We start from the raw sequence: 123,010 nt of genomic DNA, 5'->3' as shown, positions 1-123,010 counted from the left end.
TTGAATTTTAGTTTCTTGGAATGCATTTTGCTTGACTTCTCACTACATTCATAATGGGTAACACGGTACAACACCCTACTACTATTGGAATGCATCTAAATTGTATGTGCTATCATCAGCAAGGATTCAAAACTGAGCCAGTCTAACTCTGCTCTTTATGGTTGTGCGAGGTATTATACCAAATCCAGATAAATGTTGATACACCAACCAGGTTGCCCCATATAATCAAGCAAACACAGCACTCGATGGCACATCCATCCATCCATTTTCCAACCCGCTGAATCCGAATACAGGGTCACTGGGGTCTGCTGGAGCCAATCCCAGCCAACACAGGGCACAAGGCAGGAACCAATCCTGGGCAGGGTGCCAACCCACCGCACTCGATGGCACATATAAATCAAATATATGATCAGTTCAGAAATCTTTGTCAGTCTGTCTTGGAGTTGATGGTCTGTCACAAATAATGGACCTTTTTTTTTTAGACATTTTATCATATAAAATTATTGCTGCTTGCATTTACAATAATCCTTTTCAGAAAGTAGCTGACCCAATGAAATTTGGTATTCAGAACTAAACTCCTCATTTATACACATGTAATTTTGAGTATGTTGCAGGAAATCTCTTTTTTTATACTGTACTTGTAATTATTCTGCAGCAGTGTGCTTAATTAAATTTAAATTGGATTGAACTTAATGATGGGAAAGATTTGGGAGGCCCATAGGTACATCACCAGAGGAGCACAAACTATATTTCAACCAACAGAGATGTGGTGCCCATGTAAGCCTCTGACTGGTATATCAATAATAGCATCTATTGACACAATGCCATCTAAATCTGTATTAGGCTCAAGTACCAGGACTGCCGTGACCTGACTTTGAGTTTGTGATTCCATAGCCTCTGTTAAGGAAGATGGCGCTTATACTGATTCAATTCAGGCAACCTTTTCAGACCACACGCTAACTTAACAGTGGGTGTCATGCAGCCTAGCTCTGTTGCAACCAGAGGACAGAATGCCTGCACAACTATAAATCAATGAAGTCTTCTCCATCCAACTTCCAAATTTGCTTATCCAGATGAGAGTCATGGGGCAGCTGGGAATAAGGCAGGATGTGATATCCCGTGTAGAGGGAAGTGGCCCCAGCCTACACTCTGGACATCTGATTGTTTATGAACCGAACAGGATCAGTGGAGAGATGAGACACAGACAAAAATTGAAGGGTGAATGTTGCAAGTTTATTTACAAAAGTGCTGTACTGCCAAAAATGCAGTAGTGTCAGGTGGGCTTTGAGACACAGTCCTTCAGCACTGACACTTCTTCAAAAAAAAATAAAAACAAAAAAAAAAAAGGAAAAATATGGTGTATCTACAAAAACAGTGCACTCCTACAAAAACTACACCCTCACTCCAATAATGAAGGTTGTGTTCTTTTATCTCTGGCTCAAGAAGATCCTCCAACAGGAAAGAAAAAAAATGCACAAGAACAAAAACAAGTGTGTGTGTGTGTATACAAAAACCAATTGCACCAAACCCAAAATCAAAATTATCCCAGCACCAAATAAGTATATATACCTCCACCGAAAATGATCACTAGGAGATATATAACTCTATATACAAAAGAATATATACAAAGCCGCCAAAATCACAATTGGTTCTCCAATAGCTCAGCAGTGCTGTTACTCCTACCTCGCCAACAGGTCCACTGACGACCCCTGTTGGCCGATGACTCCTTAAATATAACCGGCCAGATTGTCTAGCCAATCTGCCAACCCGTCTACCTCACGCACATATCCAGGTAGACACTAGCGTGTTCACGCGCCGCGACACGCCCTGAGCAACTATGTATTTAAAATCGAACCCCTGCGGGTCGCGCGCATATAAACCCCCCGGGATGGCCAACGGCTATCCTGAGCTCAAGCACACCCGTTGCCGTCTCACCAGTAAGTAGAGTCATCTATTTACAATATGGGATCCCCAATCTCGGACTCAATCCTGTTTATACAAACAAATGCCGGCTTTTTTATTCAGGCGCACCGCACCTCAAACCGTCTGAGCTGGGCAGGCTGCGAGGACACGTGAATGAAGACGTGCGGTGGAGCCCGTACCGGCCATTATACAGTGTGGTCCAGACACACCGCGCTTCACAGCGCTCACCAGCTAGACGGCCACGCGTTCCCGCGGCAGCGCCCTCAATACACAAACGGTAATAGTACTTCCTTACAACCCTATAAATACCGCTACAACAAGTTTATTGTTTATTCAACTTCAATTTGAATTTGGTAATGCGCGGGTCATTACCACACAGCAACAATCCCTGGACAGGACACCAGCCCATCAAAGGGTGAACACACAAACACATCAGAAGCCAACTTAGCATCACCAATCCATTTAACCAGCATGTCTTTGGACTGTGGGAGGAAACCCATGCAGACATAGGGAGAAGATACAAACTCCCTTCAGGGGGAATGTGAGACTTGAACCCCAGGCTCCTTGTCATTTCACTGCATTACCTTTTGTGGTAGAACTACCTGCTGCCATTTTACAGCTGTACAGTGATGGACAAAACAGTGCATGACAGGGTGTGCTGAAAATTCACCATTTTCCATCCCATGTCATGATGCAGGGAGGGCCACTTACTTCCACACATTTATGGTTTCAGCTCAGATTAAAGACTTGATTGCACAATCCATTTTTGAACCTTATTTGTGGTTCTTCCTCCTACTGTGTGTCACATACTTGGAACAAAGATTTTCAAAAATGTCAGACCTCTGCTTCTCACAGCTCATGTTTAAGTCATTATATGTCTCAGCCATTTATGTTGAATGTTAATTTTTTATGTGTCCATTCTTTTAAAAAAATACATAACAATTACGCTTCAAATGCAACTTCTCATCAACACAATTCCTCTACTACTTTCAAGCTAGAAAATTTGCTAAACAGAACCTACACGATTTTCCTCACCTTCCACCCTGTTCTATTCCAGAAGAATTATTGATTAGACTTGAAGACTCAGATACCATCTCTACAATTTATAAAAATATTTTAAAGTCTATTCCTTTCAAAGACCCTAGAGGACACTGGGTAAAGGATCTGTCACTCAATATTTCAGAGTTGAAGACAGCCATGCACAGAATACACTCGAGCTCCATATGTACAAAGCATTCAGTCATTCAACTTAAAATCTTTAATCGAGTGCATTTATCTCGTTTAAAATTATCCAAAATGTTTCCAGGGCAAGATTCAACCTGTGAACGTTGCAATCTACTGTAGCTCCAGTCTCACTAGGCCACATGTTTTGGGTGTACAGCAAATTAACAACATTCTGGACAAAAATCTTTGCCTATTAGACAGCCTTGGTGTCACAGTCCCTCCTAATCCATTAATAGATGTGTTTGGTGAATTCCCTTAAAGTAGAGAAGGACAAACAAACTACAGTGGACCCTTGACTTACGAACTCAATTCGATCACAAGGGCTGGTTGTAACTCAAGTTGGTTATAAGTCAAGACTATTTTTGCATAAGAAATAATGGAAATGCCCTTAATGTGTTCCGAACCTCCCACAGCAACACTTGCTTAACTTTTTTTAATAAAAAAGGGTTGCATAATGTGCATAATTTACCAAAAACACCAATAATTTTTCTAATGTACTAACCAAAAAGTTATAAAAAGTGCCTAGCCTACCAGAAACAACAATTTCATACTGTACTCACCATTTAAGTTGACATCTTTGGCTTGCAGGAAGGAAGGAGGAGGAGAATGAAATGAAAGGTGGTTATTGTTTGGAAGGAGCCTCCTTATACAAATCTTTTCTTTGTAAAATTGTCGAGATGGTGGATTTCGACATGCTGTACATATTAGCGAGATCGGTCACACGAACACCACTCTCATATTTCCACACAATTTCTCTTCTTCGTTTCGATTGTGATCGCTTTCTTTACCTTCGTTACCTTCTCTTCCTTCCTTAGCAATTATCGAAATAAATTACAGTATATAAATCACTGCACTGACCGAAATTACGTCCACAAACACATGTATCTGGGATCCGACTGACGCTTACAAATGCTCTCGGCTGTTTGTTTACAATCGCACAAGTGGATACATGTGACCGCATTCGGGTCGTAACGCAAGACGTTGGTCGTAATTCAAAACAAAAATTTTGGTTGTAAACCAAGTTGTTCGCATGTCAGGCCGGTCGTATATCAAGGGTCAACTGTAATTTCCTTTTCTTCACTACTGGCACATAGACTTGTCTTGTTCAACTAGAAGAATCCCACCCACCACTCTTAAGACAGTGGTTAACCAATGTTCTGTACTACTTGAAACTGGAAAAAATCTAATTCTCACTTATAGGATCTGTTCAAAACTTTGTAAAAACCTGGCAGGATCTAATCAATAACATTTTAGAATAAGCTTCCATTTCAGGGAAAAGGATACTATTCTTTTCTTCCTCCTTTTTATAGAGTAGTTTTGGTTGCTTGCTCCTCTCTGTTTCTCTTGAATTTTGCTTTGATTTGTTAATTTGTCTTGACTGTATGGAATGTTATCTGTTTCTAATTAAAATCAATAAAAATAATTTAAAAAAATACAGAAGTAACTCCATCCATTATCCAACCCACTGAATCCAAACACAGGGTCACAGGAGTCTGCTGGAGCCAATCCCAGGGCACAATGCAGGAACCAATCCCGGGCAGGGTGCCAACCCACCGCAGGACACACACAAACACACCAAGCACACACTAGGGCCAATTTAGAATCGTCAATCCACCTAACCGGCATGTCTTTGGACTGTGGGAGGAAACCCACGCAGACACAGGGAGAACATGCAAACTCCATGCAGGGAGGACCCGGGAAGCGAACCCAGGTCTCCCAACTGCGAGGCAGCAGCGCTACCCACCGCACCACCATGCCACCTACAGAAGTAACTGAAAATGTAAAATTGCTGGTTAGTTGCTATATTAGCAACACACAGTATGTGGCTCTTGGTTAGAATTTGGTGCTTCTGCATTTCTCAATATATCCTGTTGCTGCCACACAAATCCAGCACCCACTTGTCTGAGTCCACTGCAGTCACTCCCTGTGTAGGGCTGGTATCTTCTCTCTCCTTCCACATGCATTTATGCCAAACATTTAAGAGATGCATGTGTTACCTTGACGGGTCTGACGGAAGTGACTGTGAGTCTGAATTTGAGTCTGCATCTGACCCACTCATGTCCACTGTAGGCCTTATTCCTACCTAGCGCAGACTCCTTGTCAACTTGAATTGGATTATGCTGTTTCAGGAAATGGACGGCTGTTTAATATGATACAGGCTTTATTACAGTTGTTAAACTTTATGCCACATGCTGCTCATTCACTTAGAAGAAACTATCATTTCCATCACTTTATGGTATTATGTCAGACTTTTTTTTTTTGGCTGCATCTTGTTAACCTTAAAAGTGTGTGCAGTCGATTTATTTCTAGGAGATGGTTAAATGTTTTGTGCCCAGCCGACACATTTCAGAAGGCAGTAAAATCATTGAAGTTGTTATGCTAATGTGTGATGTGTTTCAAAAAAGTGGTTTGATTTTTTTCTTGTTGAACAATTGCCCTTAAAGACTATGAACCCAATAGCACTGAAATCAACACTGTCATCCACACTATATGTTTTTAAAAATTATATATCCAATGACTGGGCACAACATCACAGAATGCAGTCCCACACACAGCCGATAGATAGATAGATAGATAGATAGATAGATAGATAGATAGATAGATAGATAGATAGATAGATAGATAGATAGATAGATAGATAGATAGATAGATAGATAGATAGATAGATAGAGTCATATGAAAAAGTTTGGGAACCCCTCTCAGACTGCATAATAATTTACTCTACTTTCAACAAAAAACATAACAGTGGCTGTGGTGGGTTGGCACCCTGCCCGGGATTAGTTCCTGCCTTGTGCCCTGTGTTGGCTGGGATTGGCTCCTGCAGACCCCCGTGACCCTGTGTTCGGATTCAGCGGGTTGGAAAATGGATGGATGGATGGAAGATAACAGTGGTATGTCTTTCATTTCCTAGGAACACCTGAGTACTGGGGTGTTTTCCAACAAAGATTTTTAGTGTAGCAGTATTTAGTTGTATGAAATTAAATCAAATGTGAAAAACTGACTGTGCAAAAATTTGTGTCCCCTTGTAATTTTGCTGATTTGAATGCATGTAACTGCTCAATACTGATTACTTGCAACACCAAATTGGTTGGATTAGTTCGTTAAGCCTTGAACTTCATAGACAAGTGTGTCCAATCATGAGAAAATGTATTTAAGGTGGTCAATTGCAAGTTGTGCTTCCCTTTGACTCTCCTCTGAAGAGTGACAGCATGGGATCCTCAAATCAACTCTCAAAAGATCTGAAAACAAAAATTATTCAGTATCTTGGTTTAGGGGAAGACTACAAAAAGCTATCTTAGAGGTTTAAACTGTCAGTTTCAACTGTAAGGAATGTAATCAGGAAATGGAAGACCACAGGCACAGTTGCTGTTAAACCCAGCAGGTCTGGCAGGCCAAGTAAAATACAGGAGTGGCATATGTACAGGATTATGAGAATGGTTACAAACAACCCACAGATCACCTCCAAAGACCTGCAAGAACATCTTGCTGCAGATGGTGTATCTGTACATCGTTCTACAATTCAGCGCAATTTACACAAAGAACATCTGTATGGCAGGGTGATGAGAAAGAAGCCCTTTCTGCACTAACGCCACAAACAGAGTCGCTTGTTGTATGCAAATACTCATTTAGACAAGCCACGTTAATATTGGAACAAAGTGCTTTGGCCTGATGAGACAAAAATTGAGTTATTTGGTCATAACAAAAAGCGCTTTGAATGGCGGAAGAAGAACACCACATTCCAAGAAAAACACCTGCTACCTACTGTCAAATTTGGTGGAGGTTCCATCATGCTGTGGGGCTGTGTGGCTAGTTCAGGGACTGGGGCCCTTGTTAAAGTTGAGGGTCGGATGAATTCAACCCAGTATCAACAGATTCTTCAGGATAATGTTCAAGCATCAGTCACAAAGCTGAAGTTACGCAAGGGTTGGATATTCAAACAAGACAATGACCCAAAACACAGTTTGAAATCTACAAAGGCATTCATGCAGAGGGAGAAGTACAATGTTCTGGAATGGCCATCACAGTCACCTGACTTGAATATCATCGAAAATCTATGGGATGATTTGAAGGAGGCTGTCCATGCTCAGCAGCCATCACATTTAACTGAACTGGAGAGATTTTGTATGGAAGAATGGTCAAAAATACTTCCATCCAGAATCCAGACACTCATCAAAGGCTATAGGAGACGTCTAGAGGCTGTTATATTTGCAAAAGGAGGCTCAACTAAGTATTGATGTAATATCTCTGTTGGGGTGCCCAAATTTATCCATCCATCCATCCATTTTCCAACCCGCTGAATCCGAACACAGGGTCATGGGGGTCTGCTGGAGCCAATCCCAGCCAACACAGGGCACAAGGCAGGAACCAATCCTGGGCAGGGTGCCAACCCACCGCAGGACACACACAAACACACCCACACACCAAGCACACACCAGGGCCAATTTAGAATCGCCAATCCACCTAACCTGCATGTCTTTGGGCTGTGGGAGGAAACCGGAGCGCCCGGAGGAAACCCACGCAGACACGGGGAGAACATGCAAACTCCACGCAGGGAGGACCCGAGAAGCGAACCCAGGTCTCCTTACTGCGAGGCAGCAGCACTACCACTGCGCCACCGTGTCGCCCCGCCCAAATTTATGCACCTGCCTAATTTTGTTATGATGCATATTGCATATTTTCTGTTAATCCAATAAACTTAATGCCATACATTCATTATCTAACCCGCTATATCCTAACTACAGGGTCACAGGGGGTCTGCTGGAGCCAATCCCTGCCAATACAGGGTGCAAGGCAGGAAACAAACCCCAGGTAGGGCGCCAGCCCACCTCAGGGCACACACACACACCCACACTGAACTTAATATCACTGCTGAAATACTACTGTTTCCATAAGGCATGTCATATTTTAAAAGGAAGTTTCTACTTTGAAAGCTCAGCCAATGATAAACAAAAATCCAAAGATTTAAGAGGGGTTTCCAAACTTTTTCATATGACTGTAGATAGATAGATAGATAGATAGATAGATAGATAGATAGATAGATAGATAGATAGATAGATAGATAGAACCAACGAACAAACTTTTTTTGTCCCCAGGAAAAAATTTGGATTTTTACAGAGTCTCTTTAAATAGGGCAGAGTGGTGGCTCTGAGGCTAAGGATCTGTGCTGGTATCCCGAAGGTTGCCGGTTTGAATCCCCGTCACTGCCAAAAGAGATCCTACTCTGCTGGGTCCATGAGCAAGGCCCTTAACCAGTAATTGCTCCAGGGGCGCTGTACAATGGCTGGCCCTGCGCTCTGAACCCAAGAGGTATGTGAAAACTAACAAATTCCTAATACAAGAAATTGTATAAGGCGAAATAAAGACCAAAAAAGCAAAATACATAGATAAGTAAGTAAATAAATAAGTATACATACACACACACACTTTGGTCTGAACACAAATGCATTATTACCACAATGGTATTATTATCTGCCAAAATTGTCCCCTTTACTGCTAAACTGATTAACTTCTGCACCTCTTTAGTTTGTTCAAGTTATTTTAGCCACAGTGTAAAGACATATGAGTGACTATGGACAAATAATCATGTACAAAAAGACACATCAAAATATAATGTTTGCTATTTAAATAGATGTTATAAGCTTCCAGATTCATCTTAACAGCACCGGATATCGGCATAAAAATCATTCACAAGGAAACAAAAATGCAAATGATTCCAGGAAGACTGCTGAAGAAGCGGCCATTACTAACCAACTGGATTTGTCAATACCAAGCCAATAAATCATTATTTTGTATAATGCCATTCACAGGCAGAAAAAAAACATGGACAAAACTATCAAACATTTATTGTAGGACTGTGATACCATCATTGTTCTCTGAAGTGTTTTGTTTTGGACGATAAAGCAGGGGGCCTCAAAATTAATCTTGTGGGCTTTAGTTTTCTACTCAATTGGCTAATCAGAAGCTTATTATTGCAGCTAAATTTATGGCTCAGGTGACATTTTATCTTTCATTTTAGTTGACTCATTTATTTAGAATCCCACACCTTAATTGCTTTCTTAGTCTTAAAAACTGCATTCTCTGTTTTAATTGCTTTGTTTTGTTAATCATCTGACAGATAACTACTACTACTTCTTCTTTTGGCTGCTGCCATTAGGTGTTGCCACAGCTAATCATCTTTTTCCATATCTTCTTGCCTTTGGCATCTTGCTCTGTTACACCCATCACCTGCATGTCCTGTCTCACCACATCCATAAACCTTCTCTTAGGCCTTCCTCTTTTCCTTTTACCTGGCAGCTCCATCCTTAACATCCTTCTCCCAATATACCCAGCATCTCTCCTCTGCACATGTCTAAACCCACGCAATCTCTCCTCTCTGACTTTTTCTCCAAACCATCCAACCTGAGCTGACCCTATAATGTACTTGTTCCTAGTCCTATCCATCCATCACACCCAGTGCAAATCTTAGCATCTTTAACTCTGCCACCTCCACCTCTGTCTCTAGTTTTTTGGTCAGTGCCATCGACTCCATCCCATATAACAAAGCTGGTCTCACTACCGTTCTGTGGATCTTCCCTTTCACTCTTGCTGATACGCATCTCTCACAAATCACTCCTGACACTCTTCTCCACTCACTCGACATGCATTCTTACTGACCTTCATTTCTCTCCTCTTTAGAGCATATCTCCACCTCTCCAGGCACTCCTCGACCTGCTCCCTACTCTTGCTACAGATCACAATGTCATTTGCTAACATCATAGTCCACGGGGACTCCTATCTAATCTCATCTGTCAACATGTCCATCATCATTGCAAATAATGTCCTCCTTCCTCTGTCCAGATGTCACACAAAGCACCCTTCTAGCTGTCTCCCTTACAACTTCTGCTGTAGTTGCCCAGCTATCTGGTAACTATTCGTTGCCACCCACTGCCTGTCTCTCCTCCTCCCTAAACTCAACCTTGCAGTCTTCCTTTTTCAACTTCCACCATTTGATCCTTGGCTCTGCCTTCACTCTCTTCCACTTCTTGCTCTCCAACATTATGCTACAGACCACCATCCTATACTGTCTAACTACTACCTCAGAATAGAAACTGGAAATTGTGGATGTAACAATTTACAACACAAAGATTAATTGACATGGCAGAATGAAAGCATTAAATGGCCAAGTTCTCTAAGGATTGTCTTCCAAATAAGAAGAAAATCAGATTTTCTAATAACTAAAACCTCTAGAAAGTTCATCTTTGGTTTAAAAAAGAAGCCTCTTGTATCCTGCCAAACTGAAAGTGGACATTCAAAGCAAGCTCTACATTTTTACTTCTACGAAGGAAGCAGAAAAAGAGCTTAAAATACTGATCCTGACACTTTTTTTGAAATACTATCGTTGGTCAAATTCTATTTAGGCATGACAAAGATTCTTACCGGCTGTTTGATCCACTTGCAGTGATACTGGTACAGTAATTATACATCCTATTCCCTTCTTGGCCACTTTTTGTTTATGTTTTAATTACAATTATATATATTACAATTACAATTATATATTATATTTTTTTAAGGAGACTGTTTAATATCATACCCTTGGTTTATTGTATTAGGGGTTACTCTGCTTATCCAGGGCTACTGTTTAACATGATTACCTGGGTTTACTCTCTCAAGATCAAGACTGTTTAAGATTATATTTAATGCTTATAGTATTTGGACTGTATTGTCAATAGATACCTCAGTTTTATTCTCCACTCGCCGCTGCTGGGCATGCTCTGTCTCTAGGTATGTCAGAGGACTGGGACTTTGAAGTGTGGACTAGCCTCACATGGGGAGGCAAGATGGTGGGCAGGGGAACTGGGGGGGGTTAAGAGAGCAGGATATCTCTAATCTATCCTTTTAATCCTTATAATTATAAGTGCCAACGTAACAATAGGCTTCATGGCAATTAATCCTGGGAAAATTGGAAATTAAGGTCAAAGCTTTCTTATCTTAAGACTACAAAATGACATCAAAAGTTCAGAAGCAATGTCTCCATGACCGAACAGTTAACTTTGTGAGCTGAAATGCTAAAGGTCTGAATCACGAATAAAGAGAAAGAAAGATTATCTCACTTAACAGGTCTAGATGCTAAAATAGTATTTTTACAGGAGACCCACTTATTGAGCAAGGATCAGTTTCAGCTGCACGGAGACTGGAGTGGCCAAATATTCCATTCCAGCTTTACAAAGAAAACTAGAAGTGTGGGGATTCTTATACATAGAACAATCTCATTTGTATTATCAGATGTAGTATCTAATCCTGAAGGGAGATATGTGATCGTCATGGGTAATTAATTTAACTGTAAAGTGATTTTGATAAATATCTACGCACCCAATGTGGATGATAGGTACTTCATGCAAAATGTATTTACATCCATTTCCAATGTGTGCACTCATAAAATTATAATGTGTAGCTTGCAGCTGGGGTCCTTGCCCGGCCGGGACACCTCCATGCTGGGAGGACCAGGGGAGCAAGCGTGGCCAGAGCGTTACCTCCCCCAGGACGCTAGATGGCAGCCCCCCTGGGTTGCAGTGGTGCCTCGGACTCCTGCAGGGCTCCATGGGAGTTGGAGTTTGGTGCAGCTCTGTTGGGATCCGCAGGTGCCACCAAGGGATGCTGCAGCAGGAGCTGCTGAGCCCTGATGGGCAGTTTTTCTGACACACCCGGAAGTGATGCCAGAAATGAGTCATCAATCACCTGGAGAACTTCTGGGGGCCTTATAAAAGGATCCAGCAGCCAGAGTCGGGAGGAGGAAGACGAAGCTTGACTGGAGTAGTGGAAAGGAGAAGATAAAGAGAAGGAAGAGAACTGTTTGTGTGCTGTGCTTGTGCTTTGGACTGTGTTTTGTCTGTGGGAAACAGGGAAGGTGTTTCCCATGAGGAAAAAGAGAAAAAATAAAATGTGTGTGCCTTGAACTTGTATCCCAAGCTTGTCTGTGTTGGGTTCAGGTGGCAGTGCCAGCCTGGGTGTTTCACAAATGGCTGGGGACTTTAATTGTGTTTTAAATCCAGACCTAGATAGGTCACCTGCCACAGGGGTGATGACATCTAACACTGCAAAAACAATTACACAGTTTGTAACTGATCACAACTTATCAGACCCCTGGAGATTTCTAAACCCAAACTCAAGAGCATATTCCTTCTACTCACCAGTGCATCATGGCTACTCAAGAATTGATTATTTCTTTGTAGATAACAGTTTCTTGCCTATGATTAAATCTTGCAAGTACAACGCTATTGTTATCTCCGACCACACCCCTTTGATCATGGAGCTAAAATCACTATGTTCCACATACTCATCTCACAACTGGCATTTTAACCCACTTTTGTTAGCAGATGAGAACTGTACAGAATTTATATCCAAGCAAATCGATTTTTTATTAGACACAAATACATCCTGAGAGGTTTCTGCAGGAATACTCTAGGAAACCCTGAAGGCTGTCTTAAGAGGACAGATTATCTCATATCTTTCTCACAGAAGTAAATTGGAAACCAAGAAGGTATCAGAGCTAATCAGTGAAATTACTAGAATAGATAAAGAACATGCCAGGTGTTTAAACGAGGCACTTCATAGGAAAAGACAGGCTCTACATTCAGAACTCAACCTCTTGACAACTAAAGAAACAGAACAACTTATTTTTAAATCAAGATATCATTACTATGAACAAGGAGAGAAAGCTAATAAGACCTTAGCTCAACAAATCCACAAACAGGAAGTTCGCAATGCAATCCCAGCAATCACCAACACAGACGGAGACAAAATCATTGACCATAAAAATATAATGCACACATTTAATGACTACTAGAAGTCTTTATATTCTACTGCGTTTAAAGAAGACAAGACACAATCTAATGCATTTCTGGATGCATTACAGATACCACAACTAGATACTCTCAGTGCAGAGGATTTGGATACACCACTGGCATTATCAGAATTACTAGATGCTATAAACTCACTTCAGAGTGGAAAGGCAGCTGGCCCGGATGGCTACCCTGCTGAATGTTATAAAAAAATTTTCAACTCAGCTGGCTGCCCTTCTATTAGCAACATTTAAAGAAGCTAAAGACAATAAAATTCTACCTCTAACTTTTCGCCAAGCATTAATTATCGTCTTTCCTAAGCAAAATAAGGACTTATTATATTGTGCATCATACATACCAATTTCACTTCTGAATAATGATGTTAAGATACTCTCCAAAGTCCTAGCTAGAAGGACTGAGAAAGTGCTTCCTTCGTTAATATCACAAGACCAAACTGGATTTATTAAAGGCAGACACTTAGCTTCCAATCTTCGACGCCTGTTTAATGTAGTATATTCACCCACAAAGTCTACTGAAGTCTGTGAGGAATTCCTCCACTTTTCCCGTAACAAAATTAAAGATCTAAATAATTCATCTAACATAAATACATCATCTGTTTATATCTCTCCCTGTTTTCCCACTCCATCCAGGTCCTTCTCTAAGTTCTCACCAGTCACATCTGCGTTTGTTAATAACCTGCTTTGTAAGATGAGGCCGACTACTTGTGTACTGGACCCCATCCCCAGCACACTACTTAAATCCTGCCTTCATGCCATAATCCCGACTGTTACAACAATAATAAACTCATCCCTCGACACTGGGTTTGTACCGCTCACTTTTAAAATTGCTTCTGTAACCCCAATGTTAAAAAAGTCTGGTCTTGATGCTGACAATCTTAACAATTTCCAGCCTATTTCCCACTTACCTTTTCTGTCAAAAGTTCTTGAGCGTGTTGTAGCTTCCCAACTCACCAATTACCTAACCTCTAATAACTTGATGGAACCCTTTCAGTCTGGTTTCAGGGCGCGGCACAGCTGTGAAACTGCTCTGCTATGGGTAACCAATGATTTGCTTATGGCAGCAGACTCTGGACAAACCAGCATATTAATTCTGTTAGACCTCAGTGCAGCATTTGACAAGTCAGACATGACATTCTACTGTCCAGAATGGAGAATATGCTGGGTATCTCTGGCACTGCACTCCAGTGGTTCAAGTCCTATCTGACTGATAGGCAAGAGTTTGTTAGTCTTGGCAACAGCAGATCCAGCTCAGCGCCAGTCACACAAGGAGTTCCTCAGGGCTCTGTCCTCGGCCCTCTTCTCTTCTGTATTTACATGCTTCCCCTTGGCCGTATTATCCGTAGCTATGGACTGGGTTATCATTATTATGCAGATGATACTCAACTCTACTTCAATGTTAAAAGTGGAACTTCATCAGAGCTTTCTCAGCTCACAACCTGCCTTAGTGAAATTAAAACCTGGATGGAGCAGAACTCTTTAAAATTAAATTGCAACAAAACTGAACTCCTGCAAATTGGGACTAAAATGCAACTTAATAAAATGAGCTCCTTCCCAGTCCATCTTGGCAGTGATCTCATCAGACCTGCCTCTACTGTAAAGAATCTTGGTGTCATGTTTGATTCTTCCCTCTCTTATTCCACCCACATAAATCACATTAAGAAACTTTCTTACTTTCACCTCCGTAACATATCCCGTGTTTTCTCCTTCCTCTCCTTCTTTAATGCTGAGAAACTTGTCCATGCTTTTATCACATGCCGCATCGATTATTGTAATTCCCTACTGGCAGGTGCCCCTTCTAATCTTCTATCTCAGCTCCAGCTTATTCAAAACTTAGCTGCAAGAGTCCTTACTCGAACCAGCAGCAGCGAGCACATCACACCCATCCTGCTCCGTCTCCACTGGCTCCCTGTGTCTTACAGAATCGTATATAAAATCCTACTAATAACCTACAAAGCTTTAAATAACCTCACACCAAACTACATCAGTGACCTCTCCATCACTATGTGCCTGCCCACCCACTAAGGTCCTCTGATTCTGGCAATCTTGTTGTGCCCCACACTAATCTACACTCCATGGGTGACAGGGCCTTCAGCTGTATAGCTCCCAGACTCTGGAATGACCTACCAAAATTAATAGGGTCAGCTGACTCCATGAATTCTTTTAAAAAACAACTCAAAACTCATCTGTTCAGGAAGGCTTTTAGCTCTACTTGACTTTATTACCTTTCTCTCAGTTTACTTCTCTGTCAAGATGCTCATGTAACCTGTATGTGTGTGTGCGAGACCATCAATTATGTTGTCTGTTAGGCTTTTTCTCTGAATTCACTGTCGTAATCTTCTTTATTTATTTATCTGGTTTGTACAACGCTATATACTGTATATCCTGCCGTTCATCTTATATTCTGTAAGTGCCTTGAGCATGGGAAAGGCGCTATATAAATAAAATGTATTATTATTATTATTATTATTATTATTATTATTATTATTAACACCCCGGAGATATTATTATCATTGGATGCAGAAAAAACATTTGATATGGTTGAATGGAACTACCTTTTCACTACATTGGAGAAATTTGGGCTCTCTTTCTCATGAGTGGGGGTTGACTTGTTTCAAACCTAGTTTTGATCAATTTGACTTGCTTGTATGGAATGTTATTTGATTTTAATAAAGTCAATAAAATGCTTAAAAAAAAGAATGAATTACACTTTTTAATGTAAGCTTCCCCATGACCCTGTTTTATATAAATGACTTTGCAAGATGGTGTGGCAGATGTCCGGGACCCATGCCTGGTCGGGACGCTCCTTTGACACTGGATCCGGAGAAGCAGCTATGGGATGCACACTATGTCCCCCGGAACACTTGGTGGCAGCCCCCCTGGGTTGTATCAGGGCCAATATTTTGGAACACCGGAGCTCATTCCTGTTGGGCTCTGTGGCCACCGCCAGGGGGAGTTGCACAGCCTAACAAGCCCATCTGGGTGGGAACACAGCCACACCTGGAGGTGCAGCCGGAAGTAGGTTAATGAGCACCTGCAGCACTTCCAGGTGGGCTATAAAAGAAGCCGACAGTCACCACTTCGGGTGCCAGAGTCAGGAGGAGGAGGACGAAGCTGCCTTGGAGGAGTGGAGGAGAAAGAAGAGTGTTTTGTGGTGGTCTTTTGCTTTGTGCTTTTGTGTGTTTTGGGACTGTGTTAGGGCTTTGCTGAAGAAAATAAATCTTTTTGTTTCATTTTTACGTGCCTCCGTTGTCAGTCTGTGTCAGGTCGACACCTGTATAGTGCCTTTACCACAATGGATGGATGAGATTTGCTGATTTTTTATGGTTGGGAACATACAAAGTTTCTAATTTTAATTTCACAGTATCAATGGCCAACAAGAACAAAACATTTCTCTTACATTTTGTGCTCAGGTAAGAAATCGTAAAACGGCACCTGAAGACTCTCCATCCAGTCTGCATCCAGAGGCCTGCAGAGTCACCACTCCTTTAAATCTGATTTGATTTCAACTGCAGTATCTGTCCACTAAAGTATTAGCATCCCAAAGGCTCTGACCCTGTGATTTGTGCCTCTCTTCTGCCTGTCTCTGGAGACTATAGTGTCTTTTCCTCAGGCAATGCCCAGTTGTGCTGGAGCATTAAAAGGGACAGGCTGCATTTCTGTTTTGTTACAGGCTTAGATAAACAGCAGTTATTATGAGCTAATGGAATAACAAATAAAAAATGATGAAATGAACTAAATTATAGCACAACAAATTAAACAAATCTAATTGTTAAGTGAGAAATACATCTGCAAAAGAAAAAAAGAAAGAACACTGTAGCCCAGGGGTATCAAACTCAGAAAACAATAACAGTCTTTCAGTGGCACTGTACGGGGCTGTGTGGTTTCTTCCATAACCACTGCACAACAAATTCTGGGAAGGGTTCTTTGCGCATTAAAAGGGGTCTTTAGGCTTTGAAAAGGTTCCTAATATTTTTTTTTGTTCTTTATTTCGCCTTATACAATTTCTTGTATTAGGAATTTGTTAGTTTTCACATGGGCGGCACGGTGGCGCAGTGGGTAGCGCTGCTGCCTCGCAGTTGGGAGATCTGGGGACCTGGGTTCGATTCCCGGGTCGTCCCTGCGTGGAGTTTGCATGTTCTCCCCGTGTCTACGTGGGTTTCCTCTGGGCGCTCCGGTTTCCTCCCACAGTCCAAAGACATGCAGGTTAGGTGGATTGGCGATTCTAAATTGGCCCTAGTGTGTGCTTGGTGTGTGGGTGTGTTTGTGTGTGTCCTGCGGTGGGTTGGCACCCTGCCCAGGATTGGTTCCCTGCCTTGTGCCCTGTGTTGGCTGGGATTGGCACCAGCAGCCCCCATGGCCCTGTATTCGGATTCAGCGGGTTGGATAATGGATGGATGGATGGATGGATAGTTTTCACATACCCCTTGGGGTCAGAGCACAGGGTCAGCCATTGTACAGCACCCCTGGAGCAATTACAGGTTAAGGGCCTTGCTCAAGGGCCCAGCAGAGTAAGATCTCTTTTGGCAGTGACGGGGATTTGAACCGGCAACCTTCGGGATACCAGAACAGATCCTTAGCCTCAGAGCCACCACTCCACCCCAAATATAATATGTGAACAAAACAGAAATCTGCAATGTGTAGTCAGCTATCTAGCAGAATATTAACAGATCAAGAAAAATGGAACGAAGCCTGGATTATTGTATGCAGCAAAAGTCCTTTTAAAATCATAAATCCATTGGTATTTTATAAATCTGTTACCATCTATTCATGATTATCTAAGGAGCTGTGTTACAAATCTCAACAAAGGGGTCTGTCTGAAACTATCACGCAGATGGCTCCTTTATTATGAACCAAAAATGATTCCCCTGTGGCATCACTCCTAAGAAGGGCTTTGGCACCTTTGTTTTTAAGAGTGTGGAAGTTCTGTGGAGACTGCAGGTTTTCATTCCGGCCACTTTCTTCATAAGTACCCAAGTAGTGTTGCTAATATAATAGACCTCTTTTGTCTTCATTTTAATTGACTTGCTTTTGAAAACTCAGACACATTGTTTCTTTCTTTTTTTCACAATTAACAATCAAAGAAATAATCAGACACAAATCAAGCTAAGCTCATCCAAATAGTATGTGCTCATCAAACAACTATTTCAATAAAATACACATATCAGAAAAAAAGAAAGGTGATGGTCGGAAGAAATGTAGATCTTCTCTATTCCTAAAAGTATTTTGATAAGAAAGGAAATCAACAGTTTCAGAAATGTCTGGCGTGGCAGAATGAGAGCAGAAACAAGACGTGTTTCATTAACAACAAGAAATACCGTCGTGTTAATGAGGTGGAGAAGAGTGATAGGTGTGATTTGTGATAGAAAAGTAATTGCAAGAGTGAAAGGGAAGGTGTATAAAATGGTAGTGAGACCTGCTATGTTGTATGGTTTGGAGACAGTGGCACTGACCAAAAGACTGGAGATAGCATCTTTAACTGTGCCACCTCCAGCTCTAAGATTTGCACTGGGTGTGACGAGGATGGACAGGATTAGGAACGAATACATTAGAGGGTCAGATCAGGTGGGACGGTTGGGAGACAAAGTCAGAGAGGCGAGTTTGTGTTGATTTGGACATGTGCAGAGGAGAGATGCTGGTTATATTGGGAGAAGGATGTTAAGGATAGAGCTGCCAGGGAAGAGGAAAAGAGGAAGGCGTAAGAGAAGGTTTATGGATGTGGTGAGAGAGGACATGAGGGCAGTCGGTGTGGCAGAAAATGATGTAACAGACAGGGATAGATAGATGGAGATTGACATCCGCTGTGGCGACCCCTAAATGGTTACAGCCAAAAAAAGAAGATTTATGCTATAAAACACATACTGTGTACTGTGAAAACAGTGACTTAATTGTGCAAACGTTTCCAATTTAATCCCCTCCTGAATGTCACAGATTATTTTACACCTGGCCGTTATCTTTCAGCTGTGCGGTTTTTTGTGTCAACGTTACTTCAATAAACAAAACTTTATCAATTTAAAGTCAGCACTTCGTGGACAGGTGTTATTACTACGAATAAATCAAACCAAATAATCCAATATGTAAATAAAGTGGAAAATAATATCCGTGTTTGTCAAGTGGTTTGCAAGGTTGACAAGACTGCGTCTGTGTGCTCGCCTGGTTATGCAAATTCACGGCATTCATTTCAGCCTGAGTGGATAGGTAGACGCCGGTGACGTCAGCAAGTCTACCACCAGAAAACGGCGACTTTGCCTCTCAGTGCGGCGGGTCTTTACTGATCGGCGAGTGCTACAGGGATGCACCAGAAAACCAACTTCAACATTTTTGTCATTCAATTTTGACACTTCAATTGCCCTTTTTTCACGCGCAAAGAATTACTTCAAGATGCGATCCGAGTGATCTGTCGATTTCGCCAATGCACGATATGCTAAACAGCGCAGTAATCTGGCCGTTTGTAAATACAGTTTCATCAAAATGACGACCTTAAAGAGTGAGCCGAGGCTGTTCTGTATGAATTACCGCCTGATTTAGTAATACACTCCCGAGACCTCAACTGGGAAGCTCGGGTATTTGACACGAGTGAATGACTATACCACATGGACATCCATGAAGTTTTGATTTTCTTTTATGAAGGAAAAACATTTTGATAACAGGCAGAGAAGCTTTGCTGTCGATACTGCGATTTCACATAACAACATTTTTAAACAAGTGCTTGAAAGCGACAGAAATGTTAAATTTTATGAGTAAAGCAAATCTCACTGTTTTAGAACGTTAATTTGTCGCTCTTGAGAACTAACTATGCCAACACTGTTATACGCAGTTTTACATGCGCTCCTGGGGATCCTGATTCCTCTTACGAATGTCACTGTCATTGTTGTCGTCTATAAACTCCTTAAAAAAAAACATGCAAAAAGTTATATTTTCATCATCAACCTGGCTGCCGCCGATATGCTGGTGGGGCTTATGTGCATCGTTGAGGCGCTCGATGATTTGTACGACGACGATTTTGACAAGAACATCACTTTCTGTCTCATCCGGATTTGCTTGACCATCACACCTTGCATCAGCTCCATTCTGACTCTGTTGCTAATCTCACTGGACAGGTACCTGGCTGTCAGACTTCCTCTGCACTACCACAGATTTGTCTGCACGAGGGCAATACTGGTCGTGCTCTTGCTCCTCTGGTCCTGGTCCTTCTTCATGGGGCATCTGCCACTCATCTCACCCTCGTTGCAGCAAAGCAACTACACCGGCTACTGTGGTCTTCTGTATTCAGCCAAAAGCGAATATCTCTTCATTCTCTGCTTCACCGTTTTCATTCCGGCCTTAGCGTCTATCATCTTTCTTCATTTATCGCTCGGCTGGATTGCTTTTATTCAACACCGACTGATTTGGAAGACATGGCCAACTCCTACTACTTCCATCTTGCTATACATGCGACATTTTAAAGCAGCACGGACGGTGTTGATAGTCATCATTTGCTTCGCGCTGTCCTGGGGACCCTATTATATTACCGGCGTGATCCAGGCAAGGTGCCCCGACTGCGATCTTAAAGATTTGTTGAAAGATTTACTCTTCTTACTCGGGGAGACAAATTCTCTGATGAATCCGTTGATCTACACCTTTTACAGCAAAGACATCAGGTCGTATTTGTCTAAACTTTGCAAGGGCTGGTTCCATTAAAATGTCAAAAATTACAGCGGAGCAGAAAGGACAGGAGCTTAAATCGAAGTTTCTCTCACCCTGCAGAGAAAGAGGAATAACGGGGAGGGAATCAAAAAGGGATCCTTGCATATTCTACTCACACTTACACAAACACACATAAATCTGGATTTAATTACGAACTGGAATTTAACGGATTTTCTGTGAATATTCATTTGCACGCATGCTATTTTTGCTGATCCGAATCAAATATGTGATATCTGCAGAATACATCTTTAGGATGGTATTAATACTTCTTCCCAGCGATGGACTTACAGCCTGCCAAGGAGTGACGGGGTAGGCTCTGCCCCAATCCCCCACCGTGACCCTCATTAAGCGGCTTTGAGAATGTTACTATTGCGTTTTATAATCAGAACCTCGCCATAAACCGAAGTAGTAAGTGGCGGACGTACTGCCACCTGCCGGCAATTCCTGAAAAATACTGTGGCTTTCACAAAGAGTGAGTACTGCTGTACAGTATAAACTTAAACATTAATGGATTTTGCGTGTATTTTTCAATAATAGTAAATGTTAACCCATGCCTTAAGAACTCCTCATTCCAAAATTGTTTTGTCTGTATTAAGATTGCTGCTTTACATTTATTACATTCGACGAACTCAGTCGTCATCAACTACGATAATACCAGTTTTTCGCTGTTTAACAATCTCTACTGATCGGCACGAACAAAAGTGAACGAATCCCAAACATATACTTTGAATATAAACAAGTGAATTTTTGAAAAGGGGCTGAAATAAGTAGAAAGTAATCTAACATAACTATTTTAACATAACATTACAACTTTCTATTACGTGTTTAATCAATCCTAACTCGTTTGAGGGTGTGTGGGTGGTTTGAGCTTGGGCTAATTCTGGACAGCACTGGGATCACTGAACCGGGTACAATCTGAAATTTCCAGTTACCCTAACTTGCTGGAGGAAATGAGGATGAGATGAGATGAGAACTTCATATAGACAGCGAGAGGGCACCAGAATCAAACAAGAAGCTAAGTGCTTTAAAAAAACTGACGAGCGGTAACAGAAAAACAGGCTGAGCTTAGAGCGTTTTTGTGTTGTGTCTGATCAAATAAGTACACATAATTAATAGATTTTAATAAACGCTGAGATATATTTGTTTTATATTTGTATTCAAGTAAATAAAGTTTGTTTTAAACTAAACTAACTGGTGGGCGGGTTGAAGTTGCTAGGCTCTGTGATTGGCCAATTTTGCTTTCAGTCAACGTTAAGCCTCGCCTATAATGTCTAATGTTGTGAGAGATTGGCTTGCTAAAAATCCTCAGCGACGTCCTTTAATACTCCCAGGAAGCCGTAATTTTGCAAACATGTGCGAGATGTTAACATCCACATAACAACGGAAAGCAAACATTATTATTAATTTATACTTGTTCATGCCTAAAATTAGAGCGCATTGAAGTCTGAGCTTTTACAGGAGTTTGTGCATTTTGAAAGAGTACACAGAAATATTTTTAAGCGTGAAAGTGCACTTTTCGACCTTGTACTGGACACACGGTTTAAAAATGGATAGACTGAAGTTTCCTTGGTGAGAACAAACACTGGCCAGTCGAATTCAATGATGAAACGAGTTGTGGAAATAATCGTATTTCTTATGTTTCATTAAAAACTAACAAGGCGACTGCTACATGTAAACAGCGTAGACTGGTGGGAATCGCACACTGGCAACTTCATTCTATCTATCTATCTATCTATCATTCACACGAAGGGAGCAGCAAACCGAAATGCAGCAACCAAGTGAGGAACCGGAAAGAAATTCAGAGTGCAGTGCAGGCACGTCGGGGGAGTCTACAGCGGTGAGACAACACGAATCAACCCCGGGTGGCGGTGTGGAGCCAAAAGAACCGTTGATCCAGCTGTATCTTGCCGATAGCGTCCCACTCCTGTGGCGTTCGGCGCACGTTAAACTGGCTAGAGAGAGGCTGGGGGTGGTCGGAGCAGCCGTGGGTTCGCTGGCTCGGCAACCTCGTCAAAACTGCCGTCTCTCCAGGCCGGTGCAGTTGCTGTGGGAGGAAGCTCGTTTTCTACTGGAGAACGGGAGAGCTGAGCTGGTGAAAGCTCTCAAACCGCAGGTGAGTGTCAGTGTTAATAGTAGAAGACAAGATGCTGGCGTTTGGCCAATGAAAAGGCACATCATTGACATGTGTTTCCTTAAAAGTGAAAGATGAGCCGAGTGTTTAATGAGTATTAGAGATGCGCGTTTCCATTTTAAACATTTTTGTTAATTGGGCAGTGGACTTTAAAAGCTCAAGATCCCAGGTTTGTAAATATACACACGTTCGTTTCATGCCTGTGTAGAAGGTTTTGAATTGTTCTCCATGAAAGGTGCAAATTAAATGACATTTTTTCTTATTTTCATATCTAGTATATCTTTTATTCTTGTATGTGTAAAGTATGATCTAGTTACAAGAAGAGGCTATTATTGTATATATTGTAGTGTGTACCGATACACGTGACAGTTAATGGTTAAAATCATTAGTATTCTTATTTTCTTTTCTCGTGGTACATTCTTTGTATTTTGATTAAACTTTATTATATTTAAATTGCCATCATGAAAGGTATTTGGTATTTTAAATGTTAAAAAAGCTCCCTTTCGCAAGGTGGGCATAAGTTTTCCTGAAGCTCGTATCCCACAAAATCAGTTGTCTTCTGCAAGAGTCTATAGTTTTTGAAAACCTGGCTCAAACCTAACCATTTCCTGTTTTCTGCAGTCCAAGCTGACACTTAAGTATGCGAATATGTAGGAAAGTGGGCGCTTAGTGACCAGAATAAAAGAGGGCCCAGAAATGTAGCTTTTTCAATTTCAAAGTTATCTGTAAATTCGCCACCAAGCTCAATCCAGTTAAGGACAAGAGGGGCAAAAGTCACTTACTGCAAGGTTGAAGACTCGCTTGTAGCCAACACTGGGCATGACTTCTGTCAGTTAGGAAACCATTGACTTCATGAGGGAGTTTTGGGGATATGGTGTTAAAATTAAAACATGTTAGTCTAAAGTCTGTTGTATCTCATTTGGCATCATCATGTTTCTTATCCTGTGTAACTTTTCTTTTTTTCTCCATGCAGTTGCAAATAGTTATAAAATGAAAATGAGAGGCAGATTGATTTCTTTCATAGTCCATGTGGTGTAGTGGCTGAAGAGCTGGTTTATTTACCATAATGCTGGTGCCCCAATTTTTCTTTTAACTGGAATCATCCTCTTGTGATCAAACTGAGGTTAATTTGGAAAAAGAAAAACTGATGTTAATATTTGTAAGTTTCCCTTTGGTGTTGATCAGCCAGTTAATGCCTGTGTGCACCACAAGCACTATGAGTGAGAGTGATTCACATATTTAATTGAATGTGTTTAATGGGCACTTTACATATATTAAAATTAAGTCATGCATTTTTTTTGGTATTTCAGAATTATGAGCAGGAAATACAAAGCTATGCTCATTATTTGGAGCGCAACCATGAAGAGCAACAAACATTTGCACTAGAGGAGAAGAAACAAGTGTTGAAGAGGGTGATGGAGGATAAATGCAAAGGTATAATACTAAGTAGCTGTCTGTCTATCTTTACATTGTCATATACTGCCTGCTGTGGCCAATTATGCCATTGGTTTACAAGTTGATAATTTCATGTTGTAAGAGAAATTGTTAGTAAAATAGCAAATGTTAAACAATGTTTTCTTTACTATTTGAATATTACTGGGTAAATGATGAATTCAGTTAGTAACCTGGTTTTAAAAGTGGGAATTGAAATAGATAGATAGATAGATAGATACTTTATTAATCCCGATGGGAAATTCACATAGAACCTTGAGAAAGTTGTTGTAAAGTTTAATTTACTGTATCTTACATATAAATGTAAATTGTGTGGTGACAACTGCAAGCCGGAAAAATGTGTATAGTAAGACGTGTACTCAATAAGGTAAGGCAAGCTCCCTTGGTAACCTTTTCCTCATTATATCTACATATGCAAGTTTGATATATAAACCCTCTTGTGACTTATTTTACCTATTAAAAGAGTTGTATTTGCTGAAAACAGTTTTTTTTAACACTGATGTCAGAGATAAAAAGAAAAAAACTTTATTACACTAGGAGAAACACTTGTAAATTAAAGGCTAACCTCACTATGCAATTTATTGCACCACATTGGAAGTCTACTATAATAAATTCCTGCACTTTTCTCCACACTGAATGTCTGAGATCGAAAGAGCAACCCACTCACTGCGCTGCTAGTAGGACAGTTTTGCATGAATTGTGAAAACCTGGCAGAAAAGGCAACCTTTTGGTATTCCATAATACACACACACTTGTGAAATTTAGAGTATCTGAGCTGGCAGCAGCCACAGATTTAAAGGCACCCTTTTTCCCTTTGTCGCTCAGACGCTGGGCTTACAGTATAAAGCTTACTATATCATGTGGGTGACCCTAAGTGCTTGCTGCGTGTGCTGTAGATGTTTTTAGCCATGCATTTCTAATTCTCATACGATAACAATTTTCCTTTTTCCTAAATTTGTTATGGAGATTATGTGAAAGCTAGATTGATGTTTTCATTTGGTAAATTTAAAAGTATTATTACATACCTGGTTTAAAATGCAAGACCTAGGTCATTTACCTGTAGTTGTTAGGTAATATCAAATGCTTATTTCTTGGCATTTCACATTTTTCATTTTGCTATGTATTTTAATTCCATCAGACCTTAAAGTTGAAGTTACAACATTTAAAATAGTGTCTTTTGAATAAATACAATGTTTGCTTCAAGTTATTCAAATACTTTTTGAAAGTTGCTATCTGGACAGAGTTCTGGATGACAATCTAACACCGGATACTGATAATTGTTTCAGTCATTGCTGCTTCAGTGGCTGCACACTGCCTAATAGGTTTTATTTTTATTACAGTAATCCCTCCTCCATCGTGGGGGTTGCGTTCCAGAGCCACCCGCGAAATAAGAAAATCCGCGAAGTAGAAACCATATGTTTATATGGTTATTTTTATATTGTCATGCTTGGGTCACAGATTTGCACAGAAACACGGGAAGTTGTAGAGAGACAGGAACGTTATTCAAACACTGCAAACAAACATTTGTCTCTTTTTCAGAAGTTTAAACTGTGCTCCATGACAAGACAGAGATGACAGTTCTGTCTCACAATTAAAAGAATGCAAACATATCTTCCTCTTCAAAGGAGCAAATAAATCAATAGGGCTGTTTGGCTTTTTAAGTATGCGAAGCACCGCGGCACAAAGCTGTTGAAGGTGGCAGCTCACACCCCCTCCGTCAGGAGCAGACAGAGAGAGAGAGAGAGACAGATAAAAAAATCAATACGTGCCCTTCGTGCTTTTAAGTATGCGAAGCACCGGGCAGCATGTCGCTTCACGAAGCAGCTGCACAGAAGGTAGCCAACGTGAAGATAATCTTTCAGCATTTTTAGATGAGCGTCCGTATCGTCTAGGTGTGCGAACAGCCCCCCTGCTCAATCCCCCTACGTCAGGATCAGAAAAAGTCAACGCAAGAGAGAGAGAGAGAGAGAGAGAGAGAGAGAAAAGTAAGCTGCGTAGCTTCTCAGCCATCTGCCAATAGCGTCCCTTGTATGAAATCAACTGGGCAAACCAACTGAGGAAGCATGTACCAGAAATTAAAAGACCCATTGTCCGCAGAAACCCGCAAAGCAGCAAAAAATCCGCGATATATATTTAAATATGCTTACATATAAAATCCACGATGGAGTGAAGCCGCGAAAGGCGAAGCGCGATATAGCGAGGGATCACTGTATAGCTGCTTCCACATGGCAGTAGGAGAAAAATGTACGTACTGCAAAATTCATTAACTAATTCAGTGGGGCTACTTTATATTACTGACAAAATCTTTTTTTTTTTTTAATTTTTCTCTTTGCATAATGATATTGGAATATGATCTGCATATTTTACAGCTAAAATAAGCAAATAATATGCTGTTACAGGAAGAGCCCTGTTATAAAGACAGTTTTACTGCATAAGTCTGTTTGTTTCTATAATAGCATATGTTTGATTCACACATTAGTGATAAATATTATAACCTGCAAATGAATTGTGCTGTTAGTCAGAATACATTCAAGTAGTAAATATCATTAAAACAAATTAGTTTTTAAGAATGCAATGCCGATTGTACACTTCCCTGATCTGTGAATACAATGTTCCTTTTCCATCTTGTGTATGCGCAGTGAAAAGGTTGTTAAATTAAAAATCTTGGGCGTTATACTTCAAGAGTTGCCCAGTTTTATCAAGAAGATGACTATTTTAATTTCATATTTTATAAAAAGGCAGAATTCAGAGGCTGTTGATTTGTTAGGTTTAAGCGATCTCAGCATAATTCACAGGAGTTTGGTTGAGTGAATTGGAAGAAATTTAAACTGATTTTAGAAAGTTACGTTTTGAATGGAAGTCGTCAAGTAGGATACACTTCTAGACGGAAAGCTCGTTGTAGTGCAATTGAATAAATACTTCATAATAAGGAAAATGAGTTTACATGAAAAACTGGGGCTGTTCTCCTTATTTAATAAATAGGTGATAAGACTTATTGCATAAAGGTAACTTTAGCACTTAACAGTATAAAAGAAATGACAGTGTTAAACATCAGGCTCATGATGACCTGAAAACAACTGTTAAAAGCAAATTATGAAGTCAGTTATTAAAGGCTCGGTGAATATTTTAGGTGCAAAAAGACTGTTCTTTGAAAATTTTGAGGTGTTTTAAGAACAGGAAGTGTAAAACTTAATATGTTGCTAAGAAAATAGTATAAACACTTTTTGCAGTTATCACTCTATTAAAGCCATTTAAATGTCTGAAGTTGCTTTGAATATTAATTTTTATTCTGAACAATCTGGAGATAAGGAAAAGTCAAATTATGTTAACATTTAAACTGCATTAGATTCAAGGACTGAAATGTATTTCAACAAAAAAAAAAAAACCTCTAATCATAATTCTTAACTTACCATTAAACTAATGGAAAAAAAAAATACATAGTTTTTGTCTAGTGAGGTTGAAATGGAGATAGCCTGCCCTAAAAAGATGTCCCTGTAACATGGCTGTACCTGTTTTTATGAGAGGATTTTTTCAGGAGTGGCTTAATTAACAATATTTTAACAAATACATGTATACATGCATTATTATGTTGTGAGTATATAACTGTATACATGTTGTTGATTTTGCAGTAAGTATAACTTGAGATTTTTATTCATGGATGTTTTGATACTATTTGCTGTTGATGAACATTGCTTCCTGTTGAAGCCTAGTGTGTCAGAAACTTTGTTCTACGTTCCCCATAAAAACATGAGATTATAAAACTGTTCTCAGCCATCAATACAGACATGACTGGGTAAGTAACATGTAAAAAATAATTTTTGGGTGGAGTCTTCCTGTAATTCCTGAGATGTCAGGCTAGTGGTGGTCTGCAATGTTATACTTTTTTCAAGATGCAGTTTAGTTAGTTTTGGAAAAAGTTTCAGTTTAAAATTTCCCTGATTCTGATTAGTAAAACTTTTCCTTATGGGACTCATTTTTTCATTCTTTTTTTTTTTTTTTTTTTTTTAAGTACAAGCATGCCTAAACAACAGAATAAGGAAGTAATCTCCCTTGAAAACAAAAAAGTAAATATAAAAAACATTCTAGGCACTGATTAAAACTTACATTTGCAGCTGTTGAGACCATGAGAGAAAAATGTAAAACCGAGAGATCGAAGTGACAAAGTGAGAAGGACTGATTTGAAAAGTGTCATTTTTTTTCTTTCTTTCTTCTAAGATGGTGCTTCAGCTCCAAGTTCAATCCAGTCTGTGAAGGGTAGTCTGGATTCTTTGGAGAGTTCGTTCAAGTTTCCTTGCTCTGCAGTGATGGTGCAGCTTTGCACAGCTAGAGCTAGATTCAGCTATACTCCAGAAGAACGTCTTTGGCTGTCTGCAGAATTGGCAAACCCAGTTGATGAGAGACAGAAAGTCAGATATCGGGTGTTCAGTGATCTTAGGGAAAAGGGCTATTATTTGACTTCTGCTGGTAAATTTGGAGGAGACTACCTTGTCTATCCAGGTATTACCCTGAGCATGATTATATTACATTTGTAATAGTATTGTTTACAAAACTGTAAAATCAAGTCTTTAATTTCATTTTTTCTTTTTCCTGAATCCCTTTCCAGGTGACCCCTTGCGTTTCCATGCACACTTCATTGCTGTGTGTGTGCCACTTGATAAAGAGACTCCATTCAGTGATTACCTTTCACTTTCAAGATTGGGTTCCAATGTAAAGAAAACTATTTTATTATGCTCTCCAAGTCAAACTGATGCAAACTATGTGCATTATACATCTATACAGTGGAGTGGGATGGTGTGACATTTTTCCAATATCTATCTGGTTGATGAATTTGTTTATAGAACAAAATGGATGAAACTGATTTCTGGATATTAAAGAAAAGAAATGTTATATGAATATGAAAATAAACTAATTTATGTGAAATTAGGAATGCACTTGTAAAAGTAAGTGTTGTGTATATATAAAATTACTTAAACCAACTGAAACCTGTTTAGTCCATTTTGGAAAATGGTGGGTAAAGCCTGTCTTGCCAGGAGTGGGCCCAAGATAGAAATAAAGGCCTGGACAAAGTATCGGTCCATTGCAGGGCCCTCTCACACATACCCACAGTCACACTCCTGCAGGGTCATTGTGGCACCCACAGTTAACCTAACTAGCGTGTTGTGTAGGAGAAAAACATCCCTGTGAAGTTGGCTTTCCTCTGATATCTTCCATTGGTTATCCAGCTACTCAGTGTTGGCTGGAAAAGTGTAGGACTTCGTTGTTAGTCGCAGCAGTGTTTTGTCCATATGCGGATGATTCCACTTCATCCCCCTTTTCTAGGTCCGTTTTTTAATTGTTCCAGGTTCAGCCATTCCTTCTGTATCGGTTGTATGTAAATATTGATAATAGCTTAAAAGTCTAATAGTCAGAATTTACTGTGATATTTAAAAGGGTTTGATCAGAAGTACTACCTGTAGAAATTGTCTGAAAAACAATGTAAACAACAAGATTATTTTTGAAAACACATAGGCCTAATGGCCAACATAATGTAGCAAGAAGAACTGACATTGAGTAATTTTAGTTAATTCCATTAATTTAATTCAGGATTCTTGAGGACTGAGGCCTAACCTGACTGCAGCAGACATGCAGCAGGAACCAATCTAGAATGGGACAGCAGTCTATTGAAGGATTTACTCATTTGGGATTAGTATTGGAGCTGCCAATAATTACCTATTAATGTTTTTATAATACACGTTTGGTGCACACAATGGCCATTATTTCTTTCACTTCTCTATGAATGTCTAGATAAGGTGTCTCTGGATTGACAGGTATTCTTGTAGGTAATTCCCTGAAATGTATAAAATGATTTAAGAAAAGTTCACAATTCATCAGAATATTGGTGTTAAAACTGGAACACTTGACAATTAAGCAACCATTATTAAGATTACATTTGATTTACTGTACCTTTCAAATCGTATTTCCTGTCCGTGAAATTGTTTTTGGTGAGGATTTTTGAATTTCTTTTACAAAGTACATTTGAATACAGCATTTCCTGAGACTTAACATAACATTCCTAAAAACATTTAATCCAAGTTAATGTGGCAGAGGGATGGAGCCTATCCAAGAAGTGCAGTCAGAAAATAGCTCTGGCCAGAATGCCAGTTAATCACACGGGCCAATTTGGAATCACCAGTCAACCAAACCTGTTCCATATGTATCCAGCAGTATTGTGTGTCTTATATATTACTGAGCTAAAATATTGCTAAAGGACTTTGTTACTTTCTATTACAGAGTTGTACATTGTAAATTCATCACTGAATTTTATTAATTTACAGCATTCAGTACATACCCAGAAATAGATTATATCTTTTTTGTGGCTGCACTTACCATTTCAGTATGCCAAATGTAAAAATGTAGAAACACATATATTTTTGTACCATTTATGGCTTGTTATGCTGTTCATTATAGATGCCCTTTGTACAAAATAAAGTATTTGTAATGGGTTAATTTTTGTTAAAAATGTCTCTAGCTTCTTTTCCAGTTTTTATTTGTGAACAAAGTCATAGGCAACCCTCTAGGGAAGCATTGATAAAAGATTGTTCATGTTTTTCCAGTTTGAAAGTCTCACAAAGACTCAAGAGTTTCTTACTCAAAGATGTCAGGTATTGTGGAAGGTGTATCTTTTCTAGCTGATTATTTACAGGAAAGGTCAGCAGCATGTACATCTTGAATAAGGTTTTTTCAGCTTTTATTCTGCTTGCAAGCAGTAGGAGGTCATCAGTTGTTATTTGTGATTTAACAGTAGGTTGTGTTCTTTGGTCCTTTAACTATAGAATGAAAACAATTAAAAGAGTTAGTAAAGTCATTGTCACTACTGCCCAATGCCATGTTGTGGCATATAGCATTTTAAAAGAACTCAATTTGATTTAAGTTACCACTATTATTTTATAGAGCAGGACACAGAAAGTAGTCTTTATTCCTATTGCTGTTCTTATTTTAGGCATACTTATGGAAGTACAAAGTGTTGAAAATACTTCACAACATTTTTGTTTTGTTAAAAATGACAAAGCTGTCTTTTCATGTCTATAGAATCGTTTTAATGGATTCAGAATAAAGTTAGCTTTGATATTGAAAGGAAGAAATTAAATTTTCCTTCAGACATTTACATACTTTTAGGTAAACATTACAGTAGGTAATTATATTTTGTTCTAGCCCACAAACAAATGTATTTTATGTTGTCAGTCTAGAAGAACACATTTGCCTGTTTCTCATTTGTTTGAGTTTTGCTTTCATAACACCTCTACTATATTTAGATCAAGGAGGTAGTTCTAAATGTTCATTTTTTTATTATGATAAATGCTGTGCTTAATTTCAATGGCAAAGTGACCCAAACATAAACGTGAAATGACTGTGACTGATGTTTTCATTTTGTTATGCAAGTATAAGCTGTACTGTACCTGCATTTTTGTTCCTACATTAAATTTGATTTGTTTTCCCATTGCCAAAAAGGAGATGAAAATCTTGTCTTGTCCCAATATTCTTACACCAGTATGATTGTTCAGGGAGAGAAAGATTGGTTTTAGTGGAGCAGAATTACTAAGAGATGTACTTTCATTCCACCACCAGTGTTTGACTTTTTTTCCATTTTCATTTAAGTACATCCCACCATGGATATTAATATTTAACCTGTAGTAAGAGAAAAAAGGCCATCATAAATTGCTGTAATGCATCATTAGGAATGGTTTCTACATTTTTCTCCAGTAAAAGGTGTCTGGGGTGCCATTCATTTTTTTTTGCTCAGAAATTTTTAAGTTTTCCTGCAGACTATAACTCTTTCAAACAAAGCAAAATATTTAATTGAGCCACATGGTTTGCTGCCAGTCATTTGAATTATGTATTATTTGCTGTCATAAAGAAGAATTTGCATTATTTATTTACACTTTTTCCTTACCTAAAATGTACAGTTTAGAGTTACTCTGCCTAGTTCACTAAAATATATATTTTGAACATTTTTCCCCAAATATCTTTGGGACTACTACCTGTACCATCTAATTGGATTGTGTACTATTTTTCCATGGTGAATCGCAATCTGTTGCCAACATTGTATGCACCATTATTCCTAAACATTGTTATATCATGAGGCTGTAATTAAAACTGAATTTCGACTTTTCTTCTTAATAATTTTGCTATCAAGTGTAATAATAAAAAAAGAAAATTCTGCTACTGCATTTAAGGTTATATTGTATATCAACAATATATTAAAGAATTTTCCCTCTTTTCCCCCACCCTAGTTTATTTAAAAAGTTGCCGCATTATGATATTGTCTAATGGCTTTACTAATGGCACAACAGTAATGTTACAAAGAGAGTTAATCTAATATTATCACCAGTATTTTTATTTAGCCCTTTCAGGGTCATAGTTGGACACTTCTATGATAGTCGAGAAATATAATCCCTCCATCAAGTCTGATGGACACAGACTTTAAATACATTTAATTGCACAGTCAAGTGTAGTATTTTCTTTTTTGAAAGTTAATAGTATACATTTTTTGCTATTCTGAAATGTTATGCCATGTATCATTTGCTACCAAGACAAGTCATTGCTTCTCAAAGCCTTGTTCAGAAAATGGATGGAGGAATTTCCCTAATGTATTTAAAAACAATTTTACTAGTGTATCATTTCTTTGTTTAAGTGACAAATACAACATTTCATTGCTGCAACTAAATTTAAGAAACATAATGCAAGAGTCCATACCACGTACCAGACAACTCCATTGGGATAGTAGCAGGTTCCCTTTCCCTGGGAGTCGAATACTGCTTGGATTGCTGCGTCATTGGCTTTATCCTCCAGCACCAGACACACAAATTCCCTTGTACAACTTAGTGTGACAAGAACTGCTAAATTTCCTGAAGGGTAACTAGTATGTATACATTAAGGTGTGAAATAATTTTTCATTTACAGGAACAGACTTGCTAAAGGAAATCTTGAATACAATTTTTAACTAAAACAGACACAATTTCTGTATATTAAACCTCTTTGAATTTTGAACTTGAGTACTTTTCTCATTCATATATATAATTTTTTTTTCTTTCAAAAAATATAAGTCTATCATACATTGTAGTAAAAGCATGTGAAGTAATTGCACTATAGCCAGTATACAGAATGCATACCTTTTAGTCAGTGTGATTTCTCATTTTGATTGAGTGGAATACGTCTATTAACTAAGGATACCATTTTTACAGTGACTTGATGAAATTAAATATTTGATACACAGTATGTAATATACTTCATAAATCATATCTGGTGCACAAAGCCAAAGTGATGATAATGCTGCTGTTTACTGTGGGCAGCAAGAGAGAATTTGCAAAGATAGCCATCTCGATATTTGTTCATCAGAAAGCTGTCATATTTGCCTAATTAAACTTTATATGCTCACATGTGTAGCTATTTTATTATCAGATATTGGTAAAGAGCTGTTGTTTCTGTCAGTCTTGGTGGGGCCTTGTATTCAGGGCATGGATAATAATTGACAGTGTACTGTATATATAGAATAGAAAAACAAAGTTAAGTATTGATAGTTTCTCTTTATAGTTTTACTTTTAAAGGATACAAAACTTGAGCTGTTCCATCAGAGAATAGTGTTAGAAATTTATTTCCATTTGTATAATACTTTTCTGTAAATGGAAGCTTTTTATCCTGTAATAGAAAAACAGTATTTCCAAATCAGAAAATGAAAAGTGGCTTGCTACTGAAGGAGAAACACATTTTTACAATAACTACACTACACTATGTGTAACTTGGTGGCAAAATATTTATTTCTTGGAAGTATAATTTACTCTCTTCTACTGCCCTTTAAGTAAACATTATGCTTTTATTTTTAGAAATTGTCTCTATAAAGATGTTTTTTTTATTTTTAGGTATCTGAGGCATAAAAAGAGATTTTCCTTTTAAAATAACTTTGACTGACAGGCTTGAGTCATGCAGATCTTTTTTCATTTTACATTTACATCATTTAGCAGACGCTCTTATCCAGAGCGACTTACAACAGTGTTTGTTAGTTTTTTTTCGCATACCCCTTGGCGTCAGAGCGCAGGGTCAGCCATTGTACAGCGCCCCCTGGAGTAATTACAGGTTAAGGGCCTTACTCAAGGGCCCAGCAGAGTAGGATCTCTTTTGGCACTGACGGGGATTTGAACCGGCAACCTTCGGGATACCAGCGCAGATCCTTAGCCTCAGAGCCACCACTCCACCCCAAACCAAAGGACAGGATGCAATTTAGATGTTTAGAAATGGAAAATGGAAACTTGATAGAATGATGAATTGCAGCTCTGGCATAGTGATCCACTAGATTGTATTTTCTTATAACTAAATAGTTTTCTGGTATTTTGATTTTTAAGAAGCACTTCGTAGTGCACTGAACATGCGAGGGAAGTGAATGAAAGGCACCTCTGGTGGACATGTTATTTTCAACAGCATTTGTTTAACAGGGTGTAATGCGAGACAATTCTTAATAAGCAGATCAAAGAGAAAAATTACAGTTACAAAAAGTAAAGATTTGGAGCAGAATTCAAAGTGCTTCTGAAACTAGGGATTTTTTTTTTTTAATAGATTTGAATTCTAACACTCCTAAAAAGGCTCATCAACAGATGGGAGGAGAATAAATCAGTATCATATAGTACTTTTCAGTTTTTTTGTTACTCTTTGTCTTTCACTATTTAAATAGAGAATTTTATATCAGTAATCATATTGAGCAGTTGGTGCTCATACTGGTTCGCGAGAGAGGACACAAAACACCGGCTCTTACTTTGTATGGTACCATAGTGAAGTCTCCCACATTCATAAAGAACTCATTCTCTTCTTCATTGCTTCCTCCCTCTTCATTTTGTATTATTTCTTCAGTTTCATCTTTTGGAATCAGGGTCCAGTTGCCATCTTTGGGTGCACATCTTGACAGCTGATAAGAGATTGTTCTGAATTGCTTTGAATCTAGATTTTAAAATACATAAGAAAACATTAAAATGCACAGAAAATTAAAAACTCTGTATGATTTCTATCAAATCAAAATTTAAATAAATCATATAAGGTATGCTTAAAATGAAAAAAAAAAAAAGCTTTAACTTGAGCTCTGCTGATCATAAAGAAAACATTTAATAATATTTTCAGTTTTAATTAGGTTTTTTCTATAATTAGTAATAAGACAAATGTAAAACATTATATAAACTAAAATACCAATATTTAGTAACCTACACTCACCCAGCACGTACATGAGCAAGCAACCCTAAAATGACATTTGTGTCTTCTGTTACTCTAAGGAAATTCATTCATTTCCAAACCGGTGTGTTGCTGTACAGACTTGCAAGGCCTTGAGTGTTGGCATTGTGCAGCACAGAGCAGGAAACAACCATGTCTGTCCATTGTAGGGCACAGTCTATCACACTAAATCAGACTATGTAGTTTAACTTAATATATGCCTTAGGGATGTGAAAGCCCACAAAGAAATGGGAGAACATGTACTCTTCCCTAAGACAGTGTCAAATTCAAATCCAGAAAATAATCAGTCAGGGATGATATCCTCTATGTCACCCGTAACGAATATAGATTGATAAAAAATAACTATTTAGCTTACTATTAGAATAGTTTCCAGAAGTGTCTTCAGCCTGATAGTATTTTTCCATTTCTCGTTCTCGCAGTCTATTAGAACAACAAAAAATATTGAAAGAACTAATTGCTTTATGGGCATAGTTTTACAAGTTATTTTTTATTTAATTTCCATTTGCATTTGTCAGAAAATATATATTTGTTTATATCTGAATGCATTTTACTTCGAATATAGAAACATACAGTATGAATTTATGTTTTTACAGGGCCTTTTGAAGCATAAGTTCATGTTTCATGGAGCATGTGTTTCTGCTTTATTTCATATATATATATATATATATATATTGCATGATACATGAATTTGATCAATAATAACACAAGTGGAATTTCAAAGGATCCTATGATATTACACTACTGAACATTCCATAAAGGACATCTTGTATTCACCTTTGTGCAGCTCTCTGCTTGACTTTCTCCCGTTCCTCCTGGTCTCCAAAGGGAGGATGTGGGTCGACAGAGATTTTTTCAGACCTCTTCTTTTCTAGAATAGTTATTCTTTCTCTTGACAGGAACTCCCATAAAATTTGGTACTGATCGCAACAAAAAAACTTTACAAAAAATAATATGTTACGCGTAAGTATTTTTTATTTATAGACAACATTGTTGTTGTTTCACTATTAGAAATAAAGAGGTACCTGTAAGTGAACTTCTTGCTTGATTGGACTGGTTGTGATTTTATTGCTGTGGATTTATTGTGACCATCTAACACACATTCACACAGATTTGATATGCCTGTGAATATACTGTAAATTGAGTGAGTGTATGTGTGAATTTGCTCTCAAAATGGGCTGATGCCTCATGCACAGTTAGTTCCTGCATTGTGTTCACTGTTGCTGTTGGGACTGACCTCTGCAACCCTGACCTGGATTAAGTGGGTTTGATAGTAGATATTTTGCACTAGTCTTTTCACTTCTTTCTGAAACATTTACATACGTCTATGAATTTTAGATGAACAGGGATTGGAGTCAGTGACTGAATGGCAGTGAACTGGGGGATGCTAGAACACATATTGATAATTGTTATCTCTAATAGGGAACTTCGAACAGAAAAGGAGTAGAAAACATGAAATTGCCAAAGAATTAAATTGTATCAAGGTCACTCATGAAATCTGTACTGAAAAATGGGATACACTAAGGAAACCTCACGTAAGAAAGGAATAAAATCTTTTTTTATATATAAAAACAGGATATAGTTTACTTTAATAATACTATACTCCTAGCGCTCTGGATTCCCGAAGAATCCATGTTTCTATGACTTCCTTGCATTAGGCTAGCATTGATTTACATTAATGTGCCATTTTCTGAATGGTTACCGGTATGCTGCGTTTTTCTCCAGAGAACCTGAATTTCTCTGTCACTATTGGTAGTTGAATGTAACTCTACTATTTTGTGGGAGTTATCTCCACACATTTTGGCTTGAGGGATAGAACAGAGTGCTACACTCATTAGACTGAGAAATATTGGTATAGCTAATTAGAGGCAAAACTAAGGCAATGGAATGTTGGGAGTCAGATGATGGTGATAAATGAGCTACTGTAAGTGAGGTAAGCTCTTGATAAGAACTGTAATTAAAGTAAGATGGCCCCATTGCTGGGTGCTAAATTCACCTGAATCATGTCTGTATGTTCAATGCACAATAAAGCTTGTTTCTGCTGCGTATCCTGAGACTCTTGAGTGCCTTTTTTGGGCTAAGGGTGCCCATCTCCGCTTTGACAATCTCTCCTAATTAGCTGGGAGATCAGAGCAAATATCAATTGACACCCAGCAGTCAGCTCAGTCTTCTCTTTCTCTACCTGTTTTAGTATTACTAGAGCTACTTGGGTCAAAGGCTTGATTGGCTTAGAGGTACTGCAGCCAAAACTTAGTGAGAGAGATATTGGGGCAGGGGATAATTACCCCCAGCTCATAGTTAGGATCCTGAATAATGTGGTACACATAAGGTTTGTTTTAGCAATGATAATTTCATTTTTATGTCATCACTGTTATCATGTCCTTCCTTGTGTGTTTTATTAGATAAGCAGTTATCTTTGGGTAAAATATTTTGGAATTGTTCACTCTTAGTTAGGGTGTAACACCGAATGTATTACAACTACACACCAAAGTTATCTGAAAATCATCCATCCATCCATTATCCAACCCGCTATATCCTATCTACAGGGTCACGGGGGTCTGCTGGAGCCAGTCCCAGCCAACACAGGGCGTAAGGCAGGAAAAAACCCCGGGCAGGGTGCCAGCTATCTGAATATCATACAGTAGTAATGATTTAATTATCAGTATTTAATTTATTCATTTTCCAAACTTAGGTTACGTTCACAACTGTGTTTTCATTTAAAAATGATCTCCATCCATGCTGTCATTTTTACATCATTATAAAAGTATCACCATCTATACTAAGATGACTGATGTTCGCCTATATAGGGCATGTCTTTGAAGGAACAAAATTGCCCTTGAATATGTCACAAAACTGTTGTGGCTGGTAGGTTATTTGCCTTTTGCACATGTGTATAGCATTCAAACTATACAAAACGCAATTTAGATGCATACTGGTAGGCAACACACTAAGCACCATGGAAGCAACTCTTTTGTGTCCACTATTGGGAATGAGACATTGTAATGAGCAGGATCCAATCAGGGAATAGTCCCATAATAAGCACAAACCTATCTGAGCACAATAAGAGTCTGCATTTTCTAAAAATCTATTTTTGCCTGTCCACATTACAATGCTGAGGCTGCATTTTCATAAGTATATGGCTCTGGAGAGTGTTTTCAAATGGCATCATTTTTGGGAGTTGAAAACACCAGGGTAGTGTGGACAAAAAGTGAAAACGAGGGACTAATGTTGACATTTTTAAAAGAAAACATCATTATGAAAGGATGTTAAATTTTTATACAGCTGGATTTGATTTCAGCAAGAAATTCATGTAAGCTGTCAAATATTTTATGAAAGAATTGAGAACCAGAGTACCTTGCATGTAAATGGACAATGAGAGGGAGAAAACAAATGTTGCACTGGTGTATCATAAACTACTACAATGAAAACCATGTAGGAAGCTGGAAAATAATTGGGTACATAAAGTACATTGTGTTTTGTAATTAATACAGAAGTGCAAACAGAGTGTTCTAAAACAAGCATAGTGAGAGACCTTAGAATATATTGAAAATCCAGAAAACACTTTCATCTGCCCCATTTCTGTATCCACTTTATCCAAAATGGAGTCATGGGTGGAATTTAGTAGAAAGCAGTGCCCAGCCTTACATGGCTATTCCACTGTAAAGCACACTCACTTACTTAGTCTAGGCCCTTTAACTTAAAAGGATATATTTGGGATGAAGTGCCCTGTGAAAAACCTCTTGGACATGAGGAGAATGTGCAAACTCTACACATGCAATCAGCAGGATGGGAACTGAACCTAGGTCTCGCTATTGTGAAGTAGCAATGCTAACAATTCTGCCACTAGAAGAAAAGGTGAATGTCTTAATGAAACTACTGCAAAGGATGTGTAAAATGTGGTGTTAATATAGGACAGGACCTCTGCTTCTGCTGCAGTTTAAGGTATACTTCATGTTTCATAGTCTAAGAAATCTAATAAGTATTAACAAACAGAAAAGGCAAGTGAGTATCTTTCCATTCAAGGTAAAAGACAGGTGTGTAATGAAGATGTCCAATATCTCTCTGTGCAGTTACTCCAAGCAGATATTATCCTGTTTCCTGTGATACATGTTTAGATAGATAGATAGATAGATAGATAGATAGAAGTGTTAATAGGAAGTCTAATGTTTGTCATTGGCCAACAAAGATAACAAATTTTACTGTAGGAAAATTCTGATAAAAGTGCATTCATCTTACAATAGCTTACCTCATCAATGCTGCTGTTTTGAATCTGATTGTGGGAGGGAAACGGCTTCAATTTCTGGCCACAAAATTCACATAGAACTTGAGTACATTCAGTCTCAGGGACCTAATAATTTAACAGACAACCTTAGAAAGCTTGACTGCCACAGTGTTTTGGCAGAGATCAAGTGAAAGTGTATAATTTAGGCAGTTTAGTACACACCATTCAATCATTGTTAGAAATTTGAATGGGTCATCAGTGAAATAACCTGGGGCCTCGTGTATAAACAGTGCATACGCACAAAAATGTTGCATACTCTCGTTTCCACGCTCAAATCACGATGTATGAAACCTAAACTTTGCGTAAAGCCACGCACATTTTCACGCTAGCTCAAACCCTGGCGTACGCAAGTTCTCCGCTCGGTTTTGCAAACTGGCGGCAGCCAGCGTCAAATTAGTGCTTTTGTTCCAGTGTGATTTCCCTTTCTTTTTTAGATCCACATCCCTGACCCGGCTTTATCATATACACTGAAACTAACCGCATATTGTTTATTAGTTTAAGGCATCTGATTGTAATTAACCTGTAACAATATAATGGTCCACGGAATGGCCAAACTATTCCAAATACCATAGCTGCTTTAGAATTGTTACTCTCACTGCACCTTCTTCTTTCAGCTGCTCCCGTTAGGGGTTGCCACAGCGATCATCTTTTTCCATATTACTCTCACTGCACCACTCATAATATTTATATCACTTTATCTGATTGTGGAATCACTGCTGTACAGGAGCTGATCAGAAAGAGAATTATCGGTATACAGCATCAAGCACATGCTGCCTCAGCCATGCTGTCTATTTGAACTGCTCTCATACGACAAACGCTTCAGAGCCTTTCCTGTAGGGACATCGCGGTTCAAAAACAGTTTCATCTCAAGAACTATAAACGCACTCAATCAGTCCATTAAGTGCTCCTTGTAAAACTGTTTGTACTTATAAGTACAATTACCTCACTGTAAACTTGCAATACAGTTATAGTATTGCACAACCTGAGCCACTTCATAAAGCGTGTATTTACTACATATGATGACAATATCATTTTTAAGATGAAATGCAGTAAAAAATGTTTATTACATTATACAGATAAAATGTTAACATTATTTAAATAATCTATGCATGTATTGTTAATAATTAAACATGTGAGGACACAGTATCGCAGTGCCAGCGACAAGCTGGTACCCATTCAGGGATTGTTTCTGCCTCGCACTGTATTCTTGCTGGGACTGACGCGACACTGGATGAATAGAATAATTAAACATGTACTACAAAGATATTTCAATTTTCCTTAAAAGTTTTGAAGAATCGGCGTTCTAAGCCTACAGATGGCTTGACATCTATTACAGAGCTGATCGTATGGCGATTGGTTACTTGGAGAAAGAAAAGGAAGGACAGGAATTGGAGGTTAGTACGTTTGAAAGACACAGTACTGCTGCAACAAATTATTTCATCTAAGGTTGCGCATGGCGCAGCAAGCATCTTGCATGAGGCAGGAACAATCTCTGGACGAGGCACCAGCTCGTCACTATCACTGCGCCACCATGTTCCCATGTTTAATAACATGCTTTAATTCCTATCATCATGAAAATGATAACAAGTATACACCTCAGTATTTAAAGTATTCAGAGAGCTCTAATATCACGAATGTAATGGATTCTATGTCCTGTCGGAGGAAGAGAAAGCCTGTTTAAGAATCACATAGTGATTCACACACATAGTGCACATAGAAGAACATATACAATACAAAGCATTTAATGTGCTACTTTGTTACGATGGTATTTGAGAAACTAGTAAATTAAAGATTTTAAGATGAAGTTTATGATGTTCTACTTTAATGGCAAAATAGACTACGTGATTAAAGTGAAAATTTCAAGATTAAAGTTCTGTGCTTTTTTTCTCACTGTGTGCCTATTTTTTTTTTTCTCTGTACCCTTATAAGCTTCCATATGACACTCAGACGGTGGGCTACAACTCGCCTTTTCACTGTGACTTTGATATCTGACAACTTCTTTTTTATTTCGGGCACTGTGCGACTTTATGAACTTGAACTTTCGAGTTTCTCCGACACTTTATGTCAATCGATCAACTTCCTTTTGTTGTTTATACCACTGTTTAAACCAACAAATAGTACATTTTTCCTTGCCTCCTCTTGGTATTCGCTGAAATTCTTCTATTTTCCCTGTGCTTTTGACATTGTCTTTTCACAGAACGCCGAGCTTAAGGGCTATTTATATTGATTTGCATATCTAAAGAGGCGTAATTCTGGGAAGAGTTGGGGAGTGGCAGCAGGCGCGTGCACGTCCGTTACTTTTCACACTGACTGGGATTTATGGTGCGGAAGAACGTGGAAGTTGGCAAATGCACAGATTTATGCATCTGGATTTTTTTGTGCATACGAACATTTCTGCTGTTGTCTGTACGCCATGTTTTAGTGTGAATTCTACGTACGGCGTTATGCATGAGGCCCCTGGTGACTGTCTTGTCAAAAAGGTGAAAAATCCTACCTGGAAAGCAAATAGTCTAGGATCCAGGACTTTGTCCCTCGACTCCTGTTTGTAGGCCAGTATGGTGGGCCAGCCGATCGCCGAGAGGAGTGGGTATTCAAAAAGCCTAAGTGCATCTGCTGGAAACTTTTTGTCAAAGACAAAAAATAAAATTTACATTAATGGTTGTTTTAATTAAATGAATATCTTTAAATAGTGCTGGTTCACCAAAGGATTTTAGTTTTTAATTTTTGTTACTATTGGTATATTTTTACATTGAGATTTTTAGATTAATTAATGCTTCTCTGTCCCAAGAACTTTGCAGGAATATGAAAAATATACTCTTCCTGAAAAAAATCAGTATACTGTAACTTGAGCCTGGTAAATGCAACTCATACAAAGTCAGGAAAGCTAATAATGTATAAGGGGCAGCTCAATGAGTGTAAAAATTGTGAGATTATTAAAAATAATAAAACCTACATTTAACTCTGGATGTAGAAAGTATAGTTAAAAAAAGACACTTAGAATTTGTGTCTGGTCATACTTGCAAAAACGTGTCTCTTTTAGTATTTTACACTTCATATTACAAGCAGTAAATTTATGGCATTTTCAAAATTTAATGCTTAAACATACATTATGATAAGGCATATCATAACATATTGTCTTGAGACCCAAAACACAAATTCATATTGGTAACGAAAAACATTGATTCATGTCCAAGTGTAGCACATAATCTCAATGACTGTAAGGTAAGGTGAAACAGTGTTCCAATAGTGATGTAATCTGAATATAATGTCTGACTGGCTTGATTGCTTATGTGTTACTGTAGTAATGATACATATATGACAAATGTTAAAATGTACACTTTGAAAATTGTATGAGCAGCTGTCTAAGTGAGGTATTCTCGGAACTACAGGAGTGTCCAGTCAGAAGTTAACAGAAGTTAAAGGGAAAGGATTCCCCCATGAATGTCCAAGTAATTGTGGTAAAACTATACAAGATCAAAATATATTGCAATATAGCAGGAATGTTTGCAGCACTATGTATGCAGAATGAAGTATAGCAGAATTGATAATCAAGCTGAATTAATGTAATTAGTGTTGTATTTGATTATTGTATGGTCAAAAAAACTTTGGATGTTTACAAATTATTCAAATTTGACCTGCATTTATGATTAAAATGGTACTGCATATTCACCTCATGTTTATATCATGATGCTTAGGTTCCCGTTTTAATATATGGAAATGCTGCGACAGTGTTTGTGACATAAATGTCTTTGGCCATTCTAAAAAATAAAATATTTTTTTCGATGAAAATTGTGATCCAAATGTTGTTCTAAAGTAACATGATTGTATTGTACCTGAGACAAGACAGTATACTAAATCTAAAAACTGCAAAATGCAATGGATTTACTAGAAAAAAACTAGGAATAGCATTACAGCCTCCTGTAGACAATGCCTGTGTTCATTTAAGCAAATAAGCGTATAAGTGCAGGTGCATGGCTTACTAACAAAAGCAGACATACCTCAGTGTCAGCCAACTCACTTTCCACATTTAGTGTCCTTTCCAGGTACAAGCTAAAAGAACCTAAGAGAAAAAAAAAAAAGAAATTGAAACACAAAGAGCCATATGACTGTTCTATCAGTTAGATGGCTTTAATGGAGATAGAAAAAATAAATGTAATGTTAATGGCAGTATTGTAAAGCATACTGTTATCTGGCTGTTAATGTAACACATATTTATTACATTCTGTATTCTAGGTGAGCTTATGAACATGTGGTATATAATTAACAAAAAAAGAAATAAACAGGCAAACAGATGCAAGCGTGGAAACAACACTCAAGCTCCACTCTTTTGGTAATATCTTTTAAAATATATTCTCATCTACATTTCAAAGCTGTTACTGTCATCCAAAATGCAAGGGCAGTGAACAGAATCACCAATAAATTTAATACAATATCATAACTGGTAGTTCCATCTCAATAGTTTGAAAAATGACCTCTCCTGAGAAACAGACTAAAAAAACATATCACTTGAACCGTTTGTGGTGATAAGATTTATTGTGAAGGAGAAAATCTCTGCAGCACACTGATGCAAGACCTCAGCGTTCAGATGGAGATGTTTGTGAGAGTTCATATTGTCAGATGAAGGGTAAAGCACTTTAAAGATAGAAGTGTCAATCATTGTCAATCAACTTTGTAGCGGTTGCCTGTGAACTGATTCTACCAAGAGCAGTAAAGAAAAAGATCAATTAGCTTATCAAAGACAAATAATACGTGAAAATCAGAAGAATAACAGTGAAGAGCAGAATAGGTCACTAAGCAGGCCAGCTGTTCAGACATGACCAGAACAGAAAAAGGAGATGTTCAGACTTGTAGAAGTTTGCTAAAACAGCATGAACTTTAATAATTTGTTACTTATATTTTTATTAAATCATAAATGAATAACATACTTATTACTTAATATACTTATAACCTTTGAAAATTATTTTTATCAGGCTAATAAATCTTTCTTCTTTTTGGGTTTTACCCATTCAGATAGTAGTGTGATGTACTGTAGTGTGCTATGTCTGTTTTAAAAAAAAGTAAACTTTTAGAGGTAAATTTGCACATCCAATTTTGTAAATATGATTTTATTTTGTCAGATTTATATCATACATTTTACTGTACTTTTTACCTCTATTCTGATAGAAAAAAAAAGAGTATAATCCCCATTCACCTGTAAGGAACAGTTAAGGAGCAATTTTACAACATAATATGAATAAAATGGAATTTTGGTGGATATATTAAACACAGTATGTGTTGGTCTGCCTAATGCACTTTTCATATTATCATATTTTGTGTTTTAGTGCTTCTTGTAATGTTGTATAATTTTAGCTTCAGTATTGTGCAGTTCTGTTGCGTGTCAGTAGAGCTGTATGCATGTCAAACATTTATTGTCTATGTAAACAAAAAGACAAGACATTTGATGTTGTTATGCTCCCTGACAAAATCTACAGTAAAAAACTAAATGCATGCTCTGCAATGTTAGAGAAAACTGTCCTTGCCAGCTTGTGACTCCTTGCTGAATTGGCATGGCAATCAAAATACAGCAAGTACCTGTTAAAAAATGACTATTGTGAAGAGTTTTAACTTTACTACTTTCCCTATTGCTCATTTTTTATTTTAGATTTTATTATTTTCCCTCAGTTCTTGAGGGTTCAGTTCTTATATTTACTTGTACTTACCAGATATATTTTCACATATCATTTTAGTCTTAATGTTTTGTTTGTCACCTATTAGCATGTACTGTATATTATTATATGGGTGAAATTGTGAATAAATATTTTGTGACATTCACTCTGACACTGAAGCTTGAAATTTTCCAGACTGCGACAAGTGGAGCAATGCTCTCTCTAAGTCTGGTTGGATAAAGGAGATATAGGCTGATTAGCTGTATTTATTATCAAACAGAATTCACATAATATTCACTCTTATACATTCTCTTTTTACAAGTAGTATAGGTTAATTCCCAAAGTGGTACCCCATATCCACACACTCAAGCAACACACCCCTCTTTCTCCGATTATCTTGATCAAATCCAAAAAGCACATGTTTGCGGCCACAGCTGGGTGCCTCTTTCATTGGTGGCATGCCTCCTCCTCTTCTTCCTCCTCTCACTTCTGCTACTTTCTGCTAAAGAGAAAGGAGCCCAAGAAGGTGGAATGGTGTCCTTCTTAAACTTTTAAGAACCATTTAATGGGTTGGAAAATGGGTGGATGGATGGACTTTTATAAGCCACTAAGTTCATCAGTTTCATTATTCAGTAATTCAAGTTGTTTCTAAACTATTTTCTGTATAATAAAGATTTATCTTTTTATCTTTTGATACCTTTGGGCAGTACAATGGCATAGTGCTGCTGCTGCCTCAGGCAACAAGTACCAATTGCTCTCTGTATGAAATTTACACTTTCTGCCCACATCTGTGAGTTTGAGTGCAAATTTGAATTGGCTCTGCCTTGCATCTGATGTTGCTGAGATAGGCTTTGGCCCCTATAACACTAAAATAGATTAAACAATTCTAAGAATGTTATCTTTGCTTTTTTAGCTTGAAAAAATTATGCACATTTAGATTATAATATTAATGCACTAATTTCAAAGCTACGAAATCCTGTCTATGAAATTGTTTGCCAAACTTACTTGGGATTTTGAAACTATTATAAAAATGAGGAAAAGTATTCTAATACAAATAGTTTGTTTATTATTGTTGTAATTACTTAGCCAGCTTATTTTACAGACTCTGCGGTGGGTTGGCACCCTGCCCGGGATTGGTTCCTGCCTTGTGCCCTGTGTTGGCTGGGATTGGCTCCAGCAGACCCCCGTGACCCTGTGTTTGGATTCAGCGGGTTGGAAAATGGATGGATGGATGGATTTTACAGACTATAGGAGATGTCTGATACTTTCAGAGGGGTATGGATTGGTAGCTTAGTGTATAGGTTGGTTGCTTCCTGAATTTGGTTCCTCCTACAGTCGTGGTGTCTGTGACTGTGTAATGGAAAAAGTGAATTCAGAAAATGCATAGATGGACAGATATTTGAACCATGAACCTGATATATTCTGTACTGTAGTATATTGTATTTTGATTTTGCATGCATTTTATTTATGTGAAAATATTTTATGAAGTTATACAGTATCTTATTCATGTATTATATTCTCAAAAACATCTACAGCAAGACATTTATAAATATATTTAAATATTTCTTTAGTGTTACATAAAATAATGTATACTGTTAAATCTTTTCACAACCAGAAATTAGTTTTTTAAAGCTTTTTTCAGTAATGTGTAAAATGCAGTATAATGCTGTCATTTTGCTTTTTATATAGTTAACTTAAATTACATTTATATTAATTAAATATTTTGAAGCACATATTTAAATTTATTATGTTGAATACTAAACCTGATGTTTTTGAAAACATTTTTTTACTCCTTAAAGCTTTTTTAACTTTCATCCATCCATCCATCCATCCATCCATCCATCCATCCATCCATCCATCCATCCATCCATCCTTTTCCGCTTATCCGAGGTCAGGTCGCGGGGGCAGCAGCTTGAGCAGAGATGCCCAGACTTCCCTCGCCCCGGCCACTTCTTCTAGCTCTTCCGGGGGAATCCCAAGGTGTTCCCAGGCCAGCCGGGAGACATAGTCACTCCAGCGTGTCCTGGGTCTTTCCAGGGGCCTCCTCCCGGTTGGACATGCCCGGAACACCTCACCAGGGAGGCGTCCAGGATTTTTTAACTTTATCATTTAAAATAGTATTTATCTTTTAAAATAATGCACAAGCCAGTGTGTTTCTTCATGCTGGTCCCAAGCCCGGATAAATGGGGAGTGTTATGTCAGAAAGAGCATCCGATGTAAAATTTTGTCAGATCAATATGCAGACGACAATACAGATTTCCATACCTGATTGGTCAAGGCTCGGGTTAACAATGGCTGCCACCAGTACTGTTAGCCAACAGGGGGCTGGCGGAAATTGGGCAAATGTTGACTGAAGAAGAAGAGGGGGAAGGTATGTCCAGAGACAGGAGGAGAAGAAGAAGGTAAATAGAGTGGAAGTGAGGGTAGGAACTTTGAATGCTGGCAGTATGACTGGAAAGGGGAGAGTGTTACAGTAGCTGATATGACGGCGAGAAGAAAGGTTAATATATTGTGCATGTAAGAGACCAAATGGAAGGAGACTAATACCAGGTGTATTGGAGGTGTGTTCAAATTGTTCTACCATGGTGTGGAAGGGAGGAGAAATGGGATAGGGGTTATCCTGAAGGAACAGTATGTTAAAGAGTGTTTTGGAGGTAACAAAATGCCTGGCAGAGTGATGATTATGAAGCTGGAAATTGAAGGTGTGATGATGAAAGTTGTTAGTGCATATGCCCTGCAAGTTAGGTGTGAGATGGATAAGAAAGAAGATTTCTGGAGTGAGTTGGATGAAGTGGTGGAGAGTGTACCCAAGGGAGAGAGTGGTGATTGGAGCGGATTTCAATGGACATGTGAGGGGATGAGGAGGTGATGGGCAAGTATTGTGTTAAGGAGAGGAATGAAGAAGGTCAGATGTTAGTGGATTTTGCGGAAAGGATGGACATGACTGTAGTGAATATGCATTTTAAAGAGAGGGAGGAACCCGGTGGCATACAAGAGTGGAGGAAGATGCACATGGTTAGATTATATCCTATCAAGGAGGGTCAGTCTGAAGGAGATTGGAGACTGCAAAGTGGTGGCAGGAGAAAGCGTTTTTAGGCAGCATAGTATGGTCGTCTGTATGGTGACATTGTGTATCAAGAAGAAGAGGAAAGTGAGGACGGAGCCAAGGATGAAATGGTGGAAGTTGAAAAAGCAAGACTGCAAAGTTAAGTTCAGGGAGGAGGTAAGACAGGTACTAGGTGGCAGTGAAGAGTAACCAGATAGCTGGGCAACTGTAGCCGTGAGGAGATTGTGATGAGCAGATGGAAAGAGAACTTTGAGAAGCTGATGAATGAAGAGAATGGAAGAGAGAGAAGATTGGGAGTAGAGTGGAGAGAGTGAATCAAGAAGTGCAATGGATTATCAAGGAGGAAGTAAGGACAGCTGTGAAGAGGATGAAGAATGGGAAAGCTGTTGGTCCAGATGACATACCTGTTGAAGCATGGAGGTGTTTAGGAGAGACAGCAGTGAAGTTTTTAATGAGATTGCATAATACAATCTAGGAAAATGAGGGGATGCCTGAGGAGTGGAGAAGAAGTGTACGGGTACCGCTGTAGTAACTACAGGGGGAAAGAATGATGAACCACAACATGAAGTTATGGGAAAGAGTAGTCGAAGCTAGGTTAAGAAGGAAGGTAATGAATAGCAAGCAGCAGTATAGTTTCATGCCAGGAAAGAGCACTACAGATGTGATGTTTGGTCTGAGGGTGTTGATGGAGAAGTATAGAGAAGGTCAGAGGGATTTGCATTGTGTTTTTGTGGATTTAAAGAAAGCATATGACAGGGTGACTAGAGAAGAGTTATTGTATTAGGAAGTTGGTAGTGGCAGAGAAGTATGTAAGAGTGGTACAGGATATGTACGAGGGAAGTGTGACAGTAGTAAAGTCTGTGGTAGAAGTGACTGATGCATTCAAGGAGGAGGTGGGATTAAATCAGGGATCAGCTGTGATCCCTTTCTTATTTGCAATGGTGATGGACTGGTTGACAGATGAGATTAGACAGGAGTCCTCCTGGTGTTTGTGGATGTCATTGTGATCTGTAGAAAGAGTAAGGAGCAGGTTGAGGAGACACTGGAGAGGTGGAGATATGGTCTAGAGAGTAGAGGAATGAAGGTCAGTAGGAACAAGACAGAATACATGTGTGTAAATGAGAGGGAGGTCAGTGGAATGGGGAGGATGCAGGGAGTAGAGTTGTCGAAGGTGGATGAGTTTAAATACTTGGGATCAACAGTACAGAGTAACAGGGATTGTGGAAGAGAGGTGTAAAAGAGAGTGCAGACAGGGTGGAATGGGTGGAGAAGAGTGTCAGGCATAATTTGTGACAGATGGGTATCAGCAAGAGTGAAAGGGAAGGTCTACAGGACGGTAGTGAGACCAGCTATGTTATATGGGTTGGAGACGGTGGCACTGATCAGAAAGCAGGAGACAGAGCTGGAGGTAGCAGAGTTAAAGATGCTAAGATTTGCACTGGGTGTGACGAGGATGGATAGGATTAGGAACAAGTACATTAATGTGTACATTAGAGGGTCAGCTCAGGTTGGACGGTTGGGAGACAAAGTCAGAGAGGCGAGATTGTGTTGGTTTGGACATGTGCAGGGGAGAGATGCTGGGTATATTCGGAGAAGGATGTTAGGGTTGGAACTGCCAGGTAAGAGGTAAAGAGGAAGACCTAAGAGAAGGTTTATGGATGTGGTGAGAGGGGACATGAAGGTGGTGGGTGTAACAGAGCAAGATGCAGAGGACAGGAAGATATGGAAAAAGTTGATCAGCTGTGGCGACCCCTAATGGGAGCAGCCGAATGAAGAAAAAGATCTTTTAAAATAGTGTGGCATCATTAGTTAACAAATTTATATTTTACTAGTTAAAATTGCTAAACCTGTAAATATTTATTTATAAACAAGTGACACAGACTTTTCAGTGGGTGCTTGGCATCAACAACTTTACACTTTGTAGAATAAAAATACTGCTGCATTTTTATGCCTCAAAGGGTGATAAGACAGAATGCCACTTATATGCCAGTTCCATAGGAAATTAATCTTAAAGCATGATGAATGGCAAATAGAAAAGTGTACCAAATTAATTTTTTCCAAGTTTTCAAAATTAATTTTTATGCTGACCAGAAATTTTGTATAAATGAACTGCCTGACATTCATGGCCACTGTTTACTTTAATGACCTAGTTTCCTGAACCAGTGTTACTATCATGAGGAACAGTGTAACAGTTAAAGGATAAATATGAACACAGTATTTTTTTCAACACTTTGTGTTGCAAAAAAAGGAACAAGAAAGAACAGCAAAGAATAGGACTTAAAAAATTGATTATGGACTGTGTTTAATGGTTTACCTTCACTGTTTGAGTCTTCTGAGTAAATTTTATCATTATAACTGTGTGCTGTATTTTCATCTTGGTCATCTAAAACAAGAAAAATACTAAAGGTTTACATTGCAATTCATAAAATTCACATTTGTTTGTTATTTATTATATTGAAGCCAATAAAATTCCCTGTCTTTGTACACTTTAGTGTGGGAGGAAAAAATATGTTTCTATCCTTTTAGTAATTAATATTCATTATTATTATATATCATTAAACATATCTAAGAATACTGAATTGGAGGTCAGTACCAAAAAAAAAACCAGCATCAAAAATGGATTACATTGATTAGATAGGAGATCTGCTATATACAGTATATTCTATTTTACTGGCTGTAGACCTTAGTGTACAAAGGTAAAAGTTTTTAAAAATTGTTGTGTTTTTAAAGATCGGAGAAGACAGGAAACATTAGAATGCTGAAAAAGAGAGCAGAACAAACTTGTCACAAAAAGTAAGACAACCTACAGCAGTTAAAAGGCCTTACCTGTGCCATTGTCCATCTTTTCTGTTGTATCAGATACTGATGAGTTGCTACAGCAATATAAACAGCCCATATTTTATGTTAAAAGACAAAAATAGCAAAATATGTTAGACATCAAATGGCCAGAGTTGAAAGCAAGTAAAAATGCACAGTTCCTTACATGTATTAAGTCCCATTGGTCTTTTACACATTTTATTCAGTTACAGTGTTTTGATATTCTACTGCTTTTAATTTTTTTGCTATTAATAATCAGAAAACATACTTTATTATTGTCAAGCAAAAATAAAATTCTGCATTTTTCAATTTCTACATTTTCTACTGGGACAGCCTGCTATTACTATAGTTAGTGAAGCCAGGGATTCCCAAACCCGGTCCTGAGGACCCACTGAGGCTGCAGGTTTTTGTTCCAACCAGCTTCTGTTTTTAATTGGCCTCATGGGCTAATTAAGTGAACTGTTATTTCCCAGATTCTGTGTTTTGGGAACAATATACAAATTAGAAAACTATGTTTGGTTACAATATATATATATATATATATATATATATATATATATATATATATATTAAAATGTACTAAGCAGTTATATGGGAAAATGTCTTTCTTTTTAACTTTTTCATTTTGATTTTCATTCTGCTTTTCCAGGTGTTAATTATTAATTATTAATTAATAATAAGTGCTAATTATTTAACTATTTCATTATTTACTAATTAATGAGGCTGACGCTAAAGTAGTTGCATCCTTTCATGATTCAGTGTTGTTTGCCTGGGTGTCTCCTCTGCTAGTTTTTAATTGTCATTATTAAGACACAATGAAGGGAGCAAACTGCACAGAGAAATGGTGAAATATAATGAAATCAACAAATGAGAGTTAAGCATTTAAATCTATAGCAAAAACAGAAATATTTCTAAATGTCTTATAAATGTAAAAATCAGGCTGCTGTACTTTTCTGAATGTAGAATAAGAGACGAGGGGAAAAAAAGCCAGCTAATTAATTGAGATCAGTGTTATGAGTTGTTGTCACCGATTATGAATCTGGTTGGAACAAAAACCTGCAGCCACAGTGGGACCCTAGGACTGAGTTTGGGAATTCCTGGGTAGTCAAATGTGTTTTTAACTTTCCAGCCTGTAACTGTTTAAAGAATCTTAACTTTCTTAGGGAGTGGCAAAACAGTTAGTGTTGCTACCTGACATTCTCAGGCAGTCACTGTCTCTGTCTTTGTGCATTTTACATTTTCTTCCTAGGTTCATCTGGGTTTTCACAAGCTAGTCCACTTTTTTTCAAAAATGTTTGTCAGGTTATCAAAATTATCTTAGAGTGAATGAGGATGTAAGTGTGAATTTGTATCTAGTAACTGACTTCTTGGTACTGTATTATAATGTATAAAATTGGTTCAGCTGTTTGACTTTTTCCTTCACGGTCACAAGCTGGGACCGTTATCAGCAGCTTTAGGCATTAGGTAGGAATGACGTCTGAATATGGTCCTCATTAAAATGTCTGTGGTACATCCTTGTGACTCCAATACTTATTACCCCATTGCTGCACTTTAACCTTTAAGACAATTTGCATGATATATTTTGCATTATGACTGGTAATAGTTATAGGGTATTACATTCTTCCTGAATCTTTTACGCATGATCCTTTCTTTTTAATACTAAAGGGGTTACCAATAACTACTGACCATAGTGATGCTGCATTTTAGTACTCCCTGTCTATATGTAACTGCTGTGCTCCCAAATGGAGAAGTTGTGAAGCTGGCAATTTAAATGTTATAGATTAGCCCCTCTGGCATTAAACCTTGATAGAGGGTCACTATCCCTAGTTCAGACTCCAGCTGCACCCACTTCATACTACTTAAGGTGCCTTTGTATCCGAAAGTAAGCAGATTGCACTTCCTGGTATGTTCCCAAACCCACAGCAAAATACCAGGAATTGTCTTACATTGTATTTCAAATCATTTAACTTTTAAACACAATTTGTGTTTTGGGAAAAAAAATTCAAGGTTTAAAATACTGATTTTAAATCTATAACTTTCTGCTTTCAGTTTAAGTTTCTTGTGCTTTACGTCAGTGGTTCTCAAACTTTTTGTGGCTTCAGGTTTTGTTATAACCAGTTTTGCAATCAGAGTCGTTTTAATTCTAATTGATCTCATTTAATTAGCTGTCCCTTTTCTCTTCTCTTATTCTGTAGTCACAAATACACGTTAGTGTGATTTATAAATTTATAAAACATTTTAAAATGTTTGTATTTTTGCTATAGATTTAAATGCCCAACTGTCTTGTTGTTTTTCTACTAAGTTGCATTTTTCTGTGTTTTTGCTTCCTAAATTATATCCTAATAATGGCAATTAACAATAAGCAGTGCAGACACCCGGGAAATTTCTGCATTTACCTCAAATCATAAAAATTTGGAAATAGCATCTTGCTTAATTAGGCTGAGTTTGATTACAAGGAGAAATTGTTTGGAACAAAAACCTGCAGCCATGTGGGGTCTGAAGGACCAAATTGAGAACCTGTTGATTTAAACATATCATTACTGTGGTAATGAACCACATTCTGACACTTGAGTGATATAATAATATACTAAAGATGAAAATCAAGATGTTTATTCTTTGTATGAGCACAGCGAGAGGTGCTTTTTAAAATATAGACAAACTGATTGAAAATCCATTTCATTAATGGAATAGTTTTCTTGCATATGCTCTCCATCCCCACTGTATACCATGGAGATTTTTAAACAGATAGTACAGGTAAGATAAGGCCAAGAGATTGCTAGCTCTCCTCCATTAGCCTATATGTGACAACATAGCGTGTGAAAAATATAAAGGTGCATTCAAAACCACAGGGAGATTATAATTCAGTGATCCAGATCTCTTGTTCCGGTGCACATTTAGTACTTTCAGCCTGACAGAAGATTAAGAAACTCATTCTTTGCCTTTAAAAGTGTAGAGGAAAAAAAAAATTCTTTGAAGCTTTTTGAGACTTTGCTCATTCAGCCCATCACATGACTCACAAATGTGGATAAAAACCAGTCTAGCCTGTAACATCTTGCCGTTTGTTTTAAGGTGAAGCATGTGAAATGTCTTAGTAGGTAAGAATTATTCATCCATTCATTACACCCTTCACTGTGTGCATGAACTTTGAACATTATACAGTATATATGGTGTCTCACACATAGGGACAGATAAAGAAAGAGTGTATAATTATACTTTCTGAGAGTTGACATTAGTTAACCTGTCAGGGCCTGAACTTATGGTTAAAGATGCAGCCAGTGAAAATCAACTCTGTTGTGGTTTGGTAGCTGAAACTATAATAGAAGACAAGCAACTGCAGAAGGGCTGTAATAAAGTCAGTTACTGAGGGTCTTTACACAACAATGATGACAAGTAAAAATAATTAGAATTAAGAAAGCAGTCCAGAGTTGAAAAACACAGCATACTTGTGAAAAACAAGGGAAATCCTGAAAGGGTAGAAAATGGAGAACTGAGCAGGTGGTAAGGGGATACTACTGACTAAAAAATGTACATGATCCAGCGTGTGATGAGCTGGCAGTCTGTACAGAATTGTTACCTTGTAAGGGCAGATTGTCAATAGTAGGAAAGCTGTTGGATTGTATCATTGTACTCTGTACTTAAATGGGGTCAGCCACCCTTAGAGGTAGTCGGGCTCTCAGCTAACCCCTCAGCAGTTGAAACATGAAGACTGAAAACAAAACAATGCCCCTTCATATTTGGCATTCTGTGCATACCAACGTGAACATACAGATTAGATGACAAGCAGGTAAAAAGTATTTTATTAAAGTTGATGATTTCAAAGGTCAACAGGGAAGAAATCAAAAATATTAGGAGGCAGGTAGGAAATCTGAAATGCTATAGAAAATCCAAAAACAGCAAGGCAGAAATAAAAAACAAAAAACTAGAAAACAAGATATGGTAACCAGCCTTTGTGATGGCATAATGCTAGAATGAAGAAGTCTAGTTATGTTCTCTTATTTCCCTATCTCCTCCCATTAAGTAACTGCAACACAAATGGCATTACCCACAGATTGTGAGAAGCCGGGTGCAAATCATCACACAATTTTAGTGTAGAGTCAAGACCTTATACTGACAAACAGACTCCTCCAGGATCAACCATTGCATTTATCACTATTTCGAAGGGTACAGTAGGATACAGCAAAATTCTAATTTTTAGAAGGACCCCTAACAAGGTAGGAGTCATGGTGGTACATCTTAAAAGAGATTTACTCAAAAATCTTGTCACATGCAGATACTTTGAGTGGAAGTGTATTTGTGTAGCTTGTGTAGGTTTGGGTGCACAAATCTAGGAATAAACACATAAATCTACCAGCTCTGTATGTATATGTTTAATTGCTTTACAGTTTCTTGTGTCTCAGCCTGGCACCCAATAGTACCACAGAAAGTAAAGTGATATTGTGATCTAGAGGGTCATGCTGGCTGCTGCAAGTAATGTGTAACTGATCACATTACTAAGAAAAGTCTTTATTTTACTGGACCTGTTTGCCTGTTATGCACCTTATCAGAAAATAGATATAGTGTATTTGGCTGAAAAAAGTGACACTTTTATATGGTATAGAGTGTGACTACATTTACAAGTATGTACCTTTAGCTAGTAAGAGGATGTAGTGTGTGTTTATTACAAAAAAAAAAACCTTGACATGCTCATTGCAATGCTTAAGGCTTGTGTTCACAGAAAGTGGCCTGTTATCCTAAGGTGGCCCATTTCCCCTAGTTTCTTTCCTTGTTTCCTGTGCACTACCACCTTGTTTTCACATGCTTCTCTGTTTTTCCTTTAGGATACTATTTCTCCAAAGATGAGCTTTTGCCATACTCTACTGCTATCCCCAGTGTCATTGAACTATTGTTGTGCACCTCTTTTCTCTCTCTGATCAAAGCAGAGCAGGTCATCATATGGTGTGACCTGTTAGTCCCCCAACCATCTCTCATTCTTTAATAGTAAATCATTGTAATTGGCTAGTCACTCAAGGATTCATCCCTGTGCTATCTTTTAAAGACAAGAAAATGTTCTACCACTTTCTTGCTCCACTCAGAAGGTAAATGCTAGTTAATGTGATCCTGCAGAAATTGTAAGGATGCTCAAAACAATAATTTTCATTTGGCTGCCCACAAATAATCCATACATACGAAGGTACCCTACTGTACATACTGTAGGTATAAGCCTTCCCTCCAGCACACCACAATGGTCAGAATCTCCTATAGCAAAATTAGATTATCATTCTATCAGTCTTTATGTTGTAGAGAAAAATGACATGTTACATATACATTCAGAGTGTCCAGGAATCTATAATAATTACAATAATTCAGAAACTCTTTATTTTTAATAAAAATAAAGCTCACCTGCTTTTGGAATTTGCTAAACGTGGAAATGGCTCTTCTCTGTTAAAGCCTCTTAATACTCTAGGAAAACCTGAAAACCAAAGACATAAAGCTCAATGTTGGCAGCAAGGATGTGGAATAACAACAACCATGTGATCTGCAACAAAGATTAAGTGCCTAAATAACTGTGTGGTTAGGCGCCAGGAGAATAAAGAGTGTGGCTTTTTGATATACAAGTGGGGAGACCCAACCATGCAGTCATTAAATTTAATAATGTTATAAAGTAACAAAAACAGCTGTGTTTAACAGTATATGCAAATTAATTTAAAGGCTCATTCTGCACTCTTATATTCTGGAGTGACCTTTGCCCATGTATGTACATCAGCACATCTATCAATTTTGTAACCTGCTTATACTGGATGTTTATTGTTGACAAAGGAAGTGTAAGTCAAGAATCATCCCTGTTTGGGTGCCAGTCCATCAGAGGGCACCTATGCATACTGCGGCAACCTTACTATAATGTTAAAAAAAAAGGTGACTGATTTCCTTTTGGAGACTTTTGTGAAGCTGTCATGTAAGTTTGTCTATCTATCTATCTATCTATCTATCTATCTATCTATCTATCTATCTATCTATCTATCTATCTATCTATCTATCTATCTATCTATCTATCTGCCCACCCGCCTGCCCGCAAGCACGCACGCACGCACGCACATGTAGTTGCACATATATAAACAATTTAAAATGAAAAAAGTAAAGTAAACTGCAATCATGTTATTGTTTTCTATATCAAACTTTTAATTATTAATTGGTCATCTTTAGAACTTTAGAACTCATCTTTAGAACTTCTCTTTAGAATCTTTAGAACTTCCTAGTTCTAAAACATAGTCATATGGCAAAGGCATCACCTCATAGGCAAAAGCGGGATTATTCTTAACACCCTTCAGCGTGAGAGATAATAATAATAATAATAATAATTTAATCGTTTAAAATGAGTACACTAGAAAATAATATAGAAAAGGGTGATTCCATATGTACTTAATTCCTCCCAATTCAAAGTTCCTGAATAAATAACCCCATAAGCACAAAGGTAATCCTTTGAAACTTACATAAAGGATGTAATGTCTTAAATGTCTTATACCACTTACTAACCTCTGTCTCGCCCCAGCAGTGGACATTCCTATTTGCCCACTTTGTTGTTTTTTGCTGCAAAATCTGAAAGTCTGTGGTCGTACCTTGTGAATGTCGAACATTAGTCTCCTTCTCAGCAGCTGGACTGATGGCCACCTCTGAGGTTTCAGAAAGGGATGATGCTGACCTGTCTGGCCTTTTTTCCATTGCGATTTTTTTGCGGGACAGCCGATCTTTATATATTGTCAAAATAAAAGCTCTAAAAGTTACATCCTCACAAGTTTGCAATTAGAATCCATTGTTTTGTCACATTTGATGGAGTGACTGAATTTCTAATTCTCAAATACACACTCAATAAATAGATTTGTTTTTTCAGGCCTATCACATAGAACTGAAAGCAACTCCTTAGGGCTGCATTTTATTAGGCACATACAAGTTGTGAAGCCTTTTGTGTACAGTATCCAGGGAGACAGAGATTGTCAGAGGGCATGTAGCTCCTAGCTACACCAGGAATCTGGCCAAGCTGTTTGGATGCAAAGAGACAAAAAGAGGGTGGGAGAGAGAGAGAGACATTCTTATGTTAAAATACACTCAAATACTCAAGTAAGCCAGATCTGTATAATCTATTGCTGATTACTTTTTTTTTTTTTTTTGCCGAAGCATGAAAAAGACAATCTGGGTCTTTTATCTCTTTCCTTCTGATAGGCACCTAGAAAATTGTCAATATATCTGGTAGACATTACTCACCTCTAATGCTGAAATCATTGTCTCTGAGTTTGTTTTTGAAACAAGCTGGTGGTCACCTGCATCTGGTGCTTAGTCATTCTCAAGAGGAGTTTTTTACAGCTGCTTCCTGACAGAATAATTTCAAAACTATCATGTGACTTTTCAATTCTCATAATATACAATTACGTTTAAACACCACAAAATGGAAATGGTTAAATGGTTACATATACTGCCTTTCATTAAGGTCAAGACAGCATTGTTGTACCACTGGCAGAAGGGCAAGGGAAACAGGAACATCTGAAAATAAGTGATGAAAACAGAAGCAAAAGGAAATCCATAATATCTAGTGCTTAAGCCCATAGCATGATCCTAACTCAAAGTTGAAAACAAGAAACTAACTAAATGCTTTGATTAACTTTGAGCACACACACACACATGATCTGTTGTAATTATAAGAATTCACAAATTCGGACAATCAAGTTCAAGATGCTTGAACCCCTTGACCTATGATATGCAAACTCGGGCTTCGTCCCAAAGGAAGCACACAGCAACACAAACCTTTATGAAATGACAATGTCCACAGAAAATGAAAACAGGGTCACAGGAAGGTGCAGCCTTAAAGTAAAAGAATTAAAAGATATTAACATTAGGAATGAATTTAGTGGGCTAAAAATGTACATAGATCCATAAAGCAATAACTCTTATATTCAGAAAATGCTGATCATAACAATCATGAGTTGTTATTCTGTCCAGATGTCAATAAGATAATAAATAAAATTTAAAGAAGAGAGCCCACAAACTAGTAAGTTGCTGGCTATAAACATTAATGTATATACAGTACATGAGTCATATGTACATACATACATGTACATGTCTATACTGAAAAAATGTAAAGCTTTTTTTTTATTATTGAGTACAGTGAGTCATGGGTGTGCTAACACTTCACTGCTGATAACTATGGCAGAAGTTGTAGAGGAGATTGTAACTGACTTTCCCATCTAGTCAGATTCTCAGAGTAAACATACAGGTATTTTGGCAGACAGTAGGTGGTATAGTGGGTGGAGCCAGGTTTTGGTTATTTGTCTACTTTATGGTCGATGACTTACAGACTGTCAAGGGAACCCACAAGCAGCATTGCCATCTGGACTTCAGAACAGGTAGTCTACCTAAAGCTAAGCCTGTTTCAGCCTAGCCGTTACTTGGATAGAAGACCAACCAGGCAAAGCTTGGGTTGCTGCTGGAAGAGATGTTGGGGAGGCCATCAGGGGTGCTTGCCCTGTGGTCTGTAAGTGGATCCCAATGCTCCAGTGTAGTAACAGGGACACTGTGTTGTAAAAATTAGCACCATCCTTTGAGTGAGATGTAAAACCGGCATCCTGACTCTATGTGGTCATAAAAGATCCCTGGGCATCCTTTGTAAAGAGTAAGGTGTTTCCCGATGTCCAGGCTAATTTGCCCACCATGCCTTGGTCATTCTGGCCCACTAATTATCCCCTGTCTATATTTGGCTATTTGTCTCACCCCTTCACCACCAAATAGCTAATGGTGGTGAGCATACTTGCACAAGAATGGCTGTCATTACATCATTCAGGTGAATTCTGTGCATTGGTGGTGGCTGAAGTGGTTCCACACTATCTATCTAAAGTGCTTTGAGTAGTGAGAAAAACACTATATAAGTGTAATTAGTTCTAATTATAAATTACTCTGTGTCTCCTTTAACTTACAAGATCAGTGAAGTGATCACTTTCTGGGTAATATGTTTTTAGATCTTTATTGTTGATGTTAATTGCTGTTCTCAAAATAGTTTTCATAAAATCCATTTATTTATTTTACACAGCTTGCTCATTACAGGAACATATGTAGTCAGACACTGTCCCGCTAATATCAGGCACAAGGTAGGAACCAAACCTGGACTAGATGCTAATCTATTCACAGTATTCTCTTGCACACCCTCAACCTTACTTACAGTATAATAGGCCAACTTAGAGTGTCCAATCAGTCAAACATAATTCTTGTGGAAAATGACCAACATAAAACCAAGTGGACAGTGACTGGGCCTGTGTTTAAACATAGTCTTCTGGAGGTGTGAGGCAGCAGAGCTAATCACTGTGTGGCCATGTCTTTCAATTTTTAAATAAAACATTAATATGTTAATACAATTTTAATTTGGAAATAATATATTCTGTGTTAGACTCAGTGTCTCAAAAGAGCTACGGGCAGCAACACTGATTCAAAAATGAATGACAAATGGATTTGGCAGAATGTTAAAACACCTCCTAGCCTGTAGAGGGCAGCATATGACCCTAAGCAAGTCACTTAGCCTTCTGTGCTCAAATTAATAAAAAATGCTTCAGTTGTGGCATTTCCTGGACGTGTAAGTGACCATAGATAAAGATATCACAAATTAACATTAATAATAATAATAACAAAGTGACCCTGATTCAAGATTGGAACCTTGTTGCCTTTTTGAACGTGGGATTGTGGAGGACTAGAAGGAGTTGGAACCTTGTCGAGGGTAAATTTCCTATACATTTTAGAAGGTTTTTCTTTATACAAAGAACCGCACACACAAAGAATAAATTACCTAGCACTGTGATAGAGAATATCAAATCTCGATTTAATGTTATTTTGGAGAAATTAGGTGAATAGAAATTTCAAGCTGTATTGGGCTGCATTGTCCTATTCTCATGAAAACATCTAATGTTTAAATCTCTGATGTTCTAATGAGACATATAGGTGTGAGGGGAGCAATGGTTTCATAGGCTGCAAGATGGCACAGTGTTTTTCTAGAACTGACCTACCCTTTATCACAAAAGCTAGTCTGTGTTTATCTGGAAGTGAGTCTTTTCTATAATGATGGATCTGAATATTACTGTTGATGTCCCGTTTAATAGCTGTCCCCACGCTGCTTGCGCTTTTTAAATTCCTCTATTATATCTGATTTTAAAACCATCTTCTCTAGTCTTTATGTGCATGACCAAAATAATGGTATCAATGATTCTGTCGTAAAATTTAATTCTTCCTGTAAAACGGTTTTAGACTCAATTGCTCTGCCCAAGATACGCAGTAAGAAGGGAAGATCTGCTCCCTGGCTAAATGAAAATACATGATCACTGCGCGTGCCTGTCGAACTGCTGAATGGCGTTGGAAAAAAGATGGACAGATTATCTCTAAACAGATTTTTAGGACTTCTGTTTTCAATTTCCAGGCTGAAGTTAAGAAAATGAAACAAGACTTCTTTGCCAATTTAGTATCCCGTCATTCAAAGACTCCTAGGGTCTTATTTAATTCAATTAATGCGGCCATTCACCCTCACTCTGCGATAGGATTAAATAGCATTGTTCATTCATGTGAGCAGTTTCTATCATTCTTTGTTAGCAAAATTGATAGTATCCGCCGTGGCATTGTTCATACTGAATATAATCTTCCTACTGTTAATCATGACATTGTCTTAGAATCCTTTGATCTAGTCTCACTTTCACAGCTAAAAAGAACTATTGACACCCTTAAACCAGCTTCCAGCCCCCTCAATGTTGTTCCACCACGTCTCTTAGTGGAAGCCTTTGATGTGTTGGGCCCATCCTTACTAGCCATTATAAATGATTCTGTTAGTTCGGGGGTTGTGCCCTCATTTTTGAAACATGCTGCAGTCTGTCCCCGTCTAAAAAAGGCAGAATTAGATCCTGGAGCTTTAGCCAATTTTTGTCCAATTTCCCAACTGCCGTTTCTGGCTAAAATTCTAGAAAGAATTATTTATAATAAATTGGTTGATCACCTTAACTCCAATAATTTATTTGAGATCTACCAATCTGGTTTTAGGCGTTATCATAGTGTTGAAACGGCACTCCTGAAAGTGTTCAACGACATTTCTCTTATTACTGACTGAGGTGATGCGGCAGTCCTTCTCCTCCTTGACCTGTCTGCTGCCTTTGACACCATTGACCATGAAATATTGCTGATGCGGCTTGAACATCTTACTGGGCTTAAAGGGGCTGCTCTTAACTGGTTCAGGTCATATCTAACTGGTAGACACTTTTCAGTGACTTTTAATTCCTCTTTTTCATCTACTGCTCCTCTTAAATATGGTGTTCCTCAGGGATCCATTTTGGGTCCTATTTTATTCTCTATATACCTTCACCCTATTGGAGTGATTTTAGGAAATTTAACATTTCTTTTCACTGCTATGTGGATGATACTCAGGTTTATACTCCTGTCTGCAACTCTGCAACAAATCAACTGCACAACTGTCTGTCTGAACTAAGATCCTGGATGGCTAATAATTTTCTTGATCTGAATCAAAATAAAATGGAGGTGCTTATAGTGGGTCCATCAGCTAAAGCCCAAATTGGTCTTGGACTTCTCGGCTCTTTCTCTGTCTTTTCCAAACCTCAAGTCCACAATCTTGGTGTTACCTTTGATAGTAACCTCTTTTTTGAGAAACAAGTAAATTCTGTAGTCAAGAGTTGCTTTTTCCAACTTCGTCTATTAGGTAAGATCAAGCCTTTTTTATCTTCTAGGGATCTTGAGAAAGCTACTCATGCTTTTATCTTTTCTCGCCTCGATTACTGCAACTTGCTGTATTCTGGGATTAACAAATCTCTGATACACAGGTTACAGTTGGTCCAAAATGCTGCCGCTTGCTTTCTGGTTGGGGCAAGAAAGTATGACCGTTTCTCCTATTTTAGCTTCTTTACACTGTCTGCCTGTCAGTTTTCGAATTGATTTTAAAATCTTGCTGCTAGTTTTTAAATCTTTATATGGGCTTGCTCCTGCCTATTTATCTGAACTGTGTGTTTTATACCAGCCATCCAGAATGCTTAGATCTTCTAATCAGTTGTCTCTTGTTGTCCCTCGTACCAAGTGTAAAACCAAGGGGGACAGGGCCTTTGCAGCTGCTGTGCCTCGCCTGTGGAACTCTTTACCTAATCATACGAGGGGGGACCCAAAAATAACTGGAATTTTGTTGTTGTTAGGTTGGTACTTGTAGTACGTGGTTGGGCCGCTAGGGCGATCTAGTTACACTCCTCACAAGTCAGTCTGCCAAGTGCCATCAGTCTGGAAGGTTGTGCTTGTGTTCAGTGAATTTTTTTGTAAAAGTAGTTTGCGCAACAGTGTGAGAAGAAAACGCCCTGATTTGTGGGAGTCGGGCGATTGGTTCTTTCATCATGACAACGCTCCATCTCACACTGCTCTCAGCATTCGCCAATTTTTGGCAAGAAATGGTATGACAACCCTGAACCACCCACCCTACTCACCGGATTTAGCTCTGTGTGATTTCTTTTTGTTCCCTCGGATGAAAAAAGACGAAAGGAAGGTGTTTTGCTGATGTCGAAGAGGTAAAACAAGAAACGACCAGAGCATTAATGGGCATTACTTCAGACGAATTTAAAAAATGTTTCGAACAATGGAACAAACGGTTAGATAAGTGTATTTCCGCCAATGGAGAGTACTTTGAAGGAGACTAATTGTAGTTTGTACAGAAAATTAAATTAAACACGTTTTAAAAATATTTCCGGTTATTTTTGGGTCCCCCCTCATATAAAGGAGTAATCTACAGTACAATTAAACTGTTTAAAACAAGATTAAAGACTCATTTCTATTCACTTGCAGCCAGTGTAAAGAAGCTAATATTGGAGAGACAGAGTCATACTTTCTTGTCCCAACCAGAAAGCGGGCGGCAGCATTCCGGACCAACTGTAACCTGTGTATCAGGGATTTGCTAATCCCAGAATACAGCGAGTTGCAGTAATCAAGGCGAGAAAAGATAAAAACATGAGTAGCTTTCTCAAGATCCCTAGAAGATAAAAAAGGCTTGATCTTACCTAATAGACGAAGCTGGAAAAAGCAACTCATGACTACAGAATTAACTTGCTTCTCAAAAGAGAGGTTACTGTCAAAGATAACACCTAGATTGCATACTTGAGGTTTGCAAAAGACAGAGAAAGAGCTGAGAAATCCAAGACCAATTTGGGCTTTAGCTGATGGACATGTTTTCATACAAGCATTATAATATATAATACCATAAGAAATTTTTCCTTACATAATGTTTTCCCATCTTGTGCTATTTCATATAATGTGTTTAAGAAGTTAGGACTGATTTTAGATATGAGGTTTTCTATGAGCGAGAACAAAAATTTTAAACAAAAACGGTGTAAAAGAAGAGCACTTCCACAGCATATAACTTTGTACCTGTTGAGAGTGTTCACAATTTAGGTCTTGTCCTAGGATACATTTTAAACAGTTTGAAATGAGGAATGTACAGATGATGTAAAGTAAACCTTTTAGCTGAATTATAGCAGACATTACATAAATTGAAGAGGAACATAATTTTTAAATAACTGAGTCCTTATCTTCCATATCTGAAATTGAAGTAGAAAGATGCTTTTTTCATCTTCTTTTAAAGACCACCTAGGGTTAGATTACTTGAAATATGTTGATAAGATTTGCATCATCACTTCAGGAATAGTAATTGGTGGAAAGTAAAAAAAAAAAACCAAAAAAGTAATATTGTTTTTGATAAAGGTTCAAGCTTGTATTTCTAAAAAAAACATGTTGCTTGCAGATATTATGTATGAGCTACCAACTCAAAAACCACATTATAAAGATCTTTTAAAGGATCGGATACTTAGTGACTGTTGTGGTATATGTACTCAAGATTCTGAGCCAGGTTCAGATGACTTTTCTTTTTATTTAGTCTTTTGTTTTTTGTTATAAATTGTATTTTTGTAAACTTATGTTTATCTTGTTTCTATCTTCTATCTTGTTTATTAATTTCAGATTACTATCTTTTATTTGTATTATATTCCTTTGTTGTTTTTGCTGTGTTCTTTGCCATTTATAGTGTGTGGGGAACCACAGCCTTATATAAGCTGTCATGACATTAATCTAAAACGTACACTAAATGGACAAAAGTATTGGGGCATACCTCTTAATTATTGATTTCATGGGTTTCAATCAGACCCAGTGCCACCTAACCATGCAGTCTCCATTTACAAACATTTGTAGAACAAAATAGGTTGTTCCGAAGAGCTCAATGACTTCAAGCGTGGCACTGTGATAGGATGCCAACTTTTCAATAAGAGAGTTTATGAAATTTCATCTCTGCTGGATATTCCATGGTTAACTGTACGAGAGTGATCTTATTGAAAAGTGGAAGTATTTAGGAATAACAGCAACTCAGCCACAAAGCAGAAGACCAAGTAAAGTCACAGAGTGGGATCAAAAACTGCTAAGGTGCATGGTGTGTAAAAGTCACCAATGCTCTGCTGATTCCATGGCTGAAGAGTTTCAAACTTCCACTGGCATTAATGTAAGCACAAAAACTGTGTAGCAGGAGCTTCATGGAGTGGGTTTCCATGGCAGAACAGCTGCATGCAAGCCTCGCATCACCAAGTCCAATGTCATGCATCGGATGGAGTGATGGAAACGTGTTCTATAGAGTGACGAAATATGTTGCTCTGTTTGGCAGTTATATTGGGGAGTCTGGGTTTTGTGGATGCTGGGAGAATGTTACCTGCCTGACTGCACTGTGCCAACTGTGAAGTTTGGTGTAGGAGGGATAATGGTGGGGGGCTATTTTTCAGAGTTTGGCCAATCTTAATGCTTCAGCATACCAAGACATTTTGGACAATGCTATGCTTCCAACTTTGTGGGAACAGTTTGGGGAAGGCCCTTGTCTTTTCCAGCATGACTGTGCCCCAGTGCACATAGCAAGGTCTATAAAGACATGGCAGTATGAGTTTGGTGTGGAAGAACTTTACTGGCCCACACAGAGCCCTGCCCTCAATCCCATAGCTTTGGGATTAACTGAAATGGAAATTGTGAACCAGACTTTCTTGTCCAACATCAGTGGCTGACCTCTTAAATGCTCTACAGAATGAAGGGGCACAAATTCCCATGGAATCACTCCAACATCTTGTGGAAAGCCTTCCAAAAAGAATGGAAGCTGTTATAGCTGCAAACAGGGGAGCAACTCCATATTAAAGTCTATGTATTTGAATACAATATCATTAAAGTCCCTGTTGGTATAATGGTGAGATGTCCCTATACTTTTGTCCATATAGTGTATGTTCTTTATCTCCCTTTGTCATTTTGTAAGTACTTAATTCTGTTTCACTGGTTTTCAATTTTAGGTTTTTTAATGATTTAAGTTTTTTTTTTTTTTTGGATTTTGGACTAGCCTTGTTAATTTAAGGTTTTTCCCTTTCAAGGATAACTGTTTGATTAATTTTTGGTTCCTCTTTGTTTCTATTATTGTTTTTGATTTTTTTACGTGGGGAGTCAAGCTAAAGTTAGAAAATGGAACCAACCTTAACAAAACTGCTAATGTCATTTCTCAATGTAGTCCCCACCCTTCTCAATGCACTTGCGCCACCTGCCTTGAAGTACCTGGATTCCAGCAGAATAAAAGGTTTTATCTTGTCCTTGCAACAACTCGTGCACCTGAGTAATTGTACTCGGCATGAAACACTACATGCCGAGGGGTACTACAGTCACTAGTGCAAGTTACTGTGCCTTGGTGGAGACCAATGTGAATCCTGCTATTCAATCCAAGCTGTGGGGACTGCTGCTCAAGGAGTCCTTTTGCTGCAAGACAATGCCTGTCCACACACTGCTAACAACACCAAGGCTTGTGTGGAGAAACTGAAGTTTGATGTATTGCCACATCCTCCTCATTTTCCAGATTTGGCACTGTGTGATTTCCACCTTTTTGGACTGCTAATAAAACATCTGGGTGGCCGTCGATTCAAGACAGATGACGACGTGAAGAAAGTAGTGCAAGAGCGGGTGTGAGGAATCCAGGCACTTCTAGGCAGGTGGTGCAAGTGCATTGAGAAGGGTGGGGACTACATTGAGAAATGACATTATCAGTTTTGTTAAGGTTTGCTCCATTTTCTAACTTTAGCTTGACTCCCCCTCGTAATATACTGTATGCACATATCATAAATATATTTATTTATTTTTAAATTTTATTATACAAAACAGCTGTTTTGTTTTTTATTGTACTCTTCAGTTTCTATTGTAAATGCCTTGTGATAGTTCCTACTGTTAATGGGTCAATATAAATCCATTAATTGGTTGATTTACTTTACTTTTCTCATAACTAAGCTGACATAGAGCATTTTTTCATTCCAGTGCAAAACTAGCCAGATCTGGATGAGCAATGAATACTTAAGTGTGAGCAAATAAAAGTATGCATGGAATGCTTTGAACATATATTCATGTTTTAAATACTCATCTACTTGAGCAGCAATGATGTACCACCATCAAAAGCAATGTCCCTTTGCTATATAAAGTATTTATATACAGTATTCTTTTTTTTTTTTTAATCATAGCATGAATACAACCTTTGATGACAAGAGAGAGCCAAGTATCTGCCTGACCTTTGCTTCAACAAGCTGGGTTCACTTTGAATAAGAAAATGCTGTGTGCAAATTGAAAACAGGCCAGAATATCTGCAGGCAGACAAACTGTGGGGAGATGAAAGGGATTTTTTTTCCCCAAATGAGTTTTCCGAGTATGCTAACCTCCATTAACCCAGTGTTCCTGTTAAATCACCTCAAGTGACTTTAATGTGAATTCCTTTTATTGACAAAGACAAAAGAGTTGGGAGAAACATGGTCAACATGCCCCAATATGAAGAGAACCTACAGACCTCTAACATTGCCCATGGATTGTGACCCTTAATGTAATATTTAATATCTTGTGCTGTCTCCTGTTTTTAATTTCTATAATTTAAACAATGGGTAGTAAAAAATCTGAATTAGAGATATATGCAATCCCATTTTTAATCAACAAAAACTAAGGGACTTTTTCTTTTCACTTTACAGTGCTTTCATTCAGACAACATAATGTAGCATTTTCACACCTGCTTAACCATTTCATGGTGACAGGAGCCCATTCTGGCAGCACTGGGCACCTGCCCATCACAGGCCTAAGGTCAAATGAGACAGTCAGACTTTTATTTCTTCATTTTGTGTGAGTTATATTCTTTTGGCATTTTTTTGTTGTAAAATGTAACCAATACAGTCATGTGAAGAAGTGGAAATGTCTTTTTCTTTTTTATCATATGTGGACATATCAAGATTTTATATTCATTTAAACAGTATCTTTAGATAAAGTTCATGAAAATGAAAAAAACAATTGCAAAGTGAAAAATTACCAAATATCCTATTGCTACCTGTGGAAAAAGTAAGTATATCATTGACTCAAGTAACTAGTATTGCCACTTTAATTTGGTGTTTCCTTTAACTGTCTATCATTCTCTGATATCGACTAGGAGGAAATTTTTCCCACTCCTCCATTCAGAATTCTTTCAACTATGTGATGTTTGAGGGGTGTCCTGTGTGCACAGCCCATTTCAAATCTCAAGTCCCACAGCATCTTCATGAATTCAAGCTTTGACTTGGCCATTCCTTGCTGGATATACAGGTATATTTAGGATCATTGTCATTTTGAAAGATCCACTTTCAATTGAGCTTCCATCTTCTGACAGATGGTCCCACATTATCCTCAAGAATGCTGTGGTACAAAACAAATTCAAAGTGGATTCTGTGATGGTGAGCTGCCTAGGCCCTGAGGCAGCAAAGCAGCCCCAAACCATAACATTTCCACCATCATGCTTTACAGCTGATACCAGGTTCTTCTGATGAAATGCTGTCTTTGGTTTTCATCAAACATAAATTCTGGTACTATTCCCAAAAACTCATTGTTGCCTTGGCTAACCAGAATACATCAATACAGCAGTCTTGTTTCTTCCTAGGTATTCATGGAAAACTTTAGTCTTGCCCTGGTGTTCTTTCTGGACCACAAAGGTTTCCTCCAGAGAAACCTCCGGTATGGCTCTAATTTGTGAAGCCTCTTTCTAATGATAGAACACTTTCACATCAACAGTGTCAAGAGCTACATGTAGGTCATGTGATGAAATTCTCGGGTTCTTAGAAACTTTTTTCAGCATTGGGCATCGTGCTTTTGAGCTGAACATGTTGGGGTGGTTTGGTCTGGAAAAGTTGGCAGTAGTTTGGAATCTTCTCCACAATCTTGGCATGATGATAATATACACTTCAGCAAAACAGAACAAACTAAACTGAAAGGCAGATGTTTAAATAACATAGTTCCTCCGAGATTCTCTACAATCATGTTTCAAACATTTGCACCATATTCTAATTTTAACTTTTCGAGGAAGTGATAAATGTAGAGGTGAACTTATTTTTTGCTTATGTGAAATTTATATTTATGTTTTTTTTAATTATATAATTGACTACAAATACATATGTAGTAAAATGTTTGTTATATCACCCCTACAGATAATGTTTAAATGAAGATCAAATATTGATATGTCCACCTATGGTATGTTAAAAAAAAAAGAAAAAAAAAACATCTGATGGGGTGTACTTACTTTTTCACATGACTGTAGCTTAAGAAAAAAACTTTTTGACACTATATTTCAGTCCTTCAGCATATATTATGTTCGGTGGGCTTGCACCTGGTGCTTAGTTGTTGGGTATCAAAACTGTAGACCTTATAAGAGCTCAAAGCAATCTTAACACTCTGAGATCTGTGTTATCCTAATTTTAACTAGCCAAAATTTAAATGCAAATTATGGCATGTGTAAAGCAAATAGTGAAATAAATTTTGAGGGGGTGTATAACATGGAACTAAGCATGCAAGATCATTTCTTATACATATGACATAATATGTAGCACATATGTAAATCTCTGAAATACAAAGTTAAAAAACTGGGAGAGCCATTTGTCTTGTCCCTACTGTAGCTGTTACTGTCCAGTAGATACATTATGCCATCTCTTACATAGAAGATGATTTCATGTACATATGACACGGCTCATCAATACTTAAAGCTCTGAACCACACAGGGTCTAATCAATTATGAGGGAGCATGTACAGTATGTTATGTGTACAGGATAATCTCCCAAACTAATGACATAGTATTTCATATGTACTTAATACTTAAGTCTTGTACATGAAAAGCAGTTGAGCATGTATGTCTTGCTGTTTCATATAAGTACATAGATGATAGTTTTATGTACAGTACGCTCAGAATGAATGCTCTATAGTTCTAAGCTTCTGTGCTAATTAATATTAAACACAGTGTAGATAACTAAACTATAAATTTGACTTTTTATAGTTCAGTTATTGCTGGTTACAACAAAACAATAAATACTAAAACATCTTGCAACAGACTCTATTTTAGCTTGCTACTGTAGAGGATTTAAAATTTGAATTAATGTAATCTTGAAATGGAACATATTGTACTAGCCAGCCTTAGGCTGTGAAAGAGTTAAACCATTAAATGCTCATGTCTGTATTTTTATTTTTCTTAATGCACAAAGAGTCACTATCCTCTATCAGCCCTAGGTCAGAAATGTGAGAAGGGATTTAGTGGACACAGAGGGAAGGTCACTCTCACAGGCCGATGGTAACTGTATATTGGTTTTAAAAATAATGGTGACAGAAAGGGGAGGAAAAGCAATTATTTCTGATAAAGCATGAGAAAATATTGGTGATATGGATAAATTTTAGGCATGAAGGGTATGTGTTTTTGGAGTTAGAGAATGATAATGATGAAAAATGTTCATGTGCAAAAGAGAAACTTATAAGAAATTTAATAAATATAAGATTTGCCTGACAAAGGGAGCTCACTTTGTTGAACTGAGACAGCTTTGTGCATTTTAACAATTAAGTGTATCCTACTTGCCCATCCCAAGTGTTTACTCTGAAGTAAGATCAAGTCCATTCTCCACAAAAATAGCTTCTACATGCTAATAAACCCTGCTATCCCTGTATATAGTATACAGAAAAATGCAACGTTGTCAATGCAAAAATGCTGCCATATTGATTAGTACTCTGTTGTACTGCAAGATATAAAAACAATAAAAAACGGGAATAATGTTACTGCACTATAACATTTTGAAATCATTCAATGCTTTCACATTAACGCTTTAAGAGTTAAGAGAGTTATTTTGCTATGAGGGTTAGAAAAACAGAGTTTTATGCATTCATCTAGTTTCACCTCCTCATGGTAGAAGGTATGGATGTCTGCTCTCTTAACATGTCTGTCAATATGCAGATTTCCCTCATAAGGTGGTAGACCCAATAGGATTTATGTTGCTGTAATTTAATTAAAATACATTTAAAGCATAATCTTTTGTAACTTTCATCTTATCTCTTTATAGTCATTATTTTGTCTTAGTTAATTTAGCCAGTTACACAACCCAATACAAATGCCAAGTTGTTATTATAATACAGTACATGATTTATAATAGCACTGTGGTTAATCCTGCTTGCTCCATGTTCCACAATACTGGACTTGACCCCTGTTCTGAGCACAGTTGTATGTGAACTTTGCATATTTTCGCTATGCCCATGTTAGTTATCCATTGGGAAATGTATTGCTGTATATGGTTAATAACACAGTATAATGTACTGGTGCGATTCTGAGTGCATTTCAGTGCTTTAAGTGGGATGGTGCTCGAAGTGCCACAGGGGACCCATCCTCCCACACACACTTTCATTGAATGTTATTGCATCATGGCACTTAAGGTTTCATGGGTGACCTACCTAGAGGATCAGCACCTGTTATTAGAGTACCACTGTATTGCTGCACTCAAAGTTCCACAGGGGAAGCCCCTGAAACCCACCCCCAACCGGAACCCTTGATCAAATTGTAGAGGGGTGCCATAAACAAAGTTCCACCAGTAATTTGGTTCCACTTCAGGCACTGGTGCATTTTATGATAAAAAATGAAATGAATAGGTCCTGGTATTATAATAAGCCCTTAGAAATGATCAACTTCCACTTTGACTATATGAAAACATCTCCCCATTTATCACTCTAAATACCACACCTGGTTAAAATGTGAGACCAAAAAACCATGGTACTATTCAAAGGGCATTGCACAATCCAATGGGTTCATCTACAGGTCATTGATCCTTTTCCTCACATTCCAATAAAGCACTGATTAGTAGAACTATACCATGCCTATTTTAGTATCGTGGCACTTATGATCACTAGATCTGCACATGGAGACAACACCAACAATGGTGCAAATTAATCAAAGTACTTGAGGAGCACACTGCCAGAAGAGCAGAAGTGGAATCTCCTGTCCTGGTCAGTCTTCACTGCTGCTTATTAGGAAATGGTATGACTAGGCAACGATATACAGTAGGTTTTGTCATCCTTTACATCACCTCTTTTGGTTGGTCTACGTCATGCCATTTTCTATAGAGACAATGCCCAATCACACCTGGTTGCTAGGTGAAGTCAGCAACCCTCTCTTGCCAGCTTATTTACAGATTCCGTGCCACTCACAGAGATATGTGGAACATTCTAGGGTGGTCCTCACCTCCCCAAGAGAAAGTATCACCTTGACACTTACGAGTTCTTTCCATCACAGGACTCCTTATGGGAGTTTTAGCCAGTACTAACAATATCAACATTTCTCCCATTCATGGATCATGTCTGCACACAACTGTTTCATACGAACTGATAAACATCTTCAGGGCAGACATTTTTGTTATATAAAAAATATGGGAAGAAAGAAAAAAATAAGGACTGCCAGGCCAGGTATCTGTGTCTTTCAGCTTTAATGAAAACTAACAGAGACAGGCTGGCATAACATGAAAAGAAATGGAGGTAGAGAGACTGAATCCAGAACAACTCTGCTATGAAAACAGAGTGTTGGGGGCAAGCAGTCTTAATTTCTGAGAGCTCCATCCACCCAAAACCTATATTATTTGTATTCATTATGCATTTCAATGCAACTTCTTGTGGGCAGCACAAAAAAACAATTCTGCTGTTCTGGGAAGAGCCAAGCAAAATGACACCTTTTATTGGCTAACTAGAAAGATTACAATATGCAAGCTTTCGAGGCAACTCAGGCCTGAAGAAGGGGCCTGAGTTGCCTCGAAAGCTTGCATATTGTAATCTTTCTAGTTAGCCAATAAAAGGAGTCATTTTGCTTGGCTTTTCTCTACATTCATAATGGCTAACACGGTACAACACCCTAGTACTGCTGTTCTGGGAATGAATTCTGGGTCCAAGTGAGTTTTCCTTTCCTGTTGTAAGGTAAAGGGTGCACACTGTCCGGGGGCATCAACCTGGACTGTGTTTCTGATAATTCTGAGGTGGTAGGCAGGGATGAGGAGCCCCAATGGGCCACCTCAAAACCAGTTCCCAAAAAGAGAGAGGTAGTGATAGTTGGGGACTCAATCATTAGGGGGATTGAAGTGCAGGTGTGCTCCATAGAGAAAGAGTCTGACACGGTGTGTTGCCTTCCGGGTGCACAGGTGGGAGACCTCCCTGGAAGGATAGATAGGCTCTTGGCCAGAGCGGGGGTGGATTCTGTTGTCATTGTTCATGTTGGAACAAATGACATACATAAGGGTTGTCTGTCAGTTCTGTGATCCAAATTCAAAGAGTTAAGTGCCAAGCTGAGGAGCAGAACTGACAAGGTAGTCTTCACCAAAGTTCTGCCTGTGCCACGTGCCAGTTCAGGTAAGATTGAGGAGATTAGAAGACATAACATATGGTTCAAATCTTAGTGCAGGGTAGAAGGGTATAGGTTTATGGGGCATTGGGACTCCTTTTGGAACAGATGGGACCTGTTCCGCCATGACAGGTTACATCTGAACTGGAGGGGCACCAATGTATCTGGGAGGCGTATGAGTAGGAGCAGTAACGGAAACCTGACTAAATAACAAAGATGGGGATGAGTGTAACATAGAGGGATACACATTTTTTAGGAAGGATAGACAGAACAGAAAAGGAGGTGGGTTGCTGTTTATACCAAACAGGATTTAAATTTAAGTCCTTTTCAGTTGGACGATGAGCCCCATCTTAGTGAGGACATGAGGCATCGCCTGGAAAATATTAGGGAAAGAGGTCTTATTTTAGGAGTGTGTTATAGACCACCCAATTCAGACAGTAATTACAACACACATCTTTTTAGTAATATCAAAAAGGCAAGTTTACAGGGAGATATTACAATCATGGGGGACTTTAATTATCCAAGTATTAACTGGGATAACTTTGCAGATGGAGGAGCACAAGAGCAGCAGTTTTTAGAAGTAATCAATGACTGTTTTTTTAACACAGTACTGTAGATAGATAGATAGATAGATAGATAGATAGATACTTTATTAATCCCAATGGGAAATTCACAATATTGAATTTCACAATATAACTGTATGTTAAAGCACCAACACGGGGTGAAACTTGTCTGGATTTAGTATTTTGTAATAATCAAGATAGAATTGAAGGTGTAGAGGTGATTGACCACTAGGGTCAAGTGACCATAATATTCTCAATTTTCAGTATTTTGTAAGAGTGCGGATGCAAAGACTAAAATTGTTAAGATGAACTTTGGTAGGGCTAATTTTGAGCAGATGCGACAAAGTCTAAGTAGGATACACTGGGATAAGCTTTTAAGTGTGGGGACAGTTGGGGAGCAGTGGAACAGGTTTAAAATTTTTTACATATAATGCAGAACAAATACATACCTAAATTTGGAATTAATAGGAAATTTTAAAAAACTCCACAGTGGATTAATAAAGATTTAAAAAAGAAGCTGCAAAGGAAAAAAACTGCTTTATAAGGCATATAAGACTAATGACTGCAAAGTGAATTGTACAGTGTATGAGAACATGAGGGCAACCATTAAGAAGGATATCAGGGAGGCTAAAAGACAGTTGGAGAGGAATATAGCAGATAAGGCAAAAGACGACCCTAAGAGATTCTTTCAGTATTTTAGTAGTAAAAGAATAGTCAAGGAGGTCAAGTGCATCAGAAATAGTAAAGGGAAATTAAAAGATACAGACAATGAAATAGCAGATGCCCTAAGCTTACATTTTTCTGAGGTGTTTACAAGTGAGCAAGTGGATAAGCTCCCAGAGGTAAACATGACTACTAAGGAGGTACTGAGGGATTTGGAAATTGTAGAGGGAGAAGTGTTGCTCAGATTAAATAGGCTGAAATCAAACAAATCACCAGGACCAGATAATACTTATCCTTGAGTTCTTAAGGAGGCTAGTGAGAATATATATAAACCCTTGACACATATTTTTAGGAAGTCACTGCACATTGGAGAGATTCAACTATAGGCCAGTAAGCTTAACATGCATCACAGGAAAATTAATGGAAGGAATTATTAAGGATAAGATTGAGCAACACCTGGCAATGACAGGAGTTATTCTGAACAGTCAGCATGGGTTCAGAAGAGGGAGGTCGTGTTTTACTAACATGCCGGAATTCTATGAGGAGGCAACAAAAGGATACGATCAAAGTGGAGCATATGATATTATTTATCTTGACTTTCAGAAAGCATTTGATAAGGTGCCACATGAGAGGTTGGGCATCAAATTAAAAGAAGTGGGAGTTCAGGGTGATGTTTTTAACACTAGAATTACCAGAGTCTACGAAAAAACTAGTAGATCCGGCCCACCTTAAAACTGTTCTCACCTCTCCGCCAGCGTCTTTTGTCTTCTAAATGTGCCGATTAAGACGAGCAGCAAGCAGCCGGCTATTCCGTCCCCCACCGTCGCAGAACGTTCACTAAGTTTTCCCAGCTCATGCCTTGTTTGATTATCTGGGCGTCACTGAACTACTGGAGTTTTAGAGTGGAAATAATAGATTGTTATTTGGAACACATGCATTTCATGTGTGTTCTGTTTCTACAGTAATCTGTGTAAACACATTGTTAAAAGAGAAACTTTTTCATATTTTAGTAATAAATGTTACAAAATGTAGGCATAAACTATGGAATGTGTGAAGCCTGATTTCTAAAGATCAAATAAACACTTTCACAAAAGTTTCAAGAACAATGTAACAGCTTTCGTGGTGTAGCACTAAGATTTGCTGTTTCAGAGTGCAGCAGGTTTGCCAAGCCTCAGAGACCCGTGTTCGATTCCGTGCTTGAGAGAGTGTTATTTTAATGGAAGGAATTATTAAGGATAAGATTGAGCAACACCTGGCAAGGACAGGAGTTATTTTGAAGAGACACTTGGAATAAGCTACCAAGTAGTGTGGTCGACAGTAAGACTTTAGGGAGATTCAAAACTCGACATGATGTTTTTTTGGAAGAAATAAGTGGATAGGACTGGCGAGCTTTGTTGGGCTGAATGTCCTGTTCTCGTCTAGAGTATTCTAATATTTTAATGAAGTTTACACATTCCCTCTATGTCTATATAAGTCTTCTGGGTATTTTCCAACTCGCACACACATACATGTTAATTTACCGGACAATTCAGCCCGGAATTAGTCACAGTCATTATGTGCGTGAGTGTGATCTGTGATAGCATGGTTCCCTGTCCAGGATTGATTCCAGCCTTGTGCTCCTGGGATTCCCTACTGTGAGTGTGACCTAAATTAGCACGTTAAAATAATGCTTACCATTTTCTGAAGTAATGCTCTGAATGAATACAGAAAAATGTACAGTCTTTGCTACTGTGTTTTATATTGTCCCCCATTACAATGATCTCACATTCTTATAATTACCTGCTTACAGTATAACTAGTCTTAGGATGCACCAAGCTGGCAGTAAACTTCCAGGGGCAGGAGTACCATTAGGATAGCACAGTCCTAAGCTAGCATGAGATCACTAGAGAGGAAAAAAAACATAGAATGGGAGAGCTCATACTACTAATGGAAGACAACATAGGGGTTTCTGCATATTTCTCAGACATTCAGTGCAAGTATATGGCATAAGGCTATTTTGAGCCCTCCTGTTAAATTCCTGGAGACTTGGACCAGTATAGATTACATAGGCAATCTGGTATGAAGAGGTCTTCATAATGCTGGAGCAGCACACTACATACACAATAGTAATGCAGAGTTAAGAGTTAAAAAAAAAAGTAGAGAGATAAACACATCTAGTAATCCAACCTAAATTTGACATGTGTAAAAAAACAAAACAAAAAAAAAACATAGGTATACCCAATATCTGTTCTAGAACAATGCCATCTTATATACTTACTTAGCAAAATGTGGATACTGTAAAAGTGTTTCTAAAAAACAAACTTACCAAGTCTTCCAGTAATAATTCACTAATATTAAAAAATGAAACAGAAATCCATTACAATGAATTCAAAACAATTTAAATGAAATATGAAAAACTTTAATGAGATAAGAAATGTAATATATATTTCTATCTCAGACATAGACATTTTTACAAAAAACAAGTAATATCCTCTGTGAACACACTTCATAAATGTTAGAAGTACTGTGAACATACAAAGGGTGAAATATCTGCAGTATTTTGATTTCAACATGATGTCATTCTATGCATAACATACTGTATACTTCCATTAGAAGTTCTTAATTAAACAGTTTAATTCCAAAAAATCTTCATCAGTTATTTCTTTACAAATTCCAGGCATTCTTAGAGATGTAAATAAACTCTACTCACAAGAAGTAAATCCTGCAATAATATTTTATGGTAATAACTTACTAATGACCACTCAGCACTTAGTTTGATTAAATGAACGTTACTTAACAAAAAAGATTAGTCTTTTAGGCAAACATTCTTTAAAATGCATTATTATCCATCTGTGAGTTCATGTGCATTCATGTATTTGAAAGTACAAATTCCACTTTTATCTCGAAGAGCCTTTTTCTGTAAGAAACTTCTTTTGCACTTATTTTAATGTCATATATACTTCAAAATGTACTTATACATGTCATATGAAGTGACGATAAACTAAGCTACACTAATCAATGCACTTGTACATTTTTTATTTTAAATGACTTTAAATAAAGATTTACATTTTCAGAGTTTTCAAGGAAAGTAAGAACCCAGTAGGTGGAGGACATGTTTTTCATGCAGATGTACAAGTGAGGTGCAGAAATACACTAACTCAATTCCAGAAACAGCTTTCAATTCCCCCTAATATGCTTTGTAAAGCCTGACCAAAAAAAGAGCTTTAATGTTTGTTTGAAAATTCAAAATGGGGATAAAAAAACAGCCATTAGAGGCTTGTCTTAAATTGTCTGTCTTTGCATAGAAAATTAAATAACTCTTTCATTAAAATGCATATTAAAAAACTAGATTTACTATGGCAACAAATTTAAATAGTAACAATAAGACTGTTTTAAAAAGATATGCAGTCTTTCTGCTTTGTTTACCAGTACGATGACAACAGACAACACAGAATAACTAAATGGTGTGAAACAATAAAGCTTAAAAACAAAAACAATCCCCAGGCCCTGTTATGGACAACATGTGGATATGGTCACATTGATTCCCAGGTTTCCATTATCAGCGAAAAGGTGCGCAATAGCTGTGTCAAAGACTAGGCAGTCACTGTTCATAATTGCAGCAGATACTCCATCATGAATGGATCGGGGTGTTGCTTCCCAAGTCAGACGTCGCCTATTGCCATTTAGCTCCAGGCGGTAGGCAAAGTTTTCTGCTTGTTTCCGAGTCCCAATTAACAGGACAATGGCAAAGAACTGCTGATGACCTTCATACTTCTCTTGTTTTTCCAGCACCAGCATGAAATGATGACCAAAGCAAGACTGCATCATGACCCAGTCGACAGCTCCTGGCAGATTTATATCTGTGGCCAGAAAGACAATGTCCTCTCCCTGCAAGGTGGTGATACTCTTGTGAGCATGCATTAGATGAGGCATGACAGCTTCCAGGGATCCCTGCCACTTGCAGGATGCACCTGGGCATGGGCAAGCATAAGGTCGGAACTCGCAGATGTCCTCGTGCTCTGGTTTTTCTGTGTGATGTAACGTCAGGGAGCATCCAGTAGAGGCATACTGCAGGCAGAAAAAGAACAGACATTGTCAGACTGAGAGACCGTTAACTCATTATTGAACTGCAAGCAGCACAAGAAGGCCGCATGAGTGACATGGGCAGAAGGTCTCAATGGCACAATAAGGACTATGTTCTTATTGTTGTACAATTCATCATTACCTTACTATTAAACAAGAGAGGGCTCTCTGCTAAAGAAGGTCTCTACATAAAATAATTAATTGAAAAGAAAAAATAAATTAAACTAAATTGGTACAATATGCCACAAGTCTGCTTTAAAAAAATAACTATGTTCAGTATTGCATATGCACAGTACATGTGTATGTGCCAATTATAGAATGGACACATCTTCACATTGAATGGCCATAATAAATAAGTTTTGACAGGTGAATGATTTTAAGGAAGGAATAAATTAATGTGTTTCTGCTTGCAACCCATTCAAATTTCATATGCTTCCCCAGCAACAGGACCAGGTAAGAAAATATAGAATTTGATTGTTTGTTTTTAGGAAGTATTTTTAATAATAATAATAATACATTTTATTTATACAAGGCGCCTTTCACAGAACTCAAGGACACCGAACAAACAATAAATAAATAAATAAAAGACACAATTATAAACAACTTAAAACATCAGAAAATCTAAAAATTAAAACCAAACAAAACCACTACAATCAGGAGGAAAAAGAAAAAGCCCTTTTAAACAGATGTGTTTTAAGTTTACATTTGAAAGATGAATATGATTTGATATTTCGGAGATCCGCAGGTAATGAATTCCAGAGCTTGGGAGCAGAACGGCTGAAAGCTCTGCTCCCCATGGTGGTTAGACGGGCGGGAGGGACGGTCAGATGGGTGGAGGAAGAGGATCTAAGGTTACAGGAGGGAATGGCAACATGAAGAAGGTCAGACAGATATGGAGGGGCGAGGTTATGGATGGCCTTAAATGTTAATAGCTGAATCTTAAAATCAGTACGAAACTTGATCGGGAGCCGATGAAGCTGCTGTGCCCATTCACATACATTGTGAGACATTCAGACAAACATGATGTAGGGTGTGGCACACATCCTTATATTTTCATTATCTGTGCAGATTTAGAGAGCCTCCTGCCACAAGTAGTTTACCATGTGGGTGTGCTATGCACGCCTAAAGCCAATCACTTGTTCATTTTATGTTTATCTATAGTTGGAATCTCACGCTTTACACCCTTTAGCACTCATGAAGCAATAAACTACCAGTATTCATGAATTAGAAATAATCAAAAGCAATATGTCCATAACACACGATCTACTGAAATTTAGTCTCCATTTAAAGGTCAAATGGCACAGGTCTGACCATGTTTTGGTAGGAAAATGTATACACTTTCTGTTTTGAACATGAATTAACCTTTGTTTCAAATCGAAAATATATTTAGAAATTATTACAGGGATATGTATGAACACCATTTAATGTTCATTTTAGTATTCAAATGTTCAATACAACATTATGACTTGGCAAAATTCAAGGCCCAATTTCATTATTCTGGCTTGTTAACTGTAGAGTGGCATTTGTAGATCTGTGTTTGTACAAAACCACTATGTGAATAGAAAGTGCCATCTCTAGATCACCTGGCTGCATTAAAGGGGACAGAGTAGCAAAGACAAACATTTGAGGAAAAAAAACAAAGCAATTATGCATTATCTAATCTGTAATTCTTTAGATTGATAACTTCACAGATCATTGTCTCTTTCTCATACCACGGAGATAATTTCACATTATATAGTTTAAAACAACTTAAATTAAAACTGCTTGATACAGATAATGCTTCCATTATGTTGCTTTAATTCAAAATTTGACCAAGGCTAAAACTGGATTCAGGAGCATCAAAGGGCTGTGGCTATTTTGGACACAAAAGCAATGATGTGCTCAAACTGTACATCCCACCCATATTCCGAATACAGTTCATTTGCAACCACAACCACAGATTATTACATATTTGTTTGTTTATTTATTGTTATTTCTGTGCTTCAGAACTTTTGCACAACTGCTAGCTAAGAAGCTAAAAGGGACCTTCTGTAGAATGTTTAGTTCTACTTATACTTTCAATGCAGGACTAAATTGAGAACAGGTAGTTTCATTTTCAATTTCTGCTGAAAAGTACCGTTAACATTTTTCGCACAGCTAATCTTTTATTAGTCTCTATATCATATACAGTATACTATCAAGGAATATGTTCATAGTCTAAATTATTCTAAGATAAAATCAAATTAGTACAAATAAATAAGGGTAAACTTTTGGCATCAAAGCTGCAAGTAAATAAATAAATAATTTGACACATTAAGAATGTTTTTCTCTGTAGTGTTACATCTCCTGAGAACTGAGTTTGATTTACCGCCATGTCACTATCTGTGGATTTTCACATCATCCTATGCCTGTGTGAGGTATTCCGTTGCTGACTGCTTTACTGGAGCATGTCCATTTAAACGACTGAAATTGTTGGTCATGTCACATGTACCTACTGCGTGCCATTGCCAACTTTCCAGAATAGTGTTGCGTGCCCCATTTTGTGACAGCCAATAGCATGCTGCCTGGAGAAGCCTGTGCTGTACAAAGAGATAACCGGTACAACGAGTTTAGCTGCAGCCTCAACTTTTTTACTTTTTCCTTCCTTTCTTCCATTCTGTCATAGTACGTAAAACACAAGACACTAGACAGACAAGCCTCTCTTTTGTTTGCAAAGTCTATAACACCTGTGTTGCTTACTCTTCGTTGATGTGACACTTGGTAATGCTGCATTGAATGAGCAGGTTTAAAAAACGGATGGACAGATTTCTCTAATACTGAACACTTTTTAAAAAGTGGAATGAAATATACTAATAATGACTTTGGCTCCTCCCTGCGTGGAGTTTGCATGTTCTCCCCGTGTCTGCGTGGGTTTCCTCCAGGCGCTCCGGTTTCCTCCCACAGTCCAAAGACATGCAGGGTAGGTGCATTGGAGATTCTAAATTGGCCCTAGTGTGTGCTTGGTGTGTTTGTGTGTGTCCTGCGGTTGGTTGGCACCCTGCCCAGGATTGTTTCCTGCCTTGTGCCCTGTGTTGGCTGGGATTGGCTCCAGCAGACCCCCGTGACCCTGTGTTCGGATTCAGCGGGTTAGTAAATGGATGGATGGATGGATGACTTTGGATCAGCCAATTTCCTTGGGGTTCTGATGTTCCTGAAACATTAAGTTTATTTTTCCAGGACAGTACAGCTAATCAATGGGCTTAAAAAAATGTACATAACAAGAGTTGTTCCTTCTAAATACAGGGGATTCTGCATGTGTTTTCATGAATGACAAAGGAAGATACTTCTGTGTCTTCCTATAGGTGATTTTGCATACTTTCCATGTAGTCCATAATTTATAATGTCAAAGACTGAGGATCACAAGATTTTTTGGTACCAAGTTGATACTAAAATGCCGAAAACATAAGTCTTTTTTGTCTGTACAGGCGATGCAATGAACTGTTCCATTTGTTAATATCAAAATAAAACATATTTAGTGTTTTAGTGCTTCAAAGCACATAGCACATCTCTCTATAAATACAATAAATACTGCGTCTATCATTGGCTTTTGAAGGCAAACTAATTTTCATTAGTATAACTCCTAACGTGTCACAAACATAGTGAAAGCACATCATATATCTGAATGATGGACTGGTGAATGTAATGAAATCTCTCAGTTACAGTTAACTGAATACAAGAAATGCCAGTAGAGTAAATTTCCTAATTCAGGATATTTACACATTCTAGACAATAAAGTCTAATCACTCATGAAAGATACTCTGAAAACAAATACAACAAAGGCTTTTTACAACAGTTTTTGAACAAAGGATTAATGTAAAACTGGCAAGTATGATTTCACACAGGAAGCCTTGAAGTTGGGGAAAATGTAACAAACAGAATGATTAAAGCACAAGGAGGCTGTGACTCCTGAAATTCGAATCAATTTGACTCATCTATTAAATATTACTCCTTAGTAAATTTTTTTAACAGCTAATGATGCAAATATAAATCTTACAATAGCAAATGTTACAAACCTTAAAGAGGTATTATCTGACAAACCAGACTTTAAAAATATATTAAAAAAAAAAAAAAAAACAGCTTTAAAGAGTTTGTTTAAATGAAAAAATCCTGAATTATATTTACAATTCAACAATGAGATATAATAAATGTTTTTATTTTTACTGATTTTAAGAAGTGTTTTTCAATTATATTTGGGGAAAATGTCAGAGATTAAATCAGAATATACACATATTAAAAAATCCAGTAGTCTATGATGATGTTAATTCTTTATAAATCCTATGTTGAAATCTCCCTACAATATTAACACCCCCCACCTTGTTGTTACACTGGAAGAATTCCCATGTCTATCACACTTTTAAATATCAAATTATAATGCAAGGTTTTAATTTAATGTTAGCTGTGCAACTACTTGATTGCTATACCACTAATTTAAATTTACTATTACTATTTATTTTATATTCTGTTACAAAAAAGGCACAAGATTGTCCACTTGAATAATGCAAGTTACTTTTAATTAAAAAGCCAGTGAAAGGGATTTCTGTTTTTGCCATGGTATCAATCAAATAGGTATTGAGCATTATGAAATTTCACTGGTTTTGGCACCGCATGCAACAACTCTGATACATTCTTATAAAGGCTGAAAGGTCATGTGGACTGTGATGTGAATCAGGAATATCTGCTGCATGAAAGGAGTCAAAATAATTACAGTGGAACCTCGGGTCACTAACATCTCGACCACGTACAAATTGGGTTATGACCAAAAATTTTGCCAAACCTTTGCATTTGTTCACGGCCACACATTCGGGTGACGAACAAGCCAGTTCCCCTTTCAGTTCGTTCACGCCGATGATTTCCACACGTGTTCAGTCTCTCCCTGTGCATCGAGAGAGAGAGGGCTGGCTGCATAAGGCCGAGAAGGCAGTTAAAGAATGCACCGGGCTTGTTTTTAAAGAGACTGATTCGAGCATTGTTTTAACCTTGTTGTATTTAATGAAGACTTTTTTCTATTGGATTTTAATCTCCACTTCACTTCTGTTTACAGCGATCGGTTCGTAGCGTGCATTGTTGCAATGTTACTTTTCTTGGTTGTTTATTAAATTACGGATTTGTCAAACGTTCATGTTTCTCCCTGTGCTTAAAACTCATTAAAAAAAAAAAGTGTTTATGGCGAGCGGTTCGTAAGGCTATAGCGTGAAATCTTGCAATGTTACGTTTGTCTGTTCAAGGTTTTCTCTGTGTTATTCAATGTTTTTACATTTAGTTTACTATTATGCTGTGCATTCTATGGTATAATTAACTATTTTTGTGCTTAAAAATCTTTAAAAAAAATATATTTACATACAGTTTGTATGGTCTGGAATGGATTAATTGTATTTACATACAATCCTATGGGGGAAATTACTTTGGGTCACGACCAAATTGGGTTACGACCAGAGTTTTGGAACGAATTATGGTTGTGACCCGAGGTTCCACTGTACATAGTCCTCAAGTGCAAGATCTGTTTTTTTAATATGGAAATGAAAAACACACACTCTCTTCAAACGTATTTTGATTCTCTTGAACTGATAGAAGTACAGCTTCTTGCTCTCTCACCAAGTTTTCTTACTCTCCTTTCTCCCTATTTGCATCAACTAACCACTCAGGGTGAAGTGCACATCACTTAGGGCAGGGGTAGGCAACGTCGGTCCTGGTGAGCCGCAGTATGTGCAGATTATTGTTCCAACCCAGTTCCTTAACGAGAACTCAATTATTGCTGATGAAGCACATATTGCTTAAGTGACATTTTGATGCTTCATTTTACTGGTCTCGCTTGTTAAGGTTCTCCAACCTTAATTGCTTATTTCAATCTTAAACTGCTGCATTCAGTGTTTTAATTGCTCCTTATTAGCAATAAGATGTAAAAGACAAAGCAGCCAGCAGTTCTCCAGCTAGCTTTTTTCCAATTACATCTGTGTGTGTTCATCATGCACGGTTTGATTTAATAAAACACTTAATAGAAAAATGTGACAGACTGAAAATGATCTGTTTTAGGCTTCATATCATTTGGATGATATCCTTGGAAAGGAAAAAAAATCTACGATATAACAGCCTTACATTGCACAGACTAACAAGCCATAAAATTAAATAAGGTCTGAGATTGGCAATGATTGGTTTCTAATTAAGCAATTGGGTTGGAATGAAAACCTGTAGCCACTGCGGCTCACCAGGACCGACATTGCCTACCCCTGATCTACACCAAGGGTCCTCAATCACAGTCCTGGAGGGTCGCAGTGGCTGCAGGTTTTTGTTCTAACCCGGTTGCTTAATTAGTAATTAATTCTTGCCAATAATTTAATATCATGGGTTGTTAGTTGCTTTAACTCTGCTATGTCAGGTCATTCTCATATCCTAGATTTTCTTCCCCTATCTAAGGATATCATCCAAATGTTTTGAAGGCTAAAATGGAGGAGTAATTCTCAATCCTTCACTTTCTTTCCAAGTATTTAATTAAACCCAATAGTGCATGATAAATACACACTGAGGTGTAAATGGTAACAAGCTAAATGGAGAAATGCTGCATGTCATTTGCATGTTACTGCTAATTAGGAGCAATTAAAAACCAAGAATACGGCTGTTTAAGAATAAAATAAGCAATAAGGATTGAAAACCTTAACGAGCGAGACAACCAAAATGAAGCAGAAGTGTTACTTAAGCAATAAGTGCTTCTTATTAAGCAGTTGGGTTGGATCAAAAACCTGCACCCACTGCGGCCCTCTAGGACCGTGATTGAGGACCCCTGACTTAGGGTAATACTCTTTTAGAGGTAGGCATGTTACACACAGTTCACATTTCTTGTTTTCTTTTGCACATATTGTTTGTTTTACATTTAAATGGGTACACAACTGTTTGTACTAATTTTTAGCATACAATGCTTTTTAACAACAACAATACCACAAGGACAACTGAATCTGGCATACTGGGTCCACTGGTTTATCACCCACTCCTACTGTAAAGCATACTCTGAAATGAAGCAACTCTCTTGCACACTACTAAAAGGCATTTAAAACAGCAGTGATGTCAATACATGGAAAAACACTGCAGAAGTCTTGACTGTGGTCACATTAAGTCACTAGAATATAAAATTGTACAATCCAATTAATAAAAAAAGGCAACTAAAGTATTGAAACAACTTGAAAAGCACTCACAAGCTCCTAGATGCTTACAGTTGGAGAGCCATGACCTCTGACATGGCTCTAGTACAAACAGAGAAAAAATTCTAAGAGCTCAAGCATTTGGGTTTACATGCAATACTTTAAAACCTCACAATTTTTTTCCAAAACTAAAGTAGCAAACAAGATACCACTCTGCACACTACCAGCCTGACACTTTTTTTTTCTTACCGTATCCATATTACACACTCCCGTATCTTAATCTTACTAGAGTACGCTATCTGTCTCCTTTGTTTGCTTGCAGCTTTATAGAGTTGCTTCCATGCCTGTGTTATAAAAGGTGTCAATGTGGGAAAACATATTGTATAACAAGTTCTCCTTGTATGTGTCACTGAAGGACATGAAACGAGGACGACTGGTGAAGGAGGGTTCCACAATCAGTTTTTCCTGGGTCTTCAGAGGTCGCTTCATTTTAGCACTCGATTCTTCTGTATTCTTTGTTAACTTGCAAGTCAATGCTAACTGTAACACTATTTTCTCTGTAAAGAATATGGGAAGGTGTTGATCTGTTTTTTTCTTCCTTGAAAGGTTAAAGAGTTTTCATTCACATCCCTAAAAGATGCCAACTTTAAAGCTGATCTGTGTAAGTTAACTATATTTTTATATAGATATTTATTGTGTGCATTAATATTTCCAAAAACACTTGGAACACCTTGCGTATGAATACAAGTTTTACTTGTACTGTCTTGGTAAATTAAAGTTCTACCAGAAGTTACTCAAGTTAAAATTCATTTGTGAAGCTATAGCTGGATTATTCCCGACTTTAAATGAATACGTCATTTTGACTTCTTTTGCATGTGTTTATCCTCATGTACTTGAATATTTCATAATGAAAAATGCTAAAGAACTGTTTGTAGTACCAGGGTGTTGTAACATGTTAGCAATAATGGATGTAGTGAAAAGTCAAGCAAAATAACACCTTTTAGTGGCCAACTAAAAGATTACAATATACAAGGTTTCAAGGCAACTCTGGCCCCTTCTTCAGAACTTGATTATACCTATGTTCCGGAATCTTAGATTAAAATCGCCCAATAGGAGGAGCATTTTTTCTGGAACCAGTCTATATTTTTTCGGAAAGTATTAATGTGTCCTGTTTGTCCGTTTTTTTTAAATCGGACTAGGGGACCAAATGTGTCGACTTTCTCTTGTTCCTCTAATGTTTGAGCTTGGGGTCTATTTATTTGCTACCAAGTTAGGGCTAAGATCGACTGGGGGATTAGAAATGTCTATTTTAAGATTAGGGTCTATTTTTGCAACATTTTTAAGTTTAGGGACACAATTTTTTTGTTGTTTCTGATGTTCCCTGGTTAAGTTTAGTGTTGTGCTGGGGTTGGGATTGGTGTTAAAAGGAGCAGGACTCCGTTGCTTTCCATACACATGTGGCTGTGTAGCCTTGGTGTGTATACTTCAACCGGAATCGTCATTTCCCTTTTTGTGATGTGTTTATGAAAGAGGTGTTGTCTCCCGGTTTGGGCTCCAATGGCTGACCTGTCTGAATGGGCTTGTAGTTCATCTTTGGTCCCTTTTCCGGTACTGGCATCACCTCCCCATGCAAGTGAGTTATGGTGTCCGAGTGCATACTAGAAAGATCTGTCGTTGGACCCGGCTGGGCTTCAATGGATGATCAGCTTGAATGGGCCTTTTAGTCACCTTTGGTCCACTACCCAGTTCCAATTCCAGCCTCTCCAGGTTAGGACCATTGCATCTGGATGCTGTTTCCGAGTGAGGCCTTACTATGATTAGCCTAGGATTCTCCCTTGGACATTTTCCTTCCCTTGACTCCTTCTCCAACCCTACTACTTTAGGGTTAAGACATAAGAATGGAGACTTCGGTGAATTTAACAGATTTCTGCAGACCTATAAAATGTTACCCTAGGATTCTTTTTCAGCAGCACTGCGCTCTTGCTGTGATCTCTGCAGTATGCCCACAACTAGGGAAAGCAGCAACAGTACTGAATTACCGAATTTGCTAACAGCTCAGCTTACTATTGATTGGGGAACATTCAGGTCTTCTGAAAGGACTTAGTGGCCTGTTCAAGCTATATGCATTACTTTAACTCTTCTTTTAAGATAAGTCCAACACAGTGATGTGAAAAAGTATTTGACCCTTTCCGATTACCTCAATTTTTGCTTATTCTTAAAAGTTTACTAATATCCAACCAAATTTAGTATAATACAAAAGACAACCAGAGTTAACACAATACAGTAATCCCTCCTCCATTGCGGGGGTTGCGTTCCAGAGCCACCCGCGAAATAAGAAAATCCGCGAAGTAGAAACCATATGTTTATATGGTTATTTTTATATTGTCATGCTTGGGTCACAGATTTGCGCAGAAACACAGGAGGTTGTAGAGAGACAGGAACGTTATTCAAACACTGCAAACAAACATTTGTCTCTTTTTCAAAAGTTTAAACTGTGCTCCATGACAAGACAGAGATGACAGTTCTGTCTCACAATTAAAAGAATGCAAACATATCTTCCTCTTCAAAGGAGTGCGTGTCAGGAGCACAGAATGTCACATAGATAGAGAAAACAATCTCTAGCAAACAAATCAATAGGGCTGTTTGGCTTTTAAGTATGCGAAGCACCGCGGCACAAAGCTGTTGAAGGCGGCAGCTCACACCCCCTCCGTCAGGAGCAGGGAGAGAGAGGGAGAGAGAGAGAGAGAGAGAGAGAGAGACAGTTTGTTTTTCAGTCAAAAATCAATACGTGCCCTTCAAGCTTTTAAGTATGCGAAGCACCGTGCAGCATGTCGTTTCAGGAAGCAGCTGCACAAAAGATAGCAATGTGAAGATAATCTTTCAGCATTTTTAGACGAGCGTCCGTATGTCTAGGTGTGCGAACAGCCCCCCTGCTCAATCCCCATACGTCAGGATCAGAGAAAGTCAGCGCAAGAGAGAGAAAAGTAAGCAATCTAGCTTCTCAGCCATCTGCCAATAGCGTCCCTTGTATGAAATCAACTGGGCAAACCAACTGAGGAAGCATGTACCAGAAATTAAAAGATCCATTGTCCGCAGAAATCTGCGAACCAGCAAAAAATCCGCGATATATATTTAAATATGCTTACATATAAAATCCGCGATGGAGTGAAGCCGCGAAAGGCGAAGCGCGATATAGCAAGGGATCACTGTACATAGTTTTTACATTATCATTTGATTTATTGAAGGAAAATAGTTCACCAACCATCAATCCACAGAACATTACTCCAAAAGTAGCTGGAGTAATCAATGTGTTTTTTGGCAAATGTTTGCCTTTACTGTATGTTCCTCTTGTTTACCAGTAGTGTTCGCCTTGCAACTCTCACATGGATACCATTTTTGCCTATTGTCACTCTCTCTAATGGTACAATCAAGAAATGCTGACATTAACTAAGATGAGAATATCCTACAGTTCCTTAGACGTTCACATGGGTTCTTCTATGACTTACCCTGTTGCATTTTTCTATGCATCCTTTTTTTAAGTAATTTTGCAAGGCTGGCTGCATCTGGACAGATTTACCACTGTTCCAGGTTTTCTACATTTAGAGATGTTGGCTTACGTGGTTGTTCACTGGAGTCTGACAGTTTGAGAGACTGCTTTATATCCCTTTACTGATTTATATTTTTAGGAACTTTCTCAGTTGTTCTGTAATTCATTTTGATTGAGGGATGGTGTTTTGCTTGTTGTAACCATTTAGCCAACTTCACAATGCTGGAATGGTTCTATTCAAGTGATGTCTAGATTTACTAAGGCTGTCAGAAATCAGGCTTGACTGACCTGAGCTGTGAGGAAGCAGTGCTAACACCAGTACTGCCGTGCCTCCCTGACATAAAATTCTACTCAGAGTCTTTTATCTCTCTCTCTGCCTATTCCTATCTCCTATCAATATGTCTAATACCCACACAGCCTGTAATGCAAGGGATCAGCGTTATATGCTTGGGGGACTGCTCCAGTCACTCCCCCAATCTGCGCTACACAGCAAGAAGCATCACATACTTTATCCAGGTTTGAAAAGGCAATGTTCAATGAATCAAAGTAGAACAACAAAGTATTTTCATAATATTCTCATTACGGTCAGCTAATGTACCCCCAAATTAAAATACTGTGAGTTTTTTTCCTTTTAATTAAATAAACGCATGCAAAATGGAAATCCAGCTGGAACACCAACTGGGTAATGACATTACATACACATGTATGATATACTCTGTAAACTATTTTTTCATGCGCAAAGAAGACTGAGCAGTACTGCAAAGCATGAAGTGGAGTACACTTACAGTATGCATGTGTGAAAGTTTCTGTGCATTTGTGATGCAAAATATGGCAGGTAGCACATTATGTGGTAGTAAAATCACAATCCAACATGGTTTCTACAGCTCTGTGATGTCACACTGGTCTCACAAAGCTCCCATAAATAAATATTTTCACAGACAGCATTTATTTTAATTTTCAGTTTCAATGTTTTGAAATGACAATTACGGAGAACAAAATATCCCTGTAGAATATTTTATTCTTTAGGAATATTGGTGCCTGAAGACCTTTTTAAGGCACTATACATTAAAAGAGAAAATGTCATATCTGATGAACTAGAATCATCTTTTGCATACTTAAATAGGAAAACCTGAAATGTGCTTCACATGCATTTGCAGGATTTCTAGGCATAGTAATGTTGTTTATTTAAAAATGCATTTGCATGATAATATAAACACTGACATTCCTTCTCAGAATTCATAATCCATCTCAATAAAAGGTCAAGTTTCTGTGCAGCGGTCTGTGTGTTCATCCATTCCCTACATCTTTGTGGTGTGCCACCTTTTGGAATGACAAACAATTTTAGCAATAAAATGCATTGCCTTTGTTGTTCTAATAGATTCTGCATTAAAATATTAACACTGCTTTTATGGAATCCATTCTGAATGGCACATAACAGATATATATGTATTGCATGGTGCACTGCAAATGTTAACATGGAAGTCGACGCTGATAACTTAAGTTTCAGCCTGTCTTAGACGGTAGCACAAATAGTATAGTTTATAATCCCATTTGATGTGAGTGAAAGAAAGAAATGGAGGAAGAGGAGAAATCTGTTTCCTCATAAATGGTCGCAACTCTGAATTTCCATACTTTTTATTCTTCTACATTTATGTGTCATTTTTCAAGTCAGTACAGCTCACTCCACAATCACAAAATTTAAAGTGTATGCAAACATGACCCACATCAGGCAACTCCTACAAACAAAGGAGCTACCATGAGATAGCCAGAGAGATGGCACTATGGAACAGTTAATAAGCTGTCTCATGGGAGCATATGCTTCACTTCTGAACCTTGCCAGATACTACCACTTAATAAGTCAGTACTAAAGTACGGCTGTATAACATTTATGTTTTATTTATTATTGTACTAAAACATTTTTTGAAATGCACGGGGGAATGTATGTTGTGGAATGTACTTTACTAGGCACAACAGCAAAAAAGAATTTTGTTGTCTTTATGACTTCTCTTTATGTAAAAACAGAATTTGTTTGCTCTTCATGCACAGCTTTGTTTTTTTTCCAAGCTAAAGACTTGAAAATTTACCACACAGATATCTCCTGCCATAAATCAGTTTTCTGAGATAAATCTTTTTTGAGCCTTGCCTACCTCAGCTGACTTCAATGACTCAAATCTCCCAACAACCTGGGATCACCTACTATATTTAAATATAATAACTTACCCCCACTTTTAATTTACAGTAAAGTCTGAAATGATACCAAGACAAATCCATGAAAAAGAGCTACAGTTTCAAAATTGTGAATGGTAGAAACACTACAACAAAAAGTGCCACACAGATAGCATTAAGTAATGCATGTGAAAAATGTTTTGTGGTTAAATAAAACAAAACAGGAATTTTCTGGTCTAAATGCCAGGCCTCATGCTTGGAGCAAACCATATACTGTAAAACTTACAACATAAAGAAGACTCAAGAACACAGTACAGGTCTTGTATAAAATTAAACAAAATTGAAAGTTTCAACTGGATTATAATTAGGGCCGGGAAAATGTATCAAAATTTTGATTTGATATTTAAGAAAAATCAGTATGCAAAAACCAATTTTATAATAGTCAGCACTTCTAAAACTTCTTCTAAATGTTAAATAAAATCTTCAAAATTTCCAGTGCCTTTTCTAAGCACATCTATGGCAACCTCAAGCAACTGATTGTCCAAAACTCTATGTATGCCTCAGCAGCAAGTGGCACATCTCCCTGCCTACAGAAAAGGTGTGGCACCTGTGCACATATCTACACGACAGATCAGGTAGTTATACCACATTGCCAGCAGGAGCATAAAATAAAGGGTTTGTTCACATGCAAATCTGCTAATGTAGTCTACCTAATCATGTGCATAAGGTGCCCCAACACTCGACTGTATGTAGGGGAAACTGGTCAGACACTGTGCCAGCGAATGAACTCACATAGATTTCATATCAATCAGAACAGTGTTGATCTCCCGGTGGCAGCACACTTTAACAGTAATGGCCACAGCATAAAGGATCTGGGGGTCATTGTGCTTCTGGGTAATTTCAAGACCCAACAGGAGCGGAGAGAATGGGAATACAAACTTATGCTTAAATTCAATACTCTACAAAACGGTCTGAATAGAGACAAGAGTTTTATGACCAGATATGTGGAGTAACGGACTGATTGACCAACTGACTACATCAGAGGCCTGTCTTACAGACAACGCACTTCAAAAAAAAAAACCTTACAGGACTTTCTCTAGTGATGGTTATCTTATCTGTACATTTTATTAGTTCATTGTTCTCTTCTTTAAGGGTTAATTCATCTAAGGTTTATTAATTTTGCTAACATTTGAACAAAAAGGTTAAGATGAAAGAAAAAAATCACTTTGCTCTCCCAATATAAGCTAGAGTATTTTTCAGTTTCTTTGTTACACCTTGCCTGATGAAGAGGCCTTAGCCGCATTTGTAATCTATTTAGTTAGCCAATAAAAGGTGTCATTTCACCCTACTCTCTCCTGTATGTTGCCAGAAGAAGAAGAGTTGAAAACTGGTAGGATTAGCTCTGCTGTTGGTACATGGTTTGGTTTCACTTGGGAAGACAGTTCAAGCAGTATTAACATCTAGAGATAAAACAGGTCAATACTTATGAAGAAGCCATCCAGCCAAGTTTCAGAGAACAGTCACTGTGCTGTTGCATTCCGTATAAGTAGACAAGCAGCTGGTGGAAGGAGACAACAGCTGCAGCGACTTACCATACTGCAAAACACACTTAACTTGTGCACTAAAAATACTCATACATTGTAAGTGATCAGATAACTACACTAACGAATAATTCACTCCATCTCTACTCTCTGTACTGAAATGCTACAAATGGGAATAAAGGCTGTAGCCTTTTTTTTTTTTAATACAAAGATGCGCATTGGCTCAGTTAACAATTTACCAATCACCAATGAAGTCTTTTTTAATGAAAATCTGATGATTTAGATCAGCAACTGATCAATCAGAGCATCTATAATATTTTGAGTATCACACATTAATTTTACATTAACATTTATAAACACCACATCATGGTGATCTTTACATCGGTTAAAATTAGTGGAGGAAGTCAGATATACAACCATATCACTTTTTTGGGCAATTATTAGTATAAGATAATAAAATATCAATGAAATGAAAATGTGTGATTTTTATAAAGCCAAACTTTAACAGAAAGATATTACTTCACTATTAATTGTGATTTAATGTGAAAGTAAAGTTTTGCTTGAAATGGCTTAGTTTCCACTGAAATATTAATGCCCTTTTCAAAATTTCAACCACTCCTTTCAGATTTTTCCCTGGTGCCAACTAGGGCTGCAACGATTAGTCGATGTAATCGACAACAAACAATCGTCGACGTGGATTTTTTATTGTCGATGCATCATAAACAGAACCTTCGATAGAGGCTCCAGTCACAAAGAACCACATTGGTTTTTGTAACTGCAATGCACTAAATGAACGTCTGGGGGCAGTATCATTTGTTACTGTATGTCAAGACTGCACGCAGTCCTGCCAATGAAGAAGAACGTCTGAGGAGAAGAAGAATGTAGAGAAAAATAAACGTGGTTGCAATGGCGAATCCGATAGAGGAGGGGGAAGGAGATGGAAAAAAATTGAGACAGAAACTTTCTAAAGTGTGGGAGCACTTCACCGAAAAAGAAAAAAAAGCTGAATGCAGATTATGTAAACCAGAGCTTTCTTTTCATGGCAGCACCACAGCGATGCATGAGCATCTGAAACGCAAGCATCCTGGAGCTGTGATGCTGCCATCACTTGACGGGTAAGTTTTAGCAAGTAAAGTTAGTGTCACGTGTTAACGTTGATGTTTGTACTATAATGTGTATATCAAGGTTTCGACAATGATAGTTAACCCTTAAACTGACACATACTTGGGGGTTAATGCACTCCTGGATGCCAAATACTTTTTAGCTGCACTTTAATTAAACGTCACAATTCACAAAGTAAATGTGAAATTGTAATGGAACACATTTTTTTTCATGCAAAGAGCATCACAATTACTGCAACACTGATCATTTTACACACTGCAAACAAACTGTAAAAACTATAAAAAAAAAACAAAAAAAAAACACTACAATGATCTCTTATTATATGTTCAAGGTGCAACTGAAGCCATTGATGAAATTCAGCAAATCACCGAGCCAACTGCACTTGAACTGGCTGCACGCAAACACACAGAGGTAAACGCTGATGATTGCAGGCTCGTCTAGTGCAGCGGCTGAATCCCAGAGACAGTGGGGCTGCAGTTCTGCCGGGGCCGGCAGTGGTTGTGAGCTGGCTGCTCAAAGAATATACGGCACTGACTGATCAGCTCCGCTGTGCTGGCAAATTGCTCTGTGAAGCAAATATAGCGGTTGCAGGATTCAATGAATGTACGTCGCCGAATATACTCGCCCCCCTGCATGCTGGCAAATTACACTGAGACAAGACTATAGCCAGTTGCAGCATTCAATGAATATACATCGCCAAATACACTCGGCTCTGGCGTGCTGGCAAAGTGCACAGAGAAACAATTTTAGCCGGTTGCGGAGTTTAATTAAGTGTATGTCACCGCATATACTTGGCTTCGGCGTGCTTCCAAATTGCACTGAAAACCGACTCTAGCCGGTTGCGGCGTTCAACAAATGTACTTTTCCTAATATACTCCACTCTGGCGTGCTGGCAAATTGCTGTGGTAAATGGCGGTTTAAGGGTTAAGTGACAATAATTTCAGTTATGTTTGCTATCGTGTTTGGAGCTATAGTAAACGAGTAAATAGGAGTAGCTGAGCCGTCCTAGTTTTTTTTCTTCTTTTTTCTTATAATATTTGAGTTCATATGAATAGTAAACCATCTCTAACTAACGTCAGGTAACTTGTGTTTTGGAGTATATCAGTAATTAGCTTGTTACATATTTTAGTCCGTTATTTTTTTATTTTGGCATAATATAGTACATGATGTGATAAACTACAACACTTTTCCTTCAGAGTGTTATGATTAAAACCAGAGGCGACCTTTGGGGGTGGCGACTAGGGAAATCGCCCCAGGCCCCACGCCTGAGGGGGCCCCGCGATAGGAGATTCTTTTGTCACCGTCAGCTCATCATACAAATATGCGGGGCCTCTGCAAGACATTCAAATCCGTTATAGACTGAAATATGGCACATGATTTCTTCTAATTCCTGTGACCATTGCGAGTGCGGAAAGAAGCTTTTCAAAGTTGAAACTTATCAAAAATTATCTACGGTCAACAATGTCGCAAAACAGACTGTGCAGTTTAGCTATTTTGTCAATCGAAAAGGAACTTGCCTCAACATTGGACTACGAGGATCTTATCAACGATTTTGCTCAGCGAAAAGCCAGAAAAGTGGAGTTCCGTCTGTGACTGTCAAAGCAGCTGTTTGGTAAGTGTTTGTTTTATTACAAGTGTTCTGGTTCTCCATAATTAAATAAATTTGCCAACTCCAGCGGGTTCGGCAGAAATGACTGTTATCTACTTTGTTAATTTTGCATGCAAAATGTTTCTGAATCATTAATTAAGTTGGCTAAAGGCCACTAAACCAATATAAGAACAATTACAATACGTAATATAATCAAATGACCAATGGTACCTACATAAGGCACCATGTTTTTTAACAAAAATAAGGTGTACAGCATTAGAGGCGGACAAGCTCATGAGCGTGGTGGTACGGTATATAGCCTACACTTATGGCTCTCGGCCCTGCATATGACACTCGCCCAAGGCCCCGCGTACTCCTAAGGCCGTCTCTAATTAAAACATCTTTCTCTGTCTGCAAAATCACTCGTGTATTCCTGCTACCTCTACTCCCTCTGAGCGTCTCTTCTCAGCAGCTGGGAACATTGTCTCAAAGAAGAGAGCCAGCCTCACACCAGAGCATGTCGAAATGCTCATGTTCCTGCACTGCAATCAGGAATATATGAACTGAATCTTTTATAAACCGTACATTATTGTTTTATTTTATTTGAATTTAAAGCTTTATTTAAAATTTTGGACTTTAAGACACACTAGTGGCCATTTTTGGTTAAGTTAAATGCACTTTTTTTGTTTACAGACTATGTGCACATTAGTTTGTATCGTTTAATTTTTTTTTTTTTTTATTATTGTGATGATGACACTAATATAAAACATCTGATTATTTTCAAATTCATATGTTTCACTGGTTGTTATTTTAATTTGATTATTATTAATTTTAATCGTGTTAATGCAGAGACATCAGGGTGACATTCACAGGTGGACAGACGTGAGCAGATGAGGTAAGACATGCACTGGAGTCCAGAACAGGATGTGCAACCACAGGTCGCAGGCATCAAAACAGTCAGGCATGAAATAATCGCGACTAATCGAAAAATAAATTGAACGATTAGTCTACTACCAAAATAATCATTAGTTGCAGCCCTAGTGCCAACCCTGTAAAGTATATGTTTATTCCATAGAGAATGAGATTCAAAAAACTGTTAAGAACAACAGTTGCAAAACATGAGCTGCCCGACTACAAATGTAGTACTTACTGTGCTTCAGAATGTTATAATTACCTGCACACATGATATAGACTGTTACAGACAAGAAAGGCATGTATATGGAAATCCATAATTTGGAACCAATAGATATTTTCAAAAATCATATGTAAATAATAAAACATTCAAAAACAGAGAGAGGAGGCGAAAGAGCAATGTATACTGTGTAACCACAAGTGGGTACCATTTAGCCCCAAACCACAGACACAATAATGCCCAAACACAATTCAGGTTCAAATAAAAAGGTTTTTATTCACCTCTAACACCTCCTTTACAAGAACATCAGCCACAATACACAAATACAAATTCTCTCCTTCCACTTCCAAGAGTGTTGCCCTCTGCCTCCCAAAACTGATTAAGTGAGGTGGCGGGCTTTCTTTAAAATTCGAGCAGGGAATTGTTTCCGGTGTCATGCCCAAGTTGTCTGGAGCACTTCCAGGTCATGCAAAAACCTGGGCAGTCCTCACCTAGCAGCGCCCTCTGGGGTAACCAAAGACCATGACAAGGCTGCGTTTTCAACTCCTATGTCAACCTGCAGGTATCCTAATCGGATTGAACCCTGAGGAACACTGCTAACTATTACACTGGGGAATGAACTACACCAGATACAGTGAATTCACCCAGTCCATGCATTACAGTATGGCCTTCTGGGCAGGTATGAATACATCCTTTATTCTGGCCAGGATGCCTGTTTTTCCTCCCTGGCACCTACAACAGACTGGCAGAAACAGATGCCAGTAAAGCAGGCAAAGTGTTGAACACAATAAAATTGAAACTTAAATATATGTGGAGGAGATAAATAACAAACACAGATGGAAAAAACATGGTGTTTGAGCAGTTTCTTTGAGGCAAAGCTATTCATGAAATTGTCAAATTTAAAAAGAAAATGCTTCCTTTTCTGATATTTCATATCATTTCATATATCATCTAGTCAATCTTTAAGATGTGTTTAGAACATACTGAGATATACTGAATAACTTATTTTGGGTCAAATAATCTCAATAATATTAATTATTAGAGGAAAACTGAAAAATACTGTCCGCAACAATAAAAACAAAAAAAATAAATAAATAAATAACTGCTGCCACAAATATATTTACCAAATACTGATTCATGGGCCTTAAAAATCATTCAATTGCAATTTAATTTTTGTTTAAGACATTTTGCTGACATTTACTGCAACTTGTCTTTTACCCCAGTGGTCCCCAACCTTTTTGACAGCAAGGACCACTTTATTAGATGCAAAATTTTCCACGGACCGGTCCGGGGGGGCAGTTTTATACACAATTTACATAACATTTCTATTATAATTAAGTTATTAAGCAGTTCGCATACGTTTGCAACCTGAGATTTGTCTTCTTTTTTTGCATATAACAAAGACATATGCTTTGCATTTGCCATTCCAACCGACTGCACATCACAAACATTAACACTGTTATCGTTTTTTTCGTGTCTGCCGTTTCTATAGGAGGGTGACAATGAGTTAAATTCCAATGGATGTTTTTCAAATGTTGACAAGCAATAAGCAAAAGGTATCACTGAAAACCACAGAAAACAAAAACAGCAAAAAAAAAAAAAAAAAAACAGTACGAGGAAAGTTCGAAGAAAGAATTTTTTTTACAATGTTTCTGTTTGGGGATCGTTGTGCAAACGTGCACATCTGAACTGCGACCACAGATCTAACTGCTCTGTGGATGATTCATTCAGGCATTTCAAGGTCACTTCGTTGTAATGAAAGCATCTGCTGAATGTACTTCGTAGTAACGCGATTTCTATAGACTCGTGTCATATGGGGAAACTGTCGGGACCATAAAAATACTTTGTTGTAATACTCTCTCACCTCGGTCTCTCTCCTCTCTCTGCGCCGCTGCAAAGCCCCGCCGGCCAGGCGTTCTGAAAAGTCTGAGTGAGTCTCCGTTGCCGGCAGTTCTCTCGCGGCCCGGCTGTCAGACGGCTGCGGCCCGGTAGTAGGTTGCGGACCGGTGGTTGGGGACCCCTGTTTTACCCCATTAACTTGAGCACTATCAAACTTGCGAATCGGGTGTGGGAATTACGGGGTCTTGTTTAGGGAGACACCTGGGGAAGCTTAAGTGTGATGCGCAGCCCCTAACCCTGTGGAGGAGATGCCTTATGACTTCACTTCTGCTCCCACAACATGAAAGAACAACTAACACTACAAGATGTTATTTGGAACTAGCAGCCAAAGAGTACAAAACTGTCCTAATAGAGACAACTCATTTACTGTTCTGTTCTTTCTGCACTTATTCACTCATGTTTTGAAAATCTTATCCTGTTGCCTCTTCTGGCTGGGACCCCAACCATTATGTCTCTTAATTTGTACTTACAACTTGAAAGACTGGATTAAAACTATTTCCCATTTCTGAAACTGCAACACCACACGACATGCAATACCGTCAATCTCTGTTCAACATGTTTAAAATGCATACCTACATAAAACCTTCTAAATCTACTTGCAGGGTTTCCTTTAAAAGTGAATGTAGATGTCATCAGTATCCATGGCTGGCTGGCTGGCTAGCTAGCTAGTTAGCTAGATACTTTATTAATCCCAAGGGGAAATTCATGTACTATTGTCAATTGTAAAGGATGAAAATGAAATAATGATTTTTTTTTTTTAATAATCTGTCGTTTTCAGCCAGATTTCAACACAAATGTTCATTAATAAGTTTTTTTTTTTTCTTTCAACTGGGAGGTATGACCATAACAACGAGAATGAAAGTACTGGAAAAAAGTTTAACTGGTCATCATTTTTAAAAGTATTGCAAGCCTTTTTTTTTAACAAAATGATTTAACTGTTGAGACTGCACTAGTCATGTAATAGTATGTAGCCTGCCCTGAAAGCCTAGGTGTCTCATACTTCACATGGAGATAATAGTTAACTACCCTAGCTGAACAAAAATTAGATGACAGCCTTTATTTTGTAAATCATCTCAACACTGCTGCTGACAAAACCAACAAATGTTCCTTCTGTGCTGTATGCCCATACAGGTCCCAGGCATACTTTAATTCCCTTTAAAAGGTATGCAACCTGGAAACTCCTCCTTATTCTATAGATCCTCTCTGAATGTAATTGTGGGATCCATAGTTGACGTTAGACAACAAGGTAACTATTCACTCACCCAGCTTTTTTCTTAAACCTTAAAAAGTTCTACACCCAAATATAGCATCTAAGATTGCTTTCAGGCTAACTTGGATCATCTATGGGTAAACTTTTCTTCTCTCATCTTCAAGAAAAGCAAATACTGATAACAGTCCACCTCTAAAGGCAAACACCAGATGTCTGTGTGACAGAACACTCATTTGAGACATACTGGTTTTAGGCACCTGCATATAGGTTCATTCTTGTGTCTAAAATAAAAAGACACATAGCAACATAGCACATTGCATCCAACCTCAGTGATCAATTTGCAAATCAAAGTTACATTTTTAGAATACATTTTTCAAAAGGTAATGACCAATTCTGTGGAAATACAAGTCTTACATTTCATGTACTCTGCAATCTGCATCTCCTGTAAAGATGCAAATAATCAGAAGCTCTCACCCTTTTCAAAGAGTGGACGTTTGATGCAGGTAACACCATCTGCAGTGGACTTTCTGGTTTTCTGTTAAAAGCAGGTATATTATAACTACTCACATTAATTGATTTCCCCAATGCAAAACTTGTCAATGAAGAAAGCTATACTCTGGGCTGTCAATATTTGTGACCTGACAAGATTCCAAAAAAATGAAATACTGCTATGGTCTACAAAAATTACAAATGTGTTATGAAAGTGGTGTTTCTCATTAAGTAAATCGGGTTTTACCTTAACTAAAGTTAACAAAGAAGCACATCTGAAACGGGTGACTTATCTTCCTAAACTGGGCTTTGCGTCAGAAACAGTTTCACTGAAAATGATTTGAAACATTGTCACATTTTATACAGATTGAAACTGCACCATTGTTTAATATATTTTTCATCCATACATCCATCCATCCATCCTCTTCCGCTTATCCGAGGTCGGGTCGCGGGGGCAGCAGATTGAGCAGAGATGCCCTGACTTCCCTCTCCCCGGCCACTTCTTCTAGCTCTTCTGGGAGAATCCCAAGGCGTTCCCAGGCCAGCCGAGAGACACAGTCCCTCCAGCGTGTCCTGGGTCTTCCCTGGGACCTCCTCTCGGTTAGACGTGCCCGGAACACCTCACCAGGGAGGCATCCAGGAGGCATCCTGATCAGATGCCCAAGCCACCTCATCTGACTCCTCTCGATGCGGAGGAGCAGCGGCTCTACTCTGAGCCCCTCCCGGATGACTGAGCTTCTCACCCTATCTTTAAGGGAAAGCCCAGACACCCTGCGGAGGAAACTCATTTCAGCCGCTTGTATTCGCGATCTCGTTCTTTCGGTCACTACCCATAGCTCATGACCATAGGTGAGGGTAGGAACATAGATCAACTGGTAAATTGAGAGCTTTGCCTTGTGGCTCAGCTCCTTTTTCACCACGACAGGCCGATGTAGGTCTGCGGATGCCGCACAGATCCACCTGTCGATCTCATGCTCCATTCTTCCCTCACTCGTGAACAAGACCCCGAGATACTTGAACTCCTCCACTTGGGGCAGGATCTCGCTACCAACCCTGAGAGGGCACACCACCCTTTTCCGGCTGAGGACCATGGTCTCGGATTTGGAGGTGCTGATTCCCATCCCAGCCGCTTCACACTCGGCTGCGAACCGATCCAGACAGAGCTGAAGATCACGGCCTGATGAAGCAAACAGGACAACATCATCTGCAAACAGCATTGACCCAATCCTGAGTCCACCAAACCGGACCCCCTCAACGCCCTGGCTGCGCCTACAAATTCTTTTCATAAAAGTTATGAACAGAATTGGTGACAAAAGGCAGCCCTGGCGGAATCCAACTCTCACTGGAAACGGGTTCGACTTACTGCCGGCAATGCGGACCAAGCTCTGGCACCGATCGTACAGGGACTGTACAGCCCTTATCAGGGGGTCCGGTACCCCATACTCTCGGAGTATCCCCCACAGGATTCCCTGAGGGACACGGTCGAATGCCTTTTCCAAGTCCACAAAACACATGTAGACTGGTTGGGCGAACTCCCATGCACCCTCCAGGACCCTGCTAAGGATGTAGAGCTGGTCCATTGTTCTGCGACCAGGACGAAAACCACACTGTTCCTCCTGAATCCGAGGCTCGACTATCTGATGAACCCTCCTCTCCAGGACCCCCGAATAGACTTTTCCAGGGAGGCTGAGGAGTGTGATCCCTCTGTAGTTGGAACACACCCTCCGGTCCCCTTTCTTAAAGAGGGGGACCACCACCCCGGTCTGCCAATCCAGAGGCACTGTCCCTGATGTCCATGCGATGTTGCAGAGGCGTGTCAACCAAGACAGTCCTACAACATCCAGAGCCTTGAGGAACTCTGGGCGTATCTCATCCACCCCCGGGGCCCTGCCACCAAGGAGTTTTTTGACCACCTCGGTGACCTCAGTCCCAGAGATGGGGGAGCCCACCTCTGAGTCCCCAGGATCTGCTTCCTCATTGGAAGGCATGTTAGTGGGATTGAGGAGGTCTTCGAAGTACTCCCCCCACCGAACCACAACGTCCCGAGTCGAGGTCAGCAGCGCACCATCCCCACCATATACAGTGTTGACACTGCACTGCTTCCCCTTCCTGAGACTCCGGATGGTGGACCAGAATCTCCTCGAAGCCGTCCGAAAATCATTCTCCATGGCCTCCCCAAACTCCTCCCATGCCCGAGTTTTTGCCTCAGCAACCACCAAAGCCACATTCTGCTTGGCCTGCCGGTACCTATCAGCTGCCTCCAGAGTCCCACTGGACAAAAGGGTCCTGTAGGACTCCTTCTTCAGCTTGACGGCATCCCTCACCGCAGGTGTCCACCAACGGGTTTGGGGATTGCTGCCACGACAGGCACAGCTCCGGTCAGCTGCCTCAACAATAGAAGCATGGAACATGGCCCATTCGGACTCAATGTCCCCCACCTCCCTCGGGATGTGGTCGAAGTTCTGCTGGAGGTGGGAGTTGAAGCTACTTCTGACAGGGGGCTCTGCCAGACGTTCCCAGCAGACCCTCACAACACATTTGGGCCTACCAGGCCTGACCGGCATCCTCCCCCACCATCGAAGCCAACTCACCACCAGGTGGTGATCAGTTGACAGCTCCGCCCCTCTCTTCACCCGAGTGTCCAAGACATGTGGCCGCAAGTCCGACGACACGACCACAAAGTTGATCATCGAACTGAGGCCTAGGGTGTCCTGGTGCCAAGTGCACATATGAACACCCCTATGCTTGAACATGGTGTTCGTTATGGACAATCCGTGATGAGCACAGAAGTCCAATAACAAAACACTGCTCGGGTTCAGATCAGGGGGGCCATTCCTCCCAATCATGCCCTTCCAGGTCTCACTGTCATTGCCCACGTGCACATTGAAGTCTCCCAGCAGAACGAGGGAGTCCCCAGAAGGTATGCCCTCTAGCACCCCCTCCAGGGACTCCAAAAAGGGTGGGTACTCTGAACTGCTGTTCGGTGCATACGCACAAACAACAGTTAGGACCCGTCCCCCCACCTGAAGGCGGAGGGAGGCTACCCTCTCGTCCACCGGGGTAAACCCCAATGAACAGGCTCCAAGTCGGGGGGCAATAAGTATACCCACACCCGCTCGGCGCCTCTCACCGGGGGCAACTCCACAGTGGTAGAGAGTCCAGCCCCTCTCAAGGAGATTGGTTCCAGAGTCCAAGCTGTGCGTCGAGGTGAGTCCGACTATATCTAGCCGGAACCTCTCAACCTCGCGCACTAGCTCAGGTTCCTTCCCCTTCAGAGAGGTGACATTCCACGTCCCAAGAGCCAGCTTCTGTAGCCGAGGATCCGACCACCAAGGTCCCCGCCTTCGGCCACCACCCAACTCACACTGCACCTGACCTCCTTGGCCCCTCCCATAGGTGGTGAGCCCATGGGAAGTAATACATTTTTGATAACCTAAATAATACTGATCTTGGAAGGCCATGTAACAAACACCATTATCAGTGCCGGACTAGTTCTGAGTTGAAGGGGTTTGGACCAATTAACTGGTGGTCAATTCTTCCAACTTTACAGACACAACTGTTCCAGTCGATCAGCCAACAAGCCAGGCAGGCACACAGAACATTATTAACAAACTAAAATAGAACTTTATTTGTCCCCTGGAGGAAATTTGGATTTTTACAAAATAATGTCTCATTTTAATGTTCCTGGGGGTATTTACAGTAGTACAAACTATGGGAGAATCGACAACTTTTTGTCTCAATACTAGTGTTTATAACGCTTCACTGGTTTTACTGTGTAATGACTCCATTATATATTATGCAACTCTTGACGTAATCAAAGTATACTGTACATGGAACTATTCTAAATATATGATTTGTAAGAAGACAGAGAATATCAAATCAATTTACAAATTTTAAACCATCTTGAAATATGACCGGTCCTTCTCCCTCAAACTTCAAAGGCAGATGTCATACTGTACAACAAAGCAAACGTGATTCATTCGGCAATTTCTCGTTTGAACCCACCTTGCACGGAAAAAGCACGGTAGACGCCACCTTCTCCATGGCCAGGTTCCGTATGCTGGGGGTCAGAGCACCCCTGCACGTTGGGCAGCACGTTAGCTTCTGGCGACATTGATTGCACACAAGATGTCCCGCGTGGCACTGCAGGATCGGCGGCAGCACATAGTCGAAACAGACTGGGCATTCAAAAAGGGAGGTGAGTTCGTGTTGCGGGGATCCCGGCCCCGAAATAATAGCGGCCGCAGTCGGAATGCTAGAAGATCCCGGGCCAACCGATATCGTTGCCGGAGCTGCAGGTGAAGGAGCATGCGGCTGCTGCTTACTGCACGTTTTGCTCGCACTGGGTCCGGTAGAGGACGGGCGGCTCATCGCTGGCAGGATAAACCATCGAACCGCGCTAGCTTGTGATTTGGTGTCGTTAGCGACGTTAACAGAAGACAAAGCCGAAAATATCCCACTTGCCAGTCGCAGAAAGACGTTATTACTTAATCAGCCCCTTCAGCGAATAAATCAAAGCAGCAAACTGACGTTTGCCAAACTGAATACAAGGCGACGTTCCCAAATGCCTGTTTCCAATGCGACCTCTGTACTCGTGAGTATTATTCCCCTCCCCTCTCCTGTTCTCGAACAGTGCAACCATGACGTCAGAAACGCGCTAAACGTGCTTACGCCACGCACCCACAACGTGTCCACCCGGCCCGCCCACTTGCCACTCAGACGGAAGAACAACATCGGCGACTCCCGGAAACGTATAAAACCCGTTTTTCGCCGGCAAAATAATATTAAAGTAAAAATGGAATAAATGAAAGAAAACAACAGAAAGAACATTGAACACAGATAATAGCGAAATTAGTTGAAATCGGAAGACTTTGAAGGGCAATATATTTGCTTATTTTTGTGTGATAGGTATTGTAGACTTTACTTTTGTAGAAATGACATTAATGAAGGTAACCTTGAAAATCGCATGTATGTAAACGTTAGCAATTATTACAGTTTAATTATGAAGTGTTCATTTAGGCTAGAGCAAAACAGAATGTTATGTAATAACTTTGAAGAGCGATTTTTCTACTTTTAAATCCAAAAAAGTAAGTGTTCAATACATTGTGTATCCCCTTCATTTACATCAAGGGAACCTACCTTGTTTCATTAACTGATTAATCTCCGTCATATTTTAAATCTCTCTCATTACGCTATTAAGAAAATAATTGCAGGTAAAGTACATATTGAGTAATTTTTTTATATAAAAAATATATCCGTCTCAAAAATCGAGGCGTGCGTGGTTGTGCATGAGCGTCCGTGTATCTCCTCGCAACCGTGGGGTTCAAATGAGTGAATCTGTGTAGTTCTAATTGTGTTGGAAGACAGAAAACTGTCAATTTACTACATACCATGTTCTTAAGACACGTCAATGACAAAACACAGAAGGAAAGGTGAAGTGTTGAAAATAAACTGCTCAAATAAATTAAAGGAACACTTTTTAATCAGAGTATAGCATCAAGTCAGTGAAACATCTGGGATATTGATCTGGTTAGTTAATTAGCAGAGGGGGTTGTTAATCACTTTCAGCTGCTTTGGTGTTAATGAAATTAACAACAGGTGCACTAGAGGGGCAACAATGAGACGACCCCCAAAACATGAATGGTTTAATAGGTGGAGGCCACTGACATTTTTCCCTTCTCATCTTTTCTGACTGTTTTTTCACTAGTTTTGCATTTGGCTACGGTCAGTGTCACTACTGGTAGCACGAGGTAGTGATGGGCGGAGTGAAGCCTCACGAACCATCAACACGTTTGAAGCAATTGTGTCGGAAATCGTATCGAAGCATCGAAGTACTGTATTTGACACTCACCTGTCTAGTGACACCTCCTGGCCATTTTCATTAACGTTACACAAATTTATGATCCACTGCAATGACGTCTGTTACATCTCTTATTGCTTTTTATTTTCGCAGCTACAGACTGACAACGAAGAGAAGGGTTCGTCAGCAGCTTCTAGTGTCTGATGTCTAAAAAATACAAATATAACTAACGCCGACAGGCAGAATGCACTATTGGATAGCAAGAGTTTAAACAAAATAAGACGCCTCACCTCATGGATTCCCGGCTCTTTTAATTAGTATTTACTTTTGCACTGTATCATTATAATCGCTCCTGTTATTAGTATTATAATTAACCCTGATCTTTTCTTGAGATCACATTTAATAGCCTTAAATGTTTTCTTTGGTCTGACTTAATTAAAACGGAGTAGACAGAAAATAAAGGTTTATCCCTGTACTTTGCCATGATATAGGTAAGCACATTTGAGAAAGAAAATGTGAAATCCTTAAATCACAGATGTTATTACTCGATCAAGTATTAAAATAAATTCATTTATTAATACTTTACAATATTTTTTGGAGCTCAAAAGTAACGAGTTCGCTACAAAGAAAAGACGCCGTCAGTGGCTAAATTAACTAAGGTGGTTGCTTTTCAAATTCTAAGAGTAGTGCTAGCTCGATTTCGATCCGAACTAAAGACTCATCATAATTAATGATAATTTAAAAAATAATCTGAGTGAAATCTTTATAACCAATTTGAACTAAATAATTTTGAGAGATACTGTGGAAGGATCGCATAAGAGATCTGTTCGGGAATCATCCCCACTTAGAATCGCCATCAAAATGCGATAACTAATTGCGTAAGGCAGCTCACGTATTTACATTAATTCATCTTCTATTCATCGCCATTTGACGTCCATGAACCCCTCCATTGAATAAGGTGATAACAGACCCACTGTGGTAGATCAGGTTGAATTTGCTCTGCTGCACCAAACATTCAAAGGTGTCAATCCGGAGCACATCAGAGAGACTGAGAGACATGGCGCAGATCAGTCACCGGCACACCAACACACAGAGACACTCCGAGGTGTGCAGTGCACTTCTCAAGGTCGGCATTAAAGATCCTCTTGAGTACTGAGGCAACAACAAAAAGCAGCGGGATAAACACATCTAGACCTGCTGCCGAAAAAGCATTTGCTTTTAACAACAGCATCTCTCCTTCGTGAACACATCTTCAAGGTCCGGACAGGCGATCAGTAAAAAGTTGACTTAGTCACAGCACAGTGCAATAATAAAACATTTCCTAAAACATATAGTTGTCCAGTCTGTATCATTCCTAAGCAATCTTCCAGTTATAGAGGCGCAAACCCAGTTACTAACACATTTATCGTGTAGCTGTCCCCCCCAAACACTCAAAGTAAGAACACATTCCACCTTATTAATTTAATATCCTCACAGGTGGCGCAGTGGTAGTGCTGCTGCTTTGCAGTAAGGAGACTGTGGAAGATTGTGGGTTTGCTTCCCGGTTCCTCCCTGTGTGGATAGCGCTTTGAGTACTGAGAAAAGCGCTATATAAATGTAATGAATTATTATTATTAGACATGCGTAGTACTGAGCTCATGACGGGCGCCCGAAGCCTCAGATATGCGCACTGGGTTAACTGAGGCTTCAAAGCCTCGAGCAGATTCGAAGCCTCAGACAATCGTAGTACTAAGATTGCATCATGACGGGCCCCGAACGGGGCTTCGAAGCCTCAGACATGCGTAGTACTGAGCTCATCACGGGGCTCCGAAGCCTCAGACATACGTAGTACTGAGCTCATGACAGGGCTCCAAAGCCTCAGACATGCGTAGTACTGAGATCATGACGGGGCTCCGAAGCCTCAGACATGCGTAGTACAGTTCTGAGATTGGATCATGATAGGGCTTCGAAGCCTCGAGCAGACATGGTCACTGGTTACTGAATCTTTGTGAAGCCTCAGCACACTCAAAGGCATTGACCTCTATATTTTGAAAGTCTATCTGACACTTAACTCTCTAGTTATATTTTGTAATTCGTTTTGACATTACACACTTCAGTTAATATAGTTAAACTACAATTCAGGTAGTTGCTGAGAAGTTATTATTGTTCTTGTGGATTGCTGTGATTTCCTTTGTCTGATACATAGTGTCAAAGATATATTGTCATATATCAACTTTATATATATATATAAAAAGATTAGGTAAATCATGCAACCTTTTTATGGAATGCTTAATTTTGTTCAAAACCATACGTCATATAGTATACATCTATAAATATAATTTTTTTGTCTTCATTAGGAGCATACAACAATGATACTCTCGTGTCAATTAAACCAATTTAACGTGTATATGTCAAACAACATATTTCCCCATCCACCGCAGTATGAACAGTAGTAGTAGTTCAGTTGTGCGAAGCTCGCTAATTATCCCGATTAGGTGGCTCAATGGTATCGCAACTGTCTCTCAGTAAACACACCAGGGGTTCGCGTCGTCGATCCTCCACTTGTGAAAGGTTTTTTTTTCAATTCCTCCATTTAACAATATTTTCAGCTTGGACGGATAGCGAGCGAATCGAGCTGTCGAGGGAAGGTTGGGCCGCCGTAGTCGGGCAGGGGGCACACATCCCTAATTATATTGTGTATGTAAAGAGTTTCACTGTAAAACGTAATAAGCTTCATATTTGTGTGTTTGGAAACCCTGGTGTCGTACTGAATTTGTATTGTAGAAAAACAAACTACTGTGCAGCATACCTAAATGTGTCTTTTCGTTTCTGATCATATATATATATATATGGCACTACCAATTTGAGACAATTCACTGTAAACAGTTTCAGCCAATCAGCGCCTTCTAAACATGCAGAATGACAGTGTGAACCTTTATTGTAGCAGTGCAGCATCTTCGTTTCAGTCAGTCATTGCCCTGTTAGACTATTTACTGTTAAGTGCTGCTTGAGGTAGCGTTTATAGTACAACAGGTAGCCTAAGTAGTTCTTAAATTGGTATTGAAATGCACACACAAGTCTCCTAAATTATTTATTGAAATGCCTACATTTACAGTGTCCGTTTTAGGAAGTCGTAGTTTTTACTTGTTCACGTTATTAGGAATTATAATTTCTCAGTGTCACATATTATTCGTTACTACTCGCGAGTCCCGCATCATTGAGATTCTGATTTATATTCTGTATAAGCAAACTTTTTAAAAGGAGCGTTAATTGAACTGACTATAGCAGACTTGTCATCTTCCTAAAATGACTTTATTGATTTGATGTTGACAATCATAAGGTCAAAAACCAAGGAGGATATGAGTTTGCATGGACTGTGCTGTTTCTTTTTTTTCGTGACATCGCATCAGTAGAGAGTGCGTCAAGTTAACAATGCATTCTGTCCTAAATGGCAGCGCATACGCTTTTTGATATTTCCTAAAGGCCAATGTGTCTCAGTTTGCTCATTAATATATTTTGACAGTGTATTTTAGTGAGAATGATTATAATCATATTACCCATGTTCATTTCCCATGTAGATATGTAACGTTTGGTGAGAATAAATAAAAAGTAACAACACATATAATAGTTATGTTGCGTTGTTTATGATTAACAAAATTCATAGTTTATCTGAAATGTTCTACTTATACAGTCGATTTATTCCACTTCTGAAGGTGTACACTGTCGGTATTCTCCATTGCATTTGCCCCCGAGTGTAACGTTTGCCAGTGCAACTGAGGGGTGGCAGACGAGCTCACGTAATGGGTGACAAGGCACATCCTCACCCTGAAGCCGAGGCTCTTGTCATGAATATTCCCATCTTGTGCTTTTTCTCGTTCCTGCCAGTTTACTATTATTATTGGACACGTATGTAGAGGAAATGTGTGTCTTATTTTATGTCTATGAAAGGAAGGACGGTAAAGCCTTGAATGAAACTGAGTGTTGATGCTTTGGGTAACAAGACAGGTAAGGAGTAGGGAACGTTAAACGTGACAGTGACTGCGGGGGATTGTGGAACTGGAAGATGGTTTAAGAATACAGAAAAGACAAAAGCTTACTCTATCTGCAATTCTATTTACATCAGTGATTTACTCTGTTGTTTTGCAGTTTGGAAGATTACTTATTTACCCCCCACCCCCCCACGCAGCCTTTGATAAGATGCATTCAGAAGGAAAGGATGTTGCTGACAAAGTCAGGTGCTTTTTTGAAAGTTTGGCTCCAGATGTGCTTATCCAGCTGCTCCTTCTTGTCAGTACTTGAGTGATCTTTATGTTCACCTCTGGATGAATTCGCAAAATTTCTTTACAACTTTTTTGTCTCATTAACGCAGAAATCCCGAGGCTTTCCTTAAATTGCAGAAGACACTATGGATGGCGCTGATTCTGTTTTAAAGACAGTTGTGATTAGTTATGCACCACACGCTTTTACTCACATTGCTTTTTTGGAAATCAATAATACAAATCAGCTACAGATCTGGGAATCACTGAATAGTAAAAATGTTTAATGAGGTGTGTCTTGCGCATATACTGGTGTAATGACCACGTCGGCTTTAGTGAAGCGTTTCTTAGCCTCTCTGATATGATCGACATGGGGTAGAGTCAGGGCCAGATTTTCCTATAGGCTAACTAGGCTTCAGCCTAGGGCCTCAAGTTCAAGAGGGGCCTACATTCAAATTGTTAGCAAAATTTTATTATCTCTCATGTAATTTACAAACTTAAAAATGGAAGGTGAAAGGGCCTCATAAGTGGAATAGCCTAGGGCCTCTTTTCATATAAATCCGGCCCTGGGTAGAGTAGATTCTGGATTGTTATAATACGTGCTACCTTACGCAAAATATGCTCATTAATTTGTTACAGATTCTAGGTGGGCACGATTCCACACCAAGGAAAAAGGTACCCCATGTAAATCGTTCATAATGTCTCCAAAATATATTTGTTAACTTTCAGACAAGTACTACTTAACTGTTTTATACAAAATCCTTATTTCAACATATGCGAGCCCCAATTAGGATTTGAACTCGGGTTAGTGCACCTTATCAATGTAGCAGGAACAACTGCTTTTACGCTTTGAGCCAAAGCACTTTAGGAGACTAGAGAGTGACCAGATCGACTGCTGACTGCACAGATATCAATGACATCATTACGCTAGTGTGCCTCAAAATCACGTGACGGGCGCATTTGAAGCAAGCCTTGAAGCGGTGCTTCGATCTCCAGTGCTTTGAAAGCTCGACACAGTGTCGAAACCTGAGTATCGAGCGGCCCATCACTAGCACGAGGTGACACCTGGACCCTACAGAGGTTGCACAGGTAGTCCAACTTCTCCAGGATGGCACATCAATACGTGCCATTGCCAGAAGGTTTGCTGTGTCTCACAGCACAGTGTCAAGGGCATGGAGGAGATTCCAGGAGATAGGCAGTTATTCTAAGAGAGCTGGACAGGGCTGTAGAAGGTCCTTACCCCATCAGCAGGACTGTTATCTGCTCCTTTGGGCAAGGAGGAACAGGATGAGCACTGCCAGAGCCCTACAAAATGACCTTCAGCAGGCCACCGGTGTGAATGTCTAAGACCAAATAATCAGAAACAGACTTCATGAGGGTGGCCTGAGGGCTCAATGTCCTCTAGTGGGCCCTGTGCTCACTGCCTGGCACCGTGGAGCTCAATTGGCATTTGCCATAGACTACCAGAATTGGCAGGTCCACCACTGGCACTCTGTGCTTTTCACAGATGAGAGCAGGTTCACCCTGAGCACATGTGACAGACATGAAAGGGTCTGGAGAAGCCGTGCAGAACGTTTTGCTGCATGTAACATCATTCAGCACAACCGGTTTGGTGGTGCATCAGTGATGGTCTGGGGAGGCATATCCATGGAGGAACGCACAGACCTCTACAGGCTAGACAACGGCACCTTGACTGCCATTAGGTATCGGGATGAAATCCTTGGACCCAGTGTCAGACCCTATGCTGGTGCAGTGGGTCCTGGGTTCCTCCTGGTGCACGACAATGCCAGGCCTCATGTGGTGAGAGTATGCAGGCAGTTCCTAGAGGATGAAGGAATTGATACCATTGACTAGACCACATGCTCGTCTGACCTAAATCAAATAGAACACCTCTGGGACATTATGTTTCAGTCCATCCGATGCCGCCAGGTTGCACCTCAGACTGTCCAGGAGCTCAGTGATGCCCTGGTCCAGATCTGGGAGGAGATCCCCAAGGACACCAGTCGTCGTGTCATTAGGAGCATGCCCCGACCGTTGTCAGGCATGCATACAAGTACGTGGGGGCCATACAAACTACTGAGTACAATTTGGAGTTGCTGCAATGAAATTTGGGCAAAATGGACTAGCCTGACGCATCATTTTTTCACTTTGAATTCAGCCCTCTGTAGGGTGATAATTATCATTTCCGTCAAACAATGTGGCATCCTTTTGTTCCTAACACATTACCCAGTCCACATCAATATGGATATTCAGCATGATTTTTTTTTCCCATTGAAATCTGTGTTTTCAAAGTGCTCCTTAAATTTTTTTGAGCAGTATATATTTGACAGAACAGGTGAAGAGGAAAAAAAAAAGAAAAAAACAGAACATTTAGACTCATACCCTCTTTTAAAAGGCAGTTAAGATGGAAGTGTCCCCCAAGTATAGAAGTGTAAGTCCTTCTAATTCTGAAATTCTGTATTAGTGTTTTTCTTTTTGGAATGTTCTATGAGGCTCAACAATCAGTACTTCCTCAGTAAGCAGTTTAGTTATCAACATGTGCAGTGCAGTTTATAACACGGCCCACATGCAGTCAAAGGTTTTCATGCAACTGTGAATTTCCAAATGGGATTGCTGCTATTAACATATACTCATTAGGATGAAGTGCAGTGCATTCATTTGCTAACATGTAAAGGCCAGAAGTTGTGTATTGTGATATCATCATTGCTAGAGTCCAAGAGTTTTATTCAAAAAACTAAAAACATCATGATCAGGCTCAAGAGAGGCCATTCCACCAAGACAGCTCTACTTCAGGTTCTGGCTGTCCTCTGCCTTTGACGGTTAACCTCCAGATTCTCCTTGCCACACTCTGACATTTGGCATTACTGAAACAGCCCTCAGGTAGTTTAAGTCCTACCTCTTTTGCAAATCCTACATATGTCCTGGTGAGGAGGGATGTCAGGGTTACACCAAGCAAGCGTGAGGGTGCTCCAAGGATTGTTGCAGGGCCCTCTCCTCTTCTCTCTATACTCCATCTAATTAGGTCCGATTATCATGTAGCATGAGTTTTCTGATCCGTGCTATGCCAATGATACACAGTTGTCAGAGGACCACACGGTATCAGTCAGAATCTCTGTATTTCTTACGGATATTGCAACCTGGATCCAGGAACACTATTTCCTTTTCAATCTGGCAAAGATTTACTTTCTTGTTATCCCAGCTCTGTTCAGCTAAGCTTATTATTAGTAACACCCACCAAGTCTTGCACATTCTTTGTGTGGTGATCAATGACCAACTGTCCTTCAAGGGCCATGTTGCTATGGATTTCCAGTCTTGCAGAATCACTCTATACGACATCCGCAAGATCAAAACATACTGTATCTGATGGAGTATGCATGAAAACTCTTGGTCCAGGCTTTGGTCTTATCACATCTGGATTACTGCAACTCTCTCTTGCCAGGAGTACCAGCATGTGTCACCAAGCTTTTGCACATGATTTCAAAATGCAGTGACACTTCTGGTGTTCAACCTGCTGAAGAGGGCACATGTGACTCCTCTTTTTAAATAAGTACATTGGGTTCCTGTAGTGGTGTGTATTAATTTCAAATAATTGATGCTTGCCAATAGTGTAGTCAACGGTTCAGCCCCTATATACAATATATGGAGATAATTATCAAGCCTTATTCTCTTTCTTGACCACTCAGGTCTACTGATGAATGGTGTCTGGTAATGTCACCTTTGCATTTTCAAATCTCAATCCAGGCTTTTTTATGTGTAGCTCCTTGCTGGTGAAACAAGCTGTGCAACTTCATTCGGGCTTCTGAGTCCCTCAATGTATTTAAGAAGTGTTTGCAGACTTTTATTAGGTGAATTTCTGTCTAACTTAGCTGTTAGGCTTTTGTAACCTAGGAGTTCTACCAAGCTTCTATTTAACTCTGAACTCTTTTCTTGTGCTGATCAATATTGTACTCTTGCCCTGTAAGACTTGTTCCCAAACAGTCCCTCAGATTGATGTTTATTCAAATATATTGATGTCTTTTGTGAGTCACTTTGGGCAAAAGCATCTACTAAGCATATAATATAAACAATGCCAGTAAGTGGTTCCTGTAGGGCCTGCAGGACTATTTTAAGTATTTTGACTTTGATTGATGGTTTACATTTGGGTTTTTGTGGTTTTTGCTTGTTGGTTTTTCTGGTTTCTGACTACTGCCTGATTCTAGGTTGATTGTGATTCCAGTCATTTTCTTAGTGTTGCCTTTCCCTACATCTTGCCTGAAGAAGGGGCCTGAGTTGCCTCGAAAGCTTGCATATTGTAATCTTTTTAGTTAGCCAATAAAAGGTGGCATTTTGCTTGGCTTTTCTCTACATTCATAATGGCTAACACGGTACAACACCCTAGTACTACTCAGGCAGTAAAGAAAGGAACACAATCAAAAGAACAACTCTGGAGGTAGAAAAGTACACAATCTGTAAGATATTTTACCAAAGTTTTAATGACTAAACCAAAAACTTGAAAGCTGAAACAAAGCAGAAGTCAATACTAGATAGTTTACCTTAAGTGATTTGTTAGTTTATTCAAGCATAAGCTTCTCACAAGGTTAGAAATATTTTAAAGTTTGAATGTTGTGCAGTGTGCACTGTCAGCTTTATGTCATGTGTGCCATGATATCACAGATCCGATGTTCTGAAACATTCTTTATAGACGAAGCAGCTTGGCAAAGGAAAAATGCATCTTAAGTGAGTTTTGTAATTTTGTCTCAGGTTTCGCTCACTGGGTTTTTCCCCACAACTCCCATACCACATCATTTTTTTTTTTTTTAATTTTGCTTTAGTGCTTTTAAAAATAAAGGTGTTAATCTTACATCATACATATTTTAAGGATATTTTCTTAAAATTAATTGTATGTTAACCAAAAAAACTGTCTAATTTCTAAGCAAAAATCTGGCTTAATTAAAATCCTTGATAAAGGATTCTGGAAAAAGGAGAACTGTGAAGTGGATTTATGCAGGCTATGTTGTCACTCTGTTATTATCCTTGATCTAGTATTTTTGTAATTGTTGGTTCAGCATCTTGTTTAGAAGTAAATGCAATTCTGAAACAGCAAATGCACAGGATGCATTAGCTATAATGACATTATCCAGATTACGAAGACAGTAAAAGGTTTTAAGTAATGTGAAGAACCAGGGCTGCACAGCTCCCCAAACACCCGACACAACAGTCACAGGCACCAATTTCTGCAACACAGACGTTTATTTCTGTCTGGAAGCACTTTCCCTTGCTCCCCACTGTAGCCCAGTACAAACAGTACACAAGAATAAGGCACCAGTTTACAGTCCTTTTTTTTTTTCCTCCTCCTCCTCCTCCTCCTACTCCTCCTCCTCCTCCTCGCAAGCTTTATCCTCCGATTCCAGCTTACTTCTGCGAGGTAGCTGGTTCCTTTTAAGCCACACCCAGGAAAACTCCAGGCGGCTCATTATTGAGGTCTGGAATTGCTCCCAGGAGTAAAGTAGGGCTCTGCAGCTCCCCCTAACGGCATCCCTGGAACCCAACAGGGCTGACCGACCAATACCAAGTCCGATATAGCCCTGTGGCACTCTGAGGGGCCGCTACATCCCAGGGGGGCTGCCAAAGAGCAGTTTGGGGGAGACAGCACCCTTCATAAGTCATCATTCTCTGTCCTTCCATTATGGCAGGCTGCCATCCATCATAGTCATTTTTGAAAATTTATTGCATGCTTAATTATTGCTGATCATACACCACTAGATTGTGTCCTAATGCATCCATAATCATCAGAGAGCAATTACATAAGTCATATATATAGGGAAATTTTTGCTTTATGTAATACAGTATTTGATGTTGTACTGTAATGATAATCAAATATTCATGTTAACGGCCCCTGCTCAAGGTTTTCTCACCTTTCTAGTTGAATATTTCTTCTACAAATCTGCTTTGTAAAACTGTCAGATATGGCTTGATGTCAATAAATCAGCTGAATATGCTGCTGTTAATGTAACCCCTATTAACCTCCTGGTTGTAAACCAACAATGTCTAAGGGTTTATACATATACTGTATAGTTTTTGTGATCTCTGTGTGGTGGTCTGGGTTGTCTCCACGCTCCCTGTTGTATCCAGAGAGCCTCTTGAACATGGACTGTTGATAGCCGTAACCAAGATGAGCTAAGCATATGAGAACACATACATCCAGACAAGGCGTAGGTGCAAAAGTGAACAGCGCTTTTATTAAAATCAATCAAAAACAGAAGTGTCAAACAGTGCAGTGCAGTCAAAATTTTCAATAAATAAATAATCCATTAAAATTGTGATTATGCAGATTAAATCAATGAATAATCCATTGAAAACAAGGTTAAAACCCAGGTATGAATCTTTTCTTCAAAATGCAGTTCCTGGTGCATCCCTTTAAAAGTGATGTCTCCTCTACTTACCCCAAATGGGATCCTGCTGACAGAGGAGACACCTAACTGACAGTTACAGTCAATATTCTCTGACAGGTTTGGGCACTGCTTCCCATGGCTTCCAGGAGGACGCTCCAGTGAACTTCATTGCTGCTATGCTTGGGTTTCTGTAATTGTCTGTGGCCCCAGCAGGACGTCATGCCATGCCTCCCCAACTCCTGCTGCCAGGCTTGTGTCCCTGCAGTCAATGGCTCTCCTGCAGGGTGCAGTGCTGAGCTTTTCTTTACGCCTGCAGCTCCCACTGCCTCTCCTGGACTTACACAGCGAGTCGCTCTGACGAGCACCGCCTCACTCCATCTCTCTGAGCTGCTTAGCTGTACTGATCCACTTCAGCAGCCCTGAGCATCGGTCTCAAACTTCCCAAAGTGTTGTCTTCCTGGCTGCCTGCTTCATCTATCCTTTCCTTTTCCTTTTTTCCTCCTTTCTTTAACCTCCATCCCCATTCTTTCTTTCTCTTCTCTGTTTTTCATCTGTTTTTTGTCTTTTCTGTTCCCCTCCATCTTGTTTTCCCCCTCTCTACTGTGGGGGCTCCTATTACAGCCAGCTTTCGTAATTGGGTACAGGTGTAATGCGCTGCTCCCTCCTCCCTTGTACACGTGCAGGCAGCCAGGCACCCCATCCATCCCTGGAGCAAAGCCACAATACCAGTCCTACATGATAATGAAATGTGAGATCTTCAGTTTTTCTTACCAGTAAATGTCCAATTGTCACTCATGACAAGTTAAAATAACCTTACCAAATACCATACTTGAAAGTATTCCTTGACTATAAGGGTACAGTGTTATACAAATCATTTGTAAATTTTAAAAAGCAACATCATTAATTTTAGTATTATAATTTAACTAGGGGGGTTCCCCCTGCTCGCCAACCCCCTGGCCTGCACTACACACCAGCCACTTCATGTCTTTGCCACTTGCATTGTGAAGAGGGGGGCTGAATGCACCCCAAAGAGATGTGGTTGCTCTTCCAAAACCCCCTCTTAAACGGTGATACAATTGGAAACAAATCCAGGGTTTTTTTTTTAACCTCCTCTTTGCTCGATCAGCTGCTGGCTTGCTGCTGCTGCTGTGCCGCGTGATCTGCATTTCGAGCGGCGCTTCGAACATTTAAAAGCCTGCACAGCAGCTGTCCTATTCTTTGTCTTTTATTTCCGGCCCCAGGCGTGGTTAAATCTTTTGGCACAAAGTCTCGTCTCGTGAAACGTGAGTTCTTGATGTTTTTTAGTTTATAATTTAAATGAAATAAGAATCTGAAAATCTAACAACATCACATTAAAGTTTGATAAATTCTGAAAAGAATGATACCAAACATATATATGTAGGTTTTATAATAAGCCCAATTTAAAGTGTGACAAAAAACGTGGCATTAAATAAGTGACATAAAATTGTTGCACAAAATCGTTGCACTTTTAGGCTTAGGATTTTAGATATATATATATATAGCAGATAAGTAGATAGAGACGGTGTTTTAAGACATTTACAATAAAGTACAGCTAGTGATTCATAAAAAAAATGGAAATAAGTTCTAGAAATTGCAATGTGGCAATGAATCAAGAAACATGTTTTAATTTTGAATAAAAATAGTATGATGTTTGTTAGGACAGAGGGACAGGTCTGTTTTATTATTATGGCTAAGTATAATTTAATTCTTAGTGCTGTTAGGAGTAAATCACATAAGGATTTCCTACATATAAAGCAGAAAAGGAATTATCTTCTATTTAGGGTGAGGAAAAAGAAAAAATAAGGCCTCCATCGAACTTACGTATCCAGTTTTTAAACTGATCTATCATTCTTAGAAATCAGTCCTGAGCAGAGATGCAGTCTTTTGAAAGGCACAGCCATGCTCATCACGATAGAGCCAACTATATCCACCTACTAAAATGCATGTCTTTGAAAATGTATCTGGAATCCCATGTAAACATGGCAAATACATGAAAACAGCCACAGTGATCCACCATGACCATGAACTGGATGGAGCAGATTTGAAAATATTATGTTTTATAAGTTGTTACAACGGGAGTCTGTAAGGGTGCTCCAGTTATCTCTGCCACAACCACATATGGAACGGTGTCAGGGATAGGCAATTTGAAGATAATAAAACAGAAACATTCAAGTATGTTTTCATAATTATCAGTTATTTTTATCAATGGGCACAATTCTAGAAATAGTACCATCTCTATAAGCTAGTGTGGTTTTAACTTCATCCATTTGGATTATATAATGGAGTACAGTCGGTGGATCAACCATCAAAATGCACATCTGTACATCTTCTAACCCACATATCCAGTTTGGGATTGTGAATAGCTGCTTCATATCTCATGCAGTATTGGGCACAAGTTGGGAACCAACACTGGACCAGGTGTTATACTATTGCAGGCTGTAATCATGCACACATCCTCACCCACTCACACAGGAACAATTTCTAGTTAGCAATTAAATATATCATAGATGTCTTTGGGATATGGGAGGAAAATTGGACTTCCTGGGAAGCGTTCATGCTGAAACAAGCAGAATGTGCAAACAGTGAATGTACAGTATTAGATACCAGAACTCCATCCATCCATCCATCCTCTTCCGCTTATCCGAGGTCGGGTTGCGGGGGTAGCAGCTTGAGCAGAGATGCCCAGACTTCCCTCTCCCCGGCCACTTCTTCTAGCTCTTCCAGGAGAATCCCAAGGCGTTCCCAGGCCAGCCGGGAGACATAGTCCCTCCAACGTGTCCTGGGTCTTCCCCGGGGCCTCCTCCCGGTTAGACGTGCCCGGAACACCTCACCAGGGAGGCGTCCAGGATGCATCCTGATCAGATGCCCGAGCCACCTCATCTGACTCCTCTTGATGCGGAAGAGAAGCTACTCTACTCTGAGCCCCTCCCGGATGACTGAGCTTCTCACCCTATCTTTAAGGGAGAGCCCAGACACCCTGCAGAGGAAACTCATTTCAGCCACTTGTATTCGCTATCTCGTTCTTTCGGTCACTACCCATAGCTCATGACCATAGGTGAGGGTAGGAACATAGATCGACTGGTAAATTGAGAGCTTCGCCTTGCAAAGAACTCTAAAGCTATTAAATGGCAAGAATAATCACTCTCCCTCCTTGCCACACCAGCCTCTAAATGTATATGTGTTTTTTGTGAAATTGTACAGCAAAATGCATGAAAATTGTTTAGCTAAATAAATTTGCATTTGTTAATGGTATTTTTCCTTTGCACCGTTTGCCTGTAAACTTAGGAACAGTCTAATGTGTTAACAAGTTCAGGTCATGTCTTCTCATCTTCCTCCCTGAGTGCTGATTGTTTCTTTTTGTGAAACCTGCTGCCTGTACCCAGAAGTGTAAACTTATTGAAGGAATAGTTTTTTAGACAAGGGAACTTTGAGGCCCTAGGCAAGTCAGTGGCACACTAGCATAACTTCTAGTTGGAGAGCAGTTAACAACTTCAAGTTCTGGATGACGTTGCCTTGAGGTTGTCAGATTACACCACTAGAAATTGCAGGAGATGACAAATTTCTAAACTATTGAGAGCTTGACGCATTTTGACAGCTAGTTAATGTGCTGTCTGACAATGGCATTGCCATTACAAATGCTTGCTTACTTTTACCTTTCTCCATTCTGTTGTGGTATGCCAAGCACAGGACATCATATAGATAAGCTTGTCTTCTGTCTGCATATTGCAGAACACCCATTTTTTTCTTTATTTGTGGATGAATTGTATGCATTATTGGTTTGGGTGAATGCCCATTGCTTGTTAGCTCTCACAAGTGCACAAACCACCCCATAACCTAAGACAAAATAAAATCTGTTTCATTTTGTTGGAACAAGACACAGACCTCTGTAGTTGAGTTTTCAGAAATGTTAGACTACACAACTGGCGGTCACAGGAGCAAGCTGTAACTGCCCTGACTTGCTAAGTTTAAATGAAGTCTACAACTGAAAATAATTGGAAAAGTTGTGTTATGTGATGGCAGTTTACCTTATGTTCTCCAATTTTCAAAACAAAAGCAAAAATAAAATCTGCAAATAGTTGTACTGTATCCTGCTTTAGTAAGACTCCTCATATACATATTCCATCCAGTCCATCCATTTTCCAACCCGCTGAATCCGAACACAGGGTCACGGGGGTCTGCTGGAGCCAATCCCAGCCAACACAGGGCACAAGGCAGGAACCAATCCTGGGCAGGGTGCCAACCCACCGCAGCATATACATATTGTCTTCCCAATATATTTTGACAATAATTAAAGAGATTTGAAGTGCTGTGTAATATGCAGAGCCTGGAAGACACTCATTAATGTATACATGAATTTGCTTTTAAACTGTATTTTGTAAAAATATTCCAGCCCTTTCTTTGGTCCTGGGTATGACGTTAATCTGCATCCAGCCCTGCATGTAGGCCCTCCAACCTGCAGGGAAAAGCCTGGGGGTTGGCGGCAGAATTGGCATTCCAGCCACCATAATAAAACCTCACACCGTTCCACTGTGTGGTGCTGAGGTGTCACCTATTGCATGGCTGCACTCGGGTCCTAATCTGGGATTCTGAGTTGGTTTGTCATGTGGTGGGTGTGGCAATGCGCTGTATCAGCACATGCTCCTCTTCTCCTCTCTCTCCTTTCTTTGGTGGCACGTTGGAGGGAAAAGAGGAGTGGTGAAGTTAAAGTCAGATAAACTTCATCGATCTGAACACAACACAGTCTGATGTGTAAGTGATGCTTCACAGCCAAAGAGTACTCCATCAATAGAATACAGTCAGGTGATCTTCCAAAAAATGGTGTTCAGGCATTTGATGTGTCACAAAGCCTGGTGAGATCTGTAAGAGAGAAGTCAACATAAACATATTTATCTTTTAGACACAACAACCAGGGACATTTTAGCAAGGGACCATTTCCTAAAGGTTTTATTTTTATTGAGAGTTTGGATGTCCACAATTTTCTTGCACTTTATAATTATGATTTCAGTCGCAACTTTTAAAGACACTCATTGCATACTGGATTTTTTAAAACGTTCACAGCTAGTATCACAGGTAAGCTGGCTTGTGTTTTTCTATTACATTATCATGTTGTGTATTTTAGTACAGTTGTTGCCAGACGGAAGAGTGTTGTGAAGGGTGACTTGGTGCAGATCAGTCCATAAATTAATTAGTAACTTTGCTTTTGAAGATACCATCAAACAGTGAGACGTTTTGATAAAGCTCACAGTTTTTCTTACCCTTCTCTGTGAGTTGCTACTCCTGGCTATATTTTCCCCTCAATGTCCATTTTTATAGTTAACTGTTTATTTCCCCTTTTCTGTTAAACTAGAGGCAAAGTGGACAAGGTTTCCCAGTACAGACAACATGCTGTTACTATCGATTACTCAGATGCACTGCTGCATTGTC

The 123,010-nt window shown here is 38.9% G+C and overlaps 4 protein-coding genes across 5 annotated transcripts; 2 read left to right on the top strand and 2 right to left on the bottom strand.

Annotated features, from left to right (window-relative positions):
• The first annotated feature begins 19,463 nt into the window (after positions 1 to 19,463).
• Positions 19,464 to 20,840, top strand: LOC114643535 (glucose-dependent insulinotropic receptor-like). The gene has a single exon (XM_028792113.2). It carries the CDS (start codon positions 19,778 to 19,780, stop codon positions 20,660 to 20,662), a length of 885 nt encoding a protein of 294 aa, XP_028647946.1. The 5' UTR covers positions 19,464 to 19,777; the 3' UTR covers positions 20,663 to 20,840.
• A 1,098-nt stretch (positions 20,841 to 21,938) lies between these two features.
• On the top strand, positions 21,939 to 30,737 carry tsen34 (TSEN34 tRNA splicing endonuclease subunit). 2 transcript variants are annotated; one of them, XR_007934286.1, is made up of 5 exons: positions 21,939 to 22,781; positions 24,110 to 24,233; positions 28,467 to 28,748; positions 28,855 to 30,190; positions 30,626 to 30,737. XR_007934286.1 is itself a non-coding variant. In XM_028794543.2 (4 exons), the coding sequence occupies exons 1-4, from the start codon at positions 22,434 to 22,436 to the stop codon at positions 29,046 to 29,048; spliced, it is 948 nt and encodes a 315-aa protein (XP_028650376.1). In that variant the 5' UTR covers positions 21,939 to 22,433; the 3' UTR covers positions 29,049 to 30,521. The 2 variants fall into 2 exon arrangements, 1 of the variants encoding a protein (XP_028650376.1); XM_028794543.2 differs by lacking the exon at positions 30,626 to 30,737 and having other exon boundaries at positions 28,855 to 30,521.
• Positions 30,657 to 58,723, bottom strand: LOC114646368 (glutamate-rich protein 6-like). The gene is made up of 14 exons (XM_028794542.2): positions 57,903 to 58,723; positions 56,689 to 56,758; positions 51,319 to 51,365; positions 50,807 to 50,875; positions 43,779 to 43,840; positions 42,275 to 42,400; positions 39,745 to 39,846; positions 36,276 to 36,436; positions 35,857 to 35,921; positions 35,035 to 35,216; positions 33,841 to 33,926; positions 32,992 to 33,147; positions 31,688 to 31,916; positions 30,657 to 31,057 (listed from the first exon to the last, which is right to left on the bottom strand). The coding sequence occupies exons 1-14, from the start codon at positions 58,003 to 58,005 to the stop codon at positions 30,791 to 30,793; spliced, it is 1,725 nt and encodes a 574-aa protein (XP_028650375.2). The 5' UTR covers positions 58,006 to 58,723; the 3' UTR covers positions 30,657 to 30,790.
• Positions 58,724 to 77,637: 18,914 nt separating this feature from the next.
• On the bottom strand, positions 77,638 to 105,813 carry LOC114646367 (E3 ubiquitin-protein ligase SIAH2). The gene is made up of 2 exons (XM_028794541.2): positions 105,165 to 105,813; positions 77,638 to 79,302 (listed from the first exon to the last, which is right to left on the bottom strand). The coding sequence occupies exons 1-2, from the start codon at positions 105,528 to 105,530 to the stop codon at positions 78,745 to 78,747; spliced, it is 924 nt and encodes a 307-aa protein (XP_028650374.1). The 5' UTR covers positions 105,531 to 105,813; the 3' UTR covers positions 77,638 to 78,744.
• Between the last annotated feature and the right edge of the window lie 17,197 nt (positions 105,814 to 123,010).

The sequence above is a fragment of the Erpetoichthys calabaricus genome, chromosome 2 (assembly GCF_900747795.2).
Source record: "Erpetoichthys calabaricus chromosome 2, fErpCal1.3, whole genome shotgun sequence".
Lineage (NCBI taxonomy): Eukaryota > Metazoa > Chordata > Cladistia > Polypteriformes > Polypteridae > Erpetoichthys > Erpetoichthys calabaricus.
The sequence above is the reverse complement of the archived record's forward strand: the minus strand, read 5'-3'. Positions and strand labels throughout refer to the sequence as shown.

Coding starts and splice junctions, on each gene's coding strand:
- LOC114643535 (XM_028792113.2), top strand. CDS start 19,778: ATGCCAACACTGTTATACGCAGTTTTACATGCGCTCCTGGGGATCCTG.
- LOC114646368 (XM_028794542.2), bottom strand. CDS start 58,005: ATGGAAAAAAGGCCAGACAGGTCAGCATCATCCCTTTCTGAAACCTCA. Junction 56,759..57,902: donor TAATGTTCGACATTCACAAG/GTACGACCACAG, acceptor TTTGGTTTTCAG/GTTTTCCTAGAGTATTAAGA. Junction 35,217..35,856: donor TTCTGGAAACTATTCTAATA/GTAAGCTAAATA, acceptor TTTAAAATCTAG/ATTCAAAGCAATTCAGAACA.
- tsen34 (XM_028794543.2), top strand. CDS start 22,434: ATGCAGCAACCAAGTGAGGAACCGGAAAGAAATTCAGAGTGCAGTGCA. Junction 22,782..24,109: donor TGAAAGCTCTCAAACCGCAG/GTGAGTGTCAGT, acceptor TTGGTATTTCAG/AATTATGAGCAGGAAATACA. Junction 24,234..28,466: donor GATGGAGGATAAATGCAAAG/GTATAATACTAA, acceptor CTTTCTTCTAAG/ATGGTGCTTCAGCTCCAAGT.
- LOC114646367 (XM_028794541.2), bottom strand. CDS start 105,530: ATGAGCCGCCCGTCCTCTACCGGACCCAGTGCGAGCAAAACGTGCAGT. Junction 79,303..105,164: donor CCGTGCTTTTTCCGTGCAAG/GTGGGTTCAAAC, acceptor TTCTGCCTGCAG/TATGCCTCTACTGGATGCTC.